The sequence below is a fragment of the Halichoeres trimaculatus genome, unplaced genomic scaffold (genome assembly GCF_033239565.1).
Source record: "Halichoeres trimaculatus isolate MK-OKI-2021-1 unplaced genomic scaffold, fHalTri1.1 fHalTri1_scaffold_16, whole genome shotgun sequence".
NCBI classification, from domain to species: domain Eukaryota; kingdom Metazoa; phylum Chordata; class Actinopteri; order Labriformes; family Labridae; genus Halichoeres; species Halichoeres trimaculatus.
Window position 1 is genome coordinate 4,121,623 of NW_027437194.1, and position 144,179 is coordinate 4,265,801.

At 38.8% G+C, this 144,179-nt stretch overlaps 3 protein-coding genes across 3 annotated transcripts in view; 1 reads left to right on the top strand and 2 right to left on the bottom strand.

Annotated features, from left to right (window-relative positions):
* Positions 1-2,467, bottom strand: part of rassf6 (Ras association domain family member 6) — an 8,303-nt gene extending 5,836 nt beyond the window's left edge. Inside the window, exons 1-2 of the mRNA XM_074690568.1 lie at positions 2,005-2,467; positions 1,687-1,763 (exon numbers count right to left, since the gene is read on the bottom strand). Coding sequence (XP_074546669.1) covers positions 1,687-1,745 — 59 coding nt within the window. The 5' untranslated portion in view covers positions 1,746-1,763; positions 2,005-2,467. The remainder of the gene's footprint in view (positions 1-1,686; positions 1,764-2,004) is intronic.
* A 5,875-nt stretch (positions 2,468-8,342) lies between these two features.
* On the top strand, positions 8,343-49,266 carry musk (muscle, skeletal, receptor tyrosine kinase). Its single transcript, XM_074690949.1, has 17 exons — positions 8,343-8,438; positions 16,591-16,717; positions 16,855-17,006; positions 17,092-17,219; positions 17,368-17,509; positions 17,630-17,754; positions 23,646-23,805; positions 24,953-24,959; positions 27,990-28,253; positions 29,517-29,710; positions 30,163-30,186; positions 31,398-31,486; positions 37,110-37,284; positions 37,365-37,548; positions 37,629-37,820; positions 40,865-41,013; positions 48,566-49,266. Exons 1-17 carry the CDS (start codon positions 8,357-8,359, stop codon positions 49,264-49,266), a joined length of 2,895 nt encoding a protein of 964 aa, XP_074547050.1. The 5' UTR covers positions 8,343-8,356.
* Positions 49,267-63,248: 13,982 nt separating this feature from the next.
* Positions 63,249-116,678, bottom strand: lpar1 (lysophosphatidic acid receptor 1). Its single transcript, XM_074691107.1, has 3 exons — positions 116,360-116,678; positions 86,513-87,268; positions 63,249-66,142 (listed from the first exon to the last, which is right to left on the bottom strand). Exons 2-3 carry the CDS (start codon positions 87,249-87,251, stop codon positions 65,820-65,822), a joined length of 1,062 nt encoding a protein of 353 aa, XP_074547208.1. The 5' UTR covers positions 87,252-87,268; positions 116,360-116,678; the 3' UTR covers positions 63,249-65,819.
* Positions 116,679-144,179: the final 27,501 nt, after the last annotated feature.

Genomic DNA, 144,179 nt, shown 5'->3' on the forward strand with positions numbered 1-144,179 from the left:
TTAAATTCAAGACCAACTTCACAATTACCACAAATGGAAAAAACACCACAGCAATAACATAGAGATAGGGACAGTTATTGGAGTCCCAGCTGCAACATCAATGTTTGTTGGTTCCGCTAAAAAAATGTTTGAATTTATTTTGAGATTTAGATCTATTACCAAACATACTAATATTTGTTGAATTTTTTTTAAAAAAATTTAAAAGACATTTTGAGGTCATGTAAGGCCTTGTTTCAAGATTCATAACTTCCATTTCTTTGAAGACTTTTCAAGGATCTGCTGGAACCCTTTTAAGTCTAAAAAGACATTTTTTTTTCTTTTGTACTTAAATAAAGGTTTGTTGGTTCCGCTTAAAATGTTTGAATTCATTTTGAGATTTAGGACTATTAACAAAAAATACTAGCATGTGTTGACATTTTTTAATGACTTTTAAAAATTCATTTAAGACATTTTGAGGCCATATAAGGCCTTTGTTTTTAGATGCACGAGTTCAATGCCTTTTAAGACTTTTTGAGGATCCTCGGAAACCCTTTTAAGTCTAAAAAAAACATATTTTTTTTACTAAAATAAAGGTTTGTTGGTTCCGCTAAAAAAATGTTAGAATTAATTTTGAGATTTAGGACTACTTACAAAAAATACTAGCATGTGTTGACATTTTTTAATGACTTTTAAAAATTCATTTAAGACATTTTGAGGCCATATAAGGCCTTTGTTTTTAGAGCCTTTTAAGACTTTTAAGACTTTTTGAGGATCCTCTGAAACCCTTTTAAGTCTAAAAAGACATTTATTTTTTACTAAAATAAAGGTTTGTTGGTTCTGCTAAAAAATGTTAGAATTTATTTTGAGATTTAGGACTACTTACAAAAAATACTAACATGCGTTGACATTTAAAAAAAAAATAATTTCAGACATTTTGAGGCCATGTAAGGCCTTGTTTCAGATTCATGAGTTCAAGGCCTCCTACGACTTTTAAAGGATCCGCGAGAACCCTTTTAAGTCTAAAAAGACTTTTTTTTTTTTACTTTTTAAAAAAATAAAGGTTTGTTGGTTCTGCTTAAAAAAATGTTAGATTTTTTTTTAGATTTTGGACTTTTTACAAACATACTAATATGTGTTGATATTTTTTAAAGACTTTTAAGTCTAAGTAAAAATTAATTTAAGACATTTTTTTGGCTATCTAAGGCCTTTGTTTTTAGACTCATGAATCCAATGCCTTTCAAGACTATTAAAGAATTCGCAGGAACCCTGTTAAGTCTAAAAAGACATTTTTTTAAACTAAAATAACGGTTTGTTGGTTCTGCAAAAAAAAAAGGTTGAATTTATTATGAGATTTAGGACTATTTACGAACATACTAACATGTGTTAACATTTTTTTAAAGACTTTTAAAAATTCATTTAAGACATTTTGGGGCCATCTGAGGCCTTTCTTTTTTTTTTTTTTTTTTTAGATTCACAAGTTCATTGCCTTTAAAGACTTTTTAAAGGATCTGCAGGAACCCTTTAAGTCTAAAAAGACACTTTTTTTTTTTTTTCTGAAAATAAGGCAAAATCAGCCAATAAGATTTTAGTTTTTTGCAGTGTAGTGGAATGATCTACACTGATACTTCCTTTTTTTCTATTCATGATGTACTCATTAGTACTCTCAGCCAAAACTCTGCAGACTCTGCTACACGTGGAGTGACTCACCTGGACAGCGTCCTCCCATCTCCCGCCTTGATTTCTGGGAGGAGATGTTGTTTATTCATCTCTGATGTGATCAACAGCTGCAGAGACAAACAAACAAACAAAGTCATGAGGAGTCACACAGCGGAAAGGGTTGAAACATGACGTGGGAGCAGGACACAGGAGCCACTGACTTGTTGAATGCTGTGCCGGGCTTCCTGCTCTCAGTCAGAGACCTGGGCAGCGTTTTGTCAACACAAGGTGACAAACTGTAGAAAAATGAACCCTGCACTCGCACAATGAACCGACCTTCTCAAAGCAACAACATAAAGAACGTCTTACCTTCTCTAAATGGCAAATCAGAGCTCTCCTCTGGTTCTTTGTCTCTGTCTTTCTTCTCTCAGAGCTGAAAATATCCCTCTCCTCTGCTTCTCTCTGCCTCTCTTTGAAGTGTTATATTTATCTCCTCCGTCCCTCTCGAGCTGTGCCTACACTCTTTCACTTTCTTTTTTTGTGCTTGTCTCTAAGAGATTTAATAACAGTGCTCCACCCAGTAACCAGTGATGACAGTGTAGAGCGAGCAGCTTGTTTACTCTGCGGTAAGAGACGCTGAAGCCTTTAAGCCCGTGAACAGATTGTTGGAGTATCTGTGAGGCAGTTCTTTTATAGGAAATGAATGTTTTATCTCTTTGTTCCTCTCTTTTTCTTTTTTATCTAATTTACTCTTTCTGAAAGTCTTTCCTTTCCTTTTCCCTCACACGGTGCACGTGTCTCTGTCTCAGCCTGTTCTGCTTGTAGGAAACATCTTTGGTATTCAGCAGTTGTCATCTGCCCCACCACTACACAGTGTGTCAGCTCTCAGGTCCAACACAAAACACATTTAAAGCTACAGTACCAGCAAACAACAAGGCACACATTTCAAAACTACCATGCAGTATCATGTTTTCCAATATCTTATACAATAATTCTATTACTCTATCAAATACCATATAAGTTTTTTATTTTACTCTCTGGTTTTTCTTTACTGATCATCTGGCTGTGTTTGATACTTGATTCTGATGGTCAAAACTTTATTAAAGTTGGACATTTCTCATTGATGAATGTGCTGACAGAAGTTCACACTGGGTTTTCTATTCCTAGATCCTGTCCTGCAATCCAGGCACACCTAACAAAAAGGGCTGCAGAGGCCCAGGTTAAGGTGCCAGTCACTACAAAGTAACTTAGGCTATGACGGCTGGTAAATATCAGCTGTTCACTTATGACTCATTTGTTCCCAAAGGTGCATTTCTTTAGGAAAAAACTTCACCACCTTCTGGATGGTCGATAACTTCTAGTAAGGCATGTGTTTTTCTTTGTTCAAGACAACTTTTTACTGGATACAACGCCACAAGGTAAGGTATTTATCTTTTGTTTGAAACATGACAACAAGCAAATGTAAGTTTGTATCGTATGCCAGTAGCAGGCTAGATGTAGTGCTATCGGTCACCCGGTGCTTTGAGACGTTGTTGTAATGTGTAACGTTAGTGAATCCTGGTCATGTCCTGCCAGTCATATACCAATCAGAGCTAACGTAACCTCACTCTTCATTTTATTAATTAGGGATGGGTTCCGAATTAGATACTTTTATCGGTACCTACCAAATTCTGTCAAAAGTATCAGGTACCAATTCACCTAAAATCAAAAGGTACCATGTTAAGGTACCTAAACGCATCCTTGTGACTGTGAGGGAGTGAAAGAGGAGGAGATTTTCCATGCTGGACATTAACACAGTATTGCAAGTTTATATAATGAGAAATAAATATGTAAAATTTAAAAGAATATATATTTTATCACTAAACACATTGATATTTTTTACCACATAAACACTAAAAAGTATCAAAAATTGGTACCATTGAGTATCAATACCGACTGCCAGGTACCATGCATCTGTACCGTATCATTTCAAATGTTAAAGGTACCCATACTTTTAATTGATAGACTCTCAAGTTTGAACAGACCACTGCAGAATAACTGCTGACTGTGGGTTGGAAACAACATTAGCACAAACATTTTAGCCCTTTTAGCCTTTAGCTCGTGCTCTATCTCTCTCCTGTTTACCTGTCTTCTGCTCTTCTGTCCTCCAGTGTCCACCATCACTACAAAATTTATCACAGAAATCCGCAGAGAAAAACACAGATCTCTCATCTCAGTACTAAACTTCATCAGCTGGCGTGGTGTTGTCATAGAGACTTAGACGTGCCATAAATCAATTAGGTCCTGCTTGACCCGATCTGGGAGCTAAGTAGTATTTAGAAATAACTTATATTTGCGCCGATAATCTTCTTTTAAAGTGTAGATTACTGCCTCTTTGGTACCCCTGTTGTAGCTTTACAGTTTTGTTTCTCACACTGGTTTAAAAAACACTTAAGCCTCTCTTTAAGGCCCCCTGCAGAAGAAACCCCCTTCACTCTGATTGGCCAGCTCTGGAGACCTATTTGAGAATGAGGCAGATCTTGGTGTCATCTTGTGGCCTATCCCTGAAACTTGACATGAACCCATTGGGGGACCCTTATGAGATGAGACCTCATTTATACATGCGCTGATCAGTTAATAGATGGATTTAGAGATTTCTTTAACATATGAACATGAAGCTGTTTTAAGATCTGCCCACACCCCCTCTTTAATCTTTGATGCTAAGTTTCAATAAGAACACACGTTTGACTGGGTCTTCGCAAGTTTAAATCTGCAGTTTGATGCCAGTTCATCTTTGTGACTGTTTGCTTTCATTTATTAATTCTCATATGAAAAGCAACAAAAAAAAAAAAAGGGATTTGCGAAAAGTCATTCGAGACTCCTCTTTAACACCGCACTTCAAAAACCTGTGAGGACTTCACTGTTTGCCTTTCAAGCCTCAGCATGCACCAGTGGACAACCCCTGGAGCAACCACATCCAAGCTGTCAGCGTGGCTTCCCACATGTGTGTTCCTGTTTGAAATCTGTGACGCAAGTTCATTTTTAAAAGATTCAGGAAGACAGTTTGACAAAAGCGTGTTGGAAATCATGAATTCAAACCAGCAACATTCACAGTTTTGCTTTTTTTTGGCTGGTCCAATGGACGAAAAAGGCTTCAGCCTGAGTGTATTCTCTTTTTTAGCGTCTCATATTGATTTGTTGCACTTTGTTGACCTGCTGACTGGAAAGCTGCAGTCCAGAGCTGCTGAAGAAAAGAAAAACTAATAACGAGGCTAAAAGTCCACTTCGTAACTCTACACAGCCTTTCAGACTGACTTTTGACAGACTAAATGGAGAGACTCTAAGTGTCTTGAATACTGTGTTGTCTCATGAAATGCTCACACAAAGCTGAAACTCCTCACTGAGACGGATCAGGGCACAGGTATCGCAGCCTGTGTCAAACTATAAGCCTGGAAAAACATAGCCAGCAGGGAAAAAGCAAACGTACACCACGACACACCCATCTTTCGCCTTTGTTACTTTCTGTATGTAATTCCCCTCCCTCTGCTTCTCTCCTTTTCCCGTTTCAATGGATGTGACACTTCACTTCTTCTGCTGCTGATGCAGATTCAGGTTAGACCAGAATCAGTCATTCCAGTGTTTTGCTCACTAGCTGAATATCTGCTGGGTGATGTTGAGTTAGAATGAAAAACATTTACTCGGTCACGCTGACTGAGTCAACAGTTTGTAGTTTCACTTGTCCCAGAATCAACTCATCTGTTGTTTTGTTTGTTTAGATATTAAAAAGACACGAGTTCACTGTAGTTAAACAAAATGATCAAACACTACTGATCACTTCAATCACAACATGATCAAGACAGAGTCTTACCTGGACAGACTTTCAATCTTCAACCAAAAGAAGCTGCTTCACTCCATGCCTGAGGTCTGTTAAATGTGTGTCTGTATCTGTGTGAGTGTGTCAGTGTGTGTGTTTAAAGGTCCAGAGTTCAGTGTGTCTGTGTGTGTGGTTGGTGGTGTTGGTGGTGAGTTGGTGCAGCACTCTGCAGCAGCTGGTTAATTATTACAGGACATGTTGAGACAGTGATGGAGGGAGGAGCAAACTGACACCTGATCTGAGTCACAGAGAGTCAGCTGGAGCAAACTTCTCTGATTTAACTGGTTAAAGCTCCCGGAGTGATCAGATTGTAAGTGCAATGTGAGGATTGTAATTTGTTTTCCTGATTGAGCTCTAAGTAGAAACAACCTTTGCATTACTCTGAGTTACGAAAGAACAAATCTTTACTTTGTAACTACGGCAGCACTGATGCAGCTGAGTATAGCAGATAGGAGCTGCAAGACCCAAATCAATTCATCAGTCAGCTATTATTTATATAGCACTTTTAGAGCAAATAAAATGCACCTTGGTGCTTCACAGTGATTAATAAAATGAATAAGATGTAGATTTAGTCACAGTGAAAAAAAAAAAAAATCATGAAATTTATAAATAATAAAAAAACTAATAAAAAAACATTAAAATCACAACATAAAAACAAACAGAAGTTAAACATAAAAAACATAAAACCAAAAAATAATGAAATACATTAACACAAAATAAAACAAATCATAAAATACATAACTATAAAAATAGAAATACATGAATATATAGTTCTTCTCTGGGTCAGCAGAGGGCGTTAGAGTATCAGTAGAGTTAGAGCTCAGTTCATAGAGCTGGGTCAGTGGTCCTCAGCAGGAAGTAGCGGAACAATCCCCCCAATATGTCTGTTTCTTTAAAAATGTTTAAAAACACCAGGAGTGTAATGGCTTTTACCAAAATGAATTAAATAATAAGATAAATAAAATAAAGGCTGTCTTTTCATTAACAGAAGTACAGTCCAAATGAAACAGTACCACAGCACCATCCAGTGATGAAAATAAAGAAATGCTGAAAGTCTATCTATCTATCTATCTATCTATCTATCTATCTATCTATCTATCTATCTATCTATCTATCTATCTATCTATCTATCTATCTATCTATCTATCTATCTATCTAAAAACCAAAATGAAAATTAAAATAAGCTTTGTAAGCATGTTTTTTTTTAAAGAAAAAGAAAAACAAAGCCAATGATCAGATAAAATGATTAAAAAAACACATCAGCAATTAAACACGTATTAAGATCAAAATGAGGAGTAACATTTACCACAAACAAATCAAATAATTAAATTAAAAAAAAAAATAAACAAACAATTATCCATATTTACATTGTCACAGATGTTTTTTTTTGGGTTTGGGAATAACACCTGATTAACTGTATTTCACAGCAGCCTGGTCTCAGAGTTTGACCAACAACATACAAAAAAAATAAATAAATAAATAAATAAATAAAAAAGAAAAAGAAGAAGAAAATGTCTTATCTTGCTTTACAGGTTGAGTCTCTTCATAGAAAACAACCTCAAACTTTATAATCCAGCTCAATCATCTCTGATGGGCCTTTATACCTGTGTGTCAGTGTCTGTGTCTGCCTTGAACCCCCTCCTCTGCCTGGATGTTGATGTTTTGGATGTTATCTGGAATAATAAGTGTGTTTACATCAGCCAATCCCTCCTAAATGAGGGTGAAGCTTGGCTCGACTGTCACTCGCTGTCAGGAACTTGGAGAGCAGCACGAGATGAAGAGCGTCGCGAGTTAGCTTTCTGCTAACCAGGTATGTGCCAAATACCTGTGATTAGCTTGTGCGAACATACCAAGTGAGGTGCACGGCTCTTGAGTCTCTCCCATGTAGAAATGTGACGCTACAGGTGGTTCTTGAGCTAGCAAATGGGTTCACACAGTCAGGATCAGAGGCTGCGCTCACAAGCTATGACAAAAAACAGAAGCATTTTAATCACAATGTTACAAGTGACACAAAAACAGTTCAGGCTCCTAAATGACATCACAGTGAGTGACGAACTCCGCCTGCTGAGGGAGTACAATGGTCGACGCCGTCCAAAGCAGAATGGATAAGCAGCAAATGAAGTGAAATGCCATTCCTTTCCTAAAATAAAACAGGACATACAGGCTGGCAGGCGACAGGTGGACAACACAAAGGCTACATCCTGCTCCCTGAGTGTGTGTGTGTGTGTGTGTGTGTGTGTGTGTGTGTGTGTGTGTGTGTGTTTGTGTGTGTAAATGTAACAGCAGATAAACACCAACTCGTACGTCAGAATATGTAAAGTGAACTTTAAGTAAAGATGTAAAACTTCTTTCAAGGTCATGTCGTTTATTTTCATAATGTCTTGAATTAACTGTTAAAAAAACTACAAAATTAGACGTAAGGAAATGTGTTATAGGAGGATTTTTCTTATTATGCGTGTGTGTATTCATTTTAAATGACAGTTTTTTGTTGTAGATTCTGTGACAAACATGTAAACACACCAAAAGAGCAGCTTTAGCCACAATGTGATGGACAAACAGTGACAAACCGTAACTCTTCAGTGCTGGAGCCTTTAAAAGCCTTTAGCATGAGCAGAGTGACTGTACATGAGGACATCTAGCAGCTGCCACTGTCTGTCACAAACTCACACACACACACACACTCACACACACACACGCCAAGGCTGATCTGGTCCCTGGTGAACACAGAGCTCATGGCTGTCCCTGGCAGAAACACAAGGAGACGTACGTCGTAGAAACACAGGACTGTCTTTTTTACCTGCGATGGGAATCTAACGAACACGTTCAACAGAATCAGCTGATCTAAACACTGATCGCTTCAGAGCCAGGATGAAAGTGGCAGAAACAGTCTCAGATATCAGGATCCTCTTCCTTCTGGTTCTGGTCACCTCAACGTACGGGACACAAAGAGGTATGTAAGGTTCATATATGACTGAACTCAGTGAACTATCATCTCTGCTATCAGTTCCCTCCTCATATTATAACTATAACATGAATTCTTCAGCTCTCAAACAGGAGGAAAACTTCTCTTGTGCTAAGGACAATATGATACTTACTGTTGCAAACAGAAGTAATAAAAGCTAAAGAACAAGATACACGTTGTAGGAACATCTCTGCTATAAAAACATGAACGTATGTGAGTGATTACACTGCTAGAAGTGCAAGAAGATTTTTTTGTGTAGAATGAATGCTGCAACAATATACTTCAACCTTCAACAACTAGTGCTGAAAATTCACTAAGAGCCGAGTCTGAGACCTTCTGACTCATTCTACCCCTGAGGACAAAGAGGAGAAGGCTCAGATTAAGGGTCTCAGTGTTCCCTGAACAGATGAGTCTTCAGACATCTCTTAAAGTAGAAAGGGACTTTGTGGATGATATAGAGTTAGGTAATTCATTCCACCATTTGGGAACAACAGAGAAGAAGAGTCTGGCTAGAGATTTGGAGCTGCACTGGGCTGGGAGCACCAGGTGTATTTCACAACCAGGGGTGTAGACCTGGATGAGGGACCCCAGGTAGGCAGGAGCTGTTCTTGTTGATGTTTTGTAATCCAGAAGAAGAGCTTTGAGTTTGATTGGAGCTGCCACTGGAAGCCAGTGAAGAGATTAACAGCAGGGTGACGTGCTTTTTTGGGCTGGTTAAAGACCAGACGTGCTGCGCAAGGGCCTGTATCAGAAGCTGTGAGGCCTGTTGTGTAAGGTAGGGTCTGATCTTCCTGATTTTATAGAGGGCATATCCACAAGATCGAGCAATCAAGGCCACATGGACCTTAAAGGTCAGCTGGTCATCAACCAGGACACCCAGATTTCTGTCAGAGTTTGACGCACAAGTTGATTGGAATCAACCCGGACACTGATCTGTGGTTGAACTGAGGGACAAGCTGGATCTGAATTAGCTGAATCTGTGTGGAGTTATCAGCAAGACACGCTGATATCCGAGCTGAGACAGTTGTGTCGTCAAGTGGAAAGGACAGGAAAAGACAAGTGTCGTCAGCATAGCAGTGGTAGGAAAAGCCACAAGAGCAGATCACTGCGCTTAGTGAGGTGCAGAGGTGGGAGAACGTTATTATTTTGCAAGTCTCAAGTAAGTCTCAAGTCCTTAAACCCAAGTCTCGAGTAAAGACGTGCAAGTCCAAGTCCAGTCTTGAGTAAAGAGAAGACAAGTCAAGTCAAGTCTGAAGTCATAAGCTTAAGATTTTTGAGTCCTTTCAAGTCATAAGCACTTTTTTTAACCAAATAATATGTAACAATTTATATATGTAAATAATATATTAATATATGTTGGACTGGTTAACATTAGGTGTAAGGTGTTGTTACCAGTCCTTAACTTTAAGTTATGTGTTAAAGTTTCAGTCTTACTGAAAATTTCAAGTATTTTCAAGTCATCACGCTAAAGACAGAGTCAAGTCCCAAGTCACTGATGTCGAGGTCCAAGTCTAGTTGCAAGTCTTTGATTATATTGTCAAGTCGAGTCCAAAGTCATCAAAATTGTGACTTGAGTCTGACTCGCATCTAAGTCACATGATTCGAGTCCACACCTCTGGTGGGGTGGTGTATCAGGAGAAGAGTAGGGGACCAAGCACTGACCCCTGGGGAACCCCTGTTGATAAGCCATTATGGTGCCAACTACAGGCCTACTCTGTGTAAATGCAGATTTTTCTCTACGTTTTTGTGTTTTGGTGTGAATATTATGTGAACGAGGCCTGAGAATAATAAAAGTTACTATAAGAGTAATTCTGTGGTTAACATGAGAATAAAATTTCCTTATATTTCATTTTCCTCAACTTGTATCTTTTTGGAGTTGGGGACTGTAGCCTCTTTGTGTAACAGAAGTATGAACAACTTCAGAAACTGAGGGAAGTGAACAAACCATTAAAATATTGAGATTTTTTAAATGTGGAACGAAGGAATTACGTCTTTCCTTCATATCTGTCTCCTAGGTGGGAAACATGAATGCTCCTGAAACAGTGTCAAAGAGCTTTTGGTCAAACCTACATTCGATTAAATTGACAGGTGCCTCAATCATCTCTAACTCAGACATTCAAGTTGTTGTTGACAGGATTCCTTCAGTGATTTGGACCAAGGAGAAAGATACCATCCACATTCATTTCAGACTTTTGAGCCCTGACATACGACCCACAGCCCAGGTCGGCTGCCAAGCTCAGCCCAGCCCTGCAGCGACCCCACCTTGCTCCCCCAGCTACGATATCTAACCTGGCAGAATGTGCCAGCATCTAGACCAGCTGTCTCTGATCTGCAGCAGCATGTACTGTTCATCTGGACTCATAAAACATGTATTGTATGTCTGCTGGCCTGTGCATGTGACTCTTACATTTGGGACTCGTCTCACATGTCCTTAACTTTAGAGATGATGTACGATTGCAGTTTTCTGGTCACTTTTTATTTACTGGTACCAAGGCAGACTAACTCAGATGTCAGAAGTCAGATGTCTTGTGGTGCAGATAACACAGAAAGGTTCCCACTTTGTGTTGGGAGAGGGAACGGAGGGTTCCTAAGTGTGTTTACGACACCCCAGAGGATATAGCGAAGTGTAGGAAGGATGTAGATTTAGTCACATTTACACTACGCAGGCATGTCGACACCTTCTCCTTTTTCTCTCTATAGCCTGTTGGAGAGCAGGTTATCTTTGCACTTTGTATCCAGAGAAATTCAACCTCATTTTTTTTATTACAGAAGTTAAGGACAGATGTCAGACAGAGGACGCTACTCATTGCTTTTCTTCTGTCGCTAAAGTCTTCCACTGTTGGTTGTGTTGGTACAAGTGAAGACACTGCAAAAAAACTGAAATCTTATCAAGTGTTTTTGTCTTGTTTTCAGTACAAAATGTCTTTTTAGACTTAATATGAGCCACATTTAATGGAACAAGAGAAAAGTTACCTGTATTTATACATTATCTATCTATCTATCTATCTATCTATCTATCTATCTATCTATCTATCTATCTATCTATCTATCTATCTATCTATCTATCTATCTATCTATCTAAAACAAAAAAAAATCAAATTTCCAATTTAAAATTAGCTTTATAGGCACGTTTAAAAAAAAAAAAAAAGAAAAGAAAAAAGAAAAACAAAACCAATGATCAGTTAAAAAAAATAAAGAAAAAGAAAAATATTAACAATTAAACACATATTAAGATCAAAATGAGGAATGACATTAATCAAAAACAAAAAACATATATAAAAACAAAAAAACTTATAGAAAAACTCTGACAGGCTGCTCTCAGAGTTCGACTAAAACATACAAAAAAAAAATAAAAATAAGAAGAAAATGTCTTGTTTTGCTTTAAAGGCAGAGTCTGAAGGATTCTCCATAGAAAATAAAATCAAACTTTACAGGAATAATCCTGCTCGATCACCTCCCATGGGCCTCTTTACATGTGTGTCAGTGTCTGTGTCTGCCTTGAACCCCCTCCTCTGCCTGGATGTTGATGTTTTGATTGTGGCTGGATGTTTCTGGAATAATAAGTGTGTTTACATCAGCCAATCCCTCCTAAACGAGGGTGAAGCTTGGCTTGACTTTCACTCGCTTTCAGGAACTTGGAGAGCAGCATGGGATGAAGACTTCATGAAGACTTAAAAGCAATTCAGACCTGATTTTTGTCTTTAAAAAAAACAGAGAAAAAGACATTTCTCTGGGCTGACCTGTTGAATGTGGCTCATATCAGGTATAATAAGACAATTTCACTTAAAATAAGACAAAAACACTTGATAAAATGGTTGAAGGGAGAGAAGGTCAAACAACAGCCGACCCCCTCACAGACATCAAAATCCTCCGACGTGCCTGAAAACAGTGTTATTTATTTGTTTGCTCTTCTCTAACCACAGTGAAACTATTAAAGAAAGAAAACTATCTTGTCTGCAAGGGGCATGGCTTACTGTTAACAATTTGACTTGAAAGCATGGAAAAAACCTCGAGGACAAACCGAGAATCAAAGCAAACACCAGAGGAACCAAGGGGATGTTACAAGTTACAGGCTGCAGAGCAGGTCATGACTACATGGAGGGAAACTGAGCCGAAGGTTGATGATACAGAGTCTGAAAGAAAAAAATATATAATTCAGAGATGATACGATTAAGATTGAAGTGAGGAATATCTATTATTTGTTGGATACGCTGGAGCAACTGTGTATTCACTTCCAAACAAAACACATTTTTACAAATTGATGATAAACTGATGTCAGATTAGGGTGACAAATTCACAACAAACAGACACCACCACTATGCACCACATTACATGAGTAACAAGACAGCTACGCCATGAAAAGAAAACATTATGGTTTTCAGAAGCTATATTATGTAGCTTCTGTAAACATAGCATTTGCCTGTCATAGCATATGTAGCTGATGTAGCTCCTGAATGCAGCTTAACTTTCCAATCACTCATAAAACACAGCCCACTGCTATAGCTATAGCTATAGCTGTCACTATAGCACAATAGCTAGATTGTTATAGCCGTTGATTTCAGAATACAACAGAAACATGTTCAAAACATGGCTGATATTAACAAATAGTAGCAAAAGATTGGATACCTGATAAAAAAAAAAAATCCATATCATGGGAAATTTGTCAAACCCCTTGGTTTCCAGTGAGGTCTTAGTGTTTCTTAGTTTCAAGGGCTGTGTAGCTCTTCCTCTTGATCTTATGGTGAAGTGGGACACGACTTCACTTCATGTGCATGAGCAAAACCAGGGGCTAAGCAGTAGAATTTGGATTGCTTGTTCACACATTTGCTTTTTGTCACTTGTTAGTAAACACAACATTCTGACTCATCTCCTCTTCTAGGGCTCAGTGCCAGCGGCAGCACACACCTACAGCCCCTGACCGTGTCTACATGAACACATTCACTAGCCCAGCAGCTACCTGTAGCATCACGTTTCTAGGTGGGAGAGACTCAAGAGCCATGCACCTGACTTAGCATGTTAGCACAAGCTAATCACTGGTATTTGGCACATATCTGGTTAGCAGAACGCTAACTAGCGCCGCTCTTTGCCCCATGCTGCTCTCTAAGTTCCCTAAAGGAGTGAAAGTCAAGCCAAGCTTCACCCTTGTCAAGGAAAAAGCTTTATCTGTTTGACTTTGGTTGTGTTTTTCTTTCTCCGCTATCTTAGCCACTCTGATTAGCTTCTCCCACTTGCTAATCAACATGCAAAGTCACTTGTGCACTGGGCACTGTGTGATTGGCTGATGTAACCACGCTTAATCTTCTCCAGATTCAACTAAAACATCAACATCCAGGCAGATGAGAGGGTTTGAGGCAGACACAGATACTGACACACATGTATAGAGGCTCATAGGAGACGATTGTGCAGGAGTTTGATGTTGGTACCTTATATTTGTTAGCTGAAAAGAATCAACCATTGGAGAAATGATCACCAACTTCTTTTCAAGAGTACATGAGACAAGTCCAAAAACAAGTTGTTTTCCATCAAAGCTAACCTCTCCGAGAAGGAATCACTGACACCATCCAAATATTTTTTTGCGACTCGTGTTTACATCCATTCAGTCGTGTCATTAGCCTGGCTAAAATTAACACACAGGCATGAAATCAAAAACCAAACCAGGTACTGAATAGATTCTTCGTCGTCCTTTGACCTTGGCTAAAATTGCCTCCCAGTGTTTAAAACCGAGGATTAACCTCATGTCAGGCTTTCCGTTTGATTTACAGGAGCTCTCCTCACAAGCCAAACGGCAACAGTGACCTTGGGTGGGGGGTGTTAGGGTGAATGTTTGCTACGCTATTGTGAAATCTTTGTTTCACAAGAATCAAAACAAGCACAGTGTCTTCAGATCATGATCATTTCCTGTTCTCTTTTTTTCTTTCTTTCTCACTCTCTCCTTTGGTTTTTCTCCAGCTTTGTTCTTGCCCCTGTTTTCTATTTCGCCTCTTCCTCCCCTCAGTTCATAAAAAGTTTAACGTGAGCCTGATGTCTCTGATCTGCTTCCATATAAAAGCAGTTACTGCCTCACCCCTGCTACTTCCATCTTTCTTCCATTCCTCCCTGGCTTTTCTGCATGTCTTTAATTTGACTCCCTTTTCTTTTCTTCCTCCAGAGTGAATTCTTAAACACAGACTGTCTTTCCCTTTACCTCAGTCTGACGTCTGAAAATAATCAACCTCTTCATGATGTAGTTAAAGTAAACATAAATCACACCTGTGCTCTGTTTTTTATACATCGTGCAGTTTATCAGATGGTTTAATAGTTTCTCTATTAGCTGTATAAAGAACTGGTGATTTGCCTCCTTTCATTTTAACAAAGACCACCTGTTGAAATGAGATAAATCAGAATATAACTGCATTAAAATTCACCTTTAAGGCAGGGGTGCTCAACATGGGGTTCGCTGCCCTGAGGGGGTCCGTGGAGGTACTGCAGGGGGTCTGTGACATTGTCGGTGAATTTTTTTGTATTTTCAAATATTATGTTTGCTTACATTTAAATTAAAAATGCCCATTTGAACAGTTTGTACACTGGATTGTCATGTTTTTGACAAACAGTGTTGACATTAGCATTGGTATCAGTTGACAAGTTATGTTTGTAAATGACAGTTGCAAAACCACTCATCGTACCTTTCAAATATTTCTAGTAAAAATACAAATGCCCCATAACAAGGTCAATTCATACATGGTACAAAGCCCGTTATAAAACACAATTCAATATAGCAGGTATAGTAATAATACAGTAATTAAATATATATACATTTGAAATGTTTGATTATTCTATTGGGTTTTTATTCCATCTTTTCTTGCACTGTAGTTGTGATTTTGTTTCTATATTTTCTCTGTGAAGCACCTTGTGATTCTGTTTTATGAAAGATATGGTATTACAGTTTTTCTCCATTGGTTTGGCTCATTTCTTGAAACAGAAATTACATTCTCAAAACTCCAAGATCATTTGGCAAAACAGTCCTACAGTTCAGCACAACACCATTGCAAAACTGCTCACTCATGCTTCAAAGCTAAACTCATTTCCCATTCAAAAAGCCAGTGCCACCAAAAATGCAAAGATCTTGCTCAGTTGCTTTGGCTCATTTCTTGAAACAGACTGAACATTCCCAACACTCTTGGTGCCTTTGCTCAAAATAACCTGGATTGATCAGCATAACACCATGGTTCATCTGCAAAAAACTGATATAGCTCCCAGAACAGTTCAGTTATGTGTCAAAACCAAATTTCTGTCTCATAGAAACAGTCAGTGCCTCCAAAACGCATCATCCTTTTGGTTTTGTGTGAGCACTGCAGTCAAATGTTTAGATGTTTTGTCACTATGGCAGATAACCAATGAAATATCCCTCATGTCCACCTCTCAGTCTGAGCCCTGTCCTTCATTGGCAAAGGTTACTGTACTCATTTTTTGTCTATCTAACAGAATACAGTTATATAAAAAGCAGGGGAAAAATGGGGGAAAAAAGACTTGAAAAACTGTGGTAAATCTAGGCTAACTGTGCTAGCTGTCGGCTACCCGTACTTTGTCTTCTGCAAAATTAAACAAAAGCATAGTTATGTTGTGAACAATCACCCTGTAGTTTTGAGGTTTGTCTGTGTCATTTTGGGAAGGTAATTTCTAATTCAAGAAATGAGCCAAACCAATGGAGAAAAACTATAAATAAGATTTACTTATTTATTTACTCAACATAGTAAGTGTTCCCTGGTCTGAAAAACATTAAAGGCAAGGCAAGTTTATTTATGCAGCACATTTCAGCAAGGCAATTCAAAGTGCTTCACAGACAGAACATATTAAAAGAAAACAATTAAAAATCAATTAAAAAGCTGATTGAAAATAATGAGATACAATAGAACAAAATAAAATAATAATAATAAAAAAGTTAAAACAGATTTTTAAAAAAGATTTTAAGATAAGTGTCACAGTGGAGAGTGGCAGAATTGTGCTTTAAAAAAATTAAAAATTAAAATGAATTGTTAAAATGCTCTAATAAAAGGCAGCTGCAAAAAAAGGTGAGTCTTCAACCTGGATTTTAAGGAGCAGAGCATTTCAGCAGACCTGATCCAGATGACCTTTTTTTTGTTGTTGTTGTTTTGTCACATAGCGCCTCGGATCATCACTTTATTAGAGACGGTGGATGTTCTGTTGGATCATAATGCCACTTTCATCTGTGAGGTGGAGTCCCGGCCTCCTGCTGAAATCACCTGGACCAAGAATAACCAGCAGATAATGTAAGCACTAACTCTGATCTGCCATTCAACTGGCATCTCTTTACATTTTAAGAACGTAAATGTTAAGATCTATCCACCACACATCAACACTCCGCAATTTTATTTTCACCTTTTTTCTGTTACTTTTGTCCAACCAGGTACTATGACCCTCGATACATCACCAGAGAGCAGAGACAGATGTTAATCATCCCTCGTGTGAGGGACACAGACAATGGAGAGTACTGCTGCATCGCAAGTAACGGTATTGGAGAGCCTGCCAAGAGCTGTGGAGCGCTGCAGCTGAAGATGAGTAAGTCTGTTTGGGGCTGGATGGTCTTTTTCTTTTCATTTACAGACGATAAATTTTATTTTCTAATGTCTTTATTTACCGTTAGAGCCGCAGATCAAACGCCACCCCACCAACGTGACTCTTCTGGTGGAGTCCAAAGCGGTCCTTCCCTGTGTCACTCTTGGAAACCCCAAACCTGATGTGACCTGGTTAAAAGATGACGAACTTATCAAGGTAAACTCTTGTTTTCATTCAACCACAAGAAGGAAAATGTTGGAAAAGTTTTGTCAACAAGAATAGAAGAGCCTTCATAAAGTTTTACAAAATAAATTTCAAAAAAACTGATAGAAATCATTGTCACTATCTTTTTAATCTCTGCTAGATCACAGACCGTGTCACCATTCTTGACTACGGCGCTCTGAAGATCCATAACATACAGAAGGAGGATGCTGGACAGTATCGCTGCGTGGCCAGAAACAGCTTCGGTTTGGCCTTTTCAAAGCCTGTGACCATCGAGGTCCAGGGTACGTCTGTAGCTGTGGTTTAATCTTTGCCCAGCGTGCTCATACCAAGCTCTGAAACAGAGGAACAGATCTGGTTGTTGTTGATTTCAAACTTTTCGTGTTGGTGTTTTGTGTGCTCAGCCCCGGCACGAATCCTCCGGGTTCCTAAGGAGAAGAGGGTGGCATATGGCAGCCAGATTTCCTTGGAGTGCAACGCCACTGGAAATCCAATCCCCACCATCACCTGGCTGGAAAACGGGAATACTGTGAGTGTTCAGGTTCACTGTGTGAGGACGGGGTTTGATCTTTAGGAGATGTAGCTTTCTGATGCTTACACTTGAAGTTGACAGCGTCATAACTCGTATACAGTACGGCTCGATCGAGGTCAAGAGGAGTATTAAGGGTGTAAAAGTTACAGTTTATAGCTGAAGCTTCAGTCTTCTTTCCATGTAACACTCTCTTTATGTACAAAAATGTCACATTCTTGTGTGCATCCTTTACATTGGCATTGCTGTTAACCAACACATCCACCAGGGGGAGCAGCCAGGAGTCAAAAGTTTATGACAACAAACTCAGAAACAAACATGGCAACTCTGGAGGAGGTATTGCTTGTGTACCTATGTATAAAAGACAAAAACAGAGGCAGTGTTGTAGGAAACGGTGGTTGGTGAGGCTCTTAAATACATTGTGAAAGTTCCGCCATTGTCATTTCTGTTTCCTGTCTCACTAAGCTTTGTATTGGGCAGTAACATCAGCATTGCCTTCATGGTTTCTGGTAGGGCTGGGGCTATATACTTTTCTCCTGATTCGATTCTTTTACAATTTTTGGTTTGCCGATTCAATTTGAACTGGGAGTCTTCGATATTTCTGATTTTTGAGATTTTTAGTTTGCTTTTTTTCAAACCAGACCAAGTGAAAAAGTCCAATGATGATAATAATGAAAGTCTACCTACTATGTCAGGAGCCATATTTTCTCCAAAAATGAACATCACATCTGAGTCAGTTTTTAGGATTTATTCAGGGGAAGACAAGACTAAAATAAAGGATTTAAATCAAAAGAAAAAGATTTTTGAATAAAAATAAAAATATAAAAAAATAAATTAATTAATTAAAAGAAGGAAAAAATAAATAAATAAATAGATAAATAAATAAATCAATGAATAAATAAATAAATAAATAAATAAAAATTACGATTTAATATCATTAAACAAAAAATCCTGATACTACAATACATTGACCAGGTGCTTTAAATGTCTCTGAGAATACTTCCCTGTTGTTCACAGTGGTCGACTTTAGCTCAAACATCACTCAGGACTTAAAAAAGTCAACCATACTTCCATCACGTAGCTGACATTGTAGCACATTGTCAGCTGGGAAAGCCACGGTCTATTACAGTCTGATGAAATTCAGACATGAAGTTCTTACACATAGTGGAGACAAATCGGTCCAGTTATATTTACAAGTCTGAATGCTGAGAGGAGCCAAAGACAGTTGTTTTCTGTACCGAGTCATTCCAGTTTCTACTGATTATGGTAGAATCATGTAGAACCACGTGCATGCTTTGTTCATAACACAGGCTGTAATCAACTCATTGAACCTTTCTGTCTCCTTCACACCTAAACACACACACACACGCCCGTGAGAGAGATTGACGTGGGATCAGTGATATAAACAGCAGAGGAATTCTCATTATGATGACAGAGGATTGAAGAGCTCTCCTTCCAGTTAGCCGCTGATTCACAGTGTGATCAGCTTTAATTAGAGTGAGCGCAGAGATTTTTAAGGTGTTGAATGGTTTTTGTGATGTAAGGACTCTGGCTTGTTGTTCAGCGCGGTCAGTCCTCAGAGATGGGAGGGCTGGTGTTGATCAGAATATCAAAAAAAGATGTAACTGAAAAAAGCTTGTGGGCCTTTTCTGTGTCTTCTAGAGACCTTAAATATCATTTGGATTTTTTTTCTTTAAACTACAGTTTAAAGGATCATGAAATAGTCTCCCTTCTAGATACATCCCTGATTTTAACCCACACTATAAAATGAGATTATCACCACTAATATAGGTTATTTCTAAATGCTACTTTGTAGCTTCCTGATAAAGTCAAGCAGGACTGAATTGGTTTATGGCACATCTTAGTATATATGACAACGCCACGCTTGCTGACAAAGTTAAGTAGTTAGAAAAGAGATTTAGTTTTTCACTGCTGAAAACCATTTCTGTGATTTATTTTGTGGTGATGGTGGATACTGGAGCCTAACTGTCAGACAGAAAAAGGACAGAAGAAACACTCCAAAAACTGAATTCTTATGAAGTGTTTTTGTCTTATTTTTAGTAAAAAAAATGTCTTTTTAGACTTAATGAGCCAAATACACCTGACCAGTCCGGAAAAAATGTCTAATTTCAAGTTATTCAAAAACCAAAATGAGGTCCGAATTACTTGTGACAAGTTGAAAAAAATCTGCCAATGGAACAAGAGAAAAGTTAGTTGTATCAAGACATTAATCTAGTTTTAAGCAATTTTTCTGGCATATTTTTTGTACTCATTGGAATTTTTTTTTTTCTTGTTTCAAGCAAATCAGACCTCATTTTTTGTTTGAAAATAACTTGAAACAAGACATTTTTTTCTGGACAGATAAGTTGAATCTGGCTCATGTCAAGTGTAATAAGACAATTCTTGCTTAAAGTGAGACAAAAACACTTGATAAGATTTCAGTTTTTTTGCAGTGAAGCTCAACAGGAGAGAGACAGAGCACGAGCTGAAGGCTAAAAGGGCTAAACTGTTTGTGATAATGTCCACTCCAACCCACCATGAAATAAAAAGTGAGGTTATGTTAGCTCTGATTGGCAGGACATAACCAGGATTCACTAACGTTACATATTATGAATACATCTCACAGCACCGGGCTGTCAGTAGAGCTACATATGGATGGCTACTAAAGTACTGTATGAACTGACAGTTAGCTCTTTGACACGTTAGCCTACGGATACATCTGAGCACCAGGCTGCCGATAGCACTACATCTAGCTGGCTACTGGCGTATGGTACAAACTTACGTTTGCCTATTGTCACGTTTTAAACAACAGCCCTGCACACAGGGTTCCCGCGGATCCTTGAAAAGTCTTAAAAGGCATTGAATTCATAATTCTAAAAATAAGGCCTGAATGGGCATTAAAAAGTCTTAAATCCAAATTTCAAAAGTCTTAAAAATTTAAACACATTGGTAAGATTTATGTTAGTTTGAAGTAAAAAATAATATTAAGTAACATTTATCTATTTTACTAAATAATTTCCTGAATTACTCTCGTGGCAATATGGCGTAATCACAATAGCGGAACCAACAAAACGGTGATGTAGTTACACCAGGAACTTTTAAAGCAGACGCATGTCTTGGTTCTACTTAGGGTGCCTGAAGAGAGAAAAAAATGAGGAAAAATTGGCCAAAAAAATCCAAAAGTGGCTTAGGAAAATTGATTATGGCAGCAAAACTGAGGATTAAATTTGAAATTAAATTTCAAAAACCATGCAAAAAATTCCAAAAATGGTTGTGACAGTGGATGGGGGCAAAATAGGCATAAAGTCAGAAAAATTGGGGTTAAAAAAAAGGTAAAAAGTGATGTTTTATGTAAAATTAACATTGGGTTAAAATTGCCTCTAACCCAGGTAATTCATGGGGTGTTTTTGTTTGTTAGTTTTGTTTGTTTCAATTATAGTTCGTTGTGGACTTGTTTTTAAATTTGATTTCCAACGTCATTAAAAAAGTCTTGAAAAGTCTTAAATTTAACTTGCCTTGAGCCGTAGGAACCCTGTTCATACCTGTACTGATAAATACCTTACGTCATCACGTTGTATCTGGTAAAAAGTTGACTTGAACAAAGAAAATTTGTTGCAAAACAAACACATGCGACATCTTTGCGACAGTGTGTGTGACACTCTGGGCCAGAAGGTGGCGCTGCAGTATAATTAAAACAGATCCTCCTCACTGCATCTCTCAAAACCAACACTTTTTACCAGGAAGTAGACCTTTTTATGTGCGCTCTGGAGGCAGACATACACCACATAATGTCTGGATGTTTTACAGTCCTGGGTGCTGGCTACAACGTGATTACAGTCCCATAACGCTTGTAAACAGCGTGTGTGTATGTGCGTGTAAGTGTTGATTAAAATGACTGCGTGAGCTGCTTTTCTGGCAGCTCGTTGAGGTCATTAATTTCAGCGTGGCTGGAACAAGCTTGTCCTACAACAGGCGTGGTCTCACACAGCTTCAAATATAGACACACACACACTCCTCTTCAGCACCCTGACTCACACACAGACTGCAGCCGGCCACATAAATCATTTCCAAATACTCATGCAAGTGTGAATACACGGACTAAAACTAACCAAACACATCCATCAGACAACATCTGTCTGGTGCGAATACCAGGGAATTTTTAAATCTCTGAAGCTGTGAGGAGTGGTTATGTTACTGCCACGTTTGTATACGCTTAATTCATCAACTCAACACCACGAGACCATTAAATGATCAGTGTGTGAGCTCTTTACACTTTATATTTTCAACATTTCTTGGCCAGCTTTGAAAGGATATTTCTCCTATATATAATCAGCTCTAATCCGCTCACTTTAAGTGTTTTCTCACAAATCAATATCACATTAACAGTTTGTATTCAGAGAAAGATTTCCACTCTGTCTTAATTAACAACTCAGTTTTGTATTTGTATGATCATCTGGTTGATGTTGGTTTAATGAGAGCAGCCCTGTGCTTGTTTTATATTGATAAAACTCATCTGTGTGACCTGATCTGAGTCACTTTAACAGGAAAATACCTAAACCAGTGGCTTTTTCCACTGGGCTCTGCTTGATACTGGTAACAAAAGTGGTTTCTTTGATTTGATTTCTTTCATTCTGTTGAAAAATAAAAAATTTAAACAAAAAAAAAAATTACACAAATGAATGAAAAGGGAGTAGAAAGATGGAAGGTTGTTGTTATGTCTGCCCCTGCTCTCGCAAAATAATATTTACAAATCATCTAGCGTAAAAGAAAAGAAAAGAAAAGAAAAGAAAAGAAAAGAAATAGAAATAAATAAAAAAACTCTGTTTACTTCCCTTATTTCTACAAAAAAAGGAAATTAAAAATAAATAAATAAAATAATAATAAATTAATATTTTTATTTTAAAAATGCACATTTTAGCTCAACACTTCCTATATTTTCTTAGTATTTTCTAGCAAACTTGATAATCTGACATGATTCTGTTTACCCGAAAATTAATTTTGCAGGCTGACCCATAGACTGTTTAAAAAAAAAAAAAAAAATTGACGTCATCTTGCGCGGCTTGAGGTGAGGTCACCACAAAAACTGCTCCCCCTGGTGGCTGGCTGCAGTATAGGTAAAAAAAATCCATCTCCCCAGTCATTCCAGATGGGCTAAGGTCAAACTTTAAAAAATTAATACACCTGGTAGAAATGTTTCTCACGTCTGATTGTTGTGGTGATTTGGAGGTATTATTTGGCTGCCTTGTATTCAAGTTCTATTTTTTCTGAAAAGTTTTGTGTTCATGAGTTAGTAGAGTTTAAAAATAAGGTTTTACATCACTTTTTACATTCTATATACAGTCTATGAGCTGACCTTACAATCTTTACAAAGTGAGCTTGAAATTTATGCTTCATGTTGGTTTCATTTCTTGAACAAAGTGCTGATGCTGTTTGTGACCATGCTACCTGCTAACTGCTAAGCCAAACGTTAAGTGATTGTCGGCTGAGGGTCACCAGTTAAAAGGGTCACACTTAACGTTGAAACACCAACAAGTGCTGATATTCTAAATCCAGTTTTTACTTTGTGTTTCATGCAAAGGTTGGTTTCTGGATGAAGTTATGGGATTTGTTTACCATCACCATTTACCATTTACCATTTAATTGTTGTTATTTTGGTAAAAAGTGTGTTTTTGGTGGTTATACCCTCACATAGCTTCAACAACCATTAATGTTTACACGAGATCGTAAAATCAAAAGCAAAAGCAAATTAAAAAACAGTTACTTTATTTTGTCTCCTTAATGTCAATACTCTTGCCGTATTTTGCTTTATTTTGTATGGAATACTTGGAAGTGTTATTGCATGATACCACATTTTTCTCTTTTGTTTTCCTTTTGTTTTTTATTGTCTTCAGATCTCAGGTGCATCAGTCGAGGAGACTCTGACAGGAGAGGTCATCCTGTCGGTTCTTCGAGTGACAGTGAATAAGCCGGCTCTCTATACATGTTTGGCCTCCAACAGACACAGCGCAGGAGCTAACACCGTGAAGGCAACTGCAAGAGTCACTGTGGCAGGTAGAGACATACTTAGTACTCAGGCTCCAGGATTAATTGTTAAAAGATCATGATCTCGATTCCCACACTGCAAAAGAAGCATTAGCTTCATTCTAATGTATATGGGAAATTGCATTGTTATGTTAGCTTTTAGCATGCATCAACAAAACTTCAGTTTTAAAGCAGAATTTCAACTTTCATCACAGAAACATATCACAGTCAGTCTTTGTAAAAAAAATACTGACAACTCTAAATTGTCAAAATACAACAGGTAAATGTTTTCAGACAGGAAGAGAGGAGAAAAGTTATCGCAGACTCATGGCTGACTTCATAACAATAACTCAAAGCAGACACTAGACAGTCTACTAAGGTCGGCAAAATATAACAAAACAATACATTGATGTCATCTAGGGTCAAAGATTTCCAGATAATTGTTATTATTAGGATAATGTCATATTTAACTATAAACTCAATAAAATGTGACAGAAAACCTGTAAAGCTACTTTTAGTGCACAGAAAATCCACAGGAGGAACTGACAAGGAAATCATTAAAGAATCAGATTGATAATGACAATTTGAATGTCCTTTTTTTCTTTTCTTAAAGTTCATCAGTGCAATTAACATTTTGTGAAAAATTCCTGCCAGAGAATTGTGATCTCAAATTTAAGCAGAAATATCCCGACTGACATTTTTGCCTGTATCATGCAGCTCTACTCTATACCTCACTGTACAGTAGTCTAAAAATCAGTAGCCTTAACAAATGGTCAGAGACAGTCACATCGCTATCTCAGGGGGTTTGTGCTAATAGGCCTGTTGCTATGCTAACTGTTGAGTTAGCTGTGCTTTGTGTGTCTTCAGCTGCCTGCTGTCCCCCATTTGGTTGATACCACAACCACAAACACATGACCACAGACACCTAAAAAAACACACACCCCTCCTCCCTGACCACACACACACACACACACACACACACACAGGCTACCCCTCAGTAACCCTCACAGCTAGCTATGAGCTGCTGAGAGAAGCATCATGATTCTTTCTCTGTTCCTACAAAAACTGATTCTTGTCTTTCCTCCTCTCCTCCTTTGTACATCTCCCTTTTTCTCGTCTCTTCTCCTGCTTTTGTTTCTCCAACCGACGTTTTCTGGATACTGCCACTTCCCCATAGAATGGAGGTAAGACATGATCCTTGTACTTACACACTACTTCTGCTCCGCCTGTTTGTAGAAACTGAGGGCTATAAGTTGCTTTGGGTTTACACTGACAATGCATCTTAGCTGTCAGCTAACCGACAGCGCCCAGAGGGAGTCAGAGTGCCGTCATCCCTATGGTAAGAGCTGAATCTGAACTTTGCTGAACCACAACAGAAAACCCAGTCCCCACATCTGGAGCATGTGTTTGGAGAGGAGGAGGAGGACAGGGAGGAAGTGAATGAGTTTCATAGGGGAGGAAGAGGAAATGTAGGCCCTTCAGAAGCCTGATGAGAAAATCTGGGGTAAAAATAAAGAAACCTTAAGATACAGAGAGCAGGTCAGCCACCAAAAGGATCACGCTCCTCGGTTAGATCTTACGTGATTCGCCAAGTCGTGACCACATCTGGGCTGCATATTTTTAGGATGTAAAAGCAGAAGAAGAGAAAGTAAAGATGAAGGAGGTCATGGTTGGATGATGTGGTTGATAGATTTACAGGTCAGCTTAAGTTTGATGGTTTGACCTGTACTTTGCTGAAGCTTCAACCTCCCTGTGAGGCAACATCTGGAAGGTGGAGTGACAGACAGGCTCGAGGGAAAGCAGTGGATGTGAAATATGGAGAGTAGGGGATATAAATTACCTTTATAGTTATATGCAGAAATAAAATGTTTTTACAAACCTGATCAAAACCTTAAGACCAGTTGAAAAATTGCTAGAATTTACCTTTTGCACATTTGGATCTTAATGAGGTTTTAAGTAGAGCTACAATATGCAAAAGCAAGAAGGGGGAGTGCAACAAAAAGCACTTTGAAAAAGTAATTTATTAAAACCAACAAGTAACTGAAACAGTCTGTTTATCAGCTGATCTAAAGTTTAAGACCATCGCTCTAAAAATTACACAAACTCCAAACCAGAAGAAAAGTTTTTCTCAGTAGGACTCAGTATCATCCCCAAATGTTCTCCATTTTTTGTATGTTTTTACATTTATTGTAATAATTTTAGTTTAATTTTTACTCGATCCATCCTAATAGGATAGCATAATGTCTGATAAAAGAAGAAAAAAATATATTTCACACTTGACAGGTCACCTCAGGGAGCTTAACTGTTCCCACACTAAAGGCAGGCTAACTTTAGCTCTGATATCAGCTGTTATCTTTTCACACTCCAAATTCAGAGCTTTGTGTTTTTTTTTCTTTTTCCTTTTTTATATTAAAAATATCCTTGGAGGCATAAAAGAGTTTTTGTAGAAAAGGTTGTTTGTTTTTGACATTTCGGTGTTGTGTCAAACAGGTGATCAGCACTGGGTAGGACTGCATGATATAGCCCAAAAACATAATGGCCCGGTTTCACAGACAAGGCTTATATTAAGCCAGGAGTAGGCCTAAGTCAGACCAGTAAAGCTGGGTCATTTATGTAGCTTGGATTGGTTTAGTTAGTCCCAGACTATGACTGTGACAATACCTGCGTCTATCCTCATTAGCCCCAGTGGGAGCCCATCAGCCTAACGGTGATTACAAAAACCTGGAATGGAATTGAGGACAGTTTTGCTGAAGGGAATTTTGTCACCAAACGTGAGTGAAGCCAGAAGAATGAGCTCAAAGAACTTTACTGAGTTTGAAAAAAAAAACTCTACGTAAACAAATTGTGTGAAATCATGCTGTCATAAAAGTAAAGGCCATGCTGCTGCCATTGAACACAAGAAGAGGAGTTCTTGTGATGCCAAGAACCTCAAAGTGATGAGAACTTGTAGAGAACTGGGTACAGGCCTTCCCATTTGAGACATGGAGGAAAGTTTAGGCTCAAGCAAAGTGATTATCTCCATTACGTCTTCTTTGAACATACAAAAGCAGTCTCGGAAAGTCATTTCATCAAGCTGATTCAATGGATTACTCTGATCCACAGGTGTCTGGCTGGCCTCTGCAGCGGATATTTATCTTTATTTAGATATTCCAAATACTCCACGCTCCCAAACCATGTGTGTGCTCCCTTTCACAAACTGAGGGAATTAAGGGAACTAAGCTGAAGATAAACCTGCCTCTTTGCAGGATTAATATGAACTTCAATTTAGTCCAGGAGTAGCTCTCATCCATTCTCTTACAATTGGCTTTGTTTAATCCAGAACAGACAAAATCTATGACTATTTTAAAATTAATTTGTGCAAGTGATTTAAAGTTAAACCAGCTCAAACTACATTTTAGTCTTGGACTGGGCTTAAGTCTTGTCTGTGAAACCGGGCCGATATCTCCAAATTTTTAAGCTTCACATCTGGATATTCTGATTTCTCCTCTACATCACTAAATACATTTTAAATTCAACCATTTGAAGCAAAAAATGACACCAGTATAATGATTCAAGCAGACCCTTCAGGTTGGATTTTTAAAAGTTGCATTTGCAAACCCCAAACCTGCATATGACAAGATATGCAAGCAACTTTTTCCCTCAATTGACAATTTATACTTAATAGTTGCCATAAAGTCCTTTCATACATCTCACATAAAACAACCCGCAATATATCACGTACTTTCCATGTAGACCCCACCTCTATCACTGGGTATGTATTTCCCTTCGAGCTATCTGGCCTCTTTGCCTCTGAACAAATGTAATGAGATGATCAATGGGAGAAACCTCTCTATATAACGATCACTTCTCTTGCTCTTCCTCCATGCAAGCTTTTAGACTCCAGAAGTCAAACTAGTTCACTGATGAAAATCCTTCAACATCTGAAACGCTTGTGGTAAAATGCATCAGCCAAGCCAGATTATGGATATGACAATCAATAAAGACATGTGCATTAATAGACACTCATGATGTTAAGTAGATACATTAGTTCCTAACTTTGCTAGTAGTACAAAGAAAACTTGAGCTGCACGTTGCTTTGCACTGTTTGATATCTGTTGTTGTGTTTTGGCTCAGAGAGCAGATGAACTGTTAATACTTCTGTCTTCAGAAAGATGTAAAGATCCTCGGGTTGAATTTGTTGTATTTGTGTTTTTATTTGTGGTTTCTCCTCACAGGCTCTACAAAGGCATCACAGGTTTCTGCAGTGCGTACCGTGGAGATGTTTGCCGCAACATCCTGCAAGATGATCTCCTGGTTTTCTTCAACTCCTCCTTCCCGGACCCCGAGGACACGCAGGAGTACCTGGTCCAGAGCTGGTGGACTGAGCTGGAGGGACTGAGTACGCTGTGTGGCCCTGCCATACGCTCACTGCTCTGCCATTCCTCCTTCCCTGACTGCAACCCATCAGGGTTAGGACCAGCGCCCAAACCTGTCTGCAGGTGTGTTTTTTTTCTACATGCTCACTCCTGAGAAGAGGATGTGGAGTAGGGATGTTTGATACCACTTTTTTTCAGACCGATACCAGTACAAGTACTCACTGGTACCAAGTACAGACACCACCCGTACTACTGGTACATTAAATTTCTATGAACAGTAACAGATCATTCTGAACAAAGACAGCACAGTCACTCTGACACAAAATTAAACACAAACAACTCTCTCTGAGTTTACAATTTGTTTTTCATAAATTATCAAAAGTACAAAATAAAACTGACCACTGTCAGAGTTTTAGTAATTCTTCTAAATAAACTGAAGTGCAAATTCAAATGTATTACATTACCCTGGTTCATTCATATTGTCTGAACAGAACCTGTCGAACATTTGCCGTGGTGTCAAACCACAGCAATGTAGCAAATACTAGCAAGGAAGACTTACTGGATGTAAGATTTTTTTGGCCTTGAGTATCGGCTCCTGGTATAGGCAGTACCGATAGCCAAAAAAAAGGCTGATATCAGCCAAATACCCTGAAAAAAAGCCTACATCAGCCCAATACACGAAAAAAAGGGTAATATCAGCACAATACCTTGCAAAAAAAGACGATATCGGCCTTAAATACCCTTAAAAATACCCTTAAAAATAGGCTGACAATAGCCAAATACCTGAGAAAAAAGGCTGATATAGGCACGATTCCCTTAAAAAAGTTTGATAGCGGCATGATACCTGAGGAAAAGGGCTAATATCCGCATGATACCCTTAAAAATGGCTGATAGCATGACACCTGAAGAAATAAGGCTGATTTCAGCACGATGCCTTTAAAAAAAAAGGCTGATACCCGGTACCCAGTACCTTGAAAAAAGGCTGATATCAGCAAGATACCCCTTAAAAATAGGCTGATATCCGCACAGAACCTTGAAAAAAAGGCTGATATCAGCACAGTACCTTAAAAAAGGCTGATATTGGCACGATACCCCTAAAAAAAGGCTGATATCAGCACAATACCTGAAGTGAAAAAAGGCTGATACTGGGACAATATCCTTTAAAATTAGGCCGATATCAGGCAAATATCCTGAGGAAAATTGGCTGATATTGGCAGGATACTCAAAAAAAAAAAAAAGGCTGATATCGGCCCAGTAACTGAAGAAAAAAGGCTGATATATCGTCCAAATGAGCTGAAAGCTGATACCCAATACCAGTACTTACCCATCCCCAGTAACAAGTAACGAGTAAAAAGATCATTAACATCATGTTTCTGTCCCTCACAGGGAGCACTGCCAGGCCGTGAAGGAACTGTACTGCCACAAGGAGTGGTTGGTGCTGGAGAGCAGCAGCTCGGTCCATCCTGGACTCTTCAGCTCTGTAACTGGATCTCACACGCCTCACTCACTGCTGCCCAACTGCCAGGCTTTGCCAAGTCTCCACACAGACCCTGATGCTTGTACACACGTCCCTTTTGTAGGTAAGTGAAAGCATTTCAAGGACATTTTTCATGAATAAACAGATTTTACAACAAAATGAATGTTCTCATTATTTTAACTATTTTGGTTCAGCAGATTTACATCGTTTGTTAGCTCTGAGCTGCAGCTACAGCTCAGCAGGCCGGCGCTGAGGTAGAAAGGAAATGGAGGGTCATATTAAAGAAAGCAGGGGCTGGCTGGATGCAGTTGCTTGTGTAATGAGGGCCAAATAAAGCCTGGCCTGCTGTACTTCAGGGCATTGATACTGATGAGGTCACGAACAGGGTCTGACTGGCTGAGCCAAAGTACACAGCTCCACTTCTGTGTGTGTAACATGTGCATTCCTTCAAGTATTAGGTATAATAGTTCAGCGTTGGTTTCTTCATGCTGTGAGTTACTTACTGGAATTTCTTTTTGATACATTAAAGAAATGCTGTTTCTCTTTCTTTTTCAGACATCCAGAGGGATCAAATCACAAGTAAGTGGAAAAAGTTCAGTTAAGTTTGCTGATTGTTTCATGGACAGTTCCTTTTGATACACTACATCACAGGATTCTTCAAACTTTCACACATTTAAAGACCACACACTTGATGATAACAAAAGACAGATCTCTCTTCTGATCTTATAGTGTGAAGTGTGCACTCCAGAGGAAACCACACACTCACTGATTCTTCAGCAGAGTATTCTAAACTTTGCGTAGGAAAACGTGACTTCAGTGTAAAAAAATGGGGAAAGAAATGATGGTTGTTTTGGCCTCTTATATTTAAATGAAAAAAAAAAAATAATAAAAATAAATAACAAATTTTGGAAAAAGTCATCGAGACAGAATTCTGACTTTTTTTTCTCAGAACTCCAAAAAAAATAAAAAAAAATAAAATAATGATAAAAAATAAAATGGAGTTTTTTGGGGTTTTTTAAGCTTTTTTTTTGATTATTATTTATTTAATTTTTCTTTTCTTTTTCCCAGTGCCCTAATCCTCTTCCATAGAAAAGTTACTGGTATTAAGACATTATTCTAGTTTTAAGCAAAATGTGGAAAATTTTTCTTGTTCCATTTTCAGATTTTTTTTTTACTTTTACAAGTAATTCAGACCTCATTTTGCCTTTAAATACCTTGAAACAAGACGTTTTTCTGGACTGACCAGTTGAATTTGGCTCTTATCAAGTCTAAAAAGACAATTTTTACTTAAAATTAGTCAAAAACATTTGTTAAGATTTCAGTTTTTTGCTTTTATTTGTGTTTTGATGTCAGGGCAAACAAGTGGCAGATCTTTACAAATCAAACTAAACAAAAGTGGGCCAAGTACTGTGGTACCCCAAAGCATAATTTAAGAGCTGATGAAAGTTGTTTTTTACAGAAACATGTTGACTTCTACAAGTTGACTAAATCAAACCATTTGAGCTCCAGCAGGAGGTGTTTAAAGCAGAAAAGTTTGGTGATTAGGACCTGATGGTTGACTGTGCCGAAAGCTTTTTGAAGGTCTAAAAACACAGCACTAACACCTCCCTCATGGCCTCTACAAAGAAACCGTTGGCTGTTTCTGCAGAGTGATGGGCCCTAGAGCCAAACTGTATGGGCGCCAAGATCAAAACCAATCTTCCACAGTGATGTCAGAGTTTATAAAACAATAATCAGTGAAAAAAAATGACGTGAATAAATCCAACTTGAATCCTGTTTGTAATCAACAGCTACCTGCTACAACGAAAGAGGCCGTTTCTACCAAGGCCGCGTTAACGTGACGAGGTCAGGGACACCGTGCCAGTCATGGAGCCAGCAGGTAAAGTGGTTTGTGTTTCTATAGCAACAGTATAGATGTTATAGTTATAATGTTGACGCAGTGGCTTCAGGATGACCTGAAAATCATTTCCACACAGAGCGTTAAAGGGACGAGTGCAGAGCCAACGACAGAAGTGATGCTTGTTATTTTATGGGAGGATGTTCAGCTTCATATGAAACATTCCCGACCTCTTCTCTGAAACAGAATAACAGTGAAAAGTGCTTACAAGTGCAAACGCAATCACTCACACACACACACACACACACACACACACTGACACACTCTTTCCCTGTGGCCCAAAAGCCTCTTTATGTTTTTATAGCTTTCCTCAGTGAGAGGGTCTGTTAGGGTGAACTGTTACTACTCTCCTGTGCAATGTGTGTGTGTGTGTGTGTGTGAGTGTGTGTGTGCATGTGTGTGTGTGCCAGGTCAGCAGAGAGGGAGGGGCTCATAATGTCACATCCTGTCTCTGGAAGCAATTAGCTTTCACACGCATATGCTGAACAGACTCCATCACTACCGCGCTCACACTCTGAAATGTTTTGTTCTGTCACATGGACGTGAACTCTGAAACATGATTCATGAATATTTTCCACCACAAATCTTTCTTTTTTTCTTGTCTGTGCTCAATATTCACTCAAACTTGAGTCTTACCCTCTTTTTCACATCCTCCACCTGGTTCACCTTGGAGCATGTGAAGCTGAGAAACGCTGCTTTTACATTCAACAGTTCTCTGTTACATGCTCTCATAGTTTAGTTTCTAATGGAAAGAGTTATCAGCCTGTTGAAAATAAGGGGGCGTGTAAACTTCCAGTGAACGTAGAGTGTCATGCTACCGTATGATAATAATGAATGTTTGTCGTCAAGTCGTCCTAAACTGTTCATTTTCATTGTTGCTATGTGGTTAATGTTTATGGTTATGTTGATGTTTTTAACTGTGGTCTAATTTTTTTGCGCACTGAACACAATGACATGTGATCGTACATAAGTGTCCTTTCAAAGATGAGATGACAGCTTGCAGTGACTACTCTGGGCTGTAGGAGGAGTTTAAGACGCTAAATGGACTGAAAATTAATCTCTTGTGAGGAAGTTATCTACATTTGTTTGTGTGTTCAGTGATGAAAGTTGATATTCTGCTGGAAAAACAAAGCACTAGCATATCAGTGCAATTTCCAATGTACGTTAGCATCAAGCTAGAGTCAAGTGCTCCATATCGTTTTTGGGTAGAGTAAAGGCCATCAAACGCTCAAGATCGGCTTGAAAGAACGCATGAGGCTTTTATGATTTTTTTACACCCTGGGCTGCGTGGCTGGTGTCTATTCCCAAACTACAGGGGGCAGTGTATCACAAACGAACATCTACCATATCTACCAGAATCAAAGGAGAGTTGAAGAAGTTTGCCTGTTGTTTACAACATGACATATCTGTCCAGAAGATTTTTCCAGGTTATATCAACCAATTTCTCCTCTCTACCAAGAGTGGCCACATTTTCACGCCATGTATTATTTACAACCCGGTTAGCACGGTGATCTTTCTGCAAAGAGTCACACAGATGCTTGTATTTCTGCAGGTTAGAAATTTTTGAGTTTGCACGACGCAGAAATTTTCACTGTGAAAGGGACTGCATGAGGGGGCGTAAGTGTGTAAATGACATCATTTGTCTGCATGAAGCTGGAGCGAGCTACATGTTGAATGGATTAAAAATGACCCTCTTGTGCGAGAGTATTACACTTGTCTGTGTTTAGTGATAAAAGTTGAAATTTTGGTTAAAAACCAAAGTTTTGTTGTTGAATGCTAACTGCTAGCATATTAATGCAGTTTCCCTTTGTACATTAGCATAGAGCTAGGTTTTTATACTGGACCTCCTAATGTACCAAACTGATATAAAACCTCTGTCTGGATGGCTAACATGTTGAGCAAATGGAGCAGGAATCTCTTGTCACAGAGTTCTGTATCAATGGGTTCTCAGGAAGATCTCTTGTAGCCCAGTTTTTACCACATGCTTTAATAAAAGTACAAACATATGAAGTAAGAGGTATAAACACCTGATTAAACTTACTTAAATGTATGATTGACCTAAAGCTCTTAACTTTAAACATGAAAGTAAGTCTTCTAGCTTAGGCTAGCTAGTGTTAGCAAATTAGCTTCAAAGCAAACATTTTAAAGTCTTGTACAATTTTCTACATGGTGTTGTTCTAGATACCTGGATTATTCTCTGTATATCATTGACAGACACTTCCATCATTACACAGTCTTCTGTCACTTTCTACTGTTTCTTTAAGTAACCGTAAATACCCAAGCAACTTCACACCAAAGTGGAAGCAATCTGTACATATTGTGTCTTTATGGGTAGATGCTTTTACATGCATGGAAATGTTGTGAGACCCAGGAGGCCGTACTCAGAAAAGGAGCTGTAGAAAAAGAAGAGAAAATATCTGTTTTATTAATCAGTGTCTAAAATCAAGGACCCTCAGCTGGATCTGGTGTTTTGGGACCACTGGTCCAGACTTGACTCAGGACACTAACACACACTCATGTGGAAGTAGCATGTGCTCCCCCTGAAAACAAATGTTACTGAGCTAACGTGCTAATTATACGTAGATTAAAAGGTAGACTGTCAGACATTATCATGAAAAAATAATCCCATCCTGTTTTAGTTCCTGGCAAGCATTTAAGCTTTCATTTCCTTCCAGTGAATTTAATAGTTCCCTATCATGATTAAGATCATTACAGAGCGTAAAGCATTTCTCCCTGAGGACACAGTGAAGCTGATTGGATCATTTTCACAGAGGTAGATGATGTGAAAACTGTTTAAATCCATACTGTTTTCTTTTCCCCCTTCTCTATGGGGGAATATGTCTGAAACAAGGATGAAAAGCAGAAATTAATCATTTTTTCACGCTAATTAAACACTCACTTGCAGTCATAAGCCCATTATGAAAATACTTAATAACTGCTTAAGGCAACATCTGGGTTTATTTCACTATAAGAGTGAAGAAATGTGTTTTTCTGTGTCTAATTAAAGTTAACAAAAAGTTGAATAACTGAGACTCTACTTTTTTAATGTTTGTTAACATGCAAAGATACTGAAGCAAACCTGAGATTTTACAAACTTAAATTATTTTAGATTTCCCTCCTCACCTGAAACATCCCTGGTGGATGGTTTTTGGTGCCAAACTCACAGTGGACCTACAGTTTTTAATTTTAACTACTTTTTTCATTTTTGCTATGGTCATGAAAGAAGCAGCCTTTTTATGGTACTTCTAAGATCTGCAGCACAAAAAATAAATGAATAGAAGACTTGGTCTGAGATCACCTTATGCATCAAAGTGTGTATAATTTTAAGGATGTTTATCTCATATAGTGGATAAAAGTTTTCTACACTTTAAGTCCCACATGGTAAAAGCAGAGGTCGAAGTTGTTTTATATGTTAAATGTTACCCTTGGATTGTAAAAACACATTTATTTCCAGCACATACTAAACACATATGTTACACATTTGGAGCATGGTATGGCTGATTTCCAATTTTTTGCTGAGTCATGGAGAAACTGCAGCAAAGCTTCAGTTCAAACCTTCAAATGGTGACTATTGAAAAAACAAGCTTTTTGTTTAAAAAGGGTGGAGGGGGTATGTTGGGTTTTGATTCAGAGCCGCCAAGTTAAAAAACCTCATTTTAACCCCAAATGTTTGAAAAGTAGTTTCTGAACAAACCATACAACACTGAACCTTTGAACCTTTTTGAGTTGTTTGTTTTCAGAATAAGTTTAAGAAAACAAAGTTTGTGGCTAAAAATCTATGTTAAACTAATGTTGCAAAAAAAAAAAAAAATACTGAATTACTAAACTGATAAATGTTAATTAGTGTCACCAATGTTTCTCATATAAATATGATATTTTATTAACAAGTTACCATGATTATGATTTTATGATTCTACTACTCTATAAAAATTAAACTTAAAATGATTTTAAACCAACTTACCCAAAAATAGAGAGAAGAAAACAATGACTTTGAGGTTAAATTAATCATACAGTCTATGGCAGGGGTCCGTCACCTTTCGTTTCAAAGGAGCCATTTGGCCTCAACTCACATTAATGAAAGTCAAATGTAAAAGGTACTGTATCGTCATGATAAAGATTTAAAAATAATGATAATGAAAAGTAATTAACATTAAACATATTTAAATTCTAGTAATTAATCATCTAGTCAAGAAGATTTGTTAATGATAAAATTTTTCATGTCATGTCTTAGGTTTTTTTTATCCCAAAAAAAAAAAAAAAAAAGTAAATAATTCACATTTTGAAATTTTGGAAACCCCCCCCCCCCCCCCCCCAAAAAAAAAATATTTTTTATTATATTTTGTATTTTCATAAAATATTTTTTTTATTTATTTTATTTTTATTTATTTTTTTATTTTTTTATTTTATTTATTTATATATTTTTAAATTTAAGAAATGGTGATGTGCTTCATCTTTTGTTCAACAAAATATTAATGCATTATTTTATTGAGGGTCAGTGTGTTTAATCATTAATACAATACGCAAAAAAAATTAAAAATCTTCGTTTTGATAATATTTTTTTAAAGCTACAAGGAGCCACTGCAAAAGAGTCATAGAGCCGCATGAGGCTCCAGAACTGCAGGCTGAAGACACTTAGTCTTTAGGCATTGGACAGCAGAGAAGCTCTTTGGCGCCATCTAACCCCCTGGAGGTGCGGAAGTCGTGATTTACTTCAAACTTGGCTAAAATATTTTTACGAAAATATCGATAATCAGAGTTGAAACAGAGGTCAAAATATTGCGATAAATTGCTCTATCAATATATTTTTACACCTCTACTAAATATACACACGCACTCCACTAACAGCACTTTGTCCTCTCTAATCAGTGCATGTTTCTGTGCAGAGTGACGGTCAGTGGTCAGTGAATGTATGTCAATACCTCCCCAGCAATTAGTCCAATTCCCAAGTCCTTTTGAACTGAGTCACTGCGACTCCTAATGACAATGACTGTAATGATAATGAACAAATCAACAGGAGCTATTGATAAAAATGCTAATGCAGTCTCGTGTGGAAAAAATGATAAGAAACATCTGAATGGCATCGACCGTTCTGTCGACGTTCCTGTAAGAAGGAGCGTATGTTGAACCCAGCTTTTCCAGATTCTAACTCCACTCCTGCAGGGAACGGTCGAGTGTGTGTTCCTCCAATGACTTACACTCATGACACACAAAGACACCAGATGTTCAGTGTTTGAATTGGCTCTCCTGATTGAAAGAAACATCATGCAGCCTGTCATACCCCTCACTGCAGCACATTTTACACCCTCTGCAGCCATTAAACTGTAACCTTACCACAGATCCCACAGAAGGTCAGGAATAATAATGTAGGTGAGGTGCTTTTGAGCCCTGGTTTGTTTTCTCTCTTGATAAAGAGTCTGAGGTTTCATAGAAAAAAATCAAATATCTCTCATGCAAATTTGATGGCACCAACTTCCGAGAAAAAGTTGTACAGAAAGAGTTTTACTCTCCCGAGTTTCCAATCCCTCTGTTTTGAGACTACAATGTTTTTCTCCCATTTTTCTCCTTTTTTGTTGAATTTCTCCATATTCTCTTGTGTCTTTAGCAGGTTCCCCACCAGCACCGCCTCTCTGTTGATGTGATCCCAGAGTTGAAGGGGTCCGAAAACTTCTGCAGGAATCCTGGAGGCATCAGCGACAAGCCTTGGTGTTACACCACGAACCCCAACATCCGCTGGGAGTACTGTTCTGTGCCACAGTGTGGCGAGATGAGCGTGGTACCAGGTATCACCTGTTGTGGCTTTTGTCTCTGCCTTGTTTTCCACTGGTTTCATAATCAGACTGATGCTGTTTTGTCCTGTCAGTGTTGAAGTCTGAGGCGCCAAACCCTCGTCAGACTACCCGCCGTCCACCCATGCTTGGATCCTCTCCGGCGTACTCCATGTCTGTCATCGTTATCCTTCTAACATCCATCGCAGTTGCAGTCTTCCTCACGATTATCATCCTTGGCTGCCGCAGAAGAAGAAAGCAGTGGAGGAACCGGAAGAGGTTGGACTCAAATGAGATCAACACGTTGACTAATCCATCTGGGATTTTTTGTATTCACTACTCTCTCCATCCGTCCACAGAGCCATGGAGACCCCAACGCTAAGTACTCTCCCCTCAGAGCTCCTACTGGATCGACTCCACCCCAACCCAATGTACCAGAGGGTTCCCCTGCTGCTTAACTCCAAGCTGCTGGCCCTCGAGTACCCGAGGAATAACATCCAGTATGTCAGAGATATTGGAGAGGGGGCATTCGGACGGGTGTTTCAAGCCAGGTGAGGAGCACTATTGATAGCCTCTTCTTGCTAATCAACACGCAAAGTCACTTGCTTGAGGGAACCATGGGACTCTCTTCCAAGAAGCATCCCAATACAACCAAAACATCAACATCCAGGCAGAGGAGGGGGTTCAAGGCAGACACAGACACTCACCCGCATGTATAGAGGCCCAGAAGTGATGACTGAGCAAGATCATTCCTGTAAAAGTTGACTTTTTATGTTTTTAGGGAAATACTGCAGACTCTACCTTTAACTGAAGAAAAGACTAATGTGTTTGCAATAATTTCGACTAGCATTTGAGGATGACGGAGAGGATTTTTCTCAGTTAGAAAAAGAGAAGAGGTCATTGGGGGTGTCAGCAAAGCCACTGGTCATTCTGAGAACTGCTGCGTCATTCACAAAGTCACAAGGCGAGCTGCTATAGGTGTCACTTACACTCCACATCGAGGCCACTCACTGCAGGACACCAACACCTCGGACTAATCCCTGAGATTAGACTTCCAACAAGACCTTGGTCATACAGTAGTTCCCTTTCTGATATATGAAAAATCCAAACACAAAAAAGACTTGGTTGTAAAATATCAATCAATTCCAACAATCTTCAAATTTTATATCAACCAGTTGTAGGCAGCGTAAAAGCCAGATGCTGATAGCTGCATCTGTTCAATAATAGTGACCAAGGGGCAATACCCAGTTTAGAGAAATGAAGCCAATGCAGAAGTCTGAAATGTTGCTGTTTATCTAGGATCCACTTAAGGCTGGCTGCAGCGGTTTAAAAGAGATTAGGATGGTTTGCTTGTCCAATCAGAGACACAGCTGAGCTCACGTGACTGACAGGTGCCCTGCAGCTGTTAGAAAGGAAACTCACAGCTGGGGTCATCTCAAATCTGTCTGCGTCCATGGATTGACTCCATTTCATGGTGTCAGGGACAGACAGGTGAAGTAGTGGAGACTACGTCAATGTTTTATACAGTCTATGAGCAGCGATACGCCTTCTTCACAATTTCCATGTGGGTCTTTGTTACAAAGACCAATCAAGCTTTGTTTCCAAGAAGGCTAAGTGTTGCCAGGAGAAATACATTAGCCGCTGTCACACAGGAAGTGACAATTGTTCTGACCAATCAACAATGTTGTAGCTCCACCTTCTGGGATGACATTTTAGTCTGGCACCCCAACCTAAGGATCCCAAAAAGTGAAGCAGTTCATCTCAGTTGTTTAAGGATCTGTCCCGGGATTAGTCTGTGAAAAGGCCACAAAATGCATACCGTACCAAGACCAACCTAACTGGACAACTTGGTGGAAATGGTATCCTAATATGCTTCTGTAATTTTGAATGGATAAACAGACCAAATGGACCCATATATTGTCTATCATGGCTAATCTGCATAATATTTTTTTTTAACCCTCTTTTAAAAATTTCAAATTTCTGCAGATTTTTGGAAATTTTACAAAAGTTTAAAAGTTTTGCCAATTTAATTTGTAAAATTTTGAAATTATTTGAAAATTTAAAGTGTTATTTTTGCAAAATTTTGTTATTTATTTTATTTCATTTTTTTTTTTTTTACATATTTTGGCAAATTTCAATTTATTTTGATATTTTGTCACATCTTATATTTCTAGAAAAATAAATTGTTAATTTTTCAAATTTAAAAAAAAATTCCCAGGTTTTTTAATATTTCATTTTTTTTTACAAATTTATTTAATTTTAATTTCTTTAATATTTGCAGATCTTCGAAATTTCAATTTTTTTTTTCCAATTTTTTAATTTTTGAACAAATATATTTTGTACAGAGAGATGGAATCATATATTGTCTATCATGGCTAAGTAAGCCTATTATTTTTCACCCTCTGTCCGTTGTTACCTGTTGCCAAAGCTTGTAAGCGAAGCATGTGCAATCGGGGAGGGGAGCGGGCAAATTTTTAAAAGAGCACGAAGAAGATTTTTTTTTTGTTTTAATGAATGGGGAGGTGGAACAGGGTGCTGTCCTGCTCAAGTTTTACTTGCTTCCATTGACAACAAGAGTCTGATGCATGCCCAGATCTGGGCAAATCTTTTCAAGTACAATCTCCGGGTACAAATATGTTTATACCTCCCACCTATCTGGGGTCTAAGGCTTTGATTAAAGAGGAGTAAGATATGCATGCATATATTTTTTTAGAGTGAGACGCAATCCTGGTTGAGCGCTGAGCAGTATTTCTCGCCGCTCCACTCCACACACGTGCTCTGCCTGTTGCACAGCACAAAGAGACATTTGAAACAGCAGATCTATGAGATGTCCTTTGAGATAGCCGGTAATCCAGTCATAAAAACTGGAATGGTGCAGTATACTGACACCACTGAGAATATATATATCACTCGAGCACAGCAACGTATGCACACACACATTCATAAACCTCCATGTGGTTGAATAAAATCACTGAATTAATTCACACAGGCACATTTTTAAACAGGAAGTGAAACGATCAGGAAGTCCTGCCACATCCTGATTTAAGTCTTACCCTCAGACTTGGGAATATAAGTACACAGCATTCACTGTAAATGGAGCATATGTTTTCCTATTTGCTCGTAACCTTGGGTTTAAAGTTTATCAGACGACAGAGGGAGTTTTTTTTGTATATTTACAGAAGTGTGTGTGAGTGTATGTGTGAGTGTGCATGGGTTTGCACTCTCGCTATGTTTAAATCTGAGAAAAAAACTGTTGACATTAGTTTTCCTCTCCAGCCAGACAACACAGGAAGTGTGTATTTGTGTCCTCCTCCGTTCTGAACGTATGTTTCCTCAAAGCGACCGACCTTCACATTCCACACCACGGACACGGTTTCATTTTTGGCTCAGCATCTCGTCACTGGACTCAAATGACACTTTATGAGGCTGTTATCAAGAAATCTGATGAATTGCTGCAAAAAATCCAAACGATTCTTCAAATAAACAAAGAAGATGTTGGAGAAGCACTTTCTACTCTGAGTTTAGGGAGGATGATGTTTATCAGTGTCAGTTTTTTCTATCAGGGCTTTAATGTATTTGTGTTTGTCTGTTGCAGGGCGCCTGGCCTGCTGCCCATGGAGTCTTTCACAATGGTCGCAGTGAAGATGCTGAAGGAGGAAGCCTCAGCCGACATGCAGAACGACTTCCAGAGAGAGGCAGCGCTAATGGCTGAGTTTGACCATCCAAACATCGTTCGACTCTTAGGTCAGTGTGTGTGTGTGTGGATTGGTGTGTGAGAAAAAGAGAAAGGACAGAAAGACAGAGGACCAGGGCCAGATTCCCAGATAGGCCACAGCCACATCTGGGTTTTATATTTTCCAGGTCCATCATCAAGATATGGAAAGTACAAAAACAGATACAGAATCATGGAAAATGAGCCCTGCTGGAAACTTTTTTTTTTTTTGCTTAAATCTAAATTTCAAATTCAGCTGTTAGCTGTTGATTTCGTGGGAAATGGTTCTGCAGTATCATTTTTTTTTTCCAATTTCTAACTTTTCTAACATTTAAATGCTGTGAGGATTTTGAAAAGTCTCCCTTCTCTTCTTTTTCTTTGCCGATTTCTGTGATTAATTTTGTAGTGATGGTGGACACTGGAGCCTAACTGTCAGACAGAAAAAGGACAGAAGAGCAGAAGAAAGATAAACAGGAGAGAGATAGAGCACGAGCTAAAGGCTGAAAGGGCTAAACTGTTTGTGCTAATGTTGATTCCAACCCACAGTCAGCAGTTATTCTGCAGTGGTCTGTTCAAACTTGAGAGTCTATCAATAAAATGAAGAGTGAGCTACTAAACCGCTGTACGAACTGACAGTTAGCTTGTTGTCATGTGAGTCTACGGATATGTCTGAGCACCAGGCTGCCGATAGCACTACATTTAGCTGGCCACTGACGTACCTTACAAACTTATATTTGCTTGTTGTCACATTTCAAAAAACAGCGCTATGTAACTGTACTGATAAATACTTTACCACGTTGCGTTGTATTGGCTAAAAAGAGACTTGAACAAAGAAAATTTGTTCCTAAACAAACACACCTGGTAAAAAGTCACATCTTACGACAGTGTGTGAGACTCCAGGCCAGAAGGTGGCACTGCAGTCCAATTAAAACAGATCCTCCTCATAGCATCTTGAAGCAGGTAGAGAAATTGGAGAGAACATTCATGTTGGTTGGTGAATTAACAGTCTGATGTGCATCCACATGTAGAGCCATAAAAAGAAGGTTAAGTTTACAGTTTCACACTTTTTGTGAACGCGTTAGTAACTTAACTCTTCTTCAGTTTATCTGTCGTCTCTATCACATGCTGATATTGCACAACAAATTCATACACTCCCCATATTTTGCTTTTGGATTTCAGTCATCAAGCCTTGTGTTGGTTTATTCCATTCGTTCCCACAGTAAGGGGCTGCGTACATGTAGGTGGGCTGATGTTTGCAGAGGAGTTAAATGACGTATCTTTGGCTTTAGGTTCGTGTGAAACTTGCAGATGTTCCCTTGGCATTGGATTTCCACTCCCTGCTGAGGACTAAACATGAGAATTACTTATTATATAAAAACTGTCGTAGTTGTTGAGCAGTTGCTGTCTTCTATGGAGTTATAATGTGTGCTTTTGGATCGCTTTAATGGGGTTATATTCTGCTGTGGGTTTCCAGCCTCTGGGTCTGTTGCTTTAGGGCAAGGGTCTGCAACCTGCAGCTCTTTGACCCCTTTGCAGTGGCTCCTTATGTAGCCTTAAAATATATATATTTTTTGAAATAAAGATTATTTTTCTCACAGAGGGTATTGATGATTATAGACACTGACACTAAATAAAATCCTGCGTTAACATTTAGTTGAACTAAATCTTCATCCCATCTGTCAATAAAGCCTGCCACTGCTCTACTTCACCTCCTACAACATCAACATCCACCAACTTTCCATGCACCTGTGGCTAACCTCAAGTTTTACAGCCCTGGGAAGATAACTACATCTACAAAAAGACTCATCTGGAAGAAAATACAGATTTTAACTCTGTGTGGATGGATTACTTTAACTGCCATGGTGCCGGCTTAAAACACATGCTTAATATGTGGCAAGAAACTAACAAACAACAAAATATGAGTTGAGCGATACTATTAAAATATATTAGAAATTTAAAAATTCAAAATGTTTGAAATTTAAGAATGGTTTTAATTTTTTTTTCAATATTTTTCCAATTTTGATATTAAAAATGTTTTTATTCTTGCAATTTTTAATTACTTTTTTATTTTGGCAAATTTGAAAATTTGTGATTTTTTTGTATTCTTTAATGTCAGAAAAATAAATTTGCTAAATTTTTGAAATTTCAAAGTTCTCTAAAATGTTTTTACATTTTTTGCAAATTTATTGAATTTATTTTTTTATTTTGAAATTTCCAAATTGATTTTTTTTTTTTTAATTATATTATTTGTTGCAGATCTATTGAAAATAAAAATGTAGACATAAAACGTTTAATTTTAGAAATTTAAAAAGCTTCTTGTCAAGAAAAGTATTTTTTCCTTCTTTTTTTAGATTTGAATAGTATATATAGAATTTATACACTGTCTGGTAGTTATTATGGAGATAAAGTATATTTTGTGGCCCTGGAATGACTTTCGGCCCAATGAAAGAAAAGGTTGCAGACCCCGGTTTTGGGTATACACAGTATGAGAAGTTTGGGAAGCCCTGGTTCATTTAGCAGAGCACAGAGTGTCTACCCAAACATCACTATGCTTTTGTTCTTCTCACTGAAGTAATCTGAGTTTTTCTCTGTTGTGGTTGTGAAAAAGCCTTCAGAGACACAGATAAGACTGTTTGGCTGTAAACAAGTGGAGCTTAACAAAAGTGCCTTTGTTGGCCTGAGTGAACAAATGCCCTCTATTAATTTTTCATCAAGGCTAATGCAGCATATTTAATCTAATGCAAACAGATTAAACTCCAGTCTCCTTCCAGGAAGACGCTCACACACACACACACACACACACACACACACACACACACACACACACACACACACACACACACGCACACACACACAGAATACTGTCAGTGAGTAAACCCAGCCATTGGTCATTGGCTGTGCTGAGAGAAGTTTGTTTGCATTGGTTCATTTTACGGCTCCAGCATTTGAGTCAACATTCATCACAAGAAGAAAAAAAGTAGCACACTATGGTGTAATGTGTCCTCTCTTCAGTTTTTTTAGAGGACTCCAATGTAAAGTGAGGCACTGGAGCACAGAGGGCTCTGAAAGAAGAGTTAATTTGATTATTTAGTTAACTCTGAGTTAACCCTCTGGACTAATAATACACTGTTCATTACCTGTAAAAATATATGTGCCATTCATGACACGTGTCAGAATTAGATGTGCCATATGTCTCCATGTCATTACTCTGCCACTCATGCATCAGCAGCTGGGACTCATATTTAGTGTGGGAGTGAACCATTTTGATCTAACCAGTGACCTTCAGGCAGGCCTGCTACTGCTGAACCAACACATGCACACACTCATGGGAGTAATCAGAGCTTGTCCTCTGGAGGTCTGTCCTTCTCCGTGACCTTCAGGACATGAACTGACTGAGCATGGTCTCCAAGACACATCACAGTGACATGGTGAAATATCACAGTTAAGAAACTGAAAAGGGCTCCAGACACTAGATATAAAACTGAAGGCTTAGTGATTTTGTTGGTTTTGTTAGGGACCTCTCTGGGACCACAATATGGCACCTTTTTTTGTTGTTGTTTTAAGATAGCCTTGTTGCATATGTTCTGTTTCATTTTTGTTCTAGTCTTAATGATGTTTCCATACGGGACTACGCCACGGGTTTTCAACCTGCGGCTCTGGAGCCTCATGCTGCTCTTTGACTCCTTTGCAGTGGCTCCTTGTAGCTTGAAAAAATCTTATTGAAATAAAGATGTTTTGTTTTTCTTACAGAGGGAATTGATGGTTAAAGACACTGCCACTAAATAAAATCTTTTTTTTTTTTTTAAATCAATCATTTTTGCATTTTATCAAAAAAATTCAACCTTTTTCTTCATTTTTACATTTTTTTAAGTTAAAAACTTTTACTAAAATTTTGCAACTTTTTTAGATCTAAACTTTCTAAAACTTTCTTAATTCATGCATTTTTTTATTTCAAACTTTTTTGTATTTTTTTTTATTTCAAACTTTTTCTTAATTTTGCAATTTTTTTTCAATTCAATTTTTTGCTAAACTTAGCAATTTTTTTAATGTTAAAATTTGTCTTAATTTTGCAACCTTTTGGAATTTTCCACTTTTTCTAAATTTTGAATTTTTCTCAAGTAGTAAAGTTTTTCTTAATTTATGCATTTCTTTTTTTTTTAAATTTCAAACTTTTTCTTAATTTATGCCTTTTTTTAAATTACAAACTTTTTCTTTATTTCTTTATTTATGCTTTTTTAATTTAAACTTTTTTAAATTTTGCAATTTTTTGAATTTCAAACTTTCTTGATTTTTGCAATTTTTCTCAAAAATTCAAACTTTTTCTTAATTTTTGCAATTTCTTTTAAATTTTGAACTTTGTTTTAACTTTTTGGGTTAGGGACTAGTCTAAGCTGAAGACTTCTTTAAAATTTATTTTGATTCTGACTAGAGCTACCCTGCATTGTGTTCACACTCAGTTTTATTTTCTTATCCTTTCTAAAGAAAAAAAAAATCACATATAGCTCTGTTGCATCTTATTTATTTATTAATTTTTTTTGTATTGATTAATAGTTGTTGCACTGTTAATCCTGACACTGCTGTAAAGCACATTGGGTGGTGGTGCTTTATGGTTATAGTAAAGGGCCATAAAGATTAATAATAATTGATTAATATAAGATACATAACATAAGGCTGTTTAGTCTGTTTAATCACTCATTCTTTTTGAAGATATTTAACTTTGAGGTCTGTTATGGAGGCCATGGCTGACTTGATTGACAGGCAGGCACACTCCAGCTGTTAGCACGGCGGCTAAATTCCAACCTCAACCCTGCCTTTCACTACGTGGACCGAAAGTTGGCTTGAGGTGGCGTTTCCAATACGGCAACCGCCAAAACTCTGCCTCAGAAACAAATGAGCGACAGAAACCAAGAGGTTGTGTAATTCTGTGTTTGACAGAGTTCCTGAATGGGTTACAGAGAGGTCAGTGAGAAACAGAGAAACACATCAGGCTCAGTACACTGCTGCACCCGGACCACGAGTACACTGATCACTGGTTGTAATGGAAAAAGTTGGAAAAATCTGGAGGGCTGAAGCTCGAACTGTCAACAGAAAGAGAAACTCAAACCTCAGCCTGATGCTCAGTTTTTCTAACTGTTGGCAGATCTGGTGATTTATTATTATTATATTTTCCAAAGGCTTATAAAGAAGTCAAAACTGGAGTCAAAATTAATGCCAGTTTTTATGAATGAGACGTTTACAACTGATGCAGGGTAGCTTGGACTTAAACTGTGTGTGCTTTTATTTCTCTTCACAGCATAAATTACCAAACACATTCAGAGGAACACATGCTTTATGAGTTACATGAATATGTTTGATTGATAAAACCTGTTATTGTCTCTGAAGTAGCAAAAAGGATGGATTTGAAGTTCACTATCCTTTGCTTAAAGATGCTGTGAGAAGGATCAGTTTTAATTGGACTGCAGTAGCTGGCTATATGTAGTGCTATCGGCAGCCTGGTGCTTCGACGTATCTGTAGGCTAACGTGACAACAAGGAAACACTGTCAGTTTGTAAGTATTTAGCGCAACTGGCAGTCTGTATTTTTCAGCAACAAATATCACACAGCTACCTGTGAGTGTCTGTGTAACCTGCAGTCAGAGAGGATCTCATGCAGCGTCTTTGAATCAAACCAACTCCAGGGAGAGGGGCGGATACTTTTGAGGTTTAAATGTAAGGCACAACTAGCCGAAAAACAACTAGCTGAAAAAATATTAGAGAAGAGCAGACTTAAAAATAAGGGGTTAATCTGGAGAAATTACAAGTCAGGATCAAGAGACAGGGTTAAAAAGTGGGAGAATCCCTTCTAAATCAGGAGTGTTGGCAGGTCTGTCTGACCTGGCTCGTTCAGCCAGACACAGGACAGGAGCTGCAGATTTAACACATGCTAGTCCAGAGCGATCTGTCAGGTTAAAACAGACGTTTTCAGGATGGGAGTGCAGACACTACATTAACGTAATAGATGGAAAAGGCGAGAACAGACGTGAAAAAAATTAAGTAACCCAATAATTACTTTCCCTGGTCACTAATTACATTTCTGATGGAGTAATTCTGTTACTACTTCAGTTACTTTTTGGGGACAGTAATAAGTAACTATAACTCGTGACATTTTTTTAAAGTAATTTTCCCAACACTGGTGATGTGTAACGTTAGTGAATCATGGGTTTATGTCCTGCCAGTTGTCTACCAATCAGAGCTAACGTAACCTCACTCTTCATTTTATTGATAGACTCTCAAGTTTAAACAGACCACTGCAGAATAGCTGCTGACTATGGGTTGGAATGAACATTAGCACAAACAGTTTAGCACTTTTAGCCTTTAGCTCGTGCTCTATCTCTGTTTATCTTTCTTCTATAATTTTTTTCTCTCTCTCATTCAAGCAGTCTGGTTCAGTTCGTCTTGGTACGGCGCACATTTTGTGGCGTTTCCAGTGACTAATCCCAGGACAGATCTCCTAATAACCTAGACAAGTCGTCCCACTCTTTGGGACCCTTCTGTCTGGGTGCCAGACTAAACTGATCAGAGTGGAATACACTGTGTTGGACTATTATTTAATTGATGCAGCTATCGGCATACACACCGCCTACCACCAGGGGGCACGGTTGGCTGTGGAAACAGAAACACAATCCGGTCTAACCGATCCAACTTGTACCAAACCGTACTGATCTAAACCAGACTGCTTGGTGGAAACAGGGCTTTAGGCTCCAATGTTCACCATCACTTCTAAACTTCGTCATAGAGACTTCGACGTGCCAATCCAGTCCTGCTCAATCCTGAAGTAGCATTTTAAAATAACCTTTATTGGCACTGATAATCTCATTTTAAAGTCTGGATTATGATCAGGCATATATCTAGAGGAAGACTTCTTCAAATTACTTTGAAACTCCTCACAGCTCCTCTAAATCAAATTACTCGTGACTTTAAGTCTGGCGAGCATTTATTGAATTCCCTCCTGAGCCTCAGAGCAGTTGTAGAAAGTTTGCTTTGGCTGCATTTAAAGGAAACCACTCTGAAATTGCATTTAAAGGGAATAAACTTTGATTAATATGTCCATCCTTAGGATAAACCCCTGCTGTCCAATTAAGATGACATTTGTACTTTCCAGAAGCTTCAATTTAATCATGATTTAATTCAGATGAAAAAAAGAACAGACATTCTTGAACCACTCCTTGATAAATTCTCTTTAACTGCTCTTGTTTTCCCAAAGCGCAAGGTCAGTTTAGAAATGTCTCATGTTTACATCAGAGGGCTGCTCCTATGAGACTGTACACCCAGTGTGCACGAGGGTTTATTTGTGAGTACACTTCACAGATGGTTAAGTCTGTATTTACGTCTCGTCTGGAGATTTATTTACCTTGAACGGTGAATGAACTCATTTAATGATACAGCTGAAAAAAAGAAACTTGTCTAGTGATGTGTTGGTGTGGTTGGATATTTCTGTTCCTCCTCTTTGAATTCTGAGGTGGAGACAGCACATCTCATCATCCAGCTGTGAGCTCTGAATATGACATATCATGAATTAACATCCTCTGTCTGCTTTCTCCCACAGGTGTGTGTGCAGTGGGTAAACCCATGTGTCTGATGTTTGAGTACATGGCCCACGGGGACCTCAACGAGTTCCTGCGCCGCAGATCTCCGTCGCAGTCCGTCCGCACCCTCAGCCGTGCCAGCCTGTCAGGCCGCAGCTTCTCCTTAGAGATGGAAGCCGTGTCCCTCTCCTGCCCTGAGCAGCTGTCGATTTCCAAGCAGATCGCAGCAGGAATGGCGTACCTGTCCGAGCGCAAGTTCGTCCACCGGGACCTTGCGACCAGAAACTGCTTAGTCGGGGAGGAAATGGTGGTGAAAATCGCCGACTTCGGCCTCTCCAGGAACATCTACTCTGCAGATTACTACAAAGCCAATGAAAATGACGCCATTCCCATTCGCTGGATGCCTCCAGAGTCTATATTCTACAACCGCTACACCACAGAATCAGACGTGTGGGCGTACGGCGTGGTGTTGTGGGAGATTTTCTCCCATGGCATGCAGCCTTACTATGGCATGGGTCATGAGGAGGTTATTTATTACGTGCGTGATGGTCACATCCTCTCTTGTCCGGAGAACTGTCCTCTGGAGCTCTACAACCTGATGAGGCTCTGTTGGAGCACACACCCATCGGACAGGCCCAGCTTTAGCAGCATCCATCGAATATTGGAGCGAATGCATCAAAGCACGATAAGCGCCAACGCTGAAACTGAAGCTGACTGCTAAAAACTGAACTTCTATTAAAAATGTTTCAGTGCACAGAAACTTGTTGGAACCTGAAAACAGGACATTTTCTTATCACATACACCCCTTTCTTAATTAAATAGGGTCTGTAGGAATTTTCGTTACTTGTTAGTAAACACAAATTCAAACTGGGTTTCTCCTCCTTGGATCAGTGTCAGTGTCAGCGCACACCCACTGCCTTCGATCATGACTACTGAACACATTCTGTAGCCCAGGGATCTGCAACCTCTACCTTCAGGGGAGCCACAAAATCTACTTAATCTTCCCAATAAAGACAACAAACTGTGTCGAACTCTAAAAAAACCTTTTTTTTTAATTCTTAAAATTGTTCATGTAATGTCTTAGTTTTTTGATTTAATATAAATACATTTTCAAATATTGAAAAAAATAAATAAATCTAAAAAAAAATTGCAAAAATTAAAAAAAAATTGCAAAAATATTTTTTTTGTGATTTAAAAAAATTCAAAAATTTGTTTTTGTGATTTAAAAAAAATCAAAAATTTATTTTTGAAATTTAATTTGCAACAATTAAAAAAATGAAATTTAAAAAATGTGCAAATAATTAAAAAAAAAATAGAATGTACATTAAAAAAAATAAAATTTTGAAATAACACTTGATTCTGATTACACATATTGATCATATTGCCCAACTCCTCATTTTTTCTTGATGGCTATGTCTTGCCATATATCAAGCATGTATATTAAGCCGGCACATCGTCAGTTAAATAAATCCATCCACACAGAATTAAAATCTGTATTTCCCTCCAAGATTCTCTTTTTAGTCAATCTCTAGATGTAGTTATCTTCCCAGGGCTGTAAAACTTGAGGTTAGCCACAGGTGCATGGAAAGTTGGTGGGCTGTTGATGTTGTAGGAGGTGTAGTACAGCGATGGCAGGCTTTATTGACAGATGGGATGAAGATTTAGTTCAACAACCACCTGTAGCACTGTGTTTCTATATGGGAGAGATGCACCAGAGCCATGCACCTGACTTAGCATGGTAACACAAGCTAATCACGGGTATTTGACACATACCTGGTTAGCAGAAAGCTAACTTGTGTAACTCTTTGTCCAGGACTTTTCTCCAAGTTCCAGAAAGCACGTGAAAGTTGAGCCAAGAGTCACCCTTGTTTAGGAAAAAGCTTTATGTGTTTGGCGTTTTGTTTCACTTGGGTTGTGTTTTTCTTCCTCCGTGCTACATCTACTATCGTAGCCACTTAACATAGCCACGTCCAGCAAAAAAAGGCCCCAAAACCACCAAGAAATCAACACACAGGCTGAGGAGGGGGTTCAAGGCAGACACAGACACTGACACATATGTAAAGAGGCCCAGAAGTGACAATTGAGCAGGACTATTCCTGTCAAAGCTGACTTTTTATTTTTTAGGAAAACCCTGCAGACTCTACCTTTAACCATCATTAAGCCTTTTTCTTTACTTTTAGGAAATTGTGTCTTGATAATGTGACACTCATCTTTTCTTTATGACATGATGGGAGGGTCTGAAGCATGCAAGACCATAAACTTTAACGTAACAGATCCAGATGTAATCAATCATTGTGATTCATTTATTTCATGTTAAACTGTTGAATTTTTCTTCTTTTTGTCTTCACTCTGAGCTGTCGAGCAGTTACAAACAAGGTGACAACAAAACACAATTTCTACTTTAGTAACCGGATGATAAATATTAATTTCACTCCGATTCCACAGTGGCACACACTCACTTTAAAAACATTACTGTTGATTGTTTTAATAGACAAGCCGCGATTCCATTTTCTGGGCATTTTTATGTTGAACTATTTTGTTTTCCATGGTTTTGTGTGTTGTTGATTTTTGTCTTTCAATGAAACGTTCAAATATTACTTAATATCAAACAACTTTGCCTGACAAGTCCTGGCAGAAGTCTATTTTAATGGTCAACAGGTCCGTTAAAAAATATGGCTGTCATGAAAAAAAACAAACAAACAAAAAAGAAACAATAGGGCCAGACAAACTTGTACTCTTTAGTAAAGTATGAATAAAGTCTCACTTAAAAAGAAAAAAAAATCTAACGTAATTTGCTTTTTCCATTGGGAGATTTTTTTTTTTTTTTTTTTTACATCACAATCAATCTCACTTTTGACCTTAAAAAGACTTTTATCTGGACTTGTCAGGTCAATGTGGCTCATATGAAGTTTCATTTTTTTTTTTTTTATAATTGGACAACACTTGCTGGATTTTGAGTTTCATTTATTCTTTTTTTTTTTTTTTTTTTTGAGAGTTGTGGTAAAATTGTCCTTGATTAAAAAGTCTTCTCATTTTGCAATGAATAGAGAAAAAAACTGTATATAAGTTAAGCATAATGTAACCTGTCACAAGGGGGAAAGTTGGACACAAATGCGGACTGAGGGGTAGGGGGTTCTGAAAGTTACCCCAAAGGGGTAACCGCTGAGGCCAGGTCCACACGTAGCCGGGTATTTGGGAAAACACTTATATTTTTATATGTTTACTCCTGTCATCCACACGGAACAGCAGCTTCAGGCTTCATCAATAAAAGCAATGTCTTCTGAAATCTCCGGCTAAAGTAAAGATTTTGGAAAACTCTGATTTCATGGTTTTCATTGGTTGTCAGACGTCACAACTGAACGACAGGGGCTCATTCTGATTGGATGGCACTGGTTTTACGTCTGGAAGACACTGCCTATTGGTTTGGCATTCGTCCAGCCACACTCACCGGCAAATTTGTTCGCTGCGTGTGGACGAAAGTATTTTTAAAAACCAACGAGGGGGGGACACTCGTTTTTTAAAATACCCGGCTACATGTGGACATGGCCTAAGATAGCAAGAGGTCACAAGAGTGGAGGAAAAAGGGAAATAATACTGAGCTGTTAAGCGGGATAAAATAACAAAACCACAGGTCAGGAAGTTGAGAAACGAAACCACCACTGCCCAGGAGCTGAACAGAAACTAAGCAGAAGACCCTTCAGACAGAAAGGAAACACTAAAGATGCCCAGGTTTGCCTTAAAGAAAGAGCTGGGAAACCACTGGGAACTGTTGAGCAACCTCTCACTGTCTCTGAAGGTGAGACAATGAGCCGGTGCCAGGAGCTGGAGCCACAGGACTTAAATAAACTTCCCTCAGCTGCTCCTAATCAGGAGCAATCAGGCACTCACACACACTCAAACACACCTGAACCTGCTCTGAGGTGATTGTCCCAGAGTCTTGGAGAAGCCTCACACTAACCCTGCTAACAATTTAACTTTCTGTCCGGTTCAGCTTCTTCCTTCTCTGCTTTTTTCAACTGGGTTGAATTTCAGCTGCATTAACAATATATTGTCCTTTTTTTAATGAAACTGTCTTGACTTTATGACTGAAGTTTTTATGAAATGACAAGCTGTAGAAATATTTCAGACGAATGTTAAACTTCTTTAAAAATCAGGTGTGATGTGAATCTTACATTTGTTACACTATGTACAAACTAAAGTTTAACCTGTCTCATTTCTGTTGAAATATATTGTTTGTTATATGCCTTTCAAATAAACATGAGAACTAAAACCTTTGTAGGATTATTTACACAGCTTTGACAACATTACATTTTCTTTTTTGTGTGTTATTACTTTTCTAAGGGTTACAGTTCATTTATTTAAGACTCTGTGAGGACGTTATGAGTGTTCTCCAAACAGTCTCTTTTTTAAACATGAGCATTTTCCGATTTTTCAAAAGGGTTATTGGTGTTGACATGGCCCTTGCGCAACCGGGTTATTGCTAATATTCTGAAAATGAAAGGGTTAATGACTGCATGTAAACACACTGAGTGTTGATTCCCTCCACCAGAGGGACCAAAGGAGTAAACTGAAGCAGGTTTGATCTGTAGGCATCAAGGCTCAGGGCAGTTTCCACCGTACATTTCTTCCTCTGTGAAAAAAAAAAAGGTTGTCCTTGTTCCACATTCTTGAGTGGAATTTGTTGAATTTGAGGATGTGTTTTGTGTTTGTTTCCATCCGTCTGTGTGTGAGGACGTCTCCTTGTGTGTGTGTGTGTGTGTGTGTTTTTTGAGGATGCCTGATATAAACTGTTTAAAGTAGGCAGAGGGAGTCCTGTGGATCAGACAGCCACACTCCCACTTCCTTTGTGGTCTTCACCCCCCCTACAACTTCTGATGATGACTCTGTCTGCACCATTTACATCTCTTTACCTCAGTTTAATTTTTTTCTTTTTAAAGTTTCTGATAGTCAAGATAGAAATACTTCACATTCAGAAGCACCATATTGCTTTTCTCCAATAGAGGTGGGCGGATTGATCCAAATATTGATACCAACATTGGTATTGATATCCAATGATACCAGTGTAAAAAGATCGATACTCTAGTTCTTTTTTTTTCCTTCATGCACTGACTGCTGCGGTTTTATAAAAGTGGTCACCTGATTGTGTCTGTGTCGCTCCCTGTCCTGATTTTTAATGATGCACCATCATGTGGATCAGCAGCACCAGGGAAACAAGCAAGCAGACTCTAAAAAAATAAAAAGAAGTTTGTGTGAAATTTTTATAAAAATTTGAAAAATTAAAATATATAAAAAAATGTAAAAAAAATATAAAAAGAGACATTTAATTAATTTGCAAAAAAGAAGAAGATTTTTTTGCAATTTAAAAAAAAAAAAATCATTTATTTTAGATTTAATTAAATTGAACTATTTCAAAACATTTTAAATTTTCAAAATTGTGAAAATTATCCAAAAAAATTAAAATATAATACCTTGAAAAAAACAAAAATTTGGAAATAATACTTGAATCTGCACCAGGGAAACAAGCAAGCAGACTCCAAACAAAATAAAAAGAAGTGTGTGTGGAATTTTTATTTAAAAAAAATAAAAAATAAAGATAAATAAATAAAATATATAAAAAATGTAAAAATATAAAAAGAGACATTTAAATAATTTGCAAAAAAAAAAAAAAGCAAGCAGACTCCAAAAAAAAAAAAAAAAAATGTTTGAAATTTTTATGGCATTTGTTCTGGTGAGATAATTCTTTATACCTTACTATTTAAAAAAAAAATGAGTTCAGTATTGTGGGAACTTTTGTTTACTTGATAGAGATCTCTCTCAGATTCATTCTGCAAGCATGGAGCATATGGCCCCAGCCCGCTTGTCCACCATGAAATCCAGAGCCTTCAGTCACTCTGCTCCCCGTCTTCTCCCTCCCACTGGACATCCATGACGTTAGCTGTGTCCCAATTCAGGGGCTGCAGCCTACGGAGGCTGGATTTGAAGACTACATCACAGCGGTGCGTCGGAGGCTGTCCCAATGCTGAGACTCCTCCAAATGCGGCCGACGAATCTGTCCTCCGTTTCGGGGGCCGCGAAGGACGGGTTTGGTGAATCCTTCATAGCCTCACATATCCCAAGATTCATTGCGTATGAATGCCGAACATGATGGACACGGCCGAACTCCAAAAGGAGTCCTGATTTATACAGATATGAAGGATTTCTGGCAACAACTATGTGATTGTGTTTCTAAAACGTGAAAGAATATTTTGTTTTCTGTGTGAAAATGTGTTGTTTGGGCTCTTTTCAAGTAATATACTGTGGAAAAACAGTTCTTTATGAATCTTCTCATTATTATATAAAAATATGTCCATAAATGTAAATTCTCTTGGGAAAAAACTTACTTGGAGTTTTTATTTATTTATTTATGTATTTTTTTACAGGGAATTCACAAAAGACATTAAATCATTTCAGCAGCTTTTATTTTATACTTATTTATTTATCATCCCCCCAGCACTTGATCAAATGTTGAAAATGTACGTTGTTGCCTTACTCTCATGTAAATGGTAGATCTATACTCTATCAATAGGGATAATAATAATACAAATGATGATAATAATAAAAATGATGATAATAATAATAACAACGCAAAGTAATAAAAAGATAGTAAAAATCATCCTGTTTAAATGTGAGGTTTTGGTTTACGTGTGTTTAAAAGTAATGTAAGCCTGACAGGTGAGGGCGGTGCTGTGTGACGTCGAGGGTGACAAACAGGAAATGCTTCGTAGACCAGACCGTCTCAATTCAGTTCGGCCTTTGCGGTCTTCGCAGGCTATAAAGGCCGGGTCCTCCGAAGGCTACAGCCTCCGTAGGCTGCAGCCCCTGAATTGGGACACAGCTATTGACTCGACTATTTTCAAATCTCGCCTCAAAATCCATCTATTCCGCCTGGCCTACTTAACCTGAGTGTCCTCCATCCATCTTATCTGATAAATCAATTTCTTTTTAAACTTTTATCCATTTTTATTGTTTTAACTTTTGTTGAAATGTTTTTAAACTATGTTTTGCATGGCCTCGATATAAAATATTTTATCATTGTTATTATAATATGCTAACCACACCACCGTGCCCGTGAGGCATGAGGCTTCAAAGTCGGGCACAAATCTAAAATTTAGATATTTTCAACTTTGTTGAAAGAGAGACTTTCACAAATGTGCAGTTGAGGCAGCCTCACTATTTACATGTTCTTTTAGTTTGTGATGGAAATCTAGAAAAATTGATAAAGCCATAGTATTGTTGGGGTGTTGAGGTGTGACCTCCAGCTCTCCTAACGAGCTCTAACTCAGCTCACCTGTCCTTGTTGCTCCCAGCTGCTGCTCATCAGCCTGGGGAGTCTATAAGAGGAGGATCTTTCCCTCAGTTAGTGTGTGACACCAGAGAGCCAACACCTTCAGTTGGTTTCCTCTTGGTTTGTGTGATGAGTGTTTCAGAGCATGTGTGTGTTTGTTGAAGTGGCAGATGGGGTCTTGAGATGGAAAATCCCAGTATCACCCAACTTTATTCTCCAGAGAAAATACATTTAGTCATGTTTAAAACATCTCTATCCCTACTTTTTCCTTTCTTATCTGCAGCTGCAGCCCATTTCACTCTCTTTCTCTCAAAGAGCTTTTTCCTTTGAAATGTTTTTCTTACATTGTTACGCAAAGTTTCCCTTTGCAGATACTGAGGAGTGACACTCACTCAGACTCAACCATTTGTCTCTTTTCCAGTGAAAGGTTTATCTGGATGAACTCACTAACCTTCCCGCTAGCTTGCAGCAGAACTCTGAATGTTTTGGATAGCAGAAGCTAACACTGATGAAGAAAACACTTCCTGATGTGTCATGATGATCTCCTCACATGAAGCATTGATATTTAGCGTTTCAAAGGAAGTGTCCCAGTTTTAAAACATCAGTTCCTGGATATCTTGGCGCTCTCGGCTCATAATGTCTTGTTGACTTTTCCATGTGTCATAAATCAAGCTGGTCCTACCTTTTCCCCTCATGCTTTCACCAAGCAGCCGTGCACGTGGTAGGATAATGTGAGCGGGGATGTATTTATCATTCAGCGTATCAGAAGTCAAACACTCTGGGAACCACAGAAAGTGTCCGTATTGACATTGTGACAAAGATGTCACATCCCCCTCACTCAGCAGCGGCACACAGGAAGTTCCTGTGTGGCTGAGCTGGCTCCGTTTGGCCGACGCAGAGAGCAGGAGGAAGCGTGGAGACGTATATCAGTCAACTGGAGGCTAGCACTGAGAGGCTGTGGAACAATAAACATACACACTTACACCAACGGGCTCACACTCACACACACAGGACATTCTTTCCTATGAAAACATTTGGCCTCTGTTATTTAGCCTGCTGCTAAAATCATGAAACACACAACACAAGAGCACTTTTCATGAGCAGAATGATGCTTTAACACCTGGAGGACATGGTTTGAAACAAGGTCATGTAAGGAAAAGAGGAAAACACAATCAACCCAGAAACCAAGACAAGCATCTTTTGCCTTCAGAACTGCCTCAATCAACAAGGTGCTGGAAACATTCCTCAGAGAGTTTGCTCCATATTGACATGATAGCACGACACAGTTGCTGCAGATTTGTCGGCTGAACATCCATGATGAGAATCTCCCGTTCCACCACATCCCAAAGGTGCTCTATTGGATTGAGATCTGGGGACTGTAGAGGACATTTGAGTACAGGGAACTCATTGTCATGTTGAAGAAAGCAGTTTGAGATGATTCCAGGAGCGTTATCCTGCTGGAAGTAGCCATCAGAAGATGGGTACACTGTGCTCATAAAGGGATGGACATGGTCAGCAACAATACTCAGGTAGGCTGTGGACTTTAAACCATGCTCAGTTGGTACTAAGGGGCCCAAAGTGAGCCAAGAAAATATCCCCCACACCATTACACCAGCAGCAGCAGCCTGAACCGTTGATACAAGGCAGGATGGATCCATGCTTTCATGTTGTTGAGGCCAAATTCTGACCCTACCATCTGAATGTGGAGCAGAAATCCAGACTCATCAGACCAGGCAACGTTTTTCCAATCTTCTATTGTCCAGTTTTGGTGTCGCTGTGTGAATTGTAGCCTCAGTTTCCTGTTCTTAGCTGACAGGAGGGTCACCCGGTGTGGTCTTCTGCTGCTGTAGCCCATCTGCCTCAAGGTTGGACGTGTTGTGTGTTCAGAGATGCTCTTCTGCAGACCTCGGTTGTAACCAGTGGTTATTTGAGTTACTGTTGCCTTTCTATCAGCTCCAACCAGTCTGTCCATTCTTCTCTGACCTCTGGCATCAACAAGGCATTTTGGCCCACAGAACTACAGAACTTTTTGGGACCATTCTCTGTCAATGTGATGTGAGAACAGTACGTGTGATTTATATTCAGTAGTCGGGATTTCAACTGGAGCGCCCCCCTGGGGTTGGAATTTCCAACTGGGAAGTTGGTGGATCCACACCCCCCCCCCCCCCCCCCCCCCTCCCTGAGTTTACAATCAAAGATGGCTGCCCCCCTAGTAAACAGTAATTAAGCTCCTGTTCTATTCTGTTTGTTTATTTTAGCATTCCCATACTTCCCAGGTCTGATGTAAATGGAACGCACCAATGGTCTTTGGGGTGTTTGGTCTACTGTAATCCCAAACCAAATGTTTCCTTCATCTGTCTCTGATTCTGTATGAGTTGGTGGAAAAAACCTAAACATGTTTGAAGTGATTTCAAAATGCTTTCTCTGACTTAAGTTTTTTTTAACAAAAAAACCCACTTGAAGACAAATGATCAGACTTTTCTCATGTTTTTATTGTTGCTTGGATATCAACGTTATGACTCTTGATGGACATTTATTTATATCGGCCCTTACAGATAAGATACACACGTTTAAGCCTGTGTCAAAGTTACCCCTTAGAAACAACTACTTTTGACCTTCAGGCCTTAACACCTGGAGGATAAGTCGTGGACACCTCTGGTGATGTGATAGCTGTCTGTTTACACCTGATGATTAAACATTAGGGTGAGAAAAATCAGCTGAAACTCATCTGACTCCTTGGAAATAACCACATCATACAATACATCCAAACCAGTGACACATCATCTGTTTTTGTTTATATTCACTTACTCTTCTTAGTGTTGAGTCTTTAGCATAAGAATCTTTATGAGACTTTGCTCTAACACTGACATTAGTGTAATTTACACAAAGGTAACTGAAAAACACTGGAGTTAGCAACACACAAACTTCCACAGTGACCAAACAGCCTGAAGTCCAGCTTCTGTCGACCTCTAGTGGTTCAACTTCTCACCTTACATCAGGGCCTGTATGCATGTTCAGTCATTAAACAAACGGGACCATTAGTCCTAACGTCCTGTTTAGGAATGGCTTGTTTGGCTGCAGCGTTAGCCGCATGGACGACTGCAAATAATCGTCCAGTTAACTCATTACACCGTGAAAGAGACGCAGGCGCAGATTATGTCATAACTCAGGGGAACCTGCATGTGCCTACTACGAATAAACAGCAATAAACCTGGCGAGCTGTAACAGTAGCCACGGTTACACGAGCAGTTTTTCGTATTTCCGAATGGAATCTTTCCAAATGACTTTTCTGAAAATAATAAACATAGAAAGGAATATTCCAATCTCTGGTCTACATGCGCCGCTGTAATCAAACAGAATAGTCAATGGGGCATGCGCAGAAAAATGTAAACATCACGAGATTTATCAAAGATGGAGGACGACAGTTTGTTTATCACGGTGTTTCAATACTCCGTATTGCGAGTTTGTCAAAAAAAAGTTTATAAAAAACAAACTTTCCGCAGCAGTCCAGTGCTGACTGCTTGCCGCCATTTTTAAAGTTGAGGAACGTCTCTAGTTGCGTCTTACGTCATATCTGAGCATGCGCTGATAGAACGCACCCTGACAACTTTCAGTTTGAGTGGATACATGATACCTCAATCGGTTTGGGGAAAGGAATATTCCACCCCTGTGAAACCAATTAAATGTCCATTCGGATTGGCACTTTTCTTTGGGAAAGAGGTGTATACAAAGGTTAAATTCTTTCAGTTTGAGCAAATAAACTGAATACAAGCGGAATATTTGGGTCCATGTAAACGTGGCTAGTGTGACAGGTATTGGCTAGTCCAGGGGTCTTCAACCTGCGGCTTTTTGACTCCTTTTGCAGTGGCTCCCTGTAGCTTTAAAAAGATATAATTTAAAGAATTTTCGTTTTTCCTACAGAGGGTATTGAGAATAAATGACACTGACACTAAATGAAGTCATTATTTAACATTTTGTTGAACTAAATAAAGCCTGCCACAGCTCTACTTCACCTCCTACAACATCAACAGCCCACCAACTTTCCATGCACCTGTGGCTAACCGCAAGTTTTACAGCCCTGGGAAGATAACTACATCTACAAAAAGACTAATCTGGAAGAAAATACTGATTTTATTCTGTGTGGATAGATCCATTTGCCGGCAAGTTGAATGATATTATAAATATAATAATAAAGTATTTTTTTTTGTAGTTCTACGATTTTATAAATTCCATAATCTTCTTGTTTAGCTAATAAGTCAATATGTGTTAACTATGTACTGAATTTCAAACACTGTGTTGCATTTCTTGTTAAGGTAAAGAAGATTTTGAGGCTTTAGAAGGATTTTAATCCAGGTGATATGAGGCAAAATGGCTCTGATGATAGTGGAGGTTGCAGACCCCATGGATTAGTCAATCGGATATAAAACAAAGAGAAAGAGAAAGTTCGGCAATCTTGAACAAATTAAATGTTAATGGTGTTTCCGAGCCCATTGTAGAAAATCTCAAGAATAAAATCAACAAGCTGATTTACGGAGCAAGTGTCACAGCAATGCCCCAGGAACTCTATGAATAACTCTACAAGCAGTTTACGAACTCTTCGATTCACACACAGACGTATAAAAGCCAAGAGCCAGTCAAACTTGTTGAAGTCGCTTTGAAACCTCAATTTCCTCCCTTATGTCATCTGTTTACAAAAAAAAAAAAAATTGCTGTATGGCTCAACATCGCCACCTTTCCAAAGAATTATCCACCATCTTTATATATTTTGTCTTCAACTTTAACACATTGCGCAATGTTCGCCTTTAAACAGTTGAACAGGCACTGTAATCCTAACGTTAGCGTCTGTAACGGTCGATCGTTAGCTCTAACAGTCTGTTTTCTTTGCTAATGGCTGAACGTGCATACAGGCCCTGGACTCTGTGACATCACTATGTTCACGTCTGACCACACCCGTCAGCCTTGCTAAAACAAAACAGGATTGAAGTCATCCCACCTGAGCGTTACGCCGTCTTCTTGGCCTGGTGTAAAGTTAGGAAGAGCACTGCAAGGCACTGCACACGTAGATAAGTAGTTCTGGGTCACAAACATGTTAATGTGTTATAACGTCCAAAGAAAGGGTCACACAGTACAAAAAGCTCACAACACGACACAAAACCATCAAGGAAATCCTACAGTACATCTGGACAGAGTGTAACAGTTAAATTTACAAACACGTTCCCTTTGGTGATTAATTCTGAATAATGTTTTTATATACATACATACTGTACACATACTTACAATGGTGTACGAATAGCGACACACTGGTAAACAGAGACGTCCAAAGACAGGAAGTTAAGTTGACTCGCTCTATTACCTGAATGAATACTTTGTTAGAAACAGTTACAGTAAATGTCCACGCAGACATTTCTTTGCAAAGTTAGTTCATGAGATATTTAGAAGCACTGCTGCTGCTGTCACAACTCCTTTGAGGCAAAACTCGCTGCCCTTTTTGTTTACGATGTTTTTTTATGTATAGTTCACAGGCACAATCTAAAGATAACAGGCTGAAAAACAGAAAGTCTAAACTGACTTCGGGACACTGCAGAAACATAACTTTGAAGGGATGGGAATCGAGAGCTGTTCAAAATGGTTCAATCCATCGACATTTACATTTTTCTTAACGATTCCCTTAACGATTCCTTTCTTCCAAGTGCCTTGAAAAACCATGTAGTGTAAAAAAAAAAAAAAAAGAGAAAAATGGACGCTTTCTTGTGAGGAAGTGAGGTCACTACAAAAACTGCTCCCCCTGGTGGCTGGCTGCATTATGTTAGGTAAAAAAAAATCTGCCTCCCCAGTCATTCCAGATGGGCTATGGTCAAACTTTAAAAAATAAATACACCTCGTAGAAATGTTTCTCACATCTGGTTGTTGTGGTGATTTGAAGATATTATTTGGTTGCATTGTATTCAAGTTCTCTTTTTTTTCTGCAAAGTTTCGTTTTCATTAGTTATAAGAGGTTAAAAACGAGACTATATGTCACGTTTTACCATGAACGACAATTAACAATGGCGACAGTGGAGCAACGGAAGGATACCAAGTTTTTTAAATGAAAGAAAGGCATTGATAAAGGAATCGTTAAAGACTTGAATCAATAAAATCATATCAATTCCCATCCCTATAACTCTGCAAGCTCTTCTAGTTAAAGGCACTCCTGTTGCCCAGTAACCAAGGCAGCACTTTGGTCAACAAACTCCGACATCAGTACCAGCTGTCTTTGTGCTATTAGTGCAGCTTAAATCCCTGACAAACATCCTGATTCTTGAAAAAGTATTTGGCTGTGGTTTCTTCTTTTCTGTCAGCTGTTGAGGGCTTCGTCTGCGTATTTTGGCTGAATATGTGTTTGATTCTCGTTAGGACGTCACTACATCCTGATGCTGACGACCAGCTGGACAGGAACATAGCAGAAGTTAAGGAGTGCATTTCTGGATTAATACAGCACCATTTGAAACTATGAGGAAAGAAATGTCAGCTGGCACTTATTTAAAATAACCTGAAAGCAACGGGACAATCGAGTATATCATGACAGAAAAAGTGCAATACTTCAATCCACTAAGCTGCTGTGGTTTATGCACAGCGCGTCATTGGGTTTGACACAAGGATAGAGTCCAAACCGTTTTTGTGTTTTTATCAACCCAAGAATTACTGAATCATAAGGAGAAGCTAATGATTTTTAGTTTCACCAAAACAAGTCAACAAAAGTTGTTTCTTCTGTTTTAACTGAGATATTATCGCGACCATTTAGAAGCTGAGTGTTAAACCGCCATTACTGATTAAAATCCTCCATTTTTGTTCTTCTACAGCAGTGCAAAAAGGGAAAAGGCTCAAACACTCAAGATTTTCTGATGAATATCAGTTGTTTTTCAGTGAGCATTAAAAATAGACTTTTTCAAAACACTACTTCAAAGCCACATAACGCACGTCATACTTTGATTGGCTAACTTATCCTCACTAATACTGTCATGGCAGTAAATGTGTCCTGTCTATTTAATGTGGAGTTGAAGGGGAAACCAGCTTCACATCTAACAGTGAGTCTGTAGTTAAAAAAAGGCAGATCTGGATTTTAAATTTGAGAATTTTTTTTTTTCTAAATCAGCTCAATCTGATTGGGTACTGAGAGACGGTGTAGAAATAAACAGGAAGGGCAAAAGACTCTGAGCTCAAAGCTAAGTATTGTAAAGACTGGGTGCACCAGCTACTTTAAATGTTTAGACAGAGTCGTTAGAGTATTTTTTTTAATACAAATTTTGTATTGAAGAGGTGTTAGGTATGGGAGCCCATTTATGGCAGTTAAAAAAAAAATTGAAAACAAAAAAAAGCAGTAGGTCACAACTATGAGAAGCTGAGTTGTAATAACCCATAATTATGAAATACTTTTTTTTCCATTTTTTTTATTCAATTATTTTTTTATTACTGTCAGTAAAAGGCTTCCATAGGTTACACGGCTCTACATACGGTAAAAAATGCTTTTTTTCAACTTAAGATGTTTTTTTTCTTTTTTAATCAGACTTACTTGAATTGTGTATTGACAGGTGTCTACTTCCCCTGTGATTGGCTGGCGTCCAGGCCAGGGTGTACCCTGCCTCTCGCCCTAAGACAGCTGTGATAGGCTCCCGTGACCCTGCTCAGGGTAGGGGGTACGGAAAATGAATGAAGTGTAAATTTGCAAATGGTATAAAAGAAAAAAAAAAAAAGGGAAAAACATTTTCTGACCTGAGATCAACTAGCTGGAATTTTAGGCTTCTGTTTAACACTGATCTTGATCGGAAAAGCTGCTACAGTCTCACTAAGAACCATGATTTGGTTGTTTTCTAATGTTTGGCAGTTTGCTTGTCTACAAAGCAAAGCTCTGAATCGGGGAACAGAAACTAGAGGCAGAATATAACTTTTATGCAGACGTTTGTCAGCTTTTGTTTCTTCTTCATAATCCTGAATTACTTCATAACCTTTCATCCTCAGAGTTTAAATTTTGACACCGCTCACTGTTCCTCCCTCTGTTATTTTTCTTCAGTCGGTCTCATGAGCTGATAAACCCACAGAAGCAGACAGCTCGGCACATTTCATGTCATGTCATGACCTGAGCTGACTAAAAGCATCCCATGTTCTGACCTTCACTCTGCTTCCACTGAGGCACAGCGTATGCTCAGAAACTGCAAACATCAGTCCACTTTTTCTGAAAAGTTCCCTGGAACAGCTCGTCTGTAATTCCTGAGTCTGAAAAACAAACATTCTGAATTTCTCCCAGCCCAGAAACGTACATTAACTTCAGTTTTTGGATGTTAGTTCATTAAAATCAGTCTGATGCAGAGAAAATATTGACTCTACTTTAACAGGTAGTGCTGTGAAGCATTTTACATGAGAAGTACATTTCAGTAGCTGCGTTTCCGTTACACCTTTTGGCAAAATCAAAGCAATAATTTTGAAGTTTAGATTAAGTTTGTGGGTGTTTGTTACGACTAGAATTCACACAACTTGCACTAATGGTGTCAATTCGTGGACATTTGTGCTTTATCTATTTTTTTACGCCAAGTAGGGATGGGTACTTTCATATTTGAAGCAAGATGGTACCGATGGAAATCAGTATCAGTACTCAACGGTACCAATTTTTTGTACTTTTGTGTATTTATGTGGTAATAAATATTAATTTGTTTAATAATAAAATGTCAAAGTTTTTAAATTTAATATATTTCTCAAAATATAAACTTGCAATGCTGTGTTCATGTCCAGCGTGGAAAATCGGCTACTCTTCCACTTCCTCAGTCAAAAAAAAAAAGTTTTTCATGTTGCCGTTTGGTTTTATGTGAATTGGTACTACAGACAGAATTCAATCGGTATCTGTTAAAATGCCTTATTCAGTACCCTCACAGCCTTCATGATGCCTTCACTGACACTCAGAAACACCAACATCTGCACTGAACACAGAACGCCAGAGTCCTGGACGACCAGGAAGAGGATCATGGCTGGACATGTCACATCTGGTGACATGTTTTTTCCAAAAAGGTGTTTCCATCGCACTTTTTTGATCAACTTCGGCATCGAAACTTCAGGAAAACCATCTCACAAGTGCTTTTATATAAACTTTTTATTGTTGTGAGGTTTTTCAAATTTTGATGTTTCCATTTTTAATTGTGATATTTACGTTTTATGTCAATCCTTGGTGTAACGGAAACACAGCTAATGTCATTAATTGTATCAGCAGAAGCAGGATATGTGGTGTGATATAAATCTTTGAATAAGATCTGTGAAAAATGATAAGTCTGATAAAACTCTTGGTACTCTCTAAAGGGTAGAAACTACTGAAGATAAGAGCTATTGTTTAATTTCAGGCACAGGACGGCATGAGTTGGTCTGAATTCCCCTAAGTTTTAAGAATCTTCCACAAAATATGTATAAATATCAAAAATTAGGACTACTTTAAAATTTTCAAATCTGTGATCATGAAGACCCTAAAAAAGGCACAACTAATCAGTTACTGAGAGGGAAAGGCTCAAACTCAAAACTAAAGGCTGGAAATTTGGACAAGGCTAGAAAGAAAGGTACAGGTTATACTGGCATTACCTTCATTTCACAGATTACTTTAAATAGTTCATTAACATCAAAGTTTCCAACAACCTGAAAATAATAAACAGCTAGACAAAAATACACACAGCCTCTCCGTGTCCTCAAAGATCAGACTTGTCCTCTGCTCTTCCTCCCAACAGTGTTGAAGTCTTTTATCAAAGGAACCGTCTCCTCCTTCATCGTGATGTCAGAACTCCTCCTCCTTCATCTCCGGTCTTGAAGTAACCTCCTTTTCCTGTCGACGGGTCATTTCATGTTGACAGTCCAACCTCACTTCTCTTCCTCCAGTCAGTATTACCAAAAAGCAGATTAACCCTTCGAGGCCGTTAATCCCTGCGCTCTCCAGCCCTCCTCTATACCACCGAGTGTTCGTTGTTGTGGTGGTGATGGTGGTGCATTCCTCCGCTCAGCACCGTGTGGTTGATGGACGACGCAGAGCGGTCGGATCCCTCTGCCGCTGTCCCGTTGACGTTCTCCTGCCGCTGACAGCACAGGATCTGCCTGAAGGTGGCGCTCATCTCCTTGTCTCGGTAGGAGTAGATGATGGGGTTCATGGCGGAGTTGAACTCGGCGAGGAGCAGGAAGAACTTTTCGTAGGTGAGGACGTTACATTTGGCGCAGAAGACGTCAAGGAGGAGGATGACCAGGCCAGGGGTCCAGCAGATGATGAAGGCACCTGAGGAGACACAAAGCAGGAGGGGAGGGGTTAAAACTCCTTTTCCTTATAGAACTAAATCAAATAAAACTTTATTTATAGAGCACTTTTCTATCAGGATATGGTTTTTGGTTTGTCTTTTGAGTTTATAGTTTGGATTATTTGGGTTTCTTGTGTTGTGTTTTCTGTGTTAATCTCTGTTGTTCTTGTGTTTTCAATATTAAACAAATTAAAGTTTTTTTTTCCAGAATCTTTTAAGTTCAAAAAATTTATTTTTACCAGATTTTTCTTTTTTTTAAATTCTGAATTCTCTGAGTTTTTATACCTGGTTTTCACATTTCTGTTTTTAAAATTTGCACATTTTTTAAATTTCAATTTTTAATTTGTATTTTGCTAATTTTTAAAATTAAGTTTCTTTTTGTAATTTTTGCAAAAATATATATATTTTTTTCAGAAATGTTTCAGACTTTTGCAAATTTTCTTGATTTCACAATTTTATAATTCTTTGCCATTTTTAATTAACTTTCCAATTTTTGTGTTAAATTTCTTTTTTTTTTTTTTAATTTTAGCAAATTTATCAAAGATCATATTTTTTTTACTATTTTTGCCATTTTTGAAATTTCAAAATTTATTTGATTTTTTGCAAATGTTTTGAATACCAACATTTATTTTTTTTCCCAAATCTTCAAAAATCTTTTTTTTAATTCCAAATTTTTTAAATAAACTAAAAAAAATCACAAGTACAATATTATAAATTAAAAAAAAAACTTAAGTAGACAATTATTTACTAGATTTTAACTATTTAATTTATTTATGTTTTATTATTTTATTTTTTACACTTGACTATTGTCCTTATTGTGAAGTTAAAGTCGATTTTGTGGCTCTGGAATGACTTAAATCAGGTGAGCTGAGGCAAATTGGCTCCTATCAAGGTAAAGGTTGCAGACTCCTGCACTAACCTCTACATACAAGACATTACAGTAATCCTGCTGAGTGGTAACAGAAGCGTGGACTAATGTCTCAAAGTGTTGTCATGAAAGAACTGGCTTGAAAAAACTTGTTTTTATCCATGACTCAGTGTTTGTCTTTTAACGGTTCCATTAACAGGGGAGGGAGACGGTTCAGCTACAGAAACTTCCGCCCAGTCAGCTTGAAACACGACTCTACAAGAAAACAAAAGGCTATAACATAAACATTGAATTTTACATGTGAAATGTTTCACTATCCTACAAAACTAAACTATAAAACACTGCTTGAATCTTGAATCTGAGAATTCAAACAACAGAAACAACAGGTTTTCTGTCACCACCCTCCTAAACACACCGGTAGTATTCCATCATTATATCTCAAGTCCTCTAATCTCTGACTATGAGAGGTATTTGCACATCGAGGGGGTCGCTGACTCATTACTTACAGATGTCATGTTAAAGTGTTTATTCTACTGACAAACACAAGCTGTCACTAGAGCTGTAGGACACAGTGCTCCTCAGACTGCACAGTAAGACGACTTGATGAGAAATTGGGCAACCAGAGAGAAAGAGTCAGGAGGAGACGGGGAGGGAAGTATTGACAGGCAGGCTTCTTGAATCTGTTATCTGTTAGTGTTTTGCAGGCAGCAGCTGCAGAGAAAGCTTGACCTCACTTCCCAGCTATGCAGGCAGACTCTCCAGAGCGAGATAAATTTCTCAAATGGTTCGAAGCCCAGCAGAGAACAATTTCTACTCCCGCTGAAACATCTTACTCTGACCAGGAACACAAGAGTGTTGAGAAATTCAGACAGAAAACAATCAAAATACTTCAGACCAAAGTTATGATGTTTATTACATGACCGTGTTTCCAGCCTTCGACCACGCTGTCTGGTTTTATGTGAGATCAGACTGAAACAAAACATGATCATTAACTTATTGGCTGCTAGCCGCTTTGGAGCATTTTGACCGATCCTTCAAAACATGCGGATAATGTGTTCCATGGCAATGTAAAAACTGAAACTACAAATTAAAAACAAAAAGTTTACTGCTTTTTCACCAGGAAGAGAAAATGTTTCTTCCGTTTTCTGATCTAAAGTTATTGGCAGTAGAAGATAGGTGGTTTCTCCAAAAGCACCTGTTTTTGTTCCCTCCTTTTTGGCACCATCCTTCAATCCTCTCTATAACCTCTGTCATCTTTCTCATAATCTTTACACATCCTCTGTTTGAGTGTGAGTTGCCTGAACTTTTCTGACTTGCATCGTTTCGCCATTGTCTCTCTGTCATCTCATAATCTATGCTAATCTCTCATCCAAAGAGGACACCACTGCCACCCACAGGGGTTGGTTCATCAGTACATTGGTTCATAGCTGTTTCCCAATTTAAGGTCTGTAGCTCACAAAGACTGAAGCCTTCTGAGAACCTGACCTGCGTAGCCTTCATAGACCACAAAGGCCAATCTGAATCAAGCTGGTCTGGTCTAGGGAGCACTTCCTGTTTGTCCCTCTTGACGTCACACAGCGCCGCCCTCACCTGTCAGATTTGCATTACTTTTCAAACGTGTAAACCAAAACCTCACATTTTAACAGGATGCTTTGGTTACTATTTCTAATTTTTTATAAATTTATTTGTGTACAACCACAGAGTACATGTCAGAGTTAAGCAACATCATACATTTTCAACTAACTAACTAACATAGAATAAAAAAAGTAAAAATAAAAATAATTAAGTAAAATGAAGTAAATAAAAATAAATATAAAAAACAAATAAAGGATGAATAATTAATGTAAAAAAAATATAAATGTAAAATAATAAAAATAAAATAAAAAAATAATTAAATAAAAAGGTAACATAAATAGATAAATAATGAAAAAAATAAATAATGTAAAATATATTATAAAATGCAAGCAGTTTTATTCCTTTTTTTACAGTAATGAATTGGTTTAATTTATTGTTTGAGTTCTCTGTACAAAAATAATAATTATATAATAAAAATGAAAAGATTATTGTTATAACAATGAAAAAATAAGAAAAAAACATCTAATAAGGTTATCTAAGAGGAACTGTTTTATCTCAGTAAATTATTAAAAAAAAGAGACCAAACAAATTTTTCCACAGTTAAAAAAAATCTTCAATGTTTTATAAATACAATCACGTGTATGTTGCCTGAAATCCTTCACATCTGGATAAAACGGCACTCCTCCTGGAGTTCAACCTTGTCCATCATCTTCGGTGCTCATGCACAATGGATCTCAGGATATGTGAAGCTAAGAAGGAATCACTGAATCTGTCCTTTGCCGCACACAAAAAGGAGGCCACATTTCCCGGCCACATTATGGAGGAGCCTTCAATGAACCACTTTGACGTAATTCACCCCTGGATTGGGACACAACCTATAAGTCTGATATTGATGGACAAGCTCTGCCAGAACATCCCCCTGCCTGCCCTGTTGTGAAACATAAGTGACATCTGTAGGGGCCATCAGCAGCCAATGGGTATAGCTGACAAACTTCAACCCTGTATTATCTTTGCACTTCTGCAAAAAGTAGCTAAAAAAATCACATTCATTTAAATTTTTTAAGTCTCTGTATAAATTACTTTTTCTTTGGTACATACTCTGTATTTTTTTGCGGATTGGTCCTGATTTTTCCCTCAGACTGAGGAAGAAAACAGTCTTTGTGTGAAGCTTTGACCTGAGAGTGTTCACCCTCAGATTCTTTCATTTCCTCTCTGAAGCCAGGGGTGAATAGCTGCTTGTGTTTCTCCCTTCATCTAAAAAAAAAAAAGTCTTTTACATCGCTCCATGAAGTTGTGTCCATTTACTGTGGCCACAGGGAGCAACTTTCATGCCATGCCAGGTGAACAGAGGGCAAATAAGTGTTTGTGTCCAAAGGAGAACCAAATAGTCTTTTTCATGACCCTAAGAAAATCCCTTTGCTTTGCCACAGCCTGAGAGGCATGGAGGGAACATGGGGAGAGAAAAATAGACGGGAAAATGGAAAGTCAGCAGAGGAAAGTAAACAAAAACTGCTCTTATGGAGGCCTGGAAACGCTGGAAGATACTTTCTGACACTTTCCAGGTTTTGATAGAGTCAGGACACACAGACACAACAGACATAAATTTAGTTTTGCAGTTCAAGCAGTGGTGGCTGACAGATTACATTATATTTGATACCAATTTTCGGTACTTTTTTGTGTTTATGTGGTAATGCAGAAAAAGGTGTTTAATAATAAAATGTTAAAGTTTTTAAATTTAACATATTTATTTTTCAATTTATAAACTGTTAATGATGGGTTCATTTTCAGTAGGAAAATTACCTACTCTTCCACTCCCTAACAGTCACAGTGGTGTGTTTAGGTACCTAAACATGGTACCATTTGATTTTACCTGAATTAGTACTTTGTACTACAGACTCATCCCTTTGTAGTTGTCATGGAAATCGTACCAGAGACCTTTGTTAAGCTGACTACTTAGCAATTCAATAAAAAATAATAGTAAAGTTTTTTCCCCACTCAAGGTTTGGACCCAATGTGTATGGAGGCCGGCCAGAAAAAAAAATACTTTTTTTTTTTTACAAAGCTTTGAAATTTTATATGTTTTTTTTTCAGATTTACTTAATTTATTTTTATTTTTTTGCAATTTTGTTTTATTTTTGGAAAAAAAATCTAATTCTATTTTAGCAAATGTATTCAAAATAAAAGACTAAGACATCACAAGTACAATTTTATAAATTTTAAACAACTTCTGTTTGAGATAATTAAACAATCACTAGATTTTCCGATGTAAAGAATTTTATACACTTTATGGTCTTTATTGTGAGTATAAAGGTAATTTTGTGGCTCCTGAATGACTTGAATACAGGTGAGCTAAAGCAAAATGGCAAAAAAAAAAGTAGTAAAAAAAAAAGGAAAGGTTGAAGACTTCTGGTATAGATAAACTGTCTGAACACCTCACCATGGATCAATTGTTTGTGATCCGCAGCACAGACTGGCTGTCTGTGCTTTACAGCACAGACCTGTTATCCATGTTCCACAGCATGGACATGCTGTCAGTGCTCCACTGCAAAATGACATATGTCTAAAATGAAGCTGAATTCAAACACCCTTTCAGTGTGTGTCAGATCAAACATATGTGGTTGAAACAATCAACCACCATTTAGCTAGAATATCTAATTCATGTGTTGGGTTAAAATGGCCCAACCCATCCTGCTGGGTCAAATTAACTAGTGCTTGGCTGGTGTTTTTCGATTTTAATCTTGTTATATACTTCATTCTACATTTTGGTAAAATCTGTACATGAAGCAAATGTAGTGGGCAAACTTTGGATACAGCCTGTGTTATCCAAAACAAATAAGCAAGTGTTTGCTTCCTTATCCTGCCTGACTTTCACCACTTCACTGCTTTTCTCAGCGGAAACAGTCTTCAGTATGAGAGACAACAGAGTGCTATGGGAACAAAAAGGATGAAATAATGGAGACCAGACTATGGCAATGAGCTCCACACACACACATATGAACACACCCCACACACACCCACGCATACAGATGAGGGTAGACACAGATAAACACTCGCATGTGCAGACACAATCACACGCAAATGCTCTTATATAATTACAAAAGCACAAAGACAGATGGAGGAACACTTGAACACAATGTGAAAACAGTGTGACTGTGTTTAGTAAGCACTCTGAAAAAAACAGCCAGTCCCATCCAAGTATGCTCGCTTACAATCAACATTTTCCTCAGGATTGGGCCCAAAAGGAGATTTATGTCACGGTTAATGAACGATGACTTCAGCAGAGTCTGATCACAAAAAACTGCCTCACACTAAGACACGGGGATCTCTCTTTACTGTAACTCAACAGAAGACTTCCCTCTAATGGAGGACGTGTCATGTTACTTCCAGAAAGAGGACATTGTTTTTCATTAGCCTGACACACACTCTGCAGCAGCTCATTCAATTGCAGTCAGTCAGATTTAGCTAACCACAGAATTACTCAGATGTGCTTTGTCCTGATTTGATTCTTTTACCATTTTTAGTGTGCCCACTCGATTTGAATTGCGATTCTTTGATGTTTCTGATTTTTGCAATTATTATTTTGCTTTTTAACAACAGACTAAGTGAAAAAGTTGAATAATGATGATGATGATGTCTACAGAATATATCAGGAGACATTTTTCCCAATTAAATGCACATCACATGTGAGGCAGTTTTAATCAGGGGATCTGACATCACAATTCTTTTTCCAAACCAGCTTATAAACAAAAACTAAAATAAAGGACTTCAATTTGAAAAAATAAAATGAAACAAAATTGAAAAAATAAAATAATATTAAAAAATAAAACAAAATAAATAAATAATAACAATAATAGTAATAATAATAATAATAATAACAATAATAGTAATAATAATAATAATAATAATAAGATATTAAATATATATATATATATATATATATATATATATATATATATATATATAATTTTTTTTTTTTTTTCTTTTTTTTTTTTTTTAAATCCTAATTTAAAACCATTGAACAAAAAAATCCTGATACATCTCTATTTTTTTTAAATTAGTTTTCAGGAATCTGTTGATTGAAAAATGTAGATTTTTTTCTATTATAAAACACCTTTTTTTTAAAAACTTCCTGCTTTGTACAGTGCCATTGTACTATAAGGTAAAGGGCGGTTATAAATACCGTAGTCCACTGAAGAACTCATTTGATATTTGGGAGCTAGTTGCTACAAATCCACTATGAGATATTTTCCACAATATTTGAACATGAAAAAGGAATTTGTAAAGCTTTGTAGAATGAGCAGGATCATATTCTACAAACCATGTTGTTGGCAGAAAGTAGTTCCAATACTGAATGAATCCGAGATTGCGTTGTGTGAATCATGATTGTCTGTATCCAAAGCAAATTATGTACAGCTAAAAATACAAAATAGGTCTTTTGTCTCTGTCGTCCAAAAACCAAAGCAAACTGCTTAGTGGGGTTTTTGGGTCAACACGTGGCAGACTTCATCTGTGTATGACAGGTTTCCAAAAGTGGGAATCATGAGAGTAGCAAAACTGTAAACAGCAGAAAAAGGAAAAAATCATTCATAGAGGGTGAGGTTGATCAGAGGACCAGCAAACACTTTGATATTTCATGGTGCTGTAGCTGAAGAATTGAAGAAAATCTGACTGAATGTATCAAACAGTGACTTGATGAAGTTCCCCTGACCACAACAATCAGTAATCCTATCTAAACCCAAACCTTTACAAATGACTGCTCTGAACCAAAGCCGTCATTTCCTGTCAGACCGACCAGTTGAGAAAGCCAATCCTCTTTTCCTGTGTCAGATGTTTTGTATCATTCATGCTTAAGACTGAGATCCTACGAGTCATTGTTGAGGAGCCTCTGAGGCATCACTGCAGAAATTACCGGGATGAGAAACAGGCAATTACTGCATCGATTAACAACCGCTGATACTTTTTCTCCCACTTTAAGAGAGTCAAAAGTAAGTCAGGTGCCAGATTGTGCTACCAGTTTAAATCTCAACTATCTCTCTTTGGTCTTAAAATGAAACTAGAGCAGAGGGGCCCACATTTCCAGAGGCAAATGCTGAGTTGCTGAGCCCTAACCCTCTAACCCAGGGGTCTGTAACCTTTGCTTTCATAAGAGCCATTTTGCCTCAACTCAGTTGGATTAAAGTCATTCATGAATTTCCCTTCGAGGATTAATAAAGTATTTTATCTATCTATCTATCTATCTATCCACCTATCTATCTATCTATCTATCTATCTATCTATCTATCTATCTATCTATCTATCTATCTATCTATCTATCTATCTATCTATCTATCTATCTATCTATCTATCTAATCAGGAGCCACAAAAAAGACTATATAGAGTTTAAAATTCTATGCATAGTTAAAATCAAGTAAATAGTTATTCAAATGAGAAGGTTTAAGACTTTAAACTTATGGAAATGTTAAAGTGATGTTTGACGGTTTTTTTTATTTTATTTTTAAAAAAATTGGCAAAAAAAAAAAAAATTTCAAAAATTTGCAAGTTAAAAAATTTAAATGCAAAAAAAAGAAAGAAAGAAATAAAAATAAATGAATTTGGAAAAAATGCAAAAAAAAAAAAAAAAAAAAAAAATCCCCAAAAAGAAAGTTTAAAAAAAGTGGAAAAAAAAAAGAATTTAAAGAAAAATTGCTAATTTTTTTGAAAAGAAAAGACAAAATTGCAAAATTTAAAAAAAAATGAAATTTAAGAAATTGCAAAATTTAAAAGATTTTAAATGAATACTTGAGTTTGATTACATATATTGATAATATCACTTAACATATCGTCTTAGGATGTTTGCCAATGTCTTACCACTTTTTAAAACTGTATATTAAGCTGGCACGTAGTCATTTAAAAGAATCCATCCACACAGGATTAAAATCTGTATTTCTTTTAGTTTTGCTTCCAGTCTTACCAGGGCTGTAAAACTTGAAGTTAGCCACATGTGCATGGAAAGTTGGTGGTATTACCTGTGGTTTCCATGGTGACAGATAATTTCCCATTCATTTCAATAGGTCCATTTTTTTTAAATGTTAGACATTTTAAAAAGTACGAGGGTTAGAAATGTGAAATGTGGACGTGCACTTGTCCTCAACATTCTGCACATTTTAGAATTTTTAACAGTGATCGGTGACAATTTTTTGGAGAAGTAGCAAGCCAAAAACAGACAGAAGAATACATTTAAGAAAGTTAGATTTCTGAATGTCTATGAGCATTACTTTTCTACATTACTCTAGTGGCTTCTGCATGCTCTCATAACTGATCCTTCCTGTATTTCTCTCTTTTTCCTATTTTTATCCTTCCTCACCTCTCGCCTGCCTCTTAATGTCACCCATCTCTTTCACTCTTCTCTCCATCATCTCTTATTATCCCAACCCAACCATCATCTGGTTTCTGACCTTAATCCCTCAGGAAATGCACCAATTGACTGAAACCATTATGTGTATATTTCTGAGAGTCCAGATGACTTCCCATTTGTCCACTAAAGGATTTAAAAAAAAAAAAAAAAGGATCCTCTTTCCCACACCATTACTTCCACAAAAACACACTAAAGATTAGATAACGCATTCAGTAGCTGAAGGTTGGCGGTTATTGATAAAGAGGGATGTGGTGGAGACGCTGATGGGGTCTGGTGGTGGTGTCGCAGTGAACTAGTGCTTAAAGACACAGGCTTAGTGGGTTCTTTGAAATGGTTTCCTGTTCGGCTGGGCTGAAACGTATCTGCAGAGTCGTTGGTCAGATACAGTGACTCATTCACTTTCAAGTGCTGACGTTTCTACTATTCTGAGAAACTTGCAATGTACACTCAATGTTTTTTTCTGAACTGAAAGTAAATCTGGAAACAGAAAAACAGCCATGCTGACTATTTCAGTGTTGGTAGTATTTATGACCAATTCAAAACTGCAACTACAACTTTTCAACTACATCTCTGTGTTCTGGGCTCCTCCTCCTTGGCTCAGTGCCAGCGGCAGCCCACACCCACTGCCTCTAACCATGACTACGTGAACGCACTCACAAGCCCAGCAACCACCTGTGGCATCATGTTTCTACATGGGAGAGTCTCAAGAGCCAAGCACCTGACTTGGCATGTTAGCACAAGCTAATCATGTATTTGACTCGTACCTGGTTAGCAGAAAGCGAACTTTCTTGCTTTTTCGTCCTGTGCTGCTCTCCAAGTTCCCGAATGCTAGGCTTGACCCTTGTTTAGTAAAAAAGCTTTATCTGTTTGGAGTTTCGTTTCGCTTTGGTTGTGCTGTGTCAACTAGCATAGCCGCTCAAGATAGCTTCTTCCACTTGCTAATCAACACACAAAGTCACTTGCGCACTTGGCACGCTGTGATTGGCTGAGGTAACCATACTCACTCTCTGCCCAGAAACATCCTGAAACAACTAAAACATCAACTTTCAGGCAGAGGAGAGGGTTCAAGGCAGACACAGAAACTGACACTCATGTAAAGAGACCCAGAGGCAAAAAACTGTATAAAAAGATGCATGGCTAGATATGCACAGATTTGGCTAAAACCTAAGACTTTTATTTCTAATGAGACAGGATGCCAGTGATGAAGACAGGAGCCAGCATTGAGAGTAAAAATGAAAGAAAATATGATCAGTGATCTGCTGCTTTGTGTACCTCACACATACACACATTCAAACTCAGAAAACAGGTGACACACTGAGACAGACTCGGACAGCAGACTGGAGGATGGGACTTGGCCCTAATTGCGTCTGCCCTCAGTCATGCGTCACATTCTCCAACAGAGCAGCCAGTGGGTTGTTATGTTGAACATCGATTGGTTATACAGTGTGATTTCAGATAAGTGTATGTCAGTGATACAGCATCTGTGTGCATGTGTTGAGCTGGTGGTATGTTCTGGCACTCCACGCTGTCTGACGATGCGACCGCTTACTGCACCGAGGGCTTTAGGATAATCAGATTATTCACAGAAGACCTCTCCATAAGCCAGCACCTGACACACAGACACATAGTGAACAGGGGTCATGGTGAATGAGAGAGTGCAGTTGACTCATTGAAAAGTGGGGATGAGGATCTCTGTTGGTGTCATTCAAACATGTTTTGAAGCAGAGGAGACGCAGAGGCTGAATGGAAAAGGTCTGAGTCAATGTTACAACATGATGAGACTGGCTTGTTTCGTGTTTGATCTCTAGCTTGAAAACAGATTTTGAGTTCTATGGAAGTCCTCATCTTAGTGGGAAAATGAAACAGGAAACAGATTTTTTTTGTCTGTTTTTCCCAAATAGCTCAACATAGACAAGGTACATGCCTTTCTGTTCTGTCTCTGTTCTGGGTACTGAATTAGGTACTCTTATAGGTACAGACTGGATTCCATCTGTAGTGCTGAGAACCAATTCAGGCAAAATCAAATGGAACTGAAAGTTTATACACAAAGAAATAAATATTTCCCCAAGAGAGCAGACTTCATTTGATCCCACTGGTAATTTTATTTTGAAATATTATCATCATTTAATTTTTGCTTGATTCGTATTAATTTTTCTTTCTATGACAACAGCGGCAGACAACCACCCAAGTTCTCTGTTTATAGTTACATGTAAACTGTTCTATCTTAAAAAAAAGATGTAATAGAGTTTTTTTTTTTAATTGAGCCTTTGAGCTTTATCTGATAGAGTTCATCCAGAGTGAACTGATATTTATATCATTAAGAGGTTAAAAAGTATCTACTATTATTGTTTTCTTTTGTTTTGTTTTTTTCAGCTGCTGAACATTTGATTGGACATTCAATAATGTATTATCAACGGACTGTGTGGACCGTGATCCTAACCCTAACCCTGATCTAATGTCAGAATAATTGATGTCGCATTTTCTTGTTCAGAACTCAAAACAAAACTGGACAGACCTTCATTTTACCTGCAATAATGGTGTCGTACTTTTGTATTAATCCGTCCATTCCAAATAAAAATAGAATTTAAAGAAAAGGAATAAATATTTTCAATTGAAAAACTTTGAGATTTTATTAAACACAATAATATCTATTGCCATATAAACACACAAAAGTACCAAAAAGTGGTACCGTTGAGTACCAATACAAATTGCCAGGTACTAATTGGTACTTTTTCATTTCAAATGTGAAAGGTACCCTTGCTTAGTTTTGTATAACAGTAACCAAAAGTTCAAACAGAAAATGGCTACCCAAGTGAACTGCTGTATTTCTATTCTCAAGACTCTTAAACAGAACAAAAGTACAATATATGAATTATTATGAAGAGTATATATTTGTGTAAACTTTGTTTATTTAGAAAACCCTTGTTGGGAGAGTGCGTTTGTTATAGTGATTAATTCTACTGTAAATCCACCAAGTAGTCCTTTTAGCTTCGTATGGTTTGGTACGGGTTTGATCAGTTAAGCCTGATCCTGTTTGTGTTTCCACAGCCAACCATGCCCCCTAGTGGTAGGTGGCGTGTAAACAAGATGCCGATAGCTGCATCAGCTATGTAACAGTGTGACACCACAACAGCTCAACACAGTGTACCTCGCTAATAAATCCAACAAAGAAGAAAAACGCGACACAGTAAACAAAGAGTAACGATGGAAGACATCCGGCGATTTGTGTTCTTTGTCTTTTGTTTTTGTCACGTGGCTTTTCATTACAAAGCGCCGAATTGGTTTAGTCTGGCATCCCAACGAAAGGATCCCAAAAACTTGGACAGTACAGGTCCATAATTTCCTAATCCTGTCGCATTTTCTTCAACAGAAGAGACTTTTTAGAAATATTGATATTCATAAGTTTGCTTGAGTAGCTGTTAAATCACCTGGATAATAAGAATTTATCGACATATGGACGGGTATCTTTCCATGGATGCCAGTCAGAAGATTTTTTTTTTTTAAAAAAAGAGAGATTGTCAAATTTCATCTTGATGAATGTTTTGGATGGTATGAACTTGACCAAGGAAGGGTCGTACTTACGCTGGATCATGGAAGTTTATGTTCCTCAAAGGAGGATCTGACTGAGGTCTTGTAAAATGTGACCATTTCTACACAAAGTAAGTTATATTTGTTTGTTGTGCTCCCACATCTCTGCTGTCTCAGGACAATAAATTAGGAAAAACCCAGATTCTGGTTTTGTGTTCCCATCATTAGCCTGACTGAGAACATCTGATTTTAAAGCCAATGGAAGGACCCACTGTTCTCTCCTAAGCCTAAAGGGTTTATGTTACACTCACATACAGTATGTGCCTTTGCCAAGCATGTGTGTAACCACATTTTCTTGACTTCTCATCCTTTTCCTTCTGAGAAGAACTCATCCGTGTCTGGTTTTTACAGAATCCTGAGAAGGACCGAGCGCAGAGGACAGCAGGCACCAGGGGAACGGTTATTATCATCTGTTCAGCAGATGGGAGATGGATTGGGAATTGTTGTGGGGTTTACTTTCTCATCAACTCATCCCAACCCTCCCTCAGAAAGCTCATTATAACTGAACAGAAACTTTAACCCCAGAAGATTCTGACCAACCTGAGAGCCTTTTGTTGAGCTGAACGCAACATTGGATGGAAAACAGGGAAACTTCTATATAAGGAGGAGAAGAGCCCAAGAGATGTGAAAAAAACAGTGATTGCTCAAAGTTAATTAAATCAAGCAACTACCTCCCTTCTGACAGTGCAACAACAGTGAAATATATTTCATATCCCCTGAAAATGACCTCACCCAGACTCAGCTGAGGACTCCAGACTGAACTAACACACACCCTCGCTCTGAAGGCGTGCTCCATCAGATGGAGGTTTGGCAGCAACGAAAGGACACAAATGTGATTTATCCAGCTCATAAATCTTTGAATAATTGAATAATGGAATAATAAAATGATTTATCAAAACACTTTAACTTTCTTCTTGCAAATAGCTAACAGAGTACTGGAATTCTCCTTTGTAGTTCAGCCAAGGCAGACGGACTATTTGACCATGTTAAACTACAGCAGAGGACATTTTTGTTTGTGGGCTCAGGTCTCTTTTCATTATCACACTCACACTGTATGGAACTGAAATTGAAAGAGTATGTAGAACTCAATTATTGGGAGTAATTTTAGATCATAAACTTAGTTGGAAGCCACATTTAGAATATATAAATATATAAAAGAAATTATCTAAATTTATTGGTATTGTTGAAAACAAGGGATTTGGTGAATAAGAAATGTCTGCATATATTTTATTTCTCACTGATAATACCATATATGTCATATTGTGTCAGGTAATAAAATTAAACTCAAGAAAAAAGTTATTTGAATAATGAATAAAGCTTCCTATTATAAAACTTAAAACACACCTTAAAATTCTTAGATATTGTTAACTTAAAAAAATAGAAATACATTTTAGAGCAAAGAATAAAAATCTGGCCAACTGTATCAAAAAATAAATTAATTAAGCGAAAAAAAATTTAATTTAAGGGGGTTTGGTGTCTTTGAAACATGTAAAGTTAAAACAATTGTTAGACACAGATGTGTTTCTTTTTTGGGAAGTTAAATTATGGAATAGACTCACTGACGACTTGAAGTTGTGTAAATCTCTGAATTTCAAAAGACATTGAAAAATAAATTAATAAAGAAGTAACAATGAAAATGAAAAAAAAAATGTGAAATGAGTTAGAAGAATAAATAAAGTAAATCTTGTCATGATTTTTATTTTCCTTATTTGTATTACTGATATTTTGGGATATTTTATGGATTGTACAGGATAGGCAAAAATAAGACCTGGCTCCAGCCTGCTCCTTTTTCTATTACTGAGTTTGTTAAAAAGATAATAAAAATAAAAATAAGAAAAAATTAAAAATGTGAAAAAAATGTTTTTGGCTTGATGCCATGGCAGCCCCACACAGTTTACCCCTCTAATAAATCCATCGAAGAAGAAAAACACGGCTTTTTGTTACAAAGTGTAATCAAGCTTTGTTTCAGAGGAGGCTGTGTGCCCCCAGGAGAAATACAGCAGCCGCTGTCGCACAGGAAGTGATTATTCTTTCAACCAATCAACAGTTTGCAGTGTTGTAGCTCCACCTTCTGGGGTCTGATTGGTTTAGTCTGGCACCTCAATGGAAGGGTCAAAAAAAGTGGGACACTACATGCTCAAGTGATTGTCAGGCATTTGTTAACAATGCAGCTCAGGAAATAAAATGCAAGCGCTAGCTTACGAGCTACATATAAGCCTCAGTACCTACACGTATGTGCTAAAGAGAAAGTTTTACAAACGCAGTTACTAACTATGCGGAAACGTCCTGCTGCTATAACTCCTAGCCTGCCAGTTAAGCTAAACCTGACCTGCAGGTTACTTCCTGAAGAGGCGGGAAAAGCCCAAGCTCATTTGCATATTCATCTCCAGGGGATGACACGGCTCACTGAGAAATGTGGCGAAATAGAGGGATTTTCGGCAAGCCTGAATTATCTGATGATGATCTGGCTGTTTGTTTGTTTTTTTTCAGGGAAAAATAACAAATCAGTTGACTTTTAAGTGTTTTTAAAAGTAATATATTTCCCCTTTAAGAATCATCTGTGTTTAGAAGTAGGATCATGTACCTGTGTGGATCAAGAGACATTTTTCATTAATATCAGAAAAAAAAAAATTAATACTAGTTGAAAAACAGTCAAAATGCAGCAGCTTTCTGTCTTTTACATCCACTTTATGATTAAATGAGGCTTGTGTGAACTAAGAGCTTAGACTGGGGTTTCTGTGACCCTGATCCAGACCTTTCCTGGCAGGACCTGGTATTAAAAGTCTTCACGCCGTCTCTGTTTAGTTTCCAACAAACACTTTCTCTATGAAGTCACTTTGTCAGAAAAGGGTGCGTGTTTATTAACGAGGTTTCCTTTTGACGGATGGTTGCAGAACACAGCTGTAATTCACTCAGTTGTGTGCGAAAGTGTTATTGTAAGAGTCAGAGCCTTCTCTGTGGTGGTGTATGAAACGCTGTTTACAAGAAGGCAGCTGCAATGGCACAAGTTTCAACTTCCACTCAAACATTTTACAGTGGAAAAAAAAAACAAAGCGTCAGTTGGAATTTGTTGATTTTATGCTGTAAATGCCGGGCACGCAGAGCTATCAGATTTTAAAGTGATGTGTCTCAACTGTCATCAGTCAGTATGAAGAAACTTTAACCCTCTGTGGTACCTTGTTACCCATTTTTAGCCTTTACACTCGCACAATACATCCTAGTTTTCATTAAATACTTTTAAAAAAGAAAAAAGAGAAAAGACCTCAAGGGACCAATATCAGTGTTTGAATTTGTCATGTGACCATCTGGAGGTCAGGCAGAATGCCACCCTTTTTTTTGCAGACTTTTTTTACTGGGCCTTTCTCAGGCTAGATACAAAGATGTTCATACTAATAGACAAGAAAAGCTAAATCTCTAATAGCTAAATGTTCTTGGTTGGCTAATCCATCAGTGGAAAACATGCTAACCTCACCCTGAGGTAACACTGTATTACGGATTCACCATACTGTATCCTGTATATTGTCTTTGGGTTTACAGACTATTTTAAAGCAAACTGGTCAATTTTCCTTTGTACCTGTATAGTTTTCACCTGGATAAAATTTGATTTTAGTTTTCATAAAGTTCCGACTATAACTGCCCGCTGTAGGCTCTGGTCTACGAGAAAGTGAGAGTGACTTTGAGGATGAAGATAATTATGAGAAGTGAGAGGAGAGTAAAACTTTCAGGAACTTCCCCCCAGCCCCACAATAAAATGTCTGTCTCCTGAAAGCCACAGAAGTGAAGTCGTAACCTTGGTCATGTAAAGTTACATAAAATATGTTTAGACTCTTGACATGAAATCTTGATAGAAAAGAGTTATTTTTGTATGTTTTTACACTATTTATGGCATGCATTTTTAACTGCTGAGGCCACCAAGTATTATCCATGTGTTTTTAAAAAGCATGTTGAAATATTAACAAATAACTCTATTTTTTTTTTTTATTGATTCTTGGACCCCCTGCCCTGCATGTTTTAGATGTTACCTGAATCCAACACACCTGATTCAAATGATCAGCTCGTCATCAAGCTCTGCTCAAGCCTGATAACGAGCCATTCATTTGAATCAGGTGTGCTGGAGTGGGGTAACATCTAAAACATGCAGGGCAGGGGGTCCCCAGGACCGGAATTGAGAAACACTGCCTTAAGGCAACAAACCCCAAAAAGTTCTATAATTTTTTTCCTTTTAATTTTCTCTATCCTATACCCAAAACACACAAAACATTTTTTTTTCCAAATGTTATCACTATTAGATATGCACCAATCAATCTGTGCCAATTTCCTTAATTTTGGGGGATTGGTGATCAGCCCATCCCTGCATATGAAACTGATCTTATATTCCTCCAGGAAGGTCTGACAGCCAGCCATTGTTGCTTTTTGTTCTGAGACCTAAAACTCAGGACACCTTATTGGTTGTTTAAGTTAAAACATAAAGATTTTATTGTTTCACAGGTATTGTTCAATGATTTTCGATAAAATAAGATTGGAACATTGAAGGCATATGCTGTGAGTTATAAAAATTTTTTTAAAAAATTGGTATCGGTCCAAATTGATATCGGCAGGTCAGGCTTTTTAAAGATTGGCGACCGGCCAGAAAATTGTGATCGGTGCACCCCTGCCTGATCACTATGCGTACCACAGAGCAGTAAGTCCCAATCCGGGGTACATGTACCCCAGTGGTATGCAAACACATTGCAAGGGGTAGGTAGAAATATTTGATAATCTATTTCCAATTTGAAAGTACTGAGATTTTTTCTGATTTTCAACGTTTTGAGAGGAGTTTTTCAACAGAGCTCCATTTATTGTTGTAAATGTCACAAGAGTTATATTTAACAAAGGCAGGTTGGTTATTTTGATCTTGTATTTATCACTTAATTGTTGTCAAGACAACATATTATTTATTTTATGTGAAAAAAAAGAAAATGCCAGATAATTTAATGTTCAAATTAAGGAGATTAAATAAAAGGAATTTCCATTAATAATCAATAGTGTTACTTCTCATTTTGAAATATCATCAACACGGAAAAAAAAGGTTGGGCACAGTTTGTTTTGTTAGTGGTTTGGCCTAAAGATGAGCAGAAAAGAAGAGCAACAGGTGTCTGTTTAGTCTTGCATATTGTGTTATCTGGAACCACAGCTAACAGACGCACAAGCTAGCTAGCTTCTTCTTTAAATTCACCCTGGAGCCGTCACGAGTCCTGTACATTTCTGAAGATTAAACACAGAGCCATTTGCCTATTTTCTCTGTAAAACTGTTAACCTACAAGCCAGGTCACATAAAGAGAAACAAACAATGAATCTATGCGCAGCAGAAAATATAAATGTACGTCGCTGCAGAGCACGTCCTGCCGTCCACGTCCTGCCGTCCACATCTCTGAATTAAGAGCGAAGCAAAGACAACAGAGGCAACAGGATGAGATTACACAGCACATGAGAGACAAATCACACAGAATCCTTCAGTATGTTTTGTCTGGGTCCGACACATCCTGCTTCAAGGCAGAAAAAAACCTTTTCCCACAATTCACACTGAAGCTCACTCACAGAAACACAGAACTTCATCATTTTGCTACTGTGCAGAGAAGAAGAGTGCTGAAGAGGGGGGAACAGATTCCTGCTGCATGCTTACATTAAACTGCCAGGCTGAACACGCAGCTCAGGTTCAACATAAAGCAGTTATAGTTCAGGTGTAAACAAGCTAAAAATCAGATTTTACATCTGCACGAACGACCGGCCTATGCCAGAAAATGATCCCACCCTTACAGGAAAACAAGCTCAGCTATCCCACTTTAATATGAATTAAACCATAATAAGTAGAAAATCTGTGCTGCTGCATCAAGGTAACAAGATAAGTCAGCTTAACCTTCAGGAAAACTGAATAAAAAGAAAGTAAAGATGCATTTAATTAGTTACTCTGGATTAAAACCCTGGATCTTTATTTTAGATTTCATTACAGGAGGATTAAAATGACGTGAGACGTTAAATTAGCTCTTCTGTTGTGAGAAAAAGCACATTTTAGTAATATCATCTTAAACATAACAGATCCTGGATGCTGGTGTGTATCAGTTTCTTGGTAATTAATTTTCTTTCTGCAGAAACCTGATGATAGCAGCAGTGATCTGTAATAATACTCTGCCTTCTAGCATGCTGTGCTTGGATAGCTTTATCTAAAACAGTAAAAGCTAAAGCTACATAAAAGTCAGATCATCTTTAGACTCTATTTCTCACTCTGAACCTGTACTGAATGTTAGTAGCTCATCTCAAATCTCATAACTCTCAAAAAATACATAAGAACAGCAGCTGCTAATCATTGTTAAATGTCATGTAAAATGTTGTTTTGTTTTGTTTTTTACCTCTAATAACCAATTAACTCATTGGCTGCCAGCCATTTTCAGCGCATCTTGAAGGATCCTTTAAGACCCAAAGAATACTGTTTTCTATGACTCTGTAAACTCCAAAACTACCTAAGAAGAGTGGACTCTCTTCTTCTGTCTCTCTACCTGTTTTTGATCCAAAAAACAGACAAAACAGACATTTTTTAATCGCATTCGTCTTGGGCGCTCCATCCTTTGATGATCTCCGTCATCTTTTCTAACGATGGCGCCGCTCTTTCTGTCTGAACTACCCCGACACATCCTCAGTTGGAGCGTGAGCTGCCTGAACTTTTCTGACTTGCAGTGTCTCGCTATGCCTCTGTCATCTCACATCTTCTCCTCATATCCATGCTGAGCTCTCATCCAAAGAGTGCACTGCTCTCACCCACAGTAGTGGAAAAATAGAATTTACTTCTATAGATGCAGTAAACGGTTGTAATTGAATTGGCTTCTTAAGACGTCAATGGCAGTAAATGAGTTAAAACTTTTCGGAAAAAGGACTTAAATACAAGGCAGCCAGACAATATCTTCAAATCGCCACAACAATCGGATGATAGAAACATTTCTACCAGGCGTATTAATTTTTTAAAGTTTCACCACAGCCCATCTGGAATGACTGGGGAGATGGATTTTTTGACCTATACTGCAGCCAGCCACCAGGGGGAGCATAGCAAGACAATGCCCTTTTTTTTACAGTCAATAGTAGGCACACACAGACACAAACAAGTCTTCATTCATCATCTAAACATAGCCCAAAATTACAAAAATTGTATCTGAAAGTGTTAAAATTAGACATACTGTGCTGATTTTCTTAATTTTGGGGGATCAGTGATCGGTGATCAGATCAGACATCAGTGATAGGCCCATCCATGAAACTAATCTTATATACCTCTAGGAAGGTCTGACAGCCAGCCATTGTTACTTTTTGCTCTGAGATCTAAAACTCAGGACACTTTATTGGTTGTTTATGTTAAAATATAAAGATTTTATCATTTCAATGGTATTTTTCAATGATTTTTTAATAAAATACGATTGGAACATTGAAAGCACATGCTGTCAGTTATAAAGAATATAAATAATTCTGAAACTAACAGATGGCAGTTTTGGCAAAAATGGTCTTTGCATCTTGGAAACAACTCTACACACAGCAAGGCAAATCGTATTGATCTCTTTAGCATTAGACAAAACATCCATACTAAATTTCTTAATTCATGGGAACGTTTTGCCTTGAAAAGAAAAACAAAATCTCGTCATGTCTTTTTGTCTTATTTTACGTAAAAATTGTCTTGTTACACTTGATATGAGCCACATTCACCTGACTAGTCCAGAAAAATGTCTTGGAAAGCCTAACATGTGTTAGTGTTATTGTGAATGTGAATGGATGAATGGATGGATGGATGGATGGATGGATGGATGGATGAATGGATGGATGAATGGATGGATGGATGAATGGATGGATGAATGGATGGATGGATGGATGGATGGATGGATGAGTAGTAGAATAACAATTCTTGCTTACCCAGAACTATCACCACGGTTTTCAGCAGAGACATCATGGTATCCCGGTTGCGTCGTGGTCCAGAGCTATGCCGCGACATCCTCATGGTCCTTTGACGCACATAGACAAAGATGTGGGCATAAAGCGTCACCATGACAACAAATGTCACCAGGTTAAACACCGCCCAGAAGACCAGGTAGGAGTTGCTGTAAAGCGGCGCCATGTTGGAGCAATGCGATATGCTACAGATACAGTTCCAGCCCACGCTGGGGATGGCCCCCATCACTATGGACATGGTCCAGATGATGACGATCACCACAACCACACGCCGGTTGCTCATGCGAGTGTGAAGCTGCATGCGGAACACGGTGATGTGGCGCTCTATGGCGATGGCCAGCAGGTTGGCCACCGACGCCGTGAGGCTGGTGTCGATCAAACCCTGGCGCAGCAGCCAGGTGGAAACAGTCAGGAGCCTCGTGTTGGGGCCCGTGTTGAACATCAAGTAGAAGTATGCCAGTCCAGCAAAGAAGTCGGCAGCTGCCAGGTTGGCCATCAGGTAGTAGATGGGGAAGTGGAATCTCCTGTTGACGTAGATGGCGACCATCACAAGAAGGTTGGCGAGCATGATGAAGATGCACACGGTGATTCCCAGACCCATCACCAGCCGGCTGACGGTGTTCCATTCTGTGGCGAGGAACTTCCCACTGCGGTTGTAGAAAAAGGTGATGGTCTCGTTGTAGTAGCACTGATCCTCATCCATGGTGGCAGTGGCGCTCTCTGGAAAAGGGGACATACGACAAACGTTAAAAACAGCTATAGGTTAAAAAACCTTTTTATTGGACTAGGTCAGGGGTCTGCGACCTTTACTTATACAGGGGCCGTAATTCCTCAGCTCACTTGGATTGAAGTCACACAAAATCTACATTATCTTCACTATTACGACAAAAATATGTATAAAATTCTAAACATATTAAAAATCTAGTATAAAAAAATCTAAACAGAAAGTTTTTTGTTTTTATAAAATTGAACATATGTTGTCTTAGTTTTTTTTCTGTAATAAACTTGCAAGAATGTTTAAAAAATGGTTAATTTGTAATTTCATATACTTGCAAAATTTATAAATTTTCAAAAAGTTGAATTTTTTTCAGGAATTTTGACATTTAAAAAATTGGCAAATCTACAAAATTACAAATTTTTCACTTTTTTAAAAAATATTTCAAATTAATTAAAAATAAAAACGTCAAGTGTCTAATTTTTAAACAAAAAAATCTTCTTATTAAGATAATTATTCACTAAATTTTTTAAAAAGAAAAAAGTGCAAAAATTTGCAGAAATTTTGAAATTGCCAAACTTTTTATGAATTTTCAAATAATGTAATTTTGAAATTTTGCTTAATTTTCAAAAAACAAAAAAATAAAAATAGCCAAATGTTTCAAAATATAGAATTTTAATTATTTGCAAATATATGTAAAAATCAAAAAATAAAATTTGCATAGATCTTAAAAAAAATTGAAAATGGAAAAAAATCTAGAAATTTGCAAAGAAAAAAAACATTAAAAAATGTTGAGTGTCAATGTTTGTAATCATTGTTACCCTTAGTAAAAAAAAAACTTTTTTTTTTTAATCAATTTTATTTTTTTTAAGTTACGAGGAGCCACTGCAAAGGAGTCAAAGGGCCACATGAGGCTCTAGAGCCACAGGTAGAAGACCCCTGGACTTGGTGATGTTCTGGGTAGAGCAGAGCTTCCACAGGTGTCAGTTGGTAAATGCTCTGAGAAATGTTTATTTTCCAGATGCACTGTTCTGCAACACTGCTCATTTTCTCAAAACAATCCACGAGAATAAAAATCCCACAGAAAAGCCTGATTGCATCAAGAGATCACATCTGGTTGTTCACCTCCAGCTGGCAATAAATCACACTGCATGAGTCATAACTAAGACGGTTTAAGATCCCAAGACTGGATTTGATCGGGAATCCTGGGAGTTTGGCGTCTTTTAACCTGAGTGCTTTAAGATGGATTTAAAACCTGAAATGTGAATAGGTGAGCGTAAAATGTACCAGAAAAAAAGCATCAATCTGTGTGTGTGATGGAGAGAGTTTTCCAAAGAGTTGAATGGAAACAAAAACCTGTAACTCAAAGCTCAAACAAGTGCTGAGGAAACATGTGAACTTAAACTGGCTCCAGAAACCTGAAAATTCCCCTTTTGGATTTAGAGCCACATGATTTGTCGTCTTGTGGATCTGTGTGTTGTGCCTGGATTATTACACATATGGAAAACAACAGCTGAGGGGGTTTTACAAGTGCAGATGATCCAAACACAGTCGCTGGAACAGAAATTGTATTGCCTAAAAGTCAAGTCAGCACTTCACGAGGGTTGTGTGTTTCTGTCTGCCGGGCTTGTCTGCTCTGCAGTGTTAGTGTGTTTACCTGGGATATGCAAGCTGTGTGAACAAACAAGAGTGTTGTGCTCAAAAATGCTTTTTCCCATCTGGTGGACTTTACGAGAGCATCTGCTTTAAAAGCCAAAAGCAACAACAACAACAAATCAAGTAAGGAGCTCTGAGCAAGAGCCCTAAGGAGGACGACAAAGTGAGCTAAACAAACTCTAGCTGTCACAGAGTGTCGGCCTCTACAGAGCCCAACTCTAGAGGAAGAGATGTCCTGCACCGTAAGACCAGTTCTGCACTTTCTGTAATATCTTGCACCACATGAAGTGTTTTGTGTTTACTTCCTGTTTTGTTTTGTATTATGGTGTGTTGTTATCTCAGTCAGGTTGGCTTCCCTCCATTGTTCTGTTTCCCACCCTTTTAATCCCACACTTCTGCTGCCTTGTAACTGGGTGTTTATATTGAAAAAAAGTTTTTAATGGTGACTTTTTTTTTTATTCTATTTTTGTTTTTCAAATTTAAATCCCTCATTTTAATCTCTGTTTAAAAGCTGGGTTTTGAAAAGCTAAGATGTCGGATCCCTGATTAAATCCTAAAAAACTGTATTGTGTGTTTGTATTTGGAGTGGATCATTACTTTGTATGGCTCATTTGTTGGTCATGGACACCAAACTGGTTTTGTCTTCAGAAATATTTGTATTATTTTTCTCCTGTGTTTGTCTGGAGATCCTACATGTATCCATGGCTGCATTGTTTACATGTGAGCTCAGCTGTTAGCAGCCTGTAGCATGCCAATGCTAACTGGTGCAAGGCCTGATGTTTCCCACAAGGTGAGGAGAAGGAGGTGAGGACGACGTGCTGGTTCTCAGGTGTGAGCTAAGAAGTGACGACATGGACCTGTCCTTCCATCCATCGTTATTGGGAACGTAAGATCTATCTCCAACAAGATGGACGAGCTAGCTGTGCTAACCCAGCAACAGAGGGAATACCAGAGGGCAGAGTAGCATCATGCTATTCACAGACATGGCTAACAGAGCTAACACCAGACACCAACGCCACATTGGAGGAGCTTCACCTGCTGTGAGCAGACAGGATCCAGGAGACAGAGACTGAACAGACTGAAGAAGAAGCTCAGTCCTGGACCCTGTGGAGGTGGAGACTGGCTGACTGGACAATGATGCACAAGCTGTCAGCATCTATTTTCTTATGGAGCTTTTTGCACTTTCTAGACACTTCCTTACTTTTGTTTTTTTGATTGCTGCTGTGACTCCTGAATTACCCCTCAGGGATTAAGTATTTCCTATTCTATTCTATTCTATTCTATTCTGTTTTATTGTAGCCACACTCAGGATAGCTTCTTCCACTCACTATTATCAGCACGCGAAGGCACTAAAAGCAAAGTCATAAGCATGAGCTTACTCTCCACTCAGAAACATCCCGATAATACCAAAATGTCATTGTCCTCCTTGTGTGTTTTTGCTCTCCAGCCTTATTTACCTGTGTTTGCTTGCCTGTTTTTTTGACTTCTTGGGTTGGTTTGTGGATTTTGGAATCAGACTTTTGGATTTGTTTACCTTCTTGAACTGACCCTTTGTGTCTAACCTCTCGACCTGTTCAGCAAATTGTCGAACTATCTTTTTGAACTGAGCATCTGTGGGGATAAAGTGTCCCAGCATCATTCAACATGCAGACACAGGAGTCGGCAGCTTCAACACCAAATACTCAGCTCTATTGCTCAACCCAATGCATGTTTCTTACAATCATGAAAACTGAGAGAAGGAGCAGAGAAACATAAGAGGACAAGGAGAGTGCAGGGTCTGTTGGCTTCCTGATTTGATTGACCTCCTTCGATCCTCTCTGCCTGCTTTTCCTTTCTTTTCTTTCTGCTGTGACGCAGCAGAAACAATCTGCCAAAACTAAAGAGCTCACACTCAGATTTCTTCCCCCTCTCTTGGACTTCCTCACTATGTTGGAAAATCTATCAACCTCCACATGGATTCTGAAAAATTCACATGAAAAACAAGACCTACTCATGGGAAATGAGGCAATGCTGAAAACTATGGAATTGGACGTTTGTCTTATATATTTTCAACTCTTGCTCCCAGACCATTAAAGAGCAGTAAATTACACTGGAAATGCTGCGTTTTGACAGCCATGAACTACAGGATATTCTCCATAACGTCGAGGGCTTTTTGTAACGGTAGCTAAAAGTCATCATTTATTTCCTGGCTGCTGCTTTTGTTCCAATAAATTCTAAATTTAGTCCATTTTATGTCCAAGTCTGAGCCAAAAGCACTTCTCTCAGGCTTCGAATGCTGGCTGTGTTTAACATCTTCATATTTCCTGACTGAAGTGAGGGTGTGTGTTCAGCGTGGAAGAGGATAACAGTAAGGAGGAAGTCCTCATCAATTAAATAAACGCTGTGCAGGACCGTGTTTATACCTCTGATTTCCTGAGGTGGGCCGATAAGCGTCTCCATTGACGGACATGTTTGCTTGGAGTAGCTTTTAAATGTTGTTCCACGCGCTATGATAGCAATGAAACCTTCAATTAGCTTTATTAAATTATTTCTCATAGCGTGCTGCTCGAGACAAGCCGGATGTGTCTGCTTTGTTTCTGCACGTTAATTTCTGAAGACATACGTCGAAAGTAAACACTGGCTGGCAGCCGGTGGCCAGCAGCAGGTGAGATAAGGAGGCTTTTTTTCCATCATGCCTTCTACATTTTACACTGTTACAGATAACTTTCAGGACTCTGAACTGCAAAACTACAAGACTCTACATCAGTGGTTTTCAAAGTGTGAGGCGCGCTTCCTCTGGGGGGCGCCAAAGAGTTCCGGGGGGAGTGCAAGAAGAGGCACCAAAAGAAAGCCCCAAAAAATGAAAGAAGGAAAAAAAACTCTGACTGTATAATTGGACATAGTCTCTCCGACATCACCCGTCTGTTTCTGAAACAGATTTTGAAGCAGATCGGCTATCCCAGTGTCCATATAGAGCGCTCGTCAGTCATGTGAGCTGAGCTGCGCCTCTGATTGGGCAAACTCCAGATCTCAATATCCTCAAAACTGCCGAGGTAGAAGAATTCACTTCCCTACAGTGTGTGCTGATAGTAAAATTAGGGACTCAGACAGGAGACATTTTTTGACCCAGGCTGTTAAAATGTTACCATTCGGCTCTGGAAACAGTTTTTTTTTAGCTTGGTGTGTTTGAAACTGCAATGCCTCATGTTTTGAGACCAGAGGTTCCCGCCTAGGTGGAACTTTGCTGTTGGTGATCTAGAGAGTAGAGGAGAGTTGAGAACACGCGACCATACACACAGCTACAGGACCACGCTACAACTCTGCCCTGCACCCAAATACAACACTCATGCTTCAGTCTCAGTCTTTATTTGTACAGTGCCAAATCATAGCTAACGTTATCTCAAGACAAGTTTGATGTGGAAATTTCCCTGTTTCTGGGGAAGAATGAAATAGAGGCTTTTATTTTTTTTTTTGCAAAAAAAAGGTCAGTCAAACATGTGAGCAGTCAATGTGAAGAAAGACCTCGAACATAGTCCGAGTAAAACATTAATGCTTGAGGAAATGCCCCCTAAGGTACTCTTAACATCCCTCTGTCTGCTGCAGGAATCCACATTGCAACCAGGCCTTGAAGCTGGGCAGAAGGTATGAGAGGTCAAGACATAAGACAAAAGGGTCTGGAAGCGTATTAAAGAATCAGGAGATGGGGTATAGACCTGTTAATGGTAAAGTTTTATGAACAGAAACCCAACATTAAGACAAGATAAGAAGTCTTATCTCATCTTAACCCACCATTGCTTCTCTCCTTCTCTCTTGGGTTGCGGCATGCGTCCACACATATACAACCAGCGTGTGGCAAAATGGTATCCTCAAGAGGCCCCAGAAATTTTACTGGTCAGGCTTTCAGGGGGTCTCTTGTAGAGATAGACCGATATAGATTTTTCAGGGCTGATACCGATACCGATTATTTATGGTCAAGGAAGCCGATGGTGGAAGCCGATATTAATTTGCAGTCAAAGTGCAAATATTGGTGTCAAAATTTTGAACGATACAAACTACAACACTTAACTTCATTTAAATACCTTTAAGCATGAGTTTATTTAACAGCTCCCAGGCTTAGCAGCCTGTTATACAAAGTTAAATGAAAACTTGATAAAAAGCTGAAGTTTTCTACAGTAAATAAAGTTTCCAAAATTTCGATGTAACTGCAATAACTGTAATAACTGCACTGCTGATTGGCTGTTTCCAAAGCCATGGCTCTGCTTGTAATCAATCAGATGGTACTGTGGGTGGGCAGTTTTAAATTTGTTTCCTATCAGCCGTTGGATTAAACAAAAGGCCGATGCAGATATGCCTAAAAATGCCAAATATCAGCCCCAATAATCAGCCCGGCCAATTATCCATCTATCCCTAATCTTTTGTGTCAGTTCTCAGACCCTAGACCAGGAGTAGGCAACCATTTCCATGACCCAAGCCACTTTGAAACACGCTCATGCCTAAAGTGCCAATACTTACTTTTTCATAAAATCATGGCCAGTTAATAGGAAAGTATCCTTGAATGGTTTTGCATGCTTAGCTACACAGTGAGAAATGGTCTAACTCCCCCTCCTGTTGTTGGTTGTAGAATAATCAACAAGCCAACAAACCACAATTAATTGCTGCAACAGTATACTTCAATCTTCTACAACATTCAGTAGTAGTGCTGAAAAATCATAAGAGCTGAGTCTTAGACCTTCTGACTCATCCTACCCCTGAGGACAAAGAGGAGAAGGCTCAGATTAAGTACACAAGTGTTTCCTGAACAGATGAGTCTTCAGACATCTCTTAAAGTAGAAAGGGACTCTGTGGATCGTAAAGAGTTAGGTAATTCATTCCACCATTTGGGAACAACAGAGGAGAAGAGTCTGGCTAGAGATTTGGAGCCGCGCTGGGCTGGGAGCACCAGGCGTCTTTCACAAGCAGAGCTAACACTGTTTTTTGTGTTTGGTCTCAAAGTAACACTGCATACTAGACCTTTCATACCATACTTTCACAGCAAAGGGTGTCCCTTGTCCAACTATGTTGGAAAAAATGACTGGAACTTGGTTTGTTTGCTTTGATAACACCGCTTAACAGATGTGATTGAAAGCTAGCAGACTGAAGTCCCAGGAGATTTGCGTGATGCACTTGTAGGACACATTCTTGCACTTGTAGCGTCATGATTAGAATTTATTACTGTCATTTGTTAAACTTTTTCATGTGCCAACTATAGCACCTGTGCCCTTGGTTGCCCAACCCTGCCCCAGACCCGTTATGTTTTGCACAGTGATAACAACGAATATTTAAAGTCTGGGTTTTTGAAAATCTTTTCTAAATTGTCTCCTTCACAAGAAAGTTGTAGATGCTAAAAGCAGCTCTGGAGATGACTAATCTGTTATTGAACGATGTTCCAATGATCAAATTGTGACTGAACTTTTATTCTTTGCTGCCACAGTGGTCATGTTTTCTTCCTAGCTCAGGCGCTGTCATCTCATTCTTCACTAAAATTTGGGAGACAGTATTAGGATTGAATGTAAACTGAAATTCTCATCACCTGGAAAGATAATGGTGCATACCAACAGGTCAGACAAGATCCAGAAAGGCCAGTGTTCTGAAACAGACCACATCCCTTCCTGTGTGTGATGGCTCTTTTATTTCCCTCCTCGGTGATATCCAGTTATCTCTAAAAGGACATAATCAAACCGCCGTGTAATTCGAGGTCTTTAATGTGACGACTGTTCCGTCCAGAAAAGCAATTACTCTTCCCGTAAGAGGCAGTGAAAGGAGCAGCTGAGTGACACCAGCAGCACTAATGTAAGATTGATCTCCAGCACAGGGAGCCTCCTCGACAGCCTCCACCACAGATGAAAGCCCATTTCTCCTGTTTGTCATCTGCGGCTTTCGCTCATTAAACGTCTGGAGGGAGCAGTCACCGGGGCATTAGATGCCTGAGGCCTTTCGTCAGCACTAGAAAGTGGAGGAAGTGTCAGTGGCCTCAGTACACATTCCCAACACTTTCATCAGACTATGGAGCCTGCAGAGAGAGATCCTGCCTTTGTGTGTGTGTAAGTGTGTAAGTGTGTGTGATGGCGGGTGGGTCTTTTAAGAAGGAAAGTGAGCAAGAAATTGAACAGAGAACGAGGGGATTTTAGTTTTTGGTGTTCCTGCACCTGGGTGTGTGTGAGTGTGCTGTAAAAGACAAACTTTGAATGACTCAGTTGTTGAAGCATTTTAACATGAGTGTGTGCTCGATGTGTTGAGCCTCTGGTGTTAGAGACAGAGGACAAAAAGCTGGCTGTGTTTGAGTGTGTGTCGACACACTCCCTTCGTGCCTGTTAGCAACGTGTGATAAAGTGTGGCTGCGTGGAGAGACGGTAGAAAGTGTGTATTGTGTGCCTGAGTGTCTAACAGGCTCTGAAAGGACCACCCTGGAATCCTTACCCATGAGGTCATAACTCAGGGATCAGCACCAGGTCTGCAGCGTGTACAAGTCCACATGGTAAACTCTGAATCCATGTTGTGTTATAATGCTTTTTATTTTGATGATGATAGCACATGCTTCATTCACAAGTGTATATCTTTGTTGTCATCTGTTTTTTTCTACTTTTTTTTTGTTTGTTTGTTTGTTTGTTGTTTTTCCTTTACATTCTGGTGGATGGTTTGGATTGTCGGTGCAGTAGGAGCTACTTTGGTCAACACCAAATGGGATCATGGCAAGTTTGGAAAACTTTACCAGACCTGAAGCATGATTCGCTTTTCTCCCAATTCGATTCTTTTACGATTTTTTGGAGTGTCTATTAAATTTAAACTGTGGTTTTTAAATATTTCTGCTTTTTGCAATTTTTAGTTAACTTTTTTTTAACACCAGACCTCGTGAAAAAGTTGAATGATGACGATGTCTACAGACTATATCTGGAGCTATAGTCAGTTCTTAAGATTTATTCAGGACATCTAAACTATTATCCAACACAGTTTTTAAGACTAAAATGAAGAATTTGTAAATATATGTTTTTAAAAAAATTCTGGTTTAAAATTGTTAAACACAAATCCAGACACTTCGATTTTTTTCTCCCACTCCTCGAACTAACCAAATTAGTTATTCTCAGATAAAAGCTCAGCTTTAAGTGAAGTAGCCTTACAGTCTGAGGCTAAAATATTTGATTTTAGTTCATGCAAAACTAAATGGTCTCTTAATTTTGCTTGGATCAAGATTTTATCTAGGAAGGCTGTGTTTTGGATAGTACTTCTGTCATAACCTGGCTGATTTGAGTGTCAGTCTTCTTAAAAGTCATGATTAGTGCTGTAACAAGTGTTTCTGTTGCGCTTTCTGCAGCTACATGTAACAAATACTGCATCCAAATATTTTTCCAAATCAATGATGAAAACAAAAATCCTTGTTATCTTTATGACAAATAGCTGATCATGTAAATGAGGCTATGAACTAAGAGTAGAATAGTACAGGGTGTCCATAAAGACTCTACAATTTACAAATATCTTTATCAGGTTTGTTTTACGTACTCAGTATTCATCAAAGTTTTGAATCACAACACATTTGTAGATACATCTGCAGTCCCACTCCGTTTGATTGAATCTTGACTGTGTTCGTCACCTGACATCAGGTTCATGTTCAATCCAACAAGCTGCGTGACTGACAGACAGCTGGAGTCACACTTCCCTCTCCATTGATGAGTCTCTCTTCATTCATGTTGGGCTGTAAAACCTCAAACCTCTTGACTCCTGGTCTTGCTCTGCTAAGATGACAGATTGAATCGAATGGAAACCTATCTGATCCAGAGCCATGGCAGAACAGAGCCGGACCGGAGACGTATCCAGTGTATTTCACAGCCAGCTCCAGCATCAGTGAACCAGGAAGAACTACACAGACCGTTTGCACCAGAGGCAGCAGAAACAGCACCTTCTCTTTGAGGACTGAACCTCTGGTGGAATCATTAATAAATTCAACTGCACTGAAAACTCCAGGCCTAAGTTTATTTTTAGGTTTTCATCCGTCTCCCACATTCTGGAGGAGACCGGCTGGGTCCTGGCAGATTAATGCTCGCACAGAAGTTGAATAAACTGCAGCACTTTAACCTAAGTCTGCTCCCACTCTCTCCACCATCCATCACCAAACGTTCTTTTTGCTTTTCTTTATATGGTCCTGAGAGGAATGAAGCCTTAATGAGAACATGGAGTTTAGTCTGCATCTGAGGAAATGTATTGGTTGGTTGGTTGGTCAGTAGTCTGACCGATCGCTGATGTGGGAGTATAAACTGGATGTTTTTCAAAAGGCGTTCATTACAAAGAAGATTCAAAAGGTGAATGTAATCTGACGCTAACGCAGAGTTTTTTCATTCCTATTTAAGATCTCTGGTCCAGTGTTTACATGATCTTATATGATCGTAAGATAGTCACTGGGTTTATATGGAGCCTTGATAGAGGGTTGATATTGGGATTCATAAAATAAAAACGAAATATTCCAATGTTATTCCTACGCCATCGTCCATGACAATTTCATGCAAATTAGGCGATGGTAGGGATGGGTATTGATAAGATTTAATTGGTACAAATGTCCTTTTTGATTCTGCTTGTCGATACCATTCTTTATCCCTTCCCTTATCAGTTCCTCTTGTGAATTTTCTTTGCACTAAAAGTGACTTTACAGGTTTTCTGTGTCAACAACATTGAATTGAGTTTATAAGTGAATAAATCTGAAATTGGTCATTGGATATAGATATCTCTAGAAGTAAATAAACAGAAATAATTTTAAGAAATCAAACGTAAGTGATATTAATGTACTATTTTGTTATGTTATCAACTGAAGTAGGCCATCTAGTGTCTCAAAGTGGTTATAGCACATGTTTCAGTAGTTTGGAACCTTGCCATAGTCATGTCATCATGCAACTTCTCTTTCGTTTACCTTTTAGTAGTTTGACGTGTAGTTTTCTGTATTTTTATACAAAGAATAACTGTGATATGTTTCTCTGATAAAATTCAAATTCTATTCTGAAGCTGAGGTTATACCAATGTATGCTAACTGCCAGCATATCAATGCAATTTCCCATATACCTTAGCGCCAAGCTAGCACTAGTTTGTTTACATTGCTTTTGGTAAATGTTGAATGTGTTGAATAGGAACCTTTTGAGAGAGTTTTTTTGGGAAACGTTATCTAACTGCTAAGCCAAGATAGCTGCGGCAGACTAGTCAGTCTAAGGTTATGAAGCTCTGGTGTAGTGTAAAGAATTGATGAGGGAATCATTAGCATAAAGGCTAATGATATCGATAGATTGAACTGCATCTTACTGATTCTTAACAGGAACCATTTTTGAATATCCATCCCTAGGCGATGGCATGATTTAGTGACTTCTAACTCTTGAGACATCCAAAATTACGTTTTACTGAGGAGTTGGCAACACTGGCCCCAAACCTTCATTCACAACATCTGTGCTAACAGACCATGAACCATGATGTTTTCATAGATCTCAATATGTCTACAATAAAACGGCTGTCCGGACTGAAGAAAGACTCCACGTAAACCTGGCTGATGCACTTTTCCCTCTTTTTGAAGTGAAAAAACCTGGGTCAACAAATCATTGAGATTTAGATAAGAGCAGTTTAGGTTCATGGCTAAATCAGACACTGAGCTGCTATCAATGATTTACACACACTAATTGGGCACCCCCACATATTTGTCTGACAGTCTCAGGCCTCGCATTCCTCCCCACTTAAGGCTTTCAAAGCTGAAAGTCTGACAAGCACACGAGCATCTCAGCCTTCCTCCCTCTTCCTGGATCTCCTTTATCTCTATTTCTTTATTCCTTCTGCACCTTACTCTGTCTCTTCAACCAAACTCTTCTGTACGGGTTAACCAGCCGTCCTGACACCTCTCCTGCTTCTAACTGTCACTACCTTTCTTTCCTCTTGACGTTATGGATCTTTTCACTCCTCCTCTTTCCACTTTCTCTTCTTTAAGTGCGTCGTCCTTGTGCTTCCACTTCAAACAAGTGCTTTTCTCCCCCCATGTTTGTGTCTGCATGCATAAGCTTTGACTTCTCTGCGTTTGTATCGTCTGTTTCCTGACGACTTCATTCTGTTTTATTTCATGAGAAAAAGTCAGACTGCAGCTGTGCAGAATTTTTTTTTTTTCCAAATCAAACTTTGAAGTTTCCGCTTTGATTTGAAAACAAGCTTCAGTTCACAAAGGTAACATCTGAATGTGAGTCTGCAAAAAGTCTGAAACTTAAGAGATTTCCTGTTTCCAGCTCAGTCTTGATCAGTTTTAGTGAAGGCTACTCAGCTGCTGTCTCTTTAAGGCTCCCTGATTCAAAAGCCCCCTTCCCTCTGATTGGCTAGCCATCTGGAGGCCGGTTTGAGGGGCAGGGCTATGGGCAGACCTTGGTGTTTAACATTTAAGATTTAATTCAAACACTGTCTCCAATATCATTTTCTCCATCCCTAACAAACATTTTGAATTTCTGTATTAGAATTATTTATTGGAGAAACTGCCCTTTCAAATAAATCTGATAGTTGCATTATTGCTGGCAATAATTTCTATTTCTTTCTATTTTTTTTCTTATTTTATTTATTTATTTATTTATTTTTATTTTCATTTATTTTTCATTTTTTTCATTTATTTATTATTCAATTTATTATCTTTATTTTTTCATTTTTATTTTTTATTTATTTTCATTTATTTATTAATTTTTCATTTATTTATTTATTTATTTTTCTTTTTTTTTCATTTATTTATTATTCAATTTATTTATTTTTTTATTTTTATATTTTATTAAGTTTTTTCCAATTTAAAAAAAAAAACACAAAAACAAAAGTACACAAGTCCTACTTGAGATAACTACTAATATACCTGATTCTCATTTCAACTCATACTTGTACACTTTTGTACAGAGGAGAAACACAACAACAACAAAAAAATAATCAGTGGGATACTGTCTCTTTATTTTTCATGTGTACCAAATGCATTATGCAGTTCAAAAAGTCACTTTCAGCAGAGAGTGTTGGCCGTGTCTCGGCTAGTAGACTTATAGGGGTTCATTTTCTTAAGAGAATTCTGTATTTATCTTATCTTTGATGCTAAAATATAAGCATTGTTTTCCATTAATTCTCAAATGCAAAGTTTGGCAAAAAAAAAAACATAAAACAGCAAAATCCATTATCATCCAGTTTTCTGGCTCGAATTTGGGCTAAGAACATAATATCAGAGTGAACTCCTCATGCCTGTTCATAATGACGAAGAAAATCTCTACAAAAACAAAGAGTCAGTGAAAACTCTCCACAAAGCTGGTGTTTTTCTCATTTTTATAATAGATTTGTTCTGCGCTGTGTTTATACAGTTTCACCGTACAGCTGTGACTTACTGAACATTCTTCCCATAACTGTTTCCACTGACTGACTGCAGTTTCTAGGACTGGATCCAGTTCCTCAGGATCAGAGCGACTTACTCCAAGATGTTGGGCCGGCTATTCAAAGAGGTTTCTAAAGACCTGATTTACTCTGCACGTCTGAGAACACAGAGATGATTGATGAGCTACATGTGCTTTTGCAGAAAGCAATTCACTTTCTAATGTGAGCATTTCCCATGATGCTGTGCAAAGCCTTACACACATTTTTGCCAGTATTTTCTGCTGCCTTGTCTCTCCTCTTCCTCACCTCTCCTCCTCCTGTTCCTCCTTTTTTTAGGCTCCCTTCTGAAATCTCTCTCTTCAGCTCATCTTCTGTCATACACCACTTCGCCAGCTTTCCCCTCCTCCTCCTCCACCTCCTCCTCCCACTGCTCTACCTCCCTTTTCCACTCTTGGCCAACTCCCCACACAATGTGCCCATTGTTTCCACACTCCCAACCCAGAAAGCAGGGACACAGGGACACAGGGCTTCTACGACCCAGAATCAACACTCACACCAACACATAGGCCGTCGTTCTCTGACTGTCTCTTTAACATTATGGGTGGGTGAACACAGCCCCTCTCACACACACACACACACACACATTCAGTGAAACAGTTGCTGTGGACCAGCACGGCTCAGGACAAGAGTTGGATTGAGAGCTGGTGTTGAGTCATGTGTGACAGCAGCCGTGACCGGCTGATTCATGGCTCATCAGTTGATGATACCCCTCGAACCACTTAAGCACTTCCATTACAGCACAGCCTCAAGGGACCCGTGTTTAGCCACGACACGGGGCATGTAAACTAGGCTCAACCTGTCATTTAACCTGCCTTGATTTTTTTTTCCAGGTCAGAAAAAACACATCGATTGATTTTTTGAGCTCAACATGTCATCATGATTCCCTCAGGAGAGGAACTAAACTTCCTAAATCGGTCTCATCTCTGCTGACAGATTGATTTGGTTTCACAGTGGCTTCTGGTTTGTTCACAGCCAATAAAAGCAACATTTAATTTCTAATTAACAGCCAGAAGATTAAATTATATATTAAAGCAAACTTAATTTGGCCATAAATTCTTCCAGGGATCATAGCTTAGGAAACTCCAGTGACAGCTGAAATCCATCTCATGGGTTGTGATCCTCGGAGCAGTATAGAACTCCCCTTTCATTTTGCAAACGTCCGTCTCATAAGCTTCTTTGCTTTAAGGTTTCTCTGCTACAATCTGTTCCACATGCTTCAGTTAAGTAGGTTTTCGGGCCAAACAGGAGGAAAACATGGAACAAATCCTGGCCAAGCTTTGAAAAATGCATCATGGGGACATAAGTAGGGATGCACGGTATTATCGGCAAGTTATTGGTATCGGCTGATATCAGCTTAAAAATAAGATATGGAAATCGGCCAACAACACAAATTCTGCTGATAAAACAAATTGCTAAAATAATGGAGCTGCTGATATTTTTTGAACTTTTTGAGATTTTGTTTTCACAGTGCAGATTGAGTAGTCCCACATTAGGCTCCTGTTAGTTAAAGTTGAATTTAAGAAGCAGTCTCTAACCCTTCTGAGCTAAAATTTGGTTCAATGATATCTCTTATTGAATTTTAGAGCATCAATAAAAATGTGGTGACAGAGGCATGTGGTTGTTTTTCTTGAAAGCCAAATGTGTATTTGATTATTTGTCTCAATCCGGTTGATTGTGTTGTGTCATTTTCTGTGTACCGTGACTCTGTACAGCTGCTAACTTTGGCCAGGTCTCTCTTATTAAAGAGATTTTTAATCTCAATGGGACTTCCTGGTTGAATAAAGGTTAAATAAGAAAAAAAAAAGAAACGCATTTACCATTTACCAAAGTACACCATTTTTATTCAATTTGGGTTTAACTGCTAAACAGCTGTACTTCTCATAAGTTCCCTGTAAACAGAAGTTTTGTTGACCGTCATTTATGAAATTGGTCAAATTTGCCCTGGTTGTGTGTCATGTTATAAATTACTCAGGTAGAGCGTCATCCAGCTTTCAAGTATGAATTACTTTATTGAGTTGTTTTGTTTGAAAGCAATCATCACAGATAATAAGTCTAGACTTACCTGCACTAGAAATTAATATTACACAACAAATGTGATAAGAAGAGTACACACCATAATGCAATATTCTACTTTCAAAACATAAGAGAGCTGGTGATCTCTGCAATTATGTGCACAGAAAAAATATCGGAATTGGTGTCAGCTAATTGACTCTCGGCTAAATATCGGCATCCCGAGACATAACCAAGCAATAAATAACACAAATACATATGAACATCAAATCAATAATGAACAAAATGGCATTTAAGTTGGTAATTGTGCCATTTAAATGTTTACCCAAGCAGTAAACTTTGATATAAAGCCAAAATGGAAATGAACAAAAAACAAAAAATAACGTTTATTAATGGAGCTCCGAGGACTATTTGGGAAAGCTACTGTTTTTTAGGGATAAAGACTCTGTTTCCCATATGCACCAGCACCCACAATTGTTTTTCATATATATATATATATATATATATATATATATATATATATATATATATATATATATATATATATATATATATATATATATTTTTATAAATACCCTGGTCCCAAGGGGAAATGGCTTTTTTTTACTGCTACTCCCTCCAAAAAAAATAGAAAATATCAAGTACAAGATACGTTTTTTAATAGAAATTACAAAATATTAAAAAAAAAAAAAAAAAAACTATGAAATGTAAGCAAAAGTGAAAGATGAAATTGAATATGGAGACATATATACAGCTAGATAAATTGAAGCTGTTGGTAAGGAATCTCCACTCAACATCCTCAGCCCAACAAGAGTTTGGTTAGATCAGACTCTTCCCTCCATCAAAAACTTCCTAACTCAGAGCACAAACATGCAAGACTAAAAACAGGGCGAACCTCAAGACTTTCTAGCTCTATTATAATGTACCAGTGCCTGATTTCACAATGATTGTTTGTATTTTTCTCTTTTTCCAAATGAACAATGCCTGTTCCAGGGCAGGAGCATCTACCATATGTGCTTCTGCACTTTATTACTGGGTGTGTCCGTGTATCCTCTGATGAAATCGACTATTGGAAAGACATTCTGCTGATTACATCACCATACTGCAGATGCAATATTGGATTGCATCAGTGCGGTCTGCAGGGATTGAAGGGTTGACTCAAAGCGTTCTTCAAATACATCCCTGACTACTCAGCTCAAATTCACTATTACTTTATATTCAAAAACATACATCTGTAGGGAGCCAATCGGCAAAGGAAGTCCATTTAAAAGGTTGTTAACCAAAGCCATGAGACATCATTTCATCAGTAACCTTAGTTTTGTCAGTGGTTTAACTGGAACAAAAACACTTGAATAAGGGGTATTCTGCATTTTCTAGGGTGTATTCTGCCCTTCTTGCAAGTGAAAACTTTGTAATTTATTTAGAACAGACCAATTTGAGCAGTTTGCGGACGAGCTTAGGGATTTCTGCAACATATGAATACTTATTTGTTAACTCTGGCCCAGTTTTCTGTTTTTCTTATCAAATTAATCTCTATTTTCATTATTTCAGAGACTCAAAGCTGGTTCAGTTTGCTGTTAGTCACCAGGTTAAGTTAATGTAGGAGATTCCAGTATTCAGTATGACTACTGTATAGTTGTAAGTCCCACGTTTTGACAGTGAACAGTGGAAAAACAAAAACAAACCAAATGAAAAAAGTCTTTCTGATAAACATTTTCAATTTTAAATCTTGTACATGTGGCTCCTCTTTCCATGCTTTTTTTCCTCACACATACGACCGTACCAGAGTTCAGGAGTTGTGGGGTGTAAAGTGAACAGCAGGGGGACAAGTCCTGATGAAGGGAGCTGTAAACTCCCACAGAGTCAAGCTGATGTGGTCGAGTGCCTGCCCACATGAACCTCTGCTGTTGCACAATTGTGGCTTATCCTCATGGCACGGCACGTCCCAGATGATGTTAAACAGCTGACTAAACTGTCGGTCACTCTGACCACCATCTTTCTTTTAACTGGCACAGAGATTACTTTGTTAACCGTCTACCTGCTTTAAGGTTGTAATTCTGAGACACCACAGACGCCAAAGTCTCGACTTTGATGACTTTTTGTTTTGTATTTGCTATATGTGTAACTTTTTCTAAGTTACGTCATTTTCTTTGTATGTGGGAAGCATCATGTCTGCATCACTTAGTGTGTTTACATGCACACAGCAGTCTGGCTAAGGTTGTAGCTCTATTATAAAGTCAATGAATCTCTATTTATATAGCGCCAAATCATAACAAATGTTACCCCAAGACACTTTCCAAAAAAAACAAAAAAACATGAAGACAAGACAAGCAGTCTGATCTCATCTTCCCACTGTGAGTACAGCACTTTGCAGCAGCATTTAGCAAGCTAACATGGAGATGAACAACTTCCCTTTAACAGGCAGAAACCTCGGACAGAACCAGACTCATGTTAGACAGGCATCTGCCTCAACTCAAAGTCACAGCAGAGAGGTCCAGTCAAGTCTGTGTACATATTCAGGACAGAGGATCAGACTTCAGGCTGAGAACGTTTTATTCCATGTCAATAGGTGGCGCTGTTTCCTTTTTACCATACCAACTTTATATAGAGAGCACTTTTGAAAACAACCACAGCTGTAAACAAAGTGCTGTGCAGGTAGATCAAAACAAAATGATAAAAATAGATAGGGAAAAACAGACACATGAACGAAAACATAGCAAAAACAACTAAAAGCAAATAAAAACAAATAAAAAGGATTAAAAGAAATTAAAAGGGATTAAGACAGGGCAAAGAAACTAAGTCTCACCAAGGAATTAAAAAGGGTTTTAAGAAGATTTTTAAAAGTAGACAATGATAAGCGAAACTGCATGCATATCCAAGAGGAAGTGACATTCTAACAACAACGGCCGAGATGGATGCAGCGGCAGCCAAAGCTCTTTGTGTTTTCATCGTGGTCATCGGCTGAACACCAAGGCGTACTGACCTTCTGAATCCAACCGTAGTCCGATAGCAATCCCATTATCTAGGTGTCTCAATCAAGCTATGCTTAATCTGATTTAGGTCTGGCTAACCTGTTTACACACATTTCAATACTCTGATCTCTGACTGATTACTCTGACTGATTAGCTTAGGTGTGGATGACTAAGGCCAGAAAAGTCCTTTGGTCCACTTGTTTGGTCCGGACCAAAAGCGGACTTTATTTTTTTCGTTTGGTGCAGGTTTGTTCAGATTGTACTTTTAGCAAGTGGAGTATATTCTGCAAACACATCCACGTGTGTGAGGATCAGTGCTCTCATTGGACAGCACTGATAAAGACGGCACACAGAGTACAGACCTGGAAATGGAGGTAAACATGTGTTCGTGCTCTTATTAGAGCTGCTAAATCATTTTCAGTTTCAAGAGCAGCTCCATCAAAGCAGCTTAACAACACCGTTTACAATTTAGGAACAGGAAGACGAATGATCTCAGCAAGGAGGCGCTATGCTCTGCGTGTCCTGACCCACAACATGCTAGCAACAGCGTGGCTAAACAGAAGACGGAGGATCAGGTATGAACCAAAGACGGTTAGGTTACAGTGGCTCTATAGGCCCAAAAGGCGCATGTATCCTGTAGTTAGTTCGGATGGACCTTGGTTTGTATTCAGACCTGCACCGGAGAACCACGAACCGCACCAGAGTTCGTTTGTGTCTATTCACACCTGCATAAAAAGTCCGCACCAGTGTGGGAAACGAACCCTGGTCTGTTTAAAGTGGACCAAACAGTCCAAGTCTGAATACGCCCTTAGACTTGAGTCGGACTCAAGTCACAATTTTGATGACTTTGGACTCGACTCAACAATATCATCAGACTTGCAACTCAACTTGGACTCTGACTTGGGACTTGACTCTGACTTCAATGATTTGAAAACACTTGTGCTTTTTTAAGAGAGTGTGCTGAATAAAATGTCCGCCCATTCAAAGTATTCAACCAATGTGACAGTAATTCTGTAATTTCAGGACATTGAATACATCTATTGACGTCCAACAGGTTTGAGAACAAACGAGTTCACGTTGTGCAAAACCTGCAACACAAAAATAACCGACGGACAAGCCTGTAAGATAAACTTTGTGCAGGGAAGTCAAAGATGAAATCACTGTTTATTTTTGGTGCTCAGTAGCACTAGCTATCATGACTGTATCTACACCTGGTATTATTGTTAACCAAACAATCCTCTCATTATTTATTGATGGGACTTGTCAGGCGCAGAATGTGGTCAGTAACAGGAGGTAATTGTGAAGCAACACTCTGGATCACCTGATAATATCTTTATTGTGGAGCCGAATGTTGTCGTTGTCTTTCTTTGCCACCACATCATGAGTTCGTGACATATGTCCCCAAACACATTTCCTGTGTTGTTCACACATGCCCTCGAAACTGACAAGCACGACTTCCTCAGAAAAACCACACTTTATTTTTTACATTAGCTCAGATAGCAATGACGGACAGGGGGGTTTTGCTGACATTTATAGTGTCATGCTCATGAGGACAGCCAAAACAGATAATCATGTGCTCCAAGATCATTGTTCTCAAGCTAATCTGCAAGTTCGTGGGAGCTAAAAGACCCCAAAACTTTTACCAGTCATAACATCCAGCCATTATCCACAATGCTTATCTTGTTTGGGGGTCACATGAGCTGATTTCAAATGTTATAGTGTGGGAGGAATGGTGCACTCAAAGCAGGATGCCAATCAGACAAACCCATATTTACACCCACGGAGAGTTTAGAGTGGACATTTAACCTGGCACACATGTCTTTGGACAGGGAGGAGGCCGAGTTAAAGAAGGGAACGTCCAGACAAAAAGGCCCCACTCAGGATCTGAACCAAGACGCTTCATACTGTGTAACTGATTTCTGTAAAAACTATTAAAAGCCATACAAAACATAAAAAAGGCCTTTCCTTGACGACCAGCAAATTTGGTTGAAAGTTCAAGCATATTTTCTTTTCCTGTCTGTGCTGAATGACTGTAATACAAACATGGTGATAAGCTCCAAGGTGTCCTTGTGGGGAACTGCAACATTTTCTGTTCTCAGAGATTTCGACTTTTCTAATTCTGTATGAAAAAGTACATTTCTACACGGCTCTCATCAAACCAGATGATCCTGTCTTTAAATACATTTTGCCTATGAGTGTTTCAGCACATATAACAGAGTACTTAATTCTCATACTCGTCTTTTTTGCCTCAAAACTATACCCAAAGATTACTAAAGAGTGTTTCCACCAAACGGTCAAGTTCTGTTTGTTTCGATATGGCATACATATGTTGCGTTTCCATTGACTAATCCCTGGACAGATCCTCAAATAACTGAGATGAGCCGTCACATTTTTTGGGACCCTTCCATTGGGGTGCCAGACAAAACCATTCCAATCCCAGAAGGTGGAGCTACAACACTGCAGACCATTGAATGAACTTATGAATTGAACTTAAGACACTATGTCCAGATGCTAAACCAGGGGTGGGTAATGTGTAATGTCATTTTCACTTTGGTAAAATTGACATAAAATTGGTTAAAAAAAAAAAGATCACCCAAGAACTGGTAATGAAAATTTCTAAATGATACCCAGCCTTATGCGTCGTTGCTCTATGTTTACTGTGTCAAGTTTTTCTTCTTTGTTGGATTCATTATTTATGAAACTGATATGGCTAAACTGTTGTACACATCAAAAACATCAAACATGATGAGACGGTGAAAGGTTTCTTTGTCTTTACAGTTTACAGTCTCTTGCTGACCAAGCAAACTCTGCTGAAAGTCTAAATCTGACCTTCGTGTTTAACCTCAACAAGTCCAACGTCACTGCAACATGTGCAAGCATGATCAGGACCAGAGCTGCAGGAGGAACCACATAATGGTGCGTCATGCTTTGGAAATGTCCACTATAATCAACAACGTAATCATGATCAGCTGTTTAAGAAGAAGTGCTCTGACCACAGATTCACACGCAAGCGAAACAAGAAGAAAAAGAGGAGGATGGTGAAACTGAGAACTCCTTTTGTTGTTACTGCCACTCTCTTCTTTTTCTGAACATTCAAACTCTTGCCAAAACCGTCTCCCTTCAGATGCCTTCGTAGGAAATGTAACTTTTGCAACAACCGCTGACAAAATGTGTCTGTTGAACGCCGCCATGAATGTGGAAACAATCTGGGTATTTGGAGTAAGAATGGGTGGAATGCAGGTCCTTAGATGAGGGGGAGGAGAAATCATGCTCTGGGTAATCACGACACAGATGTTCCAGGGACCTTTTCTCCTGAAGGGTGTCAGAGCTCACGCAGGGAAACATAAAACAGCCATCTCTGGGGGGGCGAGGAGTCTGAACAGTGGGAGTTTGGTTTGGTTTGAACAGGAGGGTCAGGAGTCGACTCATCAAATCAATCTTTAAGAGTTTGTTTTGTTTTTTGGCATTTCACAACATGCGGCGTAATCCTCTTATGACTGTTTTTTGACCACGATGTCAATTTATCAGGCAGAGCTTTAACCATAAATAAGCTAGCTCTGCTGGTTACTGAGGAAACTGCTGAGCTCAGGAACTATTCTCTACATGAGTTTGGATTTCTACTGCTCAGATCCTCTGGAACATAGTTTCCATTCAAAGTCTGAGGATGTATAAAGGTTAAAAGACCTTGATTTTTCAGAATATGAAGCAGTCAGGGAAGTAAAACTGCTCAGGGCAAACGAGGCCGAGGCTTTTACGATCACAACTCATTCATCTGTCTTTATCAGCTTACATCTCTCATTTATCTTCTCCCTTTGTAATCCCTGTAGGATCTGTGGTGTGATAGAGTGCTGCAAACCACGCAGTGAGATATGTTTCATGACAAGGCTCTCTGATAAGGGATGTCGGAGGTCGTCTGCTCGGAGAGGAAACTAGATTCACCTCAGATCTCATCAATCTGACGCTTTAACAGTTTAAAGACCTGTCTTTGTCTTTGACCTCTTAAATCTTTGTTTAGATTCAGTTGTTTTCAACGGCTTCCACTCAAAACACTTTTTTTTACATTATCACTTTTGTTCTTTCACATCATGTTGGTAGAACAATGGCAGACGCCACCATAGTGTTGCTGCCGAAAGTATTTCTGGGGTTCATTGTCTTGTTTGCTGGGTGCACTGTGATTGGCTGATGTAACCATGGCTATTTTCTACCCAGAAACGTCCCAAAACAACCAAAACATCAACATCCAGGCAGAGAAGAGGGTATGAGGCAGACACAGACACTGACACACATGTATAGAGGCAGACAGGGGATGATTGAGCAGGATTATTCTAGGTAAGGTTGACATTTAATTTTTTTTCTTTCACATCATGTTGGTACAACAATGGCAGACGCCATCGTAGGGTTGCTGGCGAGGGTATTTCTGGGGTTCAGTGACTTGTCCCTGAACAACAAGACCTGGGTGTGAAACCCCAACCCTCTGATTTAAAGATGACAAACTCTACTGATATCTACTGAGATACTACGAACAAGCAAGAGTAATTAAGTAAGAGACGACATGAAAATTGAACACACTCACTACCCCAGCAACCTAACATAGCATCGTGTTTCTACGTGGGAGAGACTCGAAAACCGGGCACCTGACTTGGCATGTTAGCACAAGCTAATCACAAGTATTTGACACATACCTGGTTAGCAGAAAGCTAACTCATGTGGCGACGAATGTCAAACCAAGCTTCACCCTCGTTTAGTAAAACCCTTCATCTGTTTCACTGTGGTTGTGTTTTTCTTTCTACATGCTAAGTAGCTGCTCAGATTAGCTTCTTCCACTCGCTAATCAATGCACAAAGTCACTTGTGCACTGGGTGCACTGTGATTGGCTGATGTAACTAAGGCTACTCTCCATCCAGAAACGTCCCAGAGCATCCAAAACATCAACATCCAGGCAGAGGAGAGGGTATGAGGCAGACACAGACGCTGACACACATGTATAGAGGCACATACAGGATGATTGAGTAGTATTATTCCTGTAAAGGTTAACATTTAATTTTTTTATGGACTCTACCTTCAAGTAAAAAAAGATGCAATTCTCAATGGTCTAAAGAGTAAGACATCAACCACAAATTGTTCACTGCATACTCTTCCACAATCATTGTTAAAGTAAAATCCACAGTAGTCCCTTCACATGCAAAGTGATTTTGTTGAAGCTGCACTTTTACATATGAAGTTAGTAAATATTTAGCAGCACCTTTCACTGTACGTCCCTGTTTTGGATAGTGTCTGTGCCCTCCAGTCACAGCCTGCTGCACACTGAGCCCAGTGTAGAAGTCGTCCAGCCTGCAGGATGGCTCAGGTTGAAGCTTGCTGTTTACCGTGCTGCGGCTGGGAAGAGGTGTCAGATTTGTAAAAGCGTGTTTGACTGATGAGTTATGGACCCTGGAAGGCTGGAATCTATGCAGGACTGTATTTTGTAACTTCCCAAGAAAATACTTTTGCTATACGTAGAATAACCAAAATTGGAAGCTACTCAAAGTACAAGTAAACACAAACCTTCTCAATTACAGAGACATGAGTCAATGTGATTTGTCTTTCATCATCCTTTCAGTAAAAATAAAACCAAAAGCCAGAAACCTTGGAGTTGCTTTTGACTCTGAGCTCACTTTCTCCACCCGTATCAATAAAATCATCCAGTCCTGTTTCTTTCACCTGCGTTCAACTTCAAAATTTAAACAAACCGGACCTTGGAAAACTTCTTGCTGGCTGGCTTCCTGTCAGTTTTAGAATTGATTTTAAGATTGTATTGATTACTTTAAAGCACTCATTAGGCTTGCTCCAAGCTACATTCCAGAGCTACTGATACGAAATAAGCCATACTTTTAAAAACTCACTTTTACAGACTTACTTTTATGTGATACTGCCTTTTTATCTTTTATTTCTATCTTACTTTGGTTTTACTGTATTGTTAGCTTTTTTATTGTTTTATCTCTTGCTCATGTCCATTATTCTAAATCATCATCACTTTTATTTTTATATTATATTTTTCTTTTTACACTCTTGATGTTCTCTTTTTCTATTTGCTGTCTTGTTTTCCACTCCTAACCCCTTTTTACTGCCTTGTCTTTTTCTCACTGATTGATATTTTTAGCTTTTATTTTGGTCCTCATGACCTCATTTCATAAGGCATGGTTCTTGCATTGTCTGGGTTCATAAGTCATATGTAAGTACAGTATTTTTAAGACTGTCTCGACTGAACTAAGCCTTTTGTTTTATTTTCTTTGTGCTGAAGTTTATGTTCCTTGTTTTTTTTAAGCCCTCACTGTTAGGCAAAGCACTTTTTGAACTTCTGGTTTTAAAAGTTAAAAATAAAGTTATTATTGTTGATTTCTAGGGATGTGTACCTCTTACATTTGAAATGATAGGGTACTGATGCCTGGTACCTGGCAATCAGTATCAGTTCTCAATGGTACCAATTTTTGGTATTTTGTGTGAGAAAGTGGGAATACATATTTATTGTTTTTTGTTTTAAAGGATCCCCATTAGCTGCCACCAATGTGACAAGCTCATCCTCCTGAGGTCCACACATATTAACTTTTTCATTTAAGAAAAGTTTTTTAATTAAACTTACTTCTCAATACATTAACTTGTAATGCTGAATTCATGTCCAACATGGAAAATTCCCTACGCTCCCACTCCCTTGCAGTCACAAGGATGTGTTTAGGTACCTTAAAATGGTACCTTTTAATGTACCGTCAATCCGTACTCTATGTAGTACCTAATTCTGTACCCATCCCTGTTAACTATAATTATCCTTGAGTGAAAGTAGGGCTCAATAATAAATGGAAACTGACATTGCAGAGTAATAGAATGCAATTTTTTTAAATCCCGAAGGCTACAATTAAAATAAAGAAAGAAAGAAATTATTTTTTCCTTTAAACCTGCAAAAGTCAACATCATGGTTTTCTGGCAAAATGTTACATGTCTACAAGGCTTAAAGTTAAATCAGCCAGTCAATATTCTAACGTGATTGTAACAGATATGTTATCAATTCATGTTCCAATTCTAGGGATGTCCCGATATTACATTTTCACTTCCGATACGATACCGATACTGCAGCATTGAGTATTGGCCGATACCGATATTAATCCGATATGATATCAGCATGAAACATACATACTTACATTACTTATTTTGTAGATTGTCTGTCATGTTAGAAAAGGCTTGATTAAGTGATATTATTCAAACAAAGAACAGTAGTCAGCAACAGTAGGTATGAGGAAAAACTGACCCATTTATTATTAACCAATGGGAAACAGAAACTGCTGATATCTGAGATTTTAGATGCATTACGATATGATACCTATACTTGTTTTTTTGCTGATGTCGGACCGATATCCGATATTGGACTGGGACACCTCTATCAAATTCATCTGATTTCATCCTAACATGTAGGCGTGGCCTACAGGAAAGAAGTGTTTATATGTTAACAGTATCTTTTGTCGTGTTGGTCGTGCTATAGAATGATTTATTGCTAGATTATTTCCTAAAATCATTCAGCTCTAGGTAAAAGTCAGGACTTGAAATGAGCCACAGCTCTGGGGAATCTGACAACAAGCAGAAGAAGAAGAAGTCTCTTCCATCCATCCGTGTTCACAGTGGAAAGGTTAAGTAGTTGGTTCAACAGCTCAAGGCAGAAAGTTCTGGAGACCCTGTGTTAAAGTTACTGTGTCCCAGCTCTACATACAGACGTGAGATTTTACTCTAAGTAAAACAGCAGCAAAGGCTCCTTATGTCAGCCCTTTCACCATCGTGTGTGACAGCCAACAAATACGACCGACTATTTCAAGAATGTGGAGTCTATGATTAAAACAGCTCCAGCAATCTAATCTACCTACAGGCTGTTAATGGTTGTCACAGGCTCCCATAGCATCAAAGACCCCCTGGGGTTTGTGCCAGTGGGTGGCAAGTAAACAGTGTTTTTACTATCACTCAACACACACACACACTGACTGACACACACAGATTTGAGCCCCAGATCTGTCTTAATTATGAAACATCAAAAGGGACGGGGCTCGTGTCGGGGACATAAGGTTATTTTCCCTGTTGACCTTTACCTCCAAATTCCTCAGGGAAGAGGAAACTGAATTTGTCTCAAGGGTGAAAAAGGAAAAGACATGTTATCACCAAAAATGTGAAGATGATCCAGAGCAAATGTAGAGATGACGCAGTCTTCCTCTTGTTGTTGTTGGGTTACAGTTTGCTCTCATGACTGGTGGAAACCACCCTTTGTCACCTCAGAGCCCCATTTGAAGTCCTGTGGGGAGCTTTAAATACTCAGTAGGGTCTTGAAAGGTGTGAGCCGACATGTAAATGAGGATTTCAGACAAAAGGCCAAGGACTGAGTAAACACAAGTGGCAAACATTCATTACAATAGCATGAAAAAAAGTATCCAGAAGTATTAAAATTCAGCCTTAGCAGTGTAATCAGGCTGTTAGTTTTGACTACGCTGTTGAACAAGGGAAAATTTGACCTGACATGCTCAACATGAAATGTTAAGTTCTCCTTTGGGGACATATATCAACTGAGTCTCACAGTAGCCCTGCAGCTAGCAGAGTGGATATTCAGGTTTGAGCCAAATGTGGGACAGCTTCACAAGTTTGACTGTTTCTGACAGAAAAATTTCACAGCAAAAACTGAAATCTTATCAAGTATTTTTGTCTTAATTTTAGTAGGAAATGTCTTTTTAGACTTCATATGAGCCACATTCACCTACCAAGTCCAGAAAAATGACTTATTTCAAGTTATTCAAAGACAAAAACTGAGGACTGAATTGCTTGGAACAAGTTAAAAAAAATCTGCCAATGAAACAAGAAAAAATTTCTAGAAATTTTGCTTGACTCTAGTTTCATGTATCTGCCATGGAAATATTCCACTTGTCCATCTGGGTAGCAGCTCTTTGGATTTTTTCTCAGAGGCGGGATCTCCAACTCACTCACCACAGACCAATCTACATCAAGTCGCAGTATGATGTAACTTATGTGCGCCGCTGCTGAGAAACAACAGACGAACAACTACAGGAACACGAGAAACAGCTGTTATAACTGCGTTAAGATGACTGCTGCCATTTTTGTAAAGTTAACTTTAGGATCAAAGGATTACTGACAAGTCTGCTCATCACTTTCCCAGCTCCCGCCTCTCTCCCCTGATTGGGCCGTTAAGAACTTAACCGAGTGGATTTGTCGGTCAATGGAGCCTGGTGAGATGGATCTGAATCAGGCAGGTCCGTCTGCTCTGCAAGGTTAAAAATAATGTCTTCATAGAATAAACTTTTCTCTTCAATTCAGACCTCACTTTTGTCTTTAAATAAATTAAAATTAGACATTTCTGGACTGGTCAGGTGAATGTGGCTCATATTAAGTCTAAAAAGACATTTTCTACTGAAATAAGACAAAGACTTAAGTTTATAAAGACTTGAGACTTGGCTTAGGATCTAACTTAGACTTGCAAAAAGTAATATGTGGACAAGGGCTGCAACGATGAATCAATAAAATCGATAAAAATCGATTGGTAAAAGTGTCGATAACGTTTTCGCTGTGTCATTGCTGTATTAGTTTGTCTTCAGTTTGTCTGCTTCCTTTTTGTCGGAGTATTTAGTGGTTGGCAACTTGCTGATGGTGGATTACCGCCACCTACTGGACGGATGTGTAGATTACCTGGTCTGTGGGGCTGTATGCGTCACATGTAAACAGATCAGTGTGGCGGAAGAGAAGCTGAGCCTGTTTGAAAACCACGAGGAGTTCATTAAACCAATCTTAGCATTAGCGTTAGCTGCTACAGATAGTGGTTGGGCAGAGGGGGTGAACTGTTTGACCTGCAGGTGAAAAGATTGAGGACACATTTTTATTTATTTGCCTTTTTGGCCCACTAGCTTCTTAATCTAATGACATAACAAAATATTTTCTGTTATTTACCCAAACTGTTGATTCTTTAAGTGACAATACATTCATTTCATTCATGTTCTTCTGATTCATCGATCAATTGTAAATGTAATCGTCAGAGTAATTGTTAGTTGCAGCCCTAAAGTGAACATCTCTGCAAAGGAATCAGGAATGATGCTCCAGTAAATGACAGAAGGAACTCATGTTGACGGTTTGCATCATCTGTCATGGTCCCTGTCTTTAAAAGATAAATGAGAGCATCAGGTCTGAGTGGAGCTGCATCAGTGAAGTGCAGAAAAAGCAGCTTTTACACTGTTTAATATTGCTGCTCAGTATAAATGTGTCTGCACCCAGCTTCAGTCTGAGCAGTTACTCCCAGGAATTAAACCATCCACCCCCTGACTGAGCCAGCATCTCATCTTTGACAGGTTTCAGGCTAAAGCTGAGAGAGTTACTGAGTTTTTTAATGAAAATGAAGTTAAAGATCTGGGTCCAGAGCACAGAGAGTATCAGCTCCTCCCGGAACAGACAGCATCCGAAAGCTGGGAGGAGGCCAACTCTTCCAGAAACGTCTGAGGACTCTCGATTAGTTCTTGCCTGGTCATCATGTTGAGGCGCTATCAAAGACATGTTTCCTATTGGTAGACAGCTGCTTTTCAGCGCTCATGGGGTCAATGAAGAAAACAAAAAGAGGAAATTCCAAGTATTTTCACTGCAGATCAGCGTGGAAAATCAACACAGATGTTCAAATCCTACTCCCAGACTCAATGCCTGCTAGTTTTTCCCTGCTCACTCCCTTCCACAAATACTGTTTGATAAAGAGCCCAGCTGTGGCGCAACAAGTCCCTCTTTCCAGCTGCGTCCCGGTCTCAGACCGTGAAGGCGCACAACCGAGTTCTCCTGTCGAAGTAACGGTGCGCACAGCGGAGTCATCTGCTAATGCCATCAAAGACTTTATCTAACCAACGCTTTCCAGCCACGTCTACGTGGCAGGTACACTTTGATTATATAAAGATGCCCACATCACGCAGGGGTGCGTTAAACTAGGATGAAAAAACTAAAAATGCTGTAGTTTTTAAAAGTGCACAGTGGAAATAAAAGTCACAAAATACTCACAGCGTGTTCCGTCCCAGTGAAAGCAGAGGGTTGATAGTTTAGCTTACTCCCTGACTGGTTCCTGGAGGTCCAGCTCAACTTTGATTAAGGGTGCCTGAAATTCCTCTAACAGACAACTCCTTCGGATTCAGCCCGTGCAACTCGTGTGTCAAAGTCGAAGCACCGCACCAGACTCCAGATCCAGTAGAGAGCCAGGTAACCCTTTCATTTTATGTCCGTGGAACAGAAAACAACGTCCCCCTCGGTGTTTGGTCCTCCAAGTTGTGAGTGTGTGTTTTTTTAATTCCTCAGCTGAAGTGGCCTTGATGCTCACACTGCGCCTCCGTGCCTCTCTGCGCTGGCGCGGCTGCTCCACCGAGCTCCCTCTGTCTCTCTGTCTCTCTCTCTCTCACACACACACACAGACGGCCACACACTGCTGGAGGGCAGCTTTGCGCATGACGTCACACACAGGGATACACACGCACCGTAAAAAAAACAGTTTAAATCAAAGAGTGTCAGTGAAACCAGCCCAACATCTCACCTTGACACTTCCCCACTTTTTCTAAAAAAGACACATCTTTAGTTAAACATTTTCTGTTATGAAGGGTATTTCTTGCAGTTATAGATGCAATGAGGAGGATCTTTTTTAACTGGACTGTATTGCCCCCTTCTGGCCCGGAGTCTCACGCACACTGTCATGAAGACGTGTGTTTGTTTTGGAATTAAATGGCGATCAGATCAAAACAATTTTTTTTGTTCTAGTCAAGTTTTTACAGGATGCAATGTGAGGAGGTAAGGTATTTATTAGTACAGTCAGTAGCCGGTCGGATATTTGACCAAATTTTTATCAGAGCAACTGATAGATATAATTAGGAGCAACAATGCAACTAGGGGAAAAAATCTGGTGTGCATTTTTGCCCCCTTCTCGCAGCAGACCACTGCAGCGAGATGCAAGGGTGGACAGTCGAATCACTTCTTGACTCTACCTCCCGACATATTTTACAGTCCCCCCCAAAAAATACACAAGAACAGCAGCTGTCAGTCATCATGGAACGTGATGCAAAACCTTGTTTTTAACCTCTTCTACTAATGAAAACGAAACTTTTCAGAAAAAAAGAGGACTTAAATCCAAGACAGCCAAATGATATCTTTAAATCACCACAACAATCAGACGTGAGAAACATTTCTACCAGGTGTAGTCATTTTTTAAAATTTGACCACAGCCCATCTGGAATGACTGGGGAGATGGATTTTTTTGTCCTATACTGCAGCCAGCCACCAGGGGGAGCAGTTTTTGTGGTGACCTCACTTAGTGCCAAGAAGGATGACGTCCATTTTTTTTAAAGTCTATGGCTGACACGTAGAAGGAGAGTTTAGAGCTATGTGAATCTTGAATTGTGGAGGATAATAGTGAAACGCTTGTTGCCGTCAAGATTTGTATGTCTTCAGCGTGTGATAAGCGCCAACTGGCACAAACTCCTCAGAACGGGAGGGTGTGCTGATGGAGGAGGCTGACTAAGCCAGTGGAAAAGAGGTAGAAAAAGTGAAAAACTGGTCCTCTTAAATAAAATACCTGTTGTATTACATATATTGTCTGGGCTCATTATTATTATTTTTTTTGGTAGGCGCTCCTCAAGTCTTTGCTAGCTCTACAGACTTTTAAATGTGGGGCCCCAGTGATACCAAGACCTGTTTATGTAGTGCTATTGGCAGCCAGACATATCCGTAGGCTAACGTGACAACCATAGACTGTATAAAATATGGATGTAGTCTCCACAACATCACCTGAAGCCAACACATGGATGCAGCCACATTTATATGACACTGGCTTTGAGCCTGTTTAGCCCTTTTAGCCTTTAGCTTGTGCTCTATCTCTCTCCTGTTTATCTTTCTTCTGCTCTTCTGTCCTTTTTCCGTCCGACAGTTAGGCTCCAGTGTCCACCATCACTACAAAATTAAGCACAGAAATCGTTTTCAGCAGACTTTGATCAGGAAGCTAAGGAGTAGCATTTGGGAATAACCTATATTAGCGCTGATATTCTCATTTTAAAGCATGGATTACAATCAGGCAAATATCTAGAAAGGAGACTTTTTCAAGATCTCTCAGAAACTCCTCAGCCCCTTTAAGAGCTTGTTCCTTCCTTCAGCGCCTAATTGGAAACACATTTTTTCAGAAACTTATTAAGAGGGGGACAGGAAGGGAGAAGGGGAGGAGTGGAGCAGAGAGAAAAGAGAGTGCGAGGCTGACACTGAGCGTCTGAAAGACATGTTGTATCCTTTACCAATTAACCTTTAGATTCATAAAGCAGAAATATTTCCTCCTGTCTGTCAGGGCTGGCGCCCACGTCGAACCGTCTAAAATGAAGTTCTCAGCTTGTGAGAAACTATTTGGGAGACAGTTGCGTCTGACAGCTCTTCCCATCTGTAAACACTTAAGGAGGTGTTTGTGTTACGCTAACTGACACAGCTGTAGAGCTGAAGAAGTGAAGTGTTGGAGTCACCATGCGTTAAGCTAGCAGGTCAAAGATTTGACTAATAACGTTTTATTAACATCAAATCTAATTTGGGACTGGATCCCAGACAGAGCACAGAAGCATTTCCTTTTTGACCTCTGCAAACAAATCACTGGACAGTTAACAGGGACCTGCTCTTTCAGACTAAATGAAATTACACAGAGTTAGCCAAAGAGATGGCAAGATCAATGAACACAGAGTCAGGCACATCAATTGATTGAAACATAAGCAAGTTTGCTACAAATTCATCTGTTTCCCTGAGTCTGTCTGCAAACTGCTCTGAACAGCCTGTTCTAACTGTTAGACAAGATCTCCACCAGACCTGATCTCCTAACTGCTTCATGGCACTGCTGGCCAATCAGAGGGAAGGTGGTTTGTTGAGTGGGGGCCTTAAAGAGGCAGCAATTAAAATGTGACATAAGTAGAAGTAAGGGTTTCTTAAAGGCTAGTTTGAGGGAAAATAGAGATTATTTTAGATTCAAGATAAACATTATAGAGCAGAAAAAAATAATAAAAATCACAATACACCACAGTTTTTAAGTGTTGCTCAGATAAAGAATGGTTTCTGGGATTAATTTTGTAGTGATGGTGGACACTGGAGCCTAACTGTCAGACAGAAAAAGGACAGAAGAGCAGAAAGAAAGATAAACAGGAGAGAGATAGAGCACGAGCTAAAGGCTAAAATGGCTAAACTGTTTGTGCTAATGTTCATTCCAACCCACAGTCAGCAGTTATTCAGAGGTTACATTAGCGAAAGTTAGCTTGTTGTCACATTACGGAATACATCTTAGCCATAGACTTTAAAAAACTGGATGTCATCCTGCGCAGCTTGAAGTGAGGTCGCCACAAAAAACTGCTCCCCCTGGTGGCTGGCTGCAGTATAGGTGAAAAAATCCAGCTCTCCAGTCATTCCAGATGGGCTGTGGTCAAACTTTAAAAAATTAATACACGTGGTAGAAATGTTTCTCACGCCTGATTGTTGTGGTGATTTGAAGATATCATTTGGCTGCCTTGTATTCAAGTCCTCTTTTTTTCTGAAAAGTTTTGTTTTCATTAATTATAAGAGGTTAAAAACGAGGTTTTAAGTCACGTTTAACGATGATTGATAGCTGCCGTTCTCGTGTATTTTTTTCAGGGATTGTAAAATATGTCGGGAGGTAGAGTCTAGAAGTGATTCGATTCATGAAAGAAAAAAATAATAATAATGTTTTTGTCACCCGACTCCACTCAGATTCTCTCAGAATCCCTCACAGCCTGTACTGCGCAGATTCTGGCTACCAATGGCTTTGCTTGTCACTAGGAATTTTGGCTTCAAAATTGTACAATGGTAAATGGCAGAGCGCCCGCCTGCCGATAGCGCCACATATAACCGGCTACTGACATATGGTACAAGCTTACAATGTTTACTTGTTGTCACGTTTCAAACAACAGCGCTACATAGCTGTACTCATCACCTTGTATCCAGTAAAAAGTTGACTTAAACAAAGAAAATTTGTTCCAAAACAAACACATGCCTGGTTAAAAGTCTCATCTTTATGACACTGTGTGTTAGACTCCAGGCCAGAAGGTGGCACTGCAGTCCAATTAAAACAGATCCTCCTCTTAGCATTTTTTAAGTCGTGTCTCATGTAACCTGAATGTCCATTATTTGATCAGACATGTTGAATAATGAGCGAAATATTTCTTCATACTGATCATTTAAAACAGTCTTTTTCTTCATTGCACCATGTTCCCCTTTCCATTTGAAGCTTTGTCAACCTTTTTCTTGGACCTCTAAGAGAGTTATGGTGAACTGTGAGGTGTTTTTTCCCCAAATCAGATGAAATAATTGTGGTCTCTTGTTGAGCCTGGCATGCCTGGAAGTTAAAAAAAAAAGGAGAAGTGGAACAACACACAACCTAGCGAAGGGGAAATCTGTTTGCCTTGGGTGATTTATCTACATACTCGCTTGACCACTCGGCTACATTTGTACTCTTGCTGTGATAGAAGCCCCACTGTTTCACACGAGTTTAACAGGCCAAATCTGAGCCGTGGTGTCCCACAAAGAAAAGCAAACATCTACTGCCAGAGGAGAAGCTCAGCTACTGTGGAAGGAGGAGACTCGGGCATAGACGCCTGAAGCTGGACTGTGATCATTATTAGACGCTCTGGAAGCTGAAGAGATAGTGTGTATCATGGCTAGCCTAAGAGGGAGGCCTTGATGTTGAATCAGTTTGACGTCCAATACGGATCTTTTGATGTTTCCTTCCATTGCCTATTCAACTTATATGGATGCAAGAAATGCTCTTTTTGCAAATACATTTGTCAAAATACAAGGAAGGGAAATTGGTGATCCCTAACACATGAGTGTACCACCCTCATTCATCTTTCTTGGTGATGAGTTTGTACTTTGAGTCACCCTGCCTGTCAGAATATGAGTCCAGGAAGTGAGGGCTGCGCAGGTTATCAGCAGGGCCCGTCCATGATGTTCCTCTCCCTGTTTTTGGCACAGACGAGGTTTGTACTGGGCCCTGTCCAGAGAAGTATCAGATGATCACTAAAAGGATGACGCACACATGCTTTGCCAGCCGGTTCTAATCCTTCTCTGTACCTGAATCCTGTTCCTCTGAATGTTTAATCTCATTCTCTAGGATTGCATGTTTCTCAAACAATGCCCTTCTGTTCTGGTCCTCTCTGTAGGTGAAAACATACATTGGTTAGATTACAGTAATTTGGTGCAACGGGCATTGTAAGTCTCAAAGGAAACTCTTGGATAAGGTAACAGTTTTGATTGCTGGTCATGAATAGGGGCGTTCTGCTCCTGCTGGCAAGCTCGTCCGTTGTGCAAGGAAACACCAAAGTAGTTAAGAGGAAACGCCATGCACACTCTGAAACATTTGGAACAACACAACAGCAACAGTTGTATTCCTCATGAAAACAAACCTTGGTGTCTGCCTTGAAACAGGGTTTTGGTCTAACTGCAGAAGAGGTATGAACAAGATTAGATGGCTTTATCAGTAATACATCAGTGGTTTAGACATAAACAACTTTGTAGAAACCAACAAAAGCTCAAGATGTAAAAGCATTAAGAGCCCAAACTATTCCAGCACAACTCAGCATAACACACAAATGTATACGGCGTGCTGATGCTAAAGACAGATCTGTGAGAACATTTTGGTAAAAAGAAGAGAATTCATGTGATCTCTAACTTTTTTAGCTGCTTCAACAAGTTGTCTGGAAGAGTTTGAGAGGATCTTAAAGCATCCTTTGGCCTTTTCACGTTCAGTCTCGACCTACCTCATCCCCATTAGGCCACAATGTATTGGCGTATGTATGGGTGCATGGTTTCCAATGAGAAAGTCAATAGACCATGGTCCCGGGGAGACCATGTAGAATTGGTTTTGATGCTGAAACCATATGTATAAGTCTTAAAAAGTACTCTGCAGTGCAGAACAAGAAAAAATATGAAAAAGGTTTATATGATTAGACTTATTATCATAAGTATTCTGTGTTTTGGTAGGGACCAATTTTAGAAAAGACATTTGGGAAAAGTTATCAACTTATTATAGAAGTTGACTTTTCTTTCACTATAAATGTGGCCCTTAAATCTGATGCAACACAAACATGGTAAAAGTTAACCCAAAAAAAACAAGTTTCATACACTATTTATCTCTGAATTTAAAGCAGTCCAGTAAAATGGTCCACATACATATATGTATAATTTTGATTAAAACATTTTACTCCAGCTTAATGTATTCGAGGTAGTTCAGTAAACAATCCTCAAGACCTGTTTTTAGTGTGTCACACCCAAAGACTTGTGCACCATCTGGTAGCATTGGAGGTGTTGGTAGAAAACAGACCAGTGTAATTGTCAGAGTGGACAGGAAAAGAGGACATTACAAAACGGTCTGTTTCTTGAATCTGTCTCTTTTTTAACTCACCATCAAATAACTGGGAGAAAATGGTACAACATGAAGCAAACTCAAATGAGAGGTTTGTATTTTGATCTCTATAAGGATATTTACATATTTTGTTAACATGTTGTAGTCAAACTTATGAAATTATATGATTTGAAACTGTCTCATATTTGTCTCTGGTTTGGCAAAAAAAATGAACATAAACAGAATGTACTGACTTATATAACATCAACCATCTTTCTTCAGACACTAAATAATTTACGTCTCTGAATTACTCGTCAAGCACCAGTAGAAGGTTGACATTTGCAACTTTCAGTAAAATATATCAACATGTAATTGCAATCACATTCAGTAGTCTATGTTAACAGATTGAAAACTCTTGTTTTATTTATTTATTTGTTTATATATTTATTTATTTAATTAATTTTATCGTTTATTTGATGTGGACTTAAAAATTACATTGGACAAACCAGATGCATTGTTTTAAGTGAGTTAGCACAGTTGCTAATTTAACACTTGTCCACAGGAGGCTTTTGTAAAATGATAAACTTAATAAATGAAGAGAGGAAAGTAATCTGTAATCTCATGTTTTTAACCCTTCCGGGTCAAATTGTCTTCATTTTTTTACGAGTGCTTTTAAAAATTGCTGGGCACAGCCCTGTTTGTTATGACTGTCTGTTGCGGCAGCTCTCATTTCTTTGTCCGTATTTTGTAATTTTTTCGTCTCTTTTTCGTCATCTTTGTATTTGGAGTGGATCATTACTTTGTATGGCTCATTTGTTGGTCATGGACACCAAACTTTTTGTGGCTTCAGTGATACTTTTACTGTTTTTACTCCTGTGTTTGTCTGGAGATCCTACATGTAACCATGGCCGTATTGTTTACATGTAAAATCAGCTGTTAGCAGCCTGTAGTATGTCATTGCTAACTGGTACGAGGCCGGATGTTCCCCACAAAGTGAGGAGACGGAGGTTTGGAGGACGTGCTGGTTCTCAGATGTGAGCTAAGAAGTGACGACATGGACCTGTCCTTCCATCCATCGTTATTGGGAACGTAAGATCTATCTCCAATAAGATGGACGAGCTAGCTGTGCTAACCCAGCAACGGAGGGAATACCAGAAGGCAGAGTAGCATGATGCTATTCACAGACATGGCTAACATTCAGATCAGCCTTGCAGCACATGTTGCATTGGCATCAATGGGAGCAGCTCTACTTTGCTGAAGTAGAACTCAACAGCTGCTCATAAGGAGTGTGATTTTTTCAATATTTGGGATGCTACTTTGAAATACAAAGCACTCCCATGGATATCTTTGTGTTTTTGCTGGTGTGTGGAGGGCTTCCTGTAGCTGCAGTTGTCAGCATGAGATATTTAGTTATGCAGACACACCAGTCTTGACAGCTGTATATTTAAGAAATGACCCACTCCTCTTCCAAACATGAGTTACAGACACTCCTCATAAAACCATTCTTTATCTCCCAGCTCACATTGTAGAGCTGTAATTGTTTTAGATATTATCAAGCAGAAACAAATCATAGAGTTACAGGCTTAGACACATTTCCATCCGTCTGTGCTGTAAGGGAAAGATGAGGATCAGTTTCAGCTGTGGGGTCAGAGTGAAGGAGAGAAAAAGGGGTTAGATGAGGTGAAATGGAGGAAATGGAAGAAAAAGCTGATGAAGGAAAGAGAGAAAAGGCTACGTAAACAGCCCGGGGGCAGTGGGATGAATTTCACACAGTGTAAACAGAACTGACAAGTGTGAAGTGGGACAGTGTGAAAGAGCATCAGAATAATCTGATTGTTTCAGAGCAAGAGGTCACGCATGCAGGAATGAAGTGAGTCAGGTGTTGTTTAAAAAAGTTTTCTGCTTCATTTTATCGAGCTTCCTTTTTCTGTGTATCAAGCAACAAAACAGCTGGTTTGAAAATGTTGATGGATGCTTTCCTGACCACAGAAGGGGACATCTTCCCTCGATCATCAGTTTCGAGGTCTAAAAGTCAGGTCTAAAAACTAAAAACAGAGAGCAGGTGCACGCGATGCTGGTCTGACTGTGTACATGTGTGTTCCTGTCAGTGTTTCACTCCCTCATCTCTTTCCATTATTGTCGCCGCAGAGAGGATTTATGAGGAGGAGATGACAGATTAACCATGGTGACTTCCTCTGTCTCAGGTGGTGACACATGGTAACGGCCTCTCTCTGTGGTTTATGATCTGGTTTATAAAGCACTGAAGTGTAATGGACTCCTGTGTACTGGTTCAGTGCCTTTCTTGTAAGCCTGAGCCACAAACATTGCCATTATCAGGCTGCTAGAGCAAAAATAAGCAACACTTTTTTTTAGGTTTTTAAAACATAAAATCATAGTTAATTTGAGCATTTAGTTTTTTAGATCGAAAGAAATAAGAATGTAGAATAAGTAAGGTTTCCTCTTACTCTTCTCATTATCATGGATTGTAACTGAGCAAATGCCTCATATTTTCCCGATTTAAAATTCCAAAATGAATTAAAGAAAAGGTTGATCTGTTTTTGAAGGTGGCATGAAGGAAAACACCTTTTTCATCTGTATCAGATTTATAGATTAAAGGGACTGTGAGGAGTTGCTAAGGGATCTTGAAAAAGTCTCCCTTGATATATAGATATATGCCTGATCGTAGTCCACACTAGAAAATGGCTGCAAGTTTAGTAGGCTGCTGCTTGTGACAGATGCCTGGTGCTCCCAGCCCAGCGCGTCTCGAAATCTCTAGCCAGACTTTTCTCCTCTATTGTTCCCAAATGGTGGAATGAATTACCTAACTCTATACGATCAACAGAGTCCCTTTCTACTTAAAAAACAATGAATTCTGTGATTAATTTTGTAGGGATGGTGGACACTGGAGCCTAACTGTCAAACAGAAAAAGGACAGAAGAGCAGAAGAAAGAGAAACAGGAGAGAGATAGAGCACGAGCTAAAGGCTAAAAGGGCTAAACTATTTGTGCTAATGTTGACTCCAACCCACAGTCAGCAGTTATTCTGCAGTGGTCTGTTCAAACTTGAGAGTCTATCAATAAAATGAAGAGTGAGGTTACGTTAGCTCTGATTGGTAGATGACTGGCAGGACATAACCAGGATTCACTAACGTTACACATTACAGACATGTCTTTAGCTGTTATCTTGTTGTCAAGTAAACCTATGGATACAGCGTAGCACTGGGCTGCTAGTAGCGCAACATATGGACAGCTGCTGACTTACAGTACAAACTCATCTTTGGTTGTTGTCACGTTTCAAACAACAACGCTACAACATACTGATAAATACCTTACCATGTTGTGTTGTATCCAGTAAAAAGTTGACTTGAACATGAAAATTTGTTCCAAAACAAACACACGTCTGGTTAAAAGTCACGTCTTTATGACACAGTGTTTGAGACTCCGGTCCAGAAGGTGGCGCTGCAGTCCAATCAAAACAGATCCACCTCATAGCATCCTTGACACATTTTTTTTAACGTTTTGATTCTTGACTTTTGTTGTCATAACTTACTTCAGACCATATCTGTTTTCACTGGAAAATTTTAGTTTTGTTCTCTTTTGCAAAGTTTGGTAACCTGAGATCTGGTTTTGATTTTTGCATAAGATAGAAAGGGGAGTGTGTTCGTAATTACTCTGTGATTTGATAAAATCGACACTTCAAATGTGGCAGGAATGTAGTGACCCAATCACTTGTTTTTTTTTTTAGCCTCATCTAGACATCACCTGGATAAATAACTAAGAGAACTAAGAGACCTGCTACACTAGTAAAAAAATAATGGAGTCCAGGGATTGAGACCATGTCCAATAGTTACCAAACTCTTGGATGTGTTTTTCAAACTGCAAAAAAAAAAAAAAACCTGTATCACTCTTTTCTTTCTTCTAAGGAAGAATGAACTGCCGTCCCACTCAGCTCTGATTGCGAACCCCCATGACCTCGATGAAGCTGTAACCAATGACGTGTCTCGAAAAGTGTAAACACTCACATGCATAAACAATCAAAAATAAGCTGTCGAGCAACCAGGGTAGCAAACACACACACACACACACACACACACACACACACACACACACACACACACACACACACACACACACACAAAGTGCTGTTCTTTGACTCTGTGACAGCTGTTTGTTATTGAGTCAGTGAGGTCAATGAGGTCTGGTGTTTGTAGTGGCTCAGACTCTTGCTGAGCATCAGGGTCATTGCACCGGTGGGTGTCCGTGTGTGAGTGTGTGAGTGTGTGTGAGTGTGTGTTTGTCAAGACAGTGGAGTGTGATATATTGTGACAGTGTGCTATCAGACACACTTACTCTCATCACCGTGGAGCGTCCATTGATCTTTTGTTTGTTGGAGATGCTGTGTTTCAGGATGGGGGCATGTGGACCAGGGTTTAGTCCGGGGATCTTATCAACTCCTGATTGCGTCTGATTATAAGAGAAATTTCTCTTTAACAGCCCATGACTGATCATGCTAATCCTGCCATCACAGCTGGGACATGTGTGTCATTGCCTTCTAATCTCAGCCGGGTCTTGAGCTATGCTAGGATGCTAATGCAGCCCCCACCGGAGCAGCATGGAAAAGCCATTACAGCTGACAGAGAGGCCTTTTATTTGGAGAGCTCAGCTCAGGTTCACATCAGGAACCAATTACTTTCAACTGCTTTTCTTCAGAAAGCAGCTGAGGAACCCCCCACCTCTACCTTCCTCTGTGTCCATCCCCTGCTTCTCTCCTCCTCCTTTCTCTCCTCGTCCTTTCCCTCCCAAACGTCTACCTCCCTTTCCTTTTCTTTCGTCTTCCATCTCTCCGTCTCCCTCTTTTTCGCTGGCACCATGCTCTTTAGCTAACCCTCCTTTTCCTTCCTGTCTGCCTCTCTATCTGCTTTCACTTTTTCTCTCCTCCACCCTTTCCTGCTAACTAACCTTACACATATATATTTTCCCCTAATTTCCACTCTGCCTCATTCCTCTTTTGACCTTTCTTGGCAGCCATGCTCGGCTTTTTCTGCACCTAACTTGTGTTTCCCGTTAAAATCCCCAGTCTTGGTTATCGTCTGTAACTCTTGTTCCCTCTGCCTCTTTTTTCTGTCCTCTGTGTTCAAGCTAAACAAATAGAAACTGTAATGTGGACCAGACCTGCTATACTAGTCACAACATTGTTATTGTCACCACAGCAGAAACAAACAAACACAACAAATCCAACAAAGCAGCTTTACTCCCTCTTACCATAGCTCTGTCTGTTTCTGCAGAGATAAACCTGGAATCTTACAGGAATAATTCTGCTCAATTATAACTTCTGGGCTTCTATACACTTGTGTCAGTATCTGTGTCTGCCTCAAACCCCCTCCTCTGCCTGTATGTTGATGTTTTCATTGTTTTGGTGGTTACCTCAGCCAACACTGCGGGCCCAGTGCGTAAGTGACTTTGTGTGTTGATTAGGAAGTGGAAGAAGCAAGTTTGAAATATGAGACAATGCAGGAAGTGCTAAAACCAGCTAATTCTCAAGTGTCTGCTTAAAGTGATACTCCAGGATGGAACAAGTTGGGTCCTATCACAAGGTTTAGGGCAGAAATTACCCCTACAGCAGTGTTTTTGTGCAGCAGAAGCCCAGAGCGCCTGCACCAAACACCCCCTCCCTGCTCCTCTGCCGGTTTCCTCTGCACTCAGACGCGGCCATATTTTACTTGACCAAAAACACAAATAAATGGACTTCCACCGAAAAAATCTGATATCGGTCTGCATTCACGCTTTATTCAGTGAATAAAAACACCGCTAAATAAGGCTCTAGTTCTCATCATGTCTCTTCGTCCTGGCAGACTACCTGCGTTTGTTTATATCTGACACGCCACGCGCGGACTGATACACTAAGCGGCGAGCGCCTCATAGCCAGCTGTGGCTCTGCAGTGGAGGTAGCGCCGTTTTACGACACGATGAGAACTAGAGCCTTATTTAGTGGTGTTTTTGTGTGAAAGTAACGCACTCAAAATTCTCTAAATCAGGCGTGAATGCAGACAGGTATCAGATTTTTTCGGTGGAAGTCCATTTATTTGTGTTTTTGGTCAAGTAAAACATGGCCCCGTCTGAGTGCAGAGGAAACCTGCAGAGGAGCAGGGAGGGGGTGTTTGGTGCGAGCGCTCTGGGCTTCTGCTGCACAAAAACACTGCTGTAGGGGTAATTTCTGCCCTAAACCTTGTGATGGGACCCAACTTGTTCCATCCTGGAGTATCACTTTAAGGCTGGCTCTGGAAGTACCAGAAGTCAAGAGTGTCAGTGTCTGTGTCTGCCCCAAACCCCCTCCTCGGCCTGTATGTTGATGTTTTGGTTGTTTTGGGTTACATCTGGGTGTAGAGTTGCCATGGTTACCTAAGCCAACACAGTGCGCCAGTGACTTTGTGTGTCAAATAGCAAGTGGAGGAAGCTACCCAGAGCAGCTACGATAGTGGAAGTATGATGCAGCAAGAAAAACACAACCAAACTGAAATGAAATGCCAAACAGAATAAAGCTATGTACAAAAAGAGGGTGAAGCAGGTATGTGTCAAATTCCCATGATTAGCTTGTGCTAACATACCATATTTACAGCCTGCCACAAAAAATGTCTCCTGTCTGAATCGCTAATTTCTCTATTGGAACCCACTGTACAGGGGGTGAATTGTCTTTAACTCTGCAGTTTGTAAGATATTAAGATCCTGAGTTTGCCCAATCAGAGGCAGAGCTCAGCTCAAGTGCCACTTCCAATATGGCCGCGCCAGCCGATCTGCTTCAAAAATCGGTTTCAGATTTGCGTACATTTGTGTAACCGACTGTTTTTTTAACTAGCAACATGATTTCGCTGAGTGAAATTGCAGCTTTTTTTTCCCAAGTTTCGCTTGTAACAAGTACACATCCGACCAATCAAAACGCTTGTTGTTAACACGTCAAATTCCAAAACATTCAACATTGAATGTGTTCGTGTTCCAGCAACTGGTTCTTATTGACAGAAAACATAAAACTACAAAGACAACAAGTACAAAGACATCGTTTGGAGGAGAATGGCTGCAGAGATTGAATTTGACGCTCCCAAATTTTTCGCAATTTCAGGCCTAAAAATTCCCATGATAGGTGTTTTTGTCTTGTCTTTGAAGATGCACTTTAAGAAAACATGGTCACACCTCCTGTATAAGTTATAAAAGTGATTGCTGCTCAATTTAACTTTTAAAAATCCAGATGTAAAGAGCGACAGTAAGGAGTTAATATGCACTGCTAAAAGCATGAGAGGGATTTTTGTTTCACCTGTCAGAGAAACTAAATTAGTCCAGGTTTTTATTGCACCAAGACAGCATCTTAAAATCACAGGTTTCATATTAGAACATATTGAATGGCTTCCCTCAAACATGCATGTGGTCACATGCGTACAGCTGCAGACGAACCCTGAGCCCGGAGTCTGTGGTTAAAGGCCTGGTGGTGTGGTGCCATGTAAACACACCACTCTGTGGCATGGCTGTGGTAACCCTCACACACTGTGCGCTCTCAGTCTTTCTCTCTGTATTAGTTTCTTTCTCTCCTCTTCTCAGCTTTTTTTCTGAAGTCCTTCTGTTACCGTCCTGTTCTTCTCAATCTCACTGTGCCATCTGCTTTTTTCTGTATCCGTCTGCCCAGTTGTGCTTTAAACTGATTATATCTGCACATCCTGAGTCGGCAAACGTCTGTCAGAATACGACAGAGCCCTGTATTCAATTTGCTATCTGGGCTCAGGCCCAAATGGGGGTTTTAGTGTGACTTTTATTTCCTTCTGTCAAAAGAAAATAAAAAATTCCACACAAAAATATAAATCACAAACATAAATGAAAATGAAAAGAAAGAAGAAAAAATTGTATTATATCTGCCCTTTTCTCTCACATAAATATTACTTACTAAACCCATCATAAAAAAATTAAAAAGAGCAAAATGAAAAATAATGCACTTTGTTAATTTCCCTTATTTAAAAAAAAAACAAAATGCAAGATTTGGATCAACACTTCTCATCCTCTTATCTTAACACGCTGTATTAAGACATCATGTACATACATTTTATGTCTTATTACTTTTTTTTTTTCATTACATTTTTGGGTCATTTTTACATTTTAGGCTCTAACTGGCCCCTGTCACCGAATATGAAATTTTGGATTTTTTGTAAAGGAATCCAATGTTTGCATAATGCTTTCTTAGAAAACAGGGTTTGTCTTTATTTGTCTTAAAATCTGTTTTAAAAATCTGTTTTAAAATCTATTTTAACTTTTTTTATCTCATTGTTTTATCGTATCTTTTTAATTTTGATTGAATTTTAATTGTTTTCTTTAATTTGTTCTGTCTGTAAAGCACTTTGAATTGCCATGCTGAAATGTGCTATACAAATAAACTTGCCTTGCCTTTATTTATAAGTGATAAAAACTCATCAAAAGTGGAAGATGTGTGTGAAAACTGTCTCGGCAGTGGCTTTAAGTTTCCTTTATATATCATATCGCAATTCGTTTGATTGGTTTTTAATCACTTATAACGGATTAATTTGATTTATTAATTTATTCTGATGAACTTAAAAAAATCAAATACCGTAAAATAAGATTTAATAACAGGGGAGTTTTTTTATATCATCAAATATATATATATCATCAATTCTGGAGAGAAGCGACCAGTCCCAGCGTTGTTGTCACAGTTCAGATTTTATTAAAAAGAAGTTGAACTCAATGGAAAAGCAAAAGGGTTTCACATCAGTAATCCCCCAAAAAAAGGTACATCAACAGTGTGTCTCAAATCACATACTTCCATACTGTGTACTCAAAATTTTCAAATTGAGTGTACTAAGCATACTACATACTCACTGGCTTAGTGCACGAATTTTGAGGGTGAAGTGCTGTCTCAAATCGCATACTGCCGAGCGTCGTACTTACCGGGAATGACGACATGATGTCGACCTCTTCTTCTTCTACGTCTAATTGTGACCGGCTACCAGCGCATTTCCGCCAAATACCGCCACTATTTGCCCGCAAATTTTCAAAGCCTTTTCAGTAGTGTATTAAACACAGCTAATAACATGATCAAAATATCAAGATCTTACCATCTTTCATTGTAATTACAATGAATTTCAATCACACTTTGCTACGCTGTAATCAGCACCAACAACATCTCCTCCTCCTACTGGCTGAAGATGTCCCGGTATGTATTGTTTATTTGTATTTTTACTGTGTTGAGTGAACGGCAACAACTCTCCTCCGCCATTGCTGCCAGAGGAGGAAATGAGTGCGTTGAGTGTCCACAGCTGCATACTCAAAATCTGGGCCGATTTGAGTACATCATCCGGGTACTTTTGCATACTCATTTTTTTGGCATACTATGCATACTGTTTTTCATTTTGATGCAGTAAACTCAAAATTTTGAGTATGCGAGTATGCGAGTATGCGAGTATGCGATTTAGGACACACTACAAGTCTGCAGAGTCTTGGCGTTGTAGCATCCAGTGCATCAGTTCTGTCCTTTTTTCACAGCTGGAGCAACTTCTCTAGATTATCTTGATCTCTTAAAGGGAGCCAAGCTCCCTCTCCAGGAATTACTTTTCCAAACACCTTATTTCTGTTATGAAACCAGCTTGTAAAATATTTATTAGATAGAAAAGAAATTGAAATATGAAAAAGGGGAAAGACTAGGACAAATTATCGTCATCTATCATCCCTAACACACTGAAAACTTAAAGCTAAACTTTGATTGAGCTAAGCATGTATGTATGTGGATGTGTGCATGTTCTTGAAGGTCAAACTTGATGTAGTAAGTTCCCATGTCCACTGTGGAGGAAACTGGGAAAAATAGTTTTAAGTCAGTAAATTAAAAAAAAAACAACAACAACAAAGTATGGCGTCAAAACTTCTCGAAATACAGGTTTTATCCTTGCAGACTGTTTTATTTTTTAAAAAAAGCTTTAAAAGTGATGTCGTCTACAGAGGACAAAAATGCAAGATTCATCCTCATCCTACAGTAAGACATGATATAAGATTCACAACGTGCATTTTTTAGGGGGTTAAAGTGATGAGGAAAACTTTCCTATAACAGACAGAAACCCTGAGCAGAAGTGCAGACTGATGCTAAACACTCATCTTCCTTTACTGCGTTGGGATTGGAAAGCTGAAAGAGAAACAGAGGCCGATAAAGAAACCAGCTCACGCAGAGTTACGCTCACAGAGCCAATCAGTGTCAGCTGAGATGCTCCAAACATAGACGTGTAGCTAACTTCTGTGAAAACAGGTAAACACATGCATGTCTGCTCTTCTCAGACACACAGAGTCCCCCTTGTTGGCTGATCCACACATACAAACACACACACACTCACACACTCACAGACATTCTTGGATAAAGAGCTATTTGTTTTAATGGCTGAAGGGAGGATGTGGATCCACCACCCATTGTGATGCTGTGCTGACTGCTGCGGTTCTCAGGCATTGTGTGAAGAAAATAAGCTCTTAAAACTCTAAGTTTGAGACAATCAACTCACAAAACTCTGAGATGGAGCCACTGAAACAGCTGAGAGTCTGAGAGGTTTGGCCAAACAAATTCTTGGGTCACATCTCATAAAATTATCAAGAAAGCACACTATGAAACTTAGTTTGGCCATTACACACACACACTTTTTATATTTATAAAGAACATACACTATGTTTTGTCATGGAATTTTGTATGAGTGTCATAGCTCACATTACCACAGTCATACAATCAAGACAAAGTTTGATTTAATTATAAATGTACAACAGTCATTCAGGAATATGGCTGCTGCTTCGTTTCTGAGCTTTATGATGGATGTAAAGGCTGCTGAAAGTGGGGTCAGCAGGAATTTTCATTACTTGTTCATAAACATGACATTTGAACTGGGCTCCACCTCCTTGGCTCAGTGCCAGCGGCAGCACACACCCACAGCCTCCAATCGTGACTACGTAAACACACTCACTACATGGTACAGACTTGAGAGCCGTGCATCTGACTTGGCATGTTAGCACTAGCTAATCACAAGTATTTGACACATACCTGGTTAGCAGAAAGCTAACTTGTGTTGCTCTTCGTCCCGTGCTGTTTTCCAAGTTCCTGACAACAAGTGAAAGTCGAGCCAAGCTTCACCCTTGTTTAGGTAAAAGCTTTAAAAGCATTTCACTTTGGTTGTCTTTTTCTTTCTCTGTGCTACGTCCACTATCGTAGCCACTCTGATTAGCTTCTTCCACTCGCAAATCAACACCCAAAGTCACTACCGCACTGGGCCCGCTGTGATTGGCTGAAGTAATCACACCTACTCTCCGCCCAGAACATTCAAACCAAAACATCAACATACAGGCTGAGGTGAGGATTTGAGGCAGACACAGACACTGACACACTTATATAGAGGCCCACAAGTGAAAATTATTTATTTTACTTCAAATTATAAAATTATTTTACTGAATAAAAATCACTTCAAAAACAAATCTAAACTTTTATTCTCCTACAGTACATTTGGAAGGCACTGAAGATATTTCTTGAAAATATTTGAGAAACAGTTAGTAGTTTTCTTCCATGATATAGGACTATCCCCTGTCAGCCAAGGCTTTCAGGTCAAAGGTCAGAGGCCACCTTGGTGGTGTGTCAAAGGCTTTGCAGCCCCAGACTTTCGACTTTTAGGAAATTCAGGATCTGCCATGTTCGTTTTTCACAGCTTGAAGGAAAAAGAACAGTGAAGGTTCAGGCACATGTTTACATCTGAAATCTCTCACATCCTGACAGAGGAGGAGGACTCCATCTACACTGCAAAAAAAGAAATCTTATCAAGTGTTTTTGTCTAATTTCAGTAGAAAATGTCTTTTTAGACTTTTTGCTTGTAACAAGTAAAAAGAAATCTGCAAATGGAACAACAGAAAAGTTAATTTTGTTTCAAATCTGCTTTATTTCATTCTCGTCCTCTTTTAACCTCTATAATAAATTGATCTTCATTTATTTCCAGATCTGCTTTTTGTTACCATAAATGCCCATATCTCTGACATTTTTATGTCCTCTTTAATCATTTCATTATGTTTCACCCTGTTTACGTGTCTCCCTCTGTTGTGGCTGTGTATACGTGTGTGTATTTTCCCCGCAGCGTGGTTAGTGTGATTTATAGGGACGCAGCAGACTGTGCACAGACTCTGGTTCAGCTTTGAAGTCCGAGCGACCGCAGCACTGCCGGCTAACACACATCCAGGGACGCAGACTCACAGGAATACAGAGAGGACCTGTGGACAAAACACACACTGTCAGTTCCTCTGCCAAAAAACTGACTGAGAAAGAAGACTGGCAGAGAAAGAAGTGAAGGAGGAGAGGGGAAGAAATGGAGCCTCCACCACCCAAAAAAAGGAGAGGAGGGGGAGGAAGAGAGGAGAAGAGGAAATGGTCCCTGCCCGTGGAGGTAAAAGGACCCCTTGTCTGTTACAACAAAGTCACAATTCAACTCTTTTCAGTTCAGTCTTTGGTTCAGCCTGGCCTGTCATTTTCTCAAGTTCTCCAACATTCCACCTTTTTAAAGATTCAGCAGGTGAAATTCACATATTTACATACTCAAAAAACTTCTTTCAAACTATTAAAAACTGAAAAATCACCATAAAGGAACTTTTACAAAAACACACAAGACACAATGAAGGCCACATCGAGCAGCAAACACTCCATGTTTTGTTCACTAGCTGCTAGGACCACAAGAACAGATGTGACTTTTAACCCGGCGTGTGTTTCTTTTAGGACAAATTTTCTTTGTTCAAGTCAACTTTTTACCAGATATAAGGCAACGAGGTAAGGTATTTATCAGCACAGTTACATAGCGCTGTTATTTAAAACGTGACAACAAGCAAATGTCGCCTATAAGTAGCACTACTAGCAGCCCGGTGCTACAGTGTATCTGAAGGCTAACGTGACAACAAGCTAACTGTCAGTTCTTACAGTAGTTTAGTAGCCTTCTATATGTAGAATAACTGCTGCATGTGGGTTGGAATGAATATTAGCACAAACAGATTAGCCCTTTTAGCCTTTAGCTCGTGCTCTATCTCTCTCCTGTTTATCTTTCTTCTTACAAAATTAATCACAGGAATCGTTTTCACCAGAGAAAAACACAAATAAACAAATTAATCCAGTCCTGCTCGACTGGATTGTGAAGCTTCAAAGCATTTAGAAATAACCTTTATTGGTGCCGATAATCTCATATTAAAGTGTGGATTGCGATCAGGCATATATCTAGAAGGGAGACTTTTTCAAGATCACCTGGAAACTCCTCACAGCCCCTTTAATATTGAAAGTGAAAGGCAGCAGTGTGTAAAGAGAAAGTTGTACGATAGAAATAGATGTGAGACGAAATGATATGGACACAATGTAACATATGAGACAAGCTGCATCAGGGGTAAGGTTTTGGTAAGGTTTATAAATCTGACATGAATAAAGACTGTTGGATTTGATAGAAATATAGGTTATGAGAAAAGAAAAGGAAAGAAAAGAGAAGCAAAAGAAAGAAAAGAAAAGAAAGACGAGAGAATTACATACTGTCAATAACTCAGAGCCAAATGTAACACTCTTATACTGTATTACAAGTAAAGTAGCTCTGGTTACTTGTAAATGCAATACTGCTATGATGTTCTACAACCTGAATGTAAACAAGCACAACTGACCAATAGTATCTTATAGTTTAGCACAGTTTGACAATATTTTGGTCCAGAAAACTAAGATTAGGGCTGTATGTAGGCACGGGGACTGAAGGCTAGTACTGCTAGCTCTTGTAACGTTAGCCCACCTTGGCAATCCAAGCAGCAGACACTCCGATTTGGTTTTTCGTTCTGTCAAATAAACTGTGCCTAGTTTGGACTCTTTTCTTTAATATCCTTACCAAGCGACAACCTCCAGTCTAAGAATATGAAACAATGAAGTGCTAAAATCTGCTGTTTCTCAAGTGTCCACTTGAGGCTGGCTCCAGAAGTACAGGAAGTTACATACACACCAAGCCAAAAAAAAGTTGTTTTCAAAGCAGAAATTAACCTATTTACAGCCTGGTTCAAAAAACGTCTCCTGTCTGAGTCACTAATTTTACTATCAGCACCCACTGTATGGCAGCTCAGAGGATATTAAGATGGTGAGCACGCCCAATCAGAGGCACAGCCCAGGGTCACGTGACCGACAGGGGCCCTATAGCTGTACTCAAAGCCCTTGCCACTACCAATATGGCCGCGATAGCTGATCTGCTTCATTTTTCTGTCTGAACAGAAGAGTGACGATGGAGAGACTATGTCCGTGTTTTATACAGTCTATGGTAAATAACTGTTTTTTTAAACTATAGTGTATAATAGTTGCTCTTTTATTTAACAAAATAAAATGAAATGTAAAGTTTCAACCTGTTTTTTTTTTAAATGCAGGGCTTTCACCAACATTCAACAGGTTTGAACGCAGTCTAAAGATGTCAGAGGAAACAGTGTTAACCCTATCATTTTTCACAAAATTGCATACCCCTGCCATTATTTCCCTCTGTATCTTGTTTTCTAAGTGTGTGGGGTGTTTCTAGAGTTTAAAAGAAAATGACATGACAAAACATCATCCAGATGAGAACACAGGGTTTCAGAATAAGAGCCGAAGCTGCTGCATAACATGTCGATATGGATTATATTAAACATCAGACTGACACAGGTTGATGTACAGAAGCTTGTTGTTGGCGTGGTGATGTGCTGATGTAGGTCAGTCTGACTCCCTTCCTCCAGTTTTCTCCTCCTCTCAGTTACGGCGCCCCCTGGGCCGGTCTGTGGGGGGCTTCCTCAACACACGGCTGACAAGAGAAGGCACGAACATTACGGTGTGACATTCTTTTAGCATGTAAGGAATGTGCACACACACAAACACAGGAGCTGTTGTGCCTTTACATCAAAGTGGTGACATTTCGCTTTAGACTTCAGTTAGAGGTCAGCAGATCACCCACCGTCACAGTATAAGACCAGCATGTCACTACTCGGTGTGTGTGCGTGAGAATTCAACAGAATGAAAGAGGGAAACAGAAAAAGCACATGTCTCAGTGTCTGTGTCACAGGGTCAAACGGCCTCACCTGCTGACAACAAACCCACGTCCACACATGCTTTTCATGCATGATACACACCCCACAGGGAGGAAAGCTCAAACTGTTTGTAAATTAACTCTGACACCAGGAGCAACACGATACAGAGCTCGTTGCAATCAACTCAAAGGTGTTTCCAACTTCAAGACCAGACCGTTTGTACTTACGCAGGGGCAGTATTGCCATCAGCGAAGACCAATGACCCCTGTCTCCAACCACTTCCACTAGCTCCTCTGAGAGGATACCAAAGCATTCCCAGGTCAGTTAAGAGATTTAATTTCTCCATCATGTCCTGAGTCTACCCTGGGGTCTCCTCCCTGTTGGACTTGCCCGAAACGGCTTCTGTGGGTGGCACTCAAGAGACATCCTCACCAGATACCCGAACCACCTCATGTGGCTCCTCTCGATGCGCAGGAGTAACGGCTCTACTCCGAGCCTCTCCCGGATGTCCGAGCTACCAACCCTGTCCCTAAGGCTGAGCCCAGACACCCTGTGGAGGAAACTCACTTCAGCCGCTTGTATCCGCCATCTTGTTCTTTCAGTCACTACCCACAGCTCGTGGCCATGGGTGAGGGTTGGAACGTATATTAACTGGTAAATTCAGAGCCTTGTCTATCATTGCCAACGCCAGCCTGATCCGTTTGTCAATCTCTCACTCCATTTTTCCCCTCACTTGTGAACAAGACTTTGAGATACCTGAATTCTTCCACTTGGTCTTCAAGGGACAAAGACTCTCTCTAGACCTGGAGTGAGCTTTCATATTACTGATTTTATTATTGAGGTTTTCTGTGCGCTCAGAAAGACCACACACATTCATCTGTTGGAGATCGCCAAACTTTCTCTTTCTCATTCTCTTTGTCCACCTGATTGACTCACTGATAACAGCTGTTTGTGTATTCTTGTAATGAAATCTCCATTTTTGCTGCTGAAAAACCTTTTCTTGATCTGCTCTCAGTCACACTGTTACCACTTCCCAGGTTTGTTGCTGCTTATGAGTGGTAGACATGTGCAGTTCAAGTTTGTTTGATGGGGTTTTCCAGGAGGTTCCCCTTAATTATGATGTAATCTGAACCTGTGTCTCATTCATGGTGTAATTAGTTAACTGGCTGATTATTTGCAGGCGTGTATGCTAATCTAATTCTGCAGGCCATTTCATAACACTACGCTAGGACTAATGGTCTCAGGCCCTGATAGTTATCACAACATTTTAATGACAAGTGTTGAATACAGTATACTATTACTATTAGTAAACTATATATATGTATAAAAAAAAATAAAAATTAAAAAAAAACAAACAGAAAAACTGCTGTAAAAAATACTGTTAGTGTACTATTAAAAAATGGAAAAACTGCAATAAAAATTGAAAAAAAATTACTATCAGTATCCCATTTAAAAAAAAAACAATATTAATAATAAAAAAAATAAAATAAAGCATAAAAACTGCTATAAAAATTTAAATAAAAATTATTATATGTATCCTATTTAAAAAAATGCTATAAAAATTGAAAATAAATACTGTTAATATCCTATTTAAAAAAAAAAAGTAAAAAATGTAACATGAAAAATGCTATAAAAATTTAAATAAAATTATTATTAGTATCCAATTAAAAAACTGCTTTAAAAATTGAAAAAAATACTTTTTATATCCTATTTAATAAAAAAGAAAAAACTGTTAAAAAATTGAGGGTAATTGACCATAAAATTCAGATTTCTTTTTACAGTGTATGCCATGTGTTTCATGACCCAAAAAGAAGGCCAGGGCTTAATGGGTTAACATCTATATTTTTCAGGACAATTTTTCTTATCTGTGAACTGATTGCTCTTTAAAATGAGTGTGATGTTAGTGTAGCGCAAAATCAGTTTATCTTAACAAGGTCCTCCAAGGATATTGTGTATTTGCCCTGAAATGATGCTAAGAGACCCATAAGAGACAGACTGCACCCAAGTTTTACTGTTTCCTTTCAAAAAAAGACCTTTTGTAAAGTAAGAGGTCGAGTAGATTTTAATCCTGCTCTCTGCTCCCAGTTTTCCGTCTGAGAGAACGCAGCAGCCTCACAAAGAGAAGTCTGCACGTCACAAAGCCCTCTTAGAGTCCTTGAAAACAGTTTGTTTGATTAAAGTAAAGTGTTTTCTGAGTCAGAGAGGATCTGTGTTTGTCTGTTTTACCCAAACAATTCTTGGTGGCTACAGTAACAGATTTACACATGAGTAACGTCTTTATTTACAGATGAAGATCCTTGTTTAGTTTCTCCTTTTAGCTCTTTTCACGCACACTTGAGTCTGACAATGTTCCTCTGTCTTTATTTGAGCTGTGCATTATGGTTCTTCAGATTTTTTTACCCCTTAGAATAATATTTTTGACCCTTTCAGATGAAACAGAGACGTTGGCCAACTTTAGGATTTTATATTTAAATGAGTGTTTATAGAAAGGAGAAATTTGGGTGGTCTAAAGTATGGAATGTTCAGTATGCTCAATGCAAATTGACTCCGGCTTATTTCATGATGTTGACTTTGCATACATTACAAATTACTTCTGAGTTTTCAGGAAAGCTGCACCAGCAGAATACAGAAAGGAGGAAAATCAGTGCTGTGTGTTAGACATAGGAGGCTTATGATGCTCTGAAAAAATGACACACAAAGGAAGAAAGCTGAGTCAAGCTGAGTGATTCTTGAAAAAACAGGCAGGTTTTGCCAAAGCGTACAGAGGAACCAATGCAGCAGGAAGAGAGTGGAGTACGATAACCCTCTCATTAAAAACAAGTCCGAACGATCAGTTCATTTTACTGATACTCATAGATTGTACAGGCCTGTTAGAGTGTTAGCAGCTAGCTATCAACAAGGCAGGATGTTTGACAATAAAAGCAGGAATCAAGAAGGTAAGGTGAAAACAAAAACAGACACAAAAACAAAACTAGCCAAGAAAATATTTTTCACAACTTAAACCAGCTTCTGATATTTGCTCTTAAAGAAGGGGATAAACAGCAGCAAAAATACCCACAAATGTGTATCATTTTAGCTAATCAGACCTCAGATAAAATCCTATTTATTATAATACAAATATAATAATGTAAAAAAAAAATCAAAAAAAACAAAACAAACATAATTTAAAAGACATTAGATGCTATAACAAATGAGAAAATAAGAGGTTTAAAAAGATTTGAAAACAGATGATTATTACTGCTTCAGTTATAATGATTTTAGCACTGATAAGGTCGCCTCAGTCTGTATTTATGTAAAAACTTTCGAGTATCCTCAGCCTGACACTCTACGGTGTTTTCAATCTGCAGCACCCAGCATGCAATGTGTTCTTTGGCTGTTTGTCACATTATGTCTGAAAGATTGTACAAACACTGCTCAGCTGTTTGGAGATATTTCAGCATAACTCCAGTTGTAATCTGAATTTCCCCTTGGGGATAAATAAAGTATTTTCTATTCTATTCTATTCTATCTGACCTCTGAGCCGACTAACAGAAAAACTAGGAATGGCAGTCAGGAGATGGCTTGTGCCATTTGTTTTGTTGTTGTTTTTTTGTTTTGCTTCACCAGAAACTCTGATTGTATTTCCAAGGCTGTGTTTTAGCTTACTTAAACTTACAGGGTAACACAAAAGATTGGTTCGATCAATTGGTTTAATCCAATGAGATTGTTACTTGTAGTTTATGAACTTTTTTAGTCCTTAAATCTCACATTTGAAAATTAAAAAGGACAAAAACTTAGAGTCTTAACGATGCTGTGAGGGCACACTGTCGTGAAGACACGACTTTTGACCAAACGTGTTCATTTGGGAACAGATTTTCTTTGTTCAAGTCAACTTTTTACCAGATACTTTTGACCTGGTGCTACGATGTATTCGTTGGCTAACGTGACAACAAGCTAACCGTCAGTTCGTACAGTAGTTCAGTAGCCGTCCATATGTAGTGCTATCAGCAGCCCGTTGCTGTATGAAGTGTCTGTAATGTGTAACGTTAGTGAATCCTGGTTAGGTCTTGCCAGTCATCTACCAATCAGAGCTAACCTAACCTCACTCTTCATTTTATTGATGGACTCTCAAGTTTGAACAGACCACTGCAGAATAACTGCTGACTGTGGGTTGGAATGAACATTAGCACAAACAGTTTAGCCCTTTTAGCCTTTAGCTCGTGCTCTATCTCTCTCCTGTTTCTCTTTCTTCTGCTCTTCTGTCCTTTTTCTGTCTGACAGTTAGGCTCCAGTGTCCACCATCTCGGCCATTACTGAACCTCCTCACCTTTAATTTTCAATGAAACAACCATTATTTTGTCTCTGTGCCTTTCAAGTTATATCATTTTTGTTATAAGAACGCATGTTATAGAGAGTGAGAAGATAAACTTGATGTAATCTGGTGACAATCTAAAAATCAACAACTGTCTTCGACTCATTCACAAAGATAATATTTTATTTCCTTGAAAAAAAAAATCAGTTTTATTAAAGAAGTGCAGCTGTAGACATCTGCAGTGTTTTGGCAGTTAGCTCTTCATCACTTTCATCACTGGTTCGATCTGAGGTCAGAAAGAAAACACAGTGTTCCCGTCTGTCAGATTCATTCTGTTTTTCTGTCTCCTAAAGTATTTTTCACTATCACGCTGTAACATGATCTCTGTCCTCACCCTCCTTCAATTTGTTGAAGACTCCAACCACAGTGACTATGTTCTTAAAATGTCATGACAGCTTGAGTTGCACTAAGAATGCACAGCCCCATTAAAGGGATGAAGAATCAGACTTTTTCCAGGTTACAATTGAAGTTTCTTACTTGAGACCCTGTGATGTTAACAGATCATAATCCTTTTTTTATCTATCAATTTTATTGCACATATTAGGAATTAAACATGAAACGAACCATACATAATGATGTGGTAAAAGAACAAAACAAAACAAAATTGAACAAAACAACAAACAGTAACATTGGGAGATGTGCAGGAGGGAGATAAGAACGGAATTGAAGTTGTATTATAATGTTGGGTTTGAGAATTAAACTGAAATAAATTTCTAAAGAAAACAGGGAGTAAGTTATCAACAGACTTTTTTTTAAGATGAATTGAGGCAGAAAATAACATAAAGCATTAATGGAAAAAAAAGCATCCTCCCTGTCCTCCCTTCCGTTCACCCTCTTGCTTCCCTCTCTGAATCAAAGCCTATCTATCTCAGATAAAATGTACGGTTCCAGCAGTATGACCTAAGTTTCCCAAGCACCCCCCTGACACAAAAACCTCCCAATGCTTCAAAGCGAACGCAGGGCTGGTTAATCTCTGCTCTGATTTCACATATCCAGATGACACAAGCATTACAGACATTTCTGGGACATTTCATCGTCATATAAGTGGCTCTGAGCGTCTGCACAGTATCATCTGTAGCTGTAGAGTGATAGCATGTGTGCTTGTGAATGGGTCATACACTGTGTCAACAGAACCAGGGAAGACAGTGATTTTTTTTTAAATGTGCAGATGTTGTGCATTCCTCCTTATAATCTGTATTTTTCAGTCATCCAATCTCATCTGTAACTTGAAACTTTCTTTCCACCTTCTCATTCCCTGACCACTCACATTATTCTTTTTCGACTTTAACGAAGTCATCTTTTTGTTTCTTAACAAAAGTTGAATCAGACAATGATACTACCTGTGGTTGTCAGTTATTATTTGTCAGTTATTATACTTCTTTCAAAGTAGTATCTGCAGGATTTTACTAAAAATAGATTTTGTCACTTCTGGGCTTCTATACATTTGGTCAGTGTCTGTGTCTGCCCCAAACCCTCTCCTCAGCCTGGATGTTGGTTTTTTTGGTTGTTTCAAGATGTTTCTGAGCAGAGAGTAAGCGTGGTTTCATCAGCCAATCACAGCTTGCCCAGTGCGCAAGTGGAAGAAGCTAATCAGAGTGGCTACGATAGCGGACATAGCATGGAGAAAGTGAAACAAAACACCACAGAGTTCAAGCTTTTTCCGAAACAAGGGTGAAGCTTGGCTCGGCTTTCCTGCATGGGACGAAGAGTGACGCATGTTAGCTTTTTGCTAACCAGGTATGTGTCAAATACCCGTAATTAGCTTGTGCTAACACGCCAAGTTTGGTGCCCGGCTCCCGAGTCTCTCCCATGTAGTAACAAGATGCTACAGGTGGTCGAAGGGCTAGTGAGTGTGTTCACGTAGTCACTGCCAGAGGATGTGGGTGTGGGCTGCTGCTGGCACTGAGCCAAGGAGGAGGAATTTAAAAGTCTCACACTGGTGTTTTAAATCGCCTTATTTCAGCCTCTGTAACACTTTGTTTTCGCTGCTGTCTCTTTAAGACAGAGTCAGCTCTCTGGAGGCCTGTCAGGGGCGGAGCTATGGGCAGACCTTGGTGTTTAAGGCCC

Excerpts from the sequence above, each read along its gene's own strand:
- lpar1 (XM_074691107.1), bottom strand. The coding sequence starts at position 87,251 with ATGGATGAGGATCAGTGCTACTACAACGAGACCATCACCTTTTTCTAC. Across the intron at positions 66,143-86,512 it reads AACCGTGGTGATAGTTCTGG|GTGCCTTCATCATCTGCTGG; the intron begins GTAAGCAAGAAT and ends GTGTCTCCTCAG.
- musk (XM_074690949.1), top strand. The coding sequence starts at position 8,357 with ATGAAAGTGGCAGAAACAGTCTCAGATATCAGGATCCTCTTCCTTCTG. Across the intron at positions 16,718-16,854 it reads AAGAATAACCAGCAGATAAT|GTACTATGACCCTCGATACA; the intron begins GTAAGCACTAAC and ends TTGTCCAACCAG. Across the intron at positions 28,254-29,516 it reads GCGCCCAAACCTGTCTGCAG|GGAGCACTGCCAGGCCGTGA; the intron begins GTGTGTTTTTTT and ends TGTCCCTCACAG.